This window comes from Martes martes (assembly GCF_963455335.1).
Source record: "Martes martes genome assembly, chromosome: 7".
NCBI classification, from domain to species: Eukaryota; Metazoa; Chordata; class Mammalia; order Carnivora; family Mustelidae; genus Martes; species Martes martes.
The window spans coordinates 32470821-32614999 of record NC_137894.1 but is presented as its reverse complement, the minus strand read 5'-3'; the positions used below and the strand labels follow the sequence as shown (position 1 = coordinate 32614999).

Genomic DNA, 144179 nt, shown 5'->3' with positions numbered 1-144179 from the left:
AACAAAATTTTCTAAAAATACAAAAAGACACTACTATTTTCTTCCCATGCCCCAATGAATTGGCTTGAATACCCTTGGGAAATATTGTACTACAGAAAAGCTGGAATCAATGCTTTGAATCCCAGGTCCCTAAAGATAATGAAAAGGATATTCAGAAATGTATTGTAAGTCAAATTCTATTATAATTAAGCCAGTGTATCAGGGATATTTCATGACTTAAGATTTTATCTGTTACTAATCCACAGAGCTGACCCTGACTTTTCTTTTTCTCTAGGGTTCCTCTCTGGACTCAATTATATAAGTTCCCGAGTTACCCCTCCAGATCAAAATCTCCTTGTGATCCCTATTTCAAGAACAAGGATAGGAAGTGTAGCCACAGTACAGCTGGGACTAACTGAAACAAATGTAGGTGCTTCTACACAGATGAGTCAGGTACTAGAAAGACAGTCAGGTTCAGTGGTACAATCAAAGGTCCATAGAACGGGGACTCAAACAGAGGTAGGGACCCAGACAGAGCCAGTGACAGAGACAAAGACAATAGCCCAAAAAGTGCTAGGAACTCAGACCGAATCAGAGGTTCAGGCTGAGTCAAGGACCCAGACAGAGCCAGAGATAGGAAATGAATCAGTAATAAGAGATGCGCTGACAGAGTTCACTACTGAGATAGAATCAATTGACGCAGTAGAGCCAAGGCCTGAGGTGGAGATAATTGGGAGTGTGACTGGTGATATGCTAAGCAGTAGCCTTGAGGGTAATGAAAACAGAATGACCCAAGTCAAGGATTGTGAGGACAGAGAGTCAGCTGAGAAAAATGAGGATAAGACAAAAAATTAATCTTAGATATAAGGTGGTGAGAGCAGAGATATTAAAAACAAAAAGGTTTCCCTTTAGGCTTAATGATATATTTGTTGGATCTGTAAGAAGTGTGGTAGGAGTATCAGAAGTAATTCTGAGGTAACAATAGAACCCTCTGTTAAACGCCCCCTGGATTACACCTCCTTCACTGAGCAAGTTGATAGTAGGGGTGAACCATACAAATCATTTGGATGGTTTAGGGAAAAGCCGCCAATAATTTAATGATCATAAGGACAGCAATGCAAAGCTTATTAAAGGAAGTTTTCATGTTAGTGTTGTGTGCTGTGACTGGGAGAGGCTGGCAAGAGATGATATGCCCAGGCCAACAAGCCTTTCCCGATTTCCATGACCCCACGATGGAACCTCTCAGCAGGTTTGAAAGAGCTTCCAACTTGGAAATTCAAACTCTTTTTTGGTCCTTAGTTCCCTAACTCATTAGGCTGACTTTTGGCAAACATTTAACTTTCTTGGGCCCAACATTCTTCATTAACCAGGTAGGCTCTGAGATTTCCTCTAGTGCTATCTATGGCCATGAATGATAAACAGTGGAGAAGTTACTCCTGTGAGCTCAGACAACCCTGGATTATTTTAGCAGGTAACTCTGTGTAGTCAGAGGAACTAAATTCAGTTATCTACCTCCGAGGCTACTTTTGGTAACTCACTTCTTATTTTTTTATTTAGACATCTCATTTAAAAGTACAGGTGAATCTCACTGTTTTCAATTGTTTAGAAGAAGTAGAAAGGAAGAGAAAAAATAAAGGCAAAAGAGCCTTGACTCTCTGACAGGGAGTGTACCATATAGACTGAAGGAATTTCTTGAGGCCTTAAACAGTTTCGCAGAAGGGACTGTGGCCTTTGAAACCGGAAGCTAGTTTTTTGATTCGAAATATTAATAGTTCACCATGAGAACCCACTCTTAACTCCCTAAACAGTTCACTATTTTACTATTGCTGGCTGCCTGTGCCTCTAGCTTGTTAATCAAATTTTCTGACCCTTAATTTTGTCACCTTTAAAAGTGACTTCAATAAATGATATCATCTCCATTCCACATATTTGACTTTCTGGAACGTCAGATAAGGAACCAGAAGAGAGAAGACGATGGTCAGGGCAGGAAGCATCAAAAGATATTCCTCCCAGCAAATATGAATTAACAGATGTCTGCCTTAAAGTACAAATTCTCTAATGGGGTAGTTAAGATTTTGGTCATACTTCAATTTGTATTACCTGCATCAGTCAGATAATTACATAACCAAATACAACTAAGCGGATGCTTTGATAAGTGAGGGAAGAAAAAGAAGAAACTTTGCAAAGTGAAGGTCTAACAGGGAGGGAGAATTTTGAGATCTTTCAGTGAGGACAAAGGGGCTGACTACCTGGGAGGGCAGGCGTACTGAAAAAGTAAGAAGAAATGTGAGAGATTGATAAAGACAAACGTCACCTCCATTACAATTTTGTCTCAAACAATAAAAGTATCCGAAGTTTGGCTGCTCTGGAAAACCGTATCCTCCATTTTCTTGTATGTATACTCATCTTCCCATGCATCATCCATCCATCAAAAAATTGTGGAAGATTTATTGAATATTAACAGGGAGTTCACTGCAAAGAAGGGATAGAGATAATAAGAGTAAAAGGTAAAAAAGAGGTTTCAGGAATTCTAGTAGTACACGAAAGAGACAGCCCAATTCAGTCTAGGGGCTTAATGGAAAGCTACTTGAATTGGTAAAACATGAATGAGCTCAGTCTTGAAAAAGAAAAATGATAATATAGGATTTCATCTAGGAGAAGAATCACTGAACCAAGGCTTTAGCGTGAGGCTGACTTTCTCAAAGATTCTGGAAACAGAATAACATTACAGCAACACAACAACTTTAAATTATATTTCAGTAAACTTGTTCTTTCAAATTTATGTAAAAAGCAAAAACAAAATTTACTCAGCCATTTTTGCTCCTTGGACTATAGCTTTTTGCCATAAACCCTTGGCTTTCCTTCCTTTCTTTCCTTTGTCCCCTTTCACTTTTTGCTGCCCTACTCTTTTTTGGAGCAATATCCATTTCTTTTTTCCCCCCATTTCCCCCCATTTTCTTACACAGAAATTTCACCACTCTTCAAACCTTATACCCAATATCACCTCTGGGTTTCATGATGGAGACCCAAGGGCTCAGCGAATTATTTGAAAGCACTGTGTTTAAAACTCTAGGTTTTAGAGAAGGTCCGTCCCTTGTCCCCTCATATTAGAGGAAGCGTTTATTTCATTCCCTCAGTTATAATTGCTCTTTGCAGAGTTTTGAAAAGCTGTCCTGTAAATGCCCCTTCTAAAAGTAGATGAAAACATGCAATATATTAAATTGTGATGCTTTTCCTTCTTGTCCTTCTATGGTGGGCAATTGCTAGAACTCTTCTGCTCTCAGAGGAGGTATCTGTTCCACCGCTCTTCTTGTCAAGACCCCCAGGCCTTCGTGGGAGGCTAAGCTAGCTCCAACGGCCTGCCTTTGCCATAGGGTCTTACGTAGAGGCCCTACTCATGCGTTGTTCCAGAGTGTCAGAGGTTCCATCCCCCTCCTCTACCTCGCCATGCTAACTTACTATCAGAATGAATAAGAGTCTAGCTTTATGGATGAATAAAAAAGCAGTATAATCAACACTCAAAAATTAACAGCTTATTTTAAAATTAGCACTATATCCAGTAGAAAAGGCAACAAAGTTTGTAACATTAGAGAAGAAAAGACATAAGAATAAACGCAAACGTGGAAGATCTCTGTACAGAAATCTAGAACTTTCCTGTAAGAACAGAAAACCTATTTAAATAGTAATATACCGCCTAATTAGTCACATTGCAGCCTCCTTTATAGCTAGCAATGATCATGTTACATATTAGTGGCCGACAAGACACCAGAGCAAGTAAGCTGCGGAGTTACAGGGATTATGTATTGCTCTACAGACACTCGGGGTGCTGCTCCCAGTTTTTTCATTTCGCCTTAAATGCTGTTGTAATGGCTAGAGCTGCAGCAGTCATCTTAGAAACACAAAGCAACAAGCATGAAGTCAAGAGTCAACATCTGAAGAAGGCATAGCAAAAATGCAGAAAAAAGCTCAAGTCCTTAATGACATTGTTGAGCAGGTGAAACAATGCCAAGAATGACCTCCTTCTGGAATTCTTGTTCTGTGAGAAAAATAAAGCTTTACTTTTAAAGACAGTGTTAATTGAGTTTGGGCAGCTATATACTTTTCTAGCAAGTACAAAGTGTGACTACTACGAAATGTAAATATAAAATCAGATGGTGGAAGAGAAGGAAAATACTACTACTGATTTAATCATTCTCCTAATAGATGTTTAGACCCATCTACAGGAAATGAGAATGAAAGGTTATTTTTTTAAAAGATTTTTTATTTATTTGACAGACAGAGATCACAAGCAGGCAGAGAGGCAGGCGGGGTAGGGGGGAAGCAGGCTCCCCACTGAGCAGAGAGCCGGATGTGGGGCTCAATCCCAGGACCCTGAGATCATGACCTGAGCCAAGGCAGAGGCTTTAACCCACTGAGCCACCCAGGCACCCCAGAATTAAAGGTTTATATAAAGTTATCACTATAATTGTATTCAATAGAAAAAATGCAAACTTTTCAACTTATCAGAAGAAATATAAACACAAAGTGAAGGAAAGACCACATTTTGAAGAAAATTAAAAGTCTATAGCATCTGAAAATGATATACTAAAAAACCTAATATAACTCATTAATGAATGTGAACACTTAATATTTAACTAATAAAAGAACTACGTGTTTCAGATTGGACCACAAAATAATCTGACTGTTAAATACAAAGTGCATCCCCGTAACAAAGGGATTCAGAGGATTTTAAAATAGGAGGATTGAACAATGAACATCTTGAAACCAAAATTCAGAAAATAATACTATTTATAGTTGCTCAAAGAAAAATGAAGTACTTAGGCACAAACCTAACAAAACAGATCTGTATGCTGAAAATTACAAGACACTGATAAAAAGAAATTAGTCAGAATCTAAATAAATGGGGAGACATACTACATTCATAGATTAGGAGACAACATAGTAACAATGTTCATTCTCCCCAGATTATTTGTAGATTTAAGGTAATTCCTATCAGAACCCAGGAGGGATTTTTGGTGACATAGATAAGCTTATTCTAAAATTTATACGGAAAGTCACAGGGTTTAGAAAACCTAGAACCAGTAAAAAGAAAAAGTAGGAGGAATCACTGTATTAAGGCTTGTTTATAGACTGTGTAATAAAAACAAAGTAGTATTGGTGGAGGAATAGATACAGAGATCAATGAAACAGAATAGAGATCACATAAATATACCCAACTGAAGCACAAAAACAATTCAGTAGGCAAAAGATAGCCTTTTCAAGAAATGGTGCTGGAGTAATTAGACATTCCATAGCTAAAAATATGAATGTCAACCTAAACCACAGACGTTATCCAAAAATGAACTCAAAATAGATCATGGACTTGAATGCAAACTGTAGAGTTCTTAGATATGATACCAAAAGCATCAATAAAAGGGAAAGTTGATAAATTGGATCCCAAGAAAATTGAAAACTTTGGCTCTGTGAAAAACCCCATTAAGAAGAAAAACATGCAAGAAAAAAGAAAAAAGAAAAACATGCTACAGAGGACTGGGAGAACATAGTTGCAAGCCACGTATCTGACAAAGGACCAGTATCTAGAATATAGAACTCTCAAAACTTGGGGTGCCTGGGTGGCTCAGTGGGTAGGCCTCTGCCTTCAACTCGGGTCATGATCTCAGGGTCTTGGGATAGAGCCCTGCGTTGTCTCTCTGCTCAGCAGGGAGCCTGCTTCCAGCCCCCGCCCTCTGCCTTCCTCTCTGCCTACTTGTGATTTCTCTCTGTCAAATAAACAAATAAAATCTTTAAAAAAAAAAAAAAAACCTTTAAAACTCAACAACTAAAAAAGAAACCACACAAATGAAACAAAGCAATTAACAAATGGACAAGATATATGAACAGGCATTTTACCATACAGGATACGCAGGCAGCAAATAAACACACGAAAAGATATTCAGCATTTGGGCATCTGGGTGGCTCAGACAGTTAAGCGTCTGCCTTCAGCTCAAGTCGTGATCACAGGGTCCTAGGATCCAGCCCCACATCGGACTCTCTGTTCAGTGGGGAGCCTGCTTCTCCCTCTCCCACTCCCCCTCCTTGTGTTCCCTCTCTGACTGTGTCTCTCTCTGTCAAATAAATAAGATCTTTAAAAAAGAAAGATATTCAGCATCATTAGACATTAGAAAAAAGTTAAAAACCACAGTAATATATCAGTGCACACCTGTGTAACATGGCTAAAATAAAACAGTAATATTCCCAAATGCTACTGAGAATGAAAGAAACCAGATCCCATATATATTGCTGGTGGGTAGATAAAGTGGTACCACCATTCTGGAAAATAGTTTGGTAGTTTCTTATAAAAATAAACATACAATTACCATATGATCTAGCGATTGCGATCTAGGACTCTTATCCTAAAGAAATGAAATCTTATATTCACACAAAAAACATGCACATGAATGGTTGTAGCAGCTTTTGTTCATAATAGCCCCAAACTGGAAGAAATGCAAATGTAAACAGTTAAGCTGTGGTCTATAAATACCATGGACTATTACTCAGCAGTAAAAAGGAAAAAAAAAAAAAACCTATTGATTTGAATGGCTCTCAAGGGAATTATGAAAAAAAAAACCCTCAGAGGTAACATACTGCATGATTCCACTTACATAAAATTCTTGAAATGACAATATTTTAGAGGTGGGGAAAAAATTGGTGGTTGCCACAGGTTAGGGATGAGTGGGGGGAGCAGGGTGAAAAAGTGTTGTGGTTGTTAAAAGACACAGAGGGGATAGTTATGTTGATGGCACTGTTTTGTAAATTGACTATGGTAATGAATACATGAACCTAACCCCATGATAAAATTGAATAGAACTAAATACAATAAAGTTTCTAGAAGAAAATAAAATAACATCCCCATGACATCAGAATAGGCAAAGATTTCTTAAACAGGAAACACACAAAAATAACACTAATCGTAAAAGAAAAGTGGATACACTGGATTTCATTAAAATTAAGAACTCTGATTCATCAAAAAATATCCCTAAGAAGGTAAAAAACCAAGGCAATTCAGGAATCATTTGGATTTCATTTTCTGTGAGCCATCTGTAATTATATAGATTGTCTTTTCACTTTCTTGATGGTACTGTTTGCAGCACAAAAGTTGTTAATCTTGATTAATCCAACTTATTTTTCTCTTTTTAAAGATTATTTCTCTGAGAGAAAGAGAGTGCACACGTGAGTGGGGGGAGGGGTACAGGGAGAGAGAGAATCCCAAGCAGACCCCACACCAAGTGTGGAGCCCAGTGGGGGACTCAATCCCATAACTCATGAGATCATGACCTGAGCCCAAACCAAGAGTCTCATGCCCAATTGACTGAGCCACCAGGCACCCCCTAATTTATTTTCCCTCATATCACTTGTGGCTTTGGTGTCATATTAGAGAAACCATTACCTAACTCAAGATCTCAAAGAGTTACTCCTATGTTTTCTTCTCAGCGGTTTATATGTTTACGTCTTACATTTAGGTCTATGATCCATTTTGAGTTAATTTTTTTGTACGGTATAAAGGTACAAGTTTATTTCTGAAGAAACCCTGATAGATTTTTTTTAAAGATTTTATTTATTTGACAGACAGAGATCACAAGTAGGCAGAGAGGCAGACAGAGAGAGGGGGGAAGCAGGCTCCCCACTGAGCAGAGAGCCTGATGCAGGGCGCGGTCCCAGGACCCTGGGATCATGACCTGAGCCGAAGGCAGAGGCTTTAACCCACTGAGCCACCCAGGTGCCCCAAAACCCTGATAGATTGACAGATATGTCTATCCTTCTGCCAATGTCACACTGTCTTGATTACTATAGCTTTGGAATAAGATTTGAAATTAGAAACTGTGGGGCCTCCAATTTTGTTCTTCTTTTTCAAGGTGGTGTTGGCTGTTCTAGATACCCTATTTCTATATGAGTTTTAGAATCAATTTGTACATTTCTGCAAAAAAAAAGAAAACTGGTTTTTTCTCGTTGTTGTTAAAGATTGCATTGAATCTGTAGATCAATTTGGCATAATTGCCATCTAAACCCATGAGCCTGGGATGTCCTTCCATTTACTTAGATTTTCTTAATTTCTTTCTTTTTATAATTTTCAGCTTACAAGCATTGCACTTCTTTTGTTAAATTTAGACCTAAGTATTTTATTCTTTTTGATGCTATTGTAAATGGAATTGTGTCCATTAATTTCATTTTGGAGCCCACGATATATTGCTAAGAAGAACTAATAATTTGTTGCAGCCAATCTAGCACAAGTTTCTGGATGCATATTTAGTTATCTCTGGATCAGATTTTGTTTTTATCGAGCAGTTTAAAAATACAAGTTAATATTCCATTACAGTGAAAAGGGCATTGCCCTAGAAGTTAGGCAATTGCAATTCTAGTGCCAACTCTACAGTTGGTTAGAGAACAAGCAAGTCAGTTTACTCCGTGGAGCTAGCAGTTTCTCCTTTTATAAAATGAGGGACTGAGGGGTGTCTGGGTGGTTCAGTCATTAGGCGTCTGCCTTCAGCTCAGTCATGATCCTAGGGTCCTAGGATCGAGCCCCACATCAGGCTCTCTGCCCAGTGGGGAGCCTGCTTCTCCCTCTCTCACCCTCCCCCGCCTGTGTTCCCTCTCTTGCTGTGTCTCTTTCTGTCAAAGAAATAAACAAAATCTTAAAAATAAATAAATAAATAAATAAATAAAATGAGGGACTGGGGTGCCTGGATGGCACTTGTTGGTTAAGTGTCTGCCTGCAGCTCAGGTCATGGACCCAGGCTCCCTACTCAGCAAGGAGTCTTTTTATCCCTCTCTCTCTGCCCCTCCCCCGTTCGTGCTCACCTTGCTCTCCTCTGTCGCAGATAAATAAAATCTTTCTAAAAATTTTTAAAATAACTAAAATGAGGGACTTCTTAAGTCCCTGCCAGCTCTAAACCTAGTCAGTTCTACTTGTTTGACCATTCAGGGGAGCCATGCACATATTACAAAGTTTCTAATTCCCAATTCTACCTGCTATTTAAGAGAGATTATGCATGTGACGCCTGTCATCTCAGAAGAAAAGTTCTAGAGAGGGTCCATAAAACTGGTGGGAGTGGTATCACTGTAATGGTAACTTTGAACAAATTTCTCTGGAAAAAGTGGTGATAAAAGCCATAAACATATGGACAAAATCCCCTTTGTTTACCAAAGGTAAATGGGTGTGCCAACAGCTACCCCTAAAACTGTCTTGGCTCTGACTCTACGTTTGGTAGGATATTGCAAACCACATCACACTTAGGCTGGCTTTTTTTTTTTTTTAAGATTTTATCTATTTATTTGACAGACAGAGATCACAAGTAGGCAGAGAGGCAGGCGGGGGGCGGAGGGGGGCGGTAAGCAGGCCCCCTGCTGAGCAGAGAGTTAGGCCAGCTTTTTAAGAGTATTAGGAATTACCTTTTTATAACTAACGGTTATGAACAATTCATCTTAGAGTGTTTCTTAGTTCTGTGGATTTACTGTCCAATATCTTGACCTCATTCCTTCCATGCAACGGTCAATCTCTCCTGTGCCTCAGTTTCCCAAAAGAAGCCTAATACATCTTCCTAAACCCTTGCTATTTCTACTGACTTCCACTCAGCTCCTTCCTTCAGTTATTCTGGGCAGACAAACATCTAACACTGGCTTTTTCTCTCACTTGGCTCGAGCAACATGGTCTTGGAAGCTTACTCCTACCAACACCCGAAGGCTCACAATTCCACCACAGTCCAGATTTTCACAGAGATTTTGGTCCATTATTGGTTTAAAATTCCTGTACAATCCAGTTTTCTTCTGGTTATCTTTTTCTAATTAAGTCAATCCTAGTGTATTTCCTAATCTGTAGTTTCTCTCTCCACCCTATACCTTTTTCTCTCTCCCCCGTCTCCACACATGCATAACAACTTCTTTGACCTCCTGTTCTACAATGTTTTAGTCGCATTTCTGCCTATCATGTTACCATTTAAAAACTTTATTTACACTGAATAATAAATAGCTACTGTTTATCAAGTGCTTACTGTATGCCATTTTATAATAATAGATATTATTAAGCATTTTGCATATAATGTCTCAATTTTTTTTAAAGATTTTATTTATTCATTTGGCAGACTGAGATCACAAGTAGGCAGAGATGCAGGCAGAGAAAGAGAGAGGGGGAAGCAGGCTCCCTGCTGAGCAGAGAGCCTGATGCGGGGCTCGATCCCAGGACCCTGGAATCATGACCTGAGCCAAAGGCAGAGGCTTTAACCCACTGAGCCACCCAGGCGCCCCAATATCTTGATCTTAACACACCCTTGTGAAGTAAGTTCTATTAGTTCCTCCACTTTCTTTTTTTATTTATATTCAATTAGCCGACATAGTATGGCATTAGTTTTCTATGTAGTGTTCAACAATTCATTTGTTGCGTGTAACTGCCAGTGCTCATTACATCACGTGCTCTCCTCAATTCCCATCGACCAGTTACCCCATCCCCCCACCCACCACCCTTTCCACAACCCTCAGTTTGTTTCTGGAGTCCAGAGTCTCTCATGGTTTGTCTCCCTCTCTGATTTCTTCTCATTCAGTTTTCCCTCCCTTCGCCTATGATCCTCTGCTCTATTTCTTATATTGCCCATATGAGTGAAACCATATGATAATTGTTTTTCTCTGCTTGGCTTATTTCACTCAGTATAATCCCTTCCAGTTCCAGCAGTGTTGATGCAAATGCTGGGTATTCATCCTTTCTGATGGGTGGGTAATACTCCATTGTATATATGAACCACATCTTCTTTATCCATTCGTCTGTTAAAGGGCATTTAGGCTTCTTCCACAGTTTGGCTATTGTGGACATCGCTGCCATGAGGTGATAGTCAAAAAGATTAACCGATTTACCAAAGATTACATAGCTGGTTAGGTGGTGACCCAGGATTTGAAACCACTTTTTAAAGAAATTGTAATTCCGTATAATTAACATACAGTGTCATATTAGTTTCAGGTGTACAATATATTGATTTAACACTCCATACAGTACCCGGTGCTCATCATGACAAGTGCCCTCCTTAATCCGCATCACCTATGTCAACCATCCCTCCACCCACCTCCCCTCTGGTAACCATCAGTTTGTTCTCCAAACTGATTTTGTTTGGTTTTGTTTCTTTTTTCCTTTGTGAAACCAAACAACTGATTCCAGAGCCTTTACTATATTGCTTCCCATAAAAACAAAGCTTAAAATAAGAAGCAGTAGATTGAGAAGAGAGAGATGAGAGTTTTAAGTTTTTTTGATACTAAGCTAATAATAACACTGCTGACAGATCATGATCCTTCTGATTTTCTCATTCGTAAAATAAAGAGATTGGAGTAGAGAGAACCAGTATCTCATTTCATAATATTCTGGGATCCTGTTTTGTGAAAAAGGCTTTTTGGATTTTATTTTTTCCTGATGTTGCATAGAAAGGTTTTGGAATTTCACCCCGCTTTTTCGTATTTTCATATTTATTCCGGAAGTAATTTACATACTAACAGTGAAACACAGGTACGTGTTCTATTTCTGTAAAACAAAATGTCTTTGGGTAGGATAAAACTTCAGAAAATTTCAAATCTCATCCCTATTTATTTGGCATTTTAAGATCTGATATCTCCATGGTGGCATTAGATGTTTAAAGGTGGAAAATTATTGTGGCTTCACCCACAAAATGTTTCTTTGGTATATATCATATAGTTTCCACAGCTATAAGAATTGGTTATTACATGTTGATTCTTGAAACATCAACTATTCTGTTATCATTTTTTTCTGATTCCATGTTCTTCCATGTTCCTATATATTTCTTGAATTCATTTTCCCTTATATTTATCAAGTCTAAGTCCAATTACTTTTAAGAATTAAGATTGAATTAGGAGCTCCTTGGTGGCTCAGTCAGTAAAGCGTGTGACTCTTGATATCCAGGTCGTGAGTTCAAGCCCCATGTAGGGGGTAGAGCTTACTTTAAAAAAAAAAAGAAAAATCAGAAGAATTAAGATTGGATTAGAAATTTTAATGGTTCCAGACCAAAACTCCTTATTCCTTTAAGCTGAAATATGCTGAGAGGATCAGCAAGCTCAAGGAGAGAGGGTAGGTGGGGATAAAAGAGTAAATCCCTGGGAACCTGGGTGGCTCAGTGGGTTAAAGCCTCTGCTTTCGGCTCAGATCATGATCTCAGGGTCCTGGGATTGAGCCCTGCATCGGGCTCTCTGCTCAACAGGGAGCCTGCTTCCTCCTCTCTCTCTGCCTGCCTCTCTGCCTACTTGTGATCTCTGTCGGTCAAATAAATAAATAAAATCTAAAAAAAAAAAAAAAAAAAAGAGTAAAGCCCTTTTGCAAATAGGCACACTTACACAAACTGAAAGCAGGTCTTTCAATCTCCATGTGTCTTCAGTCCTTCTATAAGAATTAAAGTGTGTTTGCTCGCTTCCTTTTTCATTCTTTTGAAAACATTTTAACTACTATTATAATTATTTTGACATTTCGTATTTTGCCTCCTCTTTTTCAGGAGAAGTCAGTAGTAAAGGAGGAATTTAACTTTTAAAATGACCAGCTATATACACTAGTTGCAGAAGTATTTTTAAAAAAAGGTAAATAAGAAAAATTCCTCTAACTGAAATGTGATGATTGCAAAATTCTGTAAACCTATTAAAAATAATTGAGTCAGGGCACCTGGGTGGCTCAGTGGGTTAAAGCCTCTGCCTTCCACTCAGGTCATGATCCCACGGTCCTGGGATCCAGCCCTGCATCTGGCTCTCTGCTCAGCGGGGAGCCTGCTTCCTCCTCTCTCTCTGCCTGCCTCTCTGCCTATTTGTGATCTCTATCTGTAAAATAAGTAAATAAAATCTTAAAAAAAATTCAGTCATACACTTAAAATGGGTAAATTTTATGATATGTAAATGAAATTTTATAATATGTAAATTTAAAACCCTCTTAACTTGCTTTCTTTCTGCCCACCCAAGCACCATGCAACCATTCTCTAATACTGTTTTTTTAAGATTTATAAGTGGTTTATATTTATAATATAAATATATATACTGGTTTGTATTTATAATATAAATATAATATTTGACAGAGAGACACAGCGAGAGGGAACACCAGCAAGGGGAGTGGGAGAGGGAGAAGCAGGCTTCCCGCTGAGCAGGGAGCCAGAGGCTAAAGGCAGACGCTTAACAACTGAGCCACCCAGGCAACCCCTTTAATACTGGTTTTAGCTTCTTTTTTTTTTTCCCTTCATTTATCCAGATATCACCATCTTTACAGCTCAGATATTTTTCTACAGTATCATTTTAAATGGTAGCACTTTTTTTATTATATATTATAATTTGTTTAACCAATTCATTCTCTGAACATTTTTGCAGCTAGATTTTTGGACAAATTGCCTTAGGTTAAGTTACCAGAAGAAAATGTTACTGGATCAAAAGATATGATCATTTTAAGGTTTTTCTTGTTAATAAACTGCCCTTTGGAAAAACTGTACCAATTTGTATTCTAACAGGTCATCATTCTGTTCCTGTTTCTCTCCCATCAAAGCTCAGTATTAGAATTTTATAAAACTTTTACCATTTTGACAGATGAAAATTATGTATTGTCATTTCTATTTCATTTGCTAATAAAGTTGACCTTTTTTGGTTATTTATTAGACATTTTTATTTTAGTTTATGTCTCTGTCCATCCCCCCAAATGCACTAAGTATGTATGTGTATGTATGTGTGTGTGTATATATATATATATCTTATTAATTCATGAGATTTTCATACATTAAAGGTAAATAACTCTCTGTCATACATGTTGTGAAGACTTTCCTCATTTTGTCTGTCTTTTATTTATGATTTTGTTTTTACAGAAGCAAGCATCAAATTATGTAGTAGTATGTATTAGCCTTTCGGTTTGTAGATTTGCCATTGGTACTATTGTTGATGAGTGATTTTCCTACTCTCAGATGATTAAATACTCACCAATGTTTCTTGTGATTTTATATTTCCTTTTCTTGTACTTTCATATTTATCTGGATTTTATTTTGATATGTGGCATAGGATTAGGATCTAATTTGGTAGAAGGAACAAAACGGGAAAACAAGTTAGAGCGTTACCTTCTTTTTTTTTTTTTAAAGATTTTGTTTTATTTATTTGACAGACAGAGATCACAAGTAGGCAGAGAGGCAGGCAGAGAGAGAGGAAGAAGCAGGCTCCCCGCTGAGCAGAGAGACAGATTTGGGGCTCGATCCCAGGACCCTGAGATCATGACCTGAGCCGAAGGCAGAGGCTTTAACCCACTGAGCCACCCAGGCGCCCCAGATAATTACCTTCTTTATTATATGTCTTCTAAGTACAGAAAACTGTGTTGTGTATGTAGTCTCTAGTCATCAACATGGCAGGAATAGTCTCTGCCCTTATGTAACTAACCAACTTGGAGAAGACAGACATTATACAAGTTCAGTGAGTGCTATGAAGAGGCTAAATTCTATGGTTGTGTATAGTAGGTGGAATCTAATCAGTTATTCTCACACCTATTGAACAATTAAAAGGAGATCTTTTGGGGTCAAAGGAGAATTCAATGAAAAAACACAGTCACAACAAATACTTATTATCTCAGAGTATCTGTAGGTCAGAATCTGGGTGTGGTTTAGCTGTCCTCTGTCTCAGGATCTCTCACGAGGATGAACCAAGGTATTGGCCAGGCCTCCAGCTTCTCTGGAATGCTTGACTGCAGGAAGAATCATGTCCAAGCGCACTTACGTGGTTGTTGGCAGAATTTAGCTCCTTGCAGTACTTGTGAACCAAGGCTTTCAGTTCTTTGCTGAGGATTCAGGTCCTCACAGGCTGTTGGCTGGAGACCTCCCTCAGTTCCTTGACTTTCAAGGCCAGGAGAATTCAGTTTTGTCTTGGGGTGGGCACTTGAGCTTTGATGAACTGCTTTGTAAGGAGGTATCTACGTAGGGTAAAAATTATTGGCATAGCATTTGTATTCCTAGTTCGGGACTGAGAACTGAAATCACGGTGTGCACACTGGGAATTTTCTAGTTGGTGTGCATTTGTGGTCTGTATATAAATTAATACGTGAGTGGATGAAGCATTCCTCAAGAATGAATTATGTATTGAGAGGACAAACACAGAATTCTGTACAGGATAGGAATGTCAGGAAAAGTTTAAGATGATTAGAGCAGGCAGAAGTTGAAATGATTTGTGAACTTGAGTTCCTCTTTCAACCACATCAAGCTTATAGCTTCAAATTATTTTTCATTCTCTCCCTCCATTCCCATCACACAGATCGTATGGTGAATCTACTCCCCTAGAGTTGCAGGGTGGCAGCCCTGAACTCAGCGACACAGGCATGAATATATCCAATTATTTTTTGATCTAATGCTGTGGGTTTTTTTTAAAGATTTTATTTGTTTATTTGAGAGAGAAAAAGAGAGAACATGGAGGGAGAGGAAGAGAGAGAAGCAGACACCCCCCTGAGCGTGAAGCCCGACGTGGAGCTCGATCCCAGGACCCCAAGATCATGACCTGAGCTGAAGACAGATGCTTAACAGACTGAGCCACCCAGGCGCCTCCGTGGGTTTTATTTTTAACTCAGGAAATTTAATTTTTTAATTATATTTAATCTTAGTAGATACTTAAAGAAATTCTGAAACTGGAATTTGCCAACCTTAGAGTTTGAAAGTGTTAGTGTTAGCCGAGTGCATACGTCCTCAACACGGCCAATATTGACCCTAAGGGGGCAAAAATTGGTTCTGGGTGTGTTTGTGAAAAAAAGTAATCTTTTTACATATAAAGCACTGATATACATACAGTACATAGATATACAGTCTATTTGTGGTAGTAAAATTTCATTGGGGGTAAGTGACTAAGATGGAAGGGCTTAAAAAAGTTTCCATAGGGGCTGATAATGGAAAAAAAAAAAAAGAAAGTTGAGAAATACTGCTCTTGTGCTAAGTTTAAAAGACAGCTGTTAGATGAGCTGTTTTGCAATAGATTATTTCCTGTATCACTTCCTGTATTAGATTGTTTAAGTTTCTTAAGGATAGGAAGTGTAACCTGTTTTGTACTTTCAATAACACCTACAACAATGGTTTATGTTCAATTGCATTCAGTAAATGTATATTTAATTGAATTAATATGGAACCTATCTTACCCTCCTTGTAACCAATCTACTGCCCTGTAGAACATAAAAACATAAATGCAGTGATCACAATTAGTTTAGTAAAAGCTAGCAACCTGACATAGTCTCCCTCACAAAAATCCTAGGAAAATAATGACAAACTTTATTAGAAGAGTGAAAAATCTCAGCATAGCAGGAGCAGCACAGACTATGGAAACAGAAACACAGATCAGGGCTTGATTTCTAGCTTTGCCATGAAAGCTGTGAAATCTTTAGCCAAGATACCCGAGGAGGAGGAGAAAGGGGAAAGGAGGAAAAAGAAAGAGGATCAAAAAGCATGGGAGAAGGGAAAGAAATAGAGAAAGAATACAGAGAAGAGACAAGGATATTGCTAAAAGTCTTCTACACACCCTAAATTTCAGGTATGTTGACCTACTAGCAATTCCCCAAACAGGTAATGACTCCAATATGCCATATTCTTTCACACTGATACATATTCCCCATTTCCAGAACATTATTTTTCCACCAATATTCAGATCAAGCCACACCCTCCCTGGAAGGCCCTCCATGACACCTTTTATCTGCCTCCCACACTGAGATGCCTATCTTCTTGCTCCCCTAATATTCAGATCATACTTTATTATAGTGCTTATCATATTGTAATCTAATTAATGGTTTACACATCTGTTTCCCTCACTCGTCTGTGAGCATCTTGGTAACTGAAATGGCTTTATCTTCTTATTCTCAACCTCTAGTGGAGCTTAACATACTTGATGGCTGAACAATGCGCTTGTTGAATCAACTAGTAAAAATACAGACATGCAAGAGGAGCACAGCCACATTTTTCAACAATTTGATAAATAAGGGCTTGTACTCTTCAAAGAACCATCACTTTAAAATTGACTGAATAAATTCTACTTCTGAAACCAATATTGTATCCTTTGTTCACTAACTAAAATTTAAATAAAAAAATAAAATTGGCTGAATAGTCATCTTTGTATACATCCTCAGGTCTAAAACAAAACACTGGGGGCCCCTGGGTGGCTCAGTGGGTTAAGCCTCTACCTTCAGCTCAGGTCATGATCTCAGCATCCTGGGATCGAGCCCTGCATCAGGCTCTCTGCTCAGCGGGGAGCCTGCTTCCCCCTCTCTCTCTGCCTGCCTCTCTGCTTACTTGTGATCTCTCTCTGTGTCAAATAAATAAACAAAATCTTATAAAAAACCCCAAACATTGTACATTTTCTCTGTCCAATAATGATAAGCATAATGAGTCTTTCACATTGTCAGTTGTTACAATCCAGTGAAGAAAATCAATTGTTCTTCCTATTTTTTTAGATGGGAAGACAGGCTCTTAAGTGGTTATGTAACTTGGCTAAGGTCATCTACTTAATCAGTGAGGCTTCTTGTTCTGGACCCTATGGTGTGGTCACCCTATTGCACCTCCCAAAGTTAGCTAGGTGAGACTATTAACTTGAGTACAACATTCCTCTGTCTGACCCTCTCCACCTGCAGCCTCCTACACACACTCACCTAGAGGAAAACAAAGGTTCAAGATCATACATCATTGTTGTTCAGCAAAAAAATGTGTCTGCATATATCCCAGCTTTGCTTTATGTAAAAAAAATACCAATCAGTAACTATGAAATAACCCTTTGGGACTATTCCATTTTAATAACATTTAGGTAGAATGTAATCATTTTCATTATTTTATTGACCTTCCAAATTCTTTAAAATGGGAATTCCGTTCAGTGCTTCAACATTCAAGTGTGTTAAACCACACATGCAACATGTGAAATTACCTTTTCATGAAAGCAAAATGTGAAGCAGCTTATAAAGACTTCTGGCTGAGCAGTCATGTGCCACAGGCCCTCCATTACTACCTTACTGATGCTGTCTGTGAGGGTATAGTTGGAAAGACAGAATTGAAAAACCGGTTCCTGCCACATTGCAAAATAACCATAAGGAGTGGCGTCTGGTTCCTGGAGCTAGAAGAAGTGACTATGCCTTTTAAATCACCGTCATTGTCTCAAACAAAACAGATGGAAAAAAAAAAAAAACCCAAACCAAGAGAGAAACCTCCCAAAAAGGAAATTTCTTAAAGCTTTGGGGCCAGGTGGGACTCTCAGGTGCCGTTGTTCTGGTGTCCCCTTGTTCACTCCAATCTTCAGGTCCTTGAGGGATTTCCCTTTGGCTCCCTGCTGTAGTCCTTTACCCATTCAGAACCCGGCTGCCTTGTATCAGTTACGTCCAGTCAAGCCTCTCTTGCCGTGAAGTGTGAGAAGCTGAGGTACCTCCAGGGATGGTATTTGCCCTACAAAAAACCTAGATCGGGAGAGCTGTGCAGGACATGCCCATCCGGCCCTCTCCTCCTCCTCCACACAATCTTCATGTTTTCATGGAGACCTAGGATTAACAGGTAAGAATACCAACGATGATATAATGTCGATAAGATTCAGCACATTTGAGGTAAGAAGGCAATAAATGTCTATTAGCCTATAGCTTTTGGTTTATATTAATTTATTCCAACATTATAAAAAACTTGGAAGTTTGTTAGGAATGGGAGATACATAAACTACTCGTGTTCTAGGCCTCAAGGTTCAGGTTTGGAATGGCTTGGAAAAACAGCAGTCTCTACGCCTGTGGGTTAGGTGCTCCTGGGAAGGAGGTCAGGAAGAGGGAACAGCAGATGCAAAGGCATAAAGGTATGAGAAAGTCTGGCATCCAGTGCTTTCTTAGAACACCCCAGTCTAGTGACTTCTGCCTTCTTTAAACTCCTTTAGCATTCACCACCTGTAACATTCTTCTTGGTTTGCGATCTCTCTCTAATGCACAGTTACCATTTTTATAGCTAACCTGTTCATTTAAGTCTCTCCCCCTTAAGTAATTTGATTTCTTAGGTGGCAGCCTTCTTTTTTTTAATCTTTCCAGAATGCCATTGAAAGGTACTTTGTACTTGGTAAATACTAATAAGTAACTATTGATTCATTGACCAAAAAAATCATGACTTACATATTTTAAGTTTTCATTAAAAATGTTAAGATTGTATCTATAAGAATAAAGCAGGATTATGTAAATAGAGGATAACACATCTACTTATCCACTATTCTATTTTTATGACCTATTTCCAAGTAGGAACAAACATTGCATACAGTCAATGTTTACACTGCCAATCTGGACAACTGTAGGCTTGATAGCAATTACTCCATTATAACAAACACAAAAGCACGTTTTAGAACAGGAATAAGATCTTACTGAAATTACTGAGAATTGCATGATAAAGACAGTGGACATGAACTCTGAAAACGTGGATGTGAATCAAAGCCCTTTAACCGTTATGAACTTTATTTTTATTTTTTTTCCATCTTTGAGTCTTTTTCCTTATCTATTAAATAAAGTTAAGAATTTCAACTTCACAAGATTGTAAGGACCAAATTAAAAACATACACACACCTGCTGTGGCATAGAGACTAGATAATGTATTTGTTCACTTCATGCCCATTATTTGTCCATTCATTCAAATATATCCATAAGGCGACACAACAAACTAGAAATACTGTATACCACAGAGAAACATTTCTTTTGAAAACTTTTGTTATAAACCCACTTTTGGGGGGGCATCTGGGTGGCTCAGTTGTTTCAGCAACTGCCTTTGGCTCAGGTCATGATTCCAGGATCCCGGGATTAAGTCTCGTAGGGCTCCATACTCCATAGGGCGTCTGCTTCTCCCTTTTGCCCCTCCTCCCACTCTTTCTCTCAATCTCCCTCTCTCTCTCAAATAATAAATAAATAAAATCTTTAAAATAAAAACCCACTTTTTCCTTCAAGTGGTTAAGTCATTAGGACAAACATGTTTCCTTTTGGGGGGATGATCATTTGCTATTTTTTGCTGGAGTATAAGCACATATTAAGGCCAAATTAATGTGTCTTGCAATTACAGGGAACACAGACACTATGGTACATTTTGTACATTTGCCTAATTGCACGAGGGCATGTACTCTCCTTCTAGTTCCAGCATTATCTTACCACCTGTTGTAGATGACTACTTTCATAAAATCTTAAATTCAACAATAGAGTCCTTAGACCCTATATTCCGGAAGAAAGATAGATTAGAGAAAGGACTATGGTCAGGAATCTCAGGTTCTATTTCAGTTATTAGTAACTCTACCAGACTTCTAATGAAGCATATAACCTCAGTTCCTCTAAGCCTTATTTTTACCACATAGAACTGGTATGATAAAGGGTGCCCGGGTGGCTCAGCCGGTTGAGTGTTTGTCTGCCTTTGGCTGGAGTCATGACCCCGGGTGCTGTGATTGAGCCCTGTGTCAGGCTCTCTGCTAAGCAGGGAGTCTGCTTCTCCCTCTTCCTCTGCCCCTCTCCCTGCTTGTGCTCTTTCTTATGTAGGTAAATCTTAAAAAAAAAAAAAAAAAAAGAACTGGTATGATAAAATCTACCTCGCAACAATGATGTAACTCTTAATTGTGGTTTGTAAGTACACAGATAGATTTTTTTTAAAAAAGATTTTATTTATTTGTTTGACAGAGATCACAAGTAGGCAGAGACGCATGCAGAGAGAGGAGGAAGCAGGCTCCCTGCTGAGCAGAGAGCCCAATGCGATGCGGGGCTCCATCCTAGGACTCTGGGATCATGACCTGAGCCAAAGGCAGAGGCTTTAACCCACTGAGCCACCCAGGCGCCCCCAGATAGATGTTTTTAAAGAAATTTAAAGTACTCAATTAGTTTATTAGTATCTCTCTGCACTTTTGCTAAAATTTAATCTTAAATTTATATTAAAATTAAAATTTAATATTTTTACCTCCTGCCCAGTAAAGCACAAGAACTAAAACATTTTTTAAGAAGGCAAAAAATGCTGCATTAAAACAAACTTTATAAACAACATGATAAAAAGTAATTTCTTGGGGCACCTGGGTGGCTCAGTGGGTTAAAGCCTTGTCCTGTTGTTTACAGATTACTGTACTTCTAGCTGGTAAACACCACAGCTAGAAAGCAGTATACCGACAATACCTTTAAGATCAAGTCACTTAAAAAAACATTGTATGTGGGTCATCTCTTGGACAATTTGGGGCCAGAGAGAAGTTGTTATACTGGTTTCCTTAAATAGCACTATAACCTAACCTGATTCCAAGATAATTTCCAAAATATCAATGGAATGAGTGTTGCTGAAATTCTGGTTATGAATGTTTATCCTTGAATAAGAGGCCCCAAGATTCGGAAGCCCTATGATGTTGCCCATGATACTGACCAAAAAAGAAGTTATGAAACTATGGAAAAGATTTCTGAGAAAAAAGCAGATCAATATTCTTCCTCAGAAAATGAGGATGATTGAGGCCATGTGCATACTTGCATAATTCAAAAAAATATCAATTAAGAGATTATAAATCCAACTGTCTATAGTTTTTCCCAAAGGTGCAAGGTGACTTATGACACTTTTTTTAAGTTCTAATTTTGTGAGCACTTCTGTGTCAGGCACTATGTCAACCCTCTTACACTGTTGGTGGGAATGCAAGTTGGTGCAGCCACTTTGGAGAACAGTGTGGAGATTCCTCAAAAAATTAAAAATAGAGCTTCCCTATGACCCTGCAATTGCACTACTGGGTATTTACCCCAAAGATACAGATGTAGTGAAAAGAAGGGCCATCTGTACCTCAATGTTTATAGCAGCAATGGCCACGGTCGCCAAACCATGGAAAGAACCAAAATGCCCTTCAACAAACGAATGGATAAGGAAGATGTAGTCCATATACACTATGGAGTATGATGCCTCCATCAGAAAGGATGAATACCCAAATTTTGTAGCAACATGGACGGGACTGGAAGAGATTATGCTGAGTGAAATAAGTCAAGCAGAGAGTCAATTATCATATGGTTTCACTTATTTGTGGAGCATAACAAATAACAAGGAGGACATGGGGAGATGGAGAGGAGAAGGGAGTTGAGGGAAATTGGAAGGGGAGGTGAACCATGAGAGACTATGGACTCTGAAAAACAACCTGAGGGTTTTGAAGGGGCGGGGGGTTGGAGGTTGGAGCAGCAAGGTGGTGGGTATTAAGGAGGGCACGTATTGCATGGAGCACTGGGTGTGGTGCAAAAACAATGAATACTGTTACGCCAAAAAGAAATTAAAAAAAATAAATGAAAAAAAGTTTTAAATATATTATTCATTTGATGCTCACAAATAATCTTATGAGAAGAGGAATTATAATCCTCCAAAGTCAAGCTCAGAGAGGTTCAGTAATTTGGTCAAGGCAAATTCAGTTCTGTTTCCTCCAAAGCCTAAGCTCTTAACCTTTATCCTACGCTTCTCATCAACATTTTTTTTTAGGATTTTATTTATTTATTTGACAGAGAGAGATCACAAGTAGACAGAGAGGCAGGCAGAGAGAGAGGAGGAAGCAGGCTCCCCGCTGGGCAGAGAACCTGATGTGGGGCTTGATCCCAGGACTGGGATCATGACCTGAGCAGAAGGCAGAGGCTTTAACCCACTCAGCCACCCAGGTGCCCCTCATCAACATTTTTGACATAAACTCAGAAACTTCTATCTTCAGCCCTACCTCCCCTGACCTTCTGCCTTGTACACTAGTAGATATAACTGCCTATTCAATATCCCTACCTGGATGTCTAACAAGCACTTCAAATTTAACGTGTTTCAGTAAATGGTACCTCCGTTCACCCAGTTCCTCAAGCTCCAAATCTAATACCCATCCTTGATTCTTCTAACAATCCCACAGTTAAGGCATTGGGAAAGCTATTGGCTTTACTTTCAAATTATACCTGAACGACTTCTCATCATCTCTACTATCACAACTCTGGCCCAAGCCATTATCATTATTCACCCAGACTGCTGAGAGAGTCTCATAATTGGTCTCTGCTTTCATAGCCCATTCTTCACAAAGCAGCCATAGTTCTTATTTTTTTTTAGCCATAGTTTTTTAAAATGCATATTATATTATTTCATTCTTCTGCTTAAAACCTGTTAATGACTCCCTTTGCAATAATGTAAACTTCTTAAGATAGCCTATAAAGCTCTGCTGCCCCCTTGCCTTGATAGGCCTTTTCTGACTTTATCCCTTAACACTCTCTTCTTTGCTCAGCAAGCTTGTCACATTGGTCATTATGACTTCAAATTTCTCTGTGATGTGAAGTTACCTGCTCTGAGAGGATTTGGGAAGACGGCAGTGGGGGTTTGAGAAAACTGGTGAAGGTTTGTCTAGAGAGGGAGGACAATTCAGAAAATTTTAACAGGATTGCTGGATGGTGTTGATGGTTCAGTTGTGCTTGATGACTGGAATTTAACGATAAAATGCATGTGATTATGGAAATTTCTCCAAATTGCTCTAGTACCAAAGGGGACAATAAGGATGGTAGGATTTATTCAAGGTAGGGGTAGGATGAAAAAAATGGGGCAAAGGAGTTATGGGTACTCCCAAGTGTAACTGAATTCCCCCCCACCCCCAAACGTATGTAACGATGGGGTAGAGAGAAAGGTTGCTAGTCTCCTCAGCTTACCCCAGCTGTGGCAACAACCTAGAATTGCTAAGTAGAAATAGAATCAAAGGACCAAGACCTACCAGCATTTCTGTTAAAAGCTTTAAATTACAAATCCAGATTATTTTGGGAAATGCTGATTATTTAAACATTTACAGAATTGACAAATGGGTAGAAGCTTGTTTACATTTTAAAGGCATTTTTCAATTTAAAAAATCCATTTCCAAAGGGAATCTGTCATTTTAACAGTAAGATTTATCAGTAAATTAGGGATTCAGATTTTTTAAAATGTCTAACCCGGTCAATCCTTCAGGGTATCCCAAGAGGGTGCTTTCTTAGACCTCTTCCTCCTTCAGGACACTTCTCTCGTTCTCCTGTCTTACTTAGAAAGATTTAAGACCATTCTTAGAATGGCATAAAATACTCTTACTGTCCTGACCCTTAACTTGCCCAGTATTTTCCCATTTACCCTCTTTGCGCTATAAGCTGCTGAGACGTAAACTACTTTGCACCTACTGTGCTTTTGTTTCTGTTATTCTCAGGCTAGATCATCTTCCCTACCTTCTCTGTTATACTCCCAGCCATCAATCAACACGTAGCTCACACAGTACATTTCTAGGTAAGAGACAAGCACTGTCTTTCTGCTGTATTTGGTCCTTGTAGATATTCCTATAACTGCTTGTCTTGGGTTATATTACAATGCATTTTATATACTCTGTAGTACCTAATCCGTATTATGCATTATAAAGCATTTTTATGATTGATGTTTTAGGTGACCCAGCTGCTGAAACAGGGAGTGTTCTGTGTTCTTGGTCAAGTCCCTTTCCCTTCGAGCCTCAGATACACAATGGGTACTGTGGTTCCGTGAAGACCAGAGAACGCACGTAGAGCCCTTGCACGGTGCTCCATTAAGGAAAGCCGCGACTGTTTACATTGTTTAGGGCCCTGAATAGGTAGGTTCCTGCTGAGCTATGTTCAGGAAACGCTTCTCTATATGACGTCACTATCAGCGACTTAAAAACCATTGCACGTCTGTCCCGGAGTACAGAAGCGGAACTACTTAAAACGAGATTCACCTGTCCCTCAGTTCACAGGTTCCGCCTGAAAAGATTTCCACTTAGTAGCCCGGGCAGTAGGAATGTGAGCTCAACAGCCAAGGACTTCCCCGAATTACTCCAGGGTGGGCGGGAAGTGTCTCCACCGCCCGGTGGGAAGGCCACCTTCGCTGGATTCGGGGGGGGGGGGGTGCATCCCTACGGCCTGCGGCAAAAACCAGCGGGGGGTCCAGGAACGCTTCTCTCGGTAACGAGGAGGCTGCACCCTCCTCACGAGCAGGATTCACTGGTGTCGGTCCACAGACGAACTGCAGCCGGAACCCAGAAGGCGATTCCCGCGGTGCCGCGCTCCCGGGGCCAGGCCGGGCCGTGGGGTCTCCCCGCTCTCCACGCAGGGGCGGCGGGGCGGGGCGCAGTGACGCCAAGAGGAGTGACGCGACGACGCAGCGCGACGCGGTGACGCACGCCCCTTTGTTGGCTCAGTAGCGGTAGCAGCGGCCGTGGAGGTGGCGCTGGGGACTGTTTTCTCTCGGAGGCCGGAGCGGAGCCGCGACTGACTGAGGCGGGCGGCAAGCGGCCCCCTCGCTCCCTCCCTCCCTCCTCCGCGCCCTCCCCGCCGCCGCCGCCAGCCGCCAACCGCCAACCGCCGCGCCCGGGGAGGAGCCGCGGCCCGCGGGGCCGGAGCCAGGCCTGCGTCCGGACATCAGCCGGAGCCGGAGCGAGAGCCGGGGCCTCGGCGTCCCCGCCCTCTCCCCGCCTCAGGGCCAGCGTCCGCCGGGCCCTCGCGTGTCGCGCCATGGACTCGGACGAGGGCTACAACTACGAGTTCGACGAGGACGAAGAGTGCAGCGAGGAGGACAGCGGCGCCGAGGAGGAGGAAGACGAGGACGACGATGAGCCGGACGATGATAACCTGGATCTGGGCGAGGTGGAGCTGGTGGAGCCCGGGCTGGGCGTCGGCGGGGAGCGGGACGGACTGCTGTGCGGGGAGACGGGCGGCGGCGGCGGCAGCGCTCTGGGGCCCGGCGGTGGCGGTGGCGGTGGCGGCGGCGGCGGCGGGCCAGGGCACGAGCAGGAGGAGGATTACCGCTACGAGGTGCTCACGGCCGAGCAGATTCTGCAACACATGGTGGAATGTATCCGGGAGGTCAACGAGGTCATCCAGGTGAGGGTGGCCGCCGCGCTGGCTTGACCTGGCCGGACTGGGGAGCAGATTCGGCGGCCCGAGGGGCAGGCCTGGGCCTGGTGCGCAACCCAGCCCGGTGCCTCCCGGCCCTGTCTCCTCCGCTGCCTCTGCTGGGGATAGAGGGTGTCGAAAGCAGACATTCGCCGGTTAGCCGGGTGTGGGGAGGTGCGCTGGGGGCGGTGCTTTCCAGGTCCTGCTATGGCGGAGGCCTCCGGCCGCCGAACACTTCACTTGCGGGCAATTCCTGCCCGTCCCTGGGCCCGGTGTCCTTCCTCTGGCCGGAGGAGCGCCTACAGGGGCGGGGCGGGGCGGAGGGGGGGTGGAGAAGAGCAGGACGAACGCGGCCCCTGAGAGGGTTACCCCGGCCTTCATTCTCGCTTGAGCACTTTTGGAAGGGGTTGGAGTAGGCCTAAGAGCAGCTTGGTGTACGGTTGCCCCAAGTGGGCACCGGTTAATAAAGAAATGGATCTGCTTGGCAGTCTTAAGTGCCTTACTTAAAGGTGGGGGAAGGGAACTGTTTCTCGGAAGAGGTGCTGATGGGCCTTCTTTTCCGATGGTGAAGCTTCTGCTCTCATCTTTTTATGTCGTTGCTGGCTGTTTGGGACCTAATGCTACTTTTCATTGGTAGCCAATGACTGACTTGAAGCTGTTGGAATGGCTACTGCATATTGCATACCCAGCCTTGCAGCTAACAGCAAAACGCAGTGTTACTGTCTAATATTAGACAAGACTCTATTGTCAGTTAGAAAGTAGGGGCTTTCTGCTTCTGGACCCTTCTCTCTGGTAATTTTTATTTCTTGGTGAGTTAGGCTTGGTTTAAGTTGATAACACAACTCATTTGATCTCGTGGGTCAGATTTTGCATTTTTGAGCTTTAGGAAATCCAAAGTTTACATTTGTTTGGAAAAAAAATTATGATGAGGGGTCAGGGATACGATTGAAGAATAAAAATGAAGTTTTGATTCAGTGCAACTTTTAGAAAACACTAGTTACATATGAGGAAACTATATACAGGAGCACATTACTATTGCCTTCTTCTCCGTCAGTCATTACTCCCCCCTACCAAAATTAATTGGTTAACATTCACTGGGAAATTGGTAGTAGTATGTCACTGCTACTTGTTCAGTTTGCGTGAATAGCAGATTTTTACAATATTGTTTAGTAAGGAATACTTTCAATTGAACTGTCTATTTTGGCTCATTTGGAGACCCTGTTTTGAATAATAGTAAGTAAAAAAAAATCTGATATATAGTGGGACTACTAAACAGTGGACATCTCAAACTTTCATAGGGATAGGGCAGTCTGAGGAGGAAATTGAAGGTATATAGAAGGAAGATAAGTTTTATTGCTCTTTTTCTGCTTCTAAAAATATGACAGTTCTCAGGCTACTAAGTTGAGACTTTTTTCTTTTTTTGAGGAAACTTTATTAAAAGAAGTTAGAGTAAAACCTTGAATTCAATTTTCATTTATTTACCACTACAGTACACAAAATCCAATGTTTTCAAACTTACGTGTTTTATTGACATATTAGGCCTTTAAAAACTCATGGATAATGGATATTTATTATTTAACTTCTTTGTTTTCATGTAGTAAATCTCAGCCATCTTTTCTCAGCTCTTAGGTGTGTCTTTAGCACTGAGGCCAAACCTTAGAAGTTCTTCATGTCACTTCTGGAACAGGGATGTAGCTAATGCATATGACATCATTCTTTCTTTGTTAGTTTAGGAGAGAGAGAATAAACACAGATGAACTGAGCTAATAAGGACCACAAAATACTAGGGGTTTTTTTTGTTTGTTTTTAAGAGGTGTCCATGCCTGATTTTTGAAAACTATTTTTTTCCTAGTTGACCTCATGTTAAGGTTGCTCTTAAATGGCATTCCTGAATATTTAAATATCAATTCCTTGTTAAGTTTATATTTCGAACTACCAGTAAAGGAAAGAATAGGGTTTATCCCAGGTCATCTTTTCTCCAAATGGTGTGCTTCCTTGATCTAAACTAGGCTTTGGTTGTGGTAATTGTTTTTTTATGTTAGATTTAAACTTAAAAAGTTACACTGGTCATACATGCACACTCCAAGAAAAACTGACTAGGCAAGGAAGAAAAAAGACGAGATCTACACTAAGAGAGATACATGAAATTTGAAGTTAGTTATCTTTTCAGACCGCTGGGTGAGCTATACCTGTATTTTAATAACGTCAGAGTCATACTATATATTCTCATTTTCAGTAGAAAAAAGCAGGTTATGGAAACAGAAGGAATCTCAACAGTTTTCTTAATAACTGTTTCCATTTTCAGTGTTTATATAATTATAAATCTAGACTAGTTTATTTAATCAGTCCATTATTATTGGCCTTCCTTTTTATTTTCTAGTTTCTGGCTCTTATTAACTTCATTGGGAATATTGTCATAGATAATTCTTTGAATGTTTTATTTTCTAGGATAGATTGAATTGCTGAGTCAAATGATGTGATTATTTTCAAGGCATTCGATACATACTACCTACCACATTGCTTTAAGAAAGGTTATGTTAGTTTCCCCCCACCAGTCAGTGCTTGATTAGGATAAAATAGTCATCATTTTAAAAATTTGCTTTAAAAAAAAAAAGAAGGTGAAGAGAACTTTTAACATGTATCTTAGGACATTGGTATTTCTTTTGTAAATTACCCTTTGCTTTTGCTCATTTTGAGCCCTTTTTGGGATTTTTATCTTTTATTGCTTTATAAAACCTCTTTATATTCATTGAGGTTTTTAAAGTTCATTTGTCTAGGTTTTTCAGTTGAAAAAATTGTCTAATGTGGCAATAAGTTTTAAGTTTATAAAATTAAAACCCCTTGTTCTACTTCACATTAGAGAGCTTACTGTTAATTCTAAAAAATTTTAAATCCCCTGCTCCCCAGTGCTACTTTTCTGTATGAAATCAGGTATGTTATTAGTGAATTTGAAAATAAATTTGCAGGAGATAAAGATTGAAATGTGAAAAGATTGCCAGATTAATTTTTCCTTGGGAATTTTATTACTACTTTGGGGAGAATAGTTCTGGGCAACAGTAGATAATACTGTAATTTGTAGATATCTGCGGGTTAGTTTTAGCTTTCATATGAGTTAACACTTTTTGTTTTAGAAGACCCTTGGTTTTCTAGCTTTCGCAACTCTCTTGTTATAATTTGTTTAGTTTGGCTTTGTTATATTTAAATCTTTGTGGCTACCTGGATTACCTTGTGAACTTTCAAGAATAGATCAGGGGTTTTGTTTAACCTATACCAATATTAAAGAAGTACTAAAAGCCCTTAACTTACCCAACTGTATTTACTTAACTAGTATTATTGAACAGTGGATTTCTAATGTAATTGCTTTAGCAGCTCAGTAATTTATTAAACACCACACAGTTCTGCGATGGAGAGGCCTTTAAACTTGCTATTTTGTGTTTCCACAACATTATTCAGCAAATGTTGGTTGTGCTTGTGTGTGTATGCCAGTCACCGTGTTAACTAGATTAGAGGGCATGGTTCTTGCCTAAGGAGCATATAAAGGTGGGGAACATAGAGGTCCTTGGGCTTCATTCCCAGAGATTGTTGTTCATCAGTTAAGTCTGAGTTGGAACCTAAGCATTTATATATTTTTAGCCACTCCAATGATAGTTCTTAACCACTGGGATAGTCATAGTTCATCTACTGTCATGGATTTTGACTCAGGGAGAATGAGTAGAGTGAGAAGGTGGTAACCCTTAGGCATACCCCTTTTTAAAATTAATTAATTAATTAATTGATTTGTAAAAGATTTATTTATTTGAAAGAGAAGTGAGCACAGCAGGGAGAGCTGCAGAGGAAGAGGGAGAAGCAGGGTTCTCGCTGAGTAGGAAGCCCCATGCGTAGGAAGCCCCATGCGGGGCTCAATCCCAGGACCCAGAGATCATGACCCGAGCTTGAAGGCAGATGCTTAACTTACTGAGCCCCGGGAATACTACTTTTAAAGGATGTGCTGCAGAGGAGGAGCATGGGCTGATGGATATGAGTGGTCACAGAGGAGGTGTAAAGAAGTGGGTGGGTGTCTCGCTATTATAAGATTTATTATGCTAAATATAGCCTGTTTTAAAGACAACAGATATCTTTCCAGGGGAAATTTTTTGGTGGCTGTTGAAGTTTTTAATTTTATTTCAGCTATTTATTTAATTTAAAGACTTAAAGAACTTCTAAGGTGAGGTTTCAAGCATAAATTGAGAGGCAGTGTATACCAGCATTATTGACTCAGTCAGTTCTAGCCCTGGCTTTTTCCTCCAAATGGCAAGTTTTGTTTACATCTCAGAACCTTCAGTTTTTGTTTTTGTTTTTGTTTTAATATGGGAAGTAGTTAAGAGAGTTGAACTACTAGATTGGCCTTTTTTTTTTCTTTTTACATTGATGTTTTGTTTATCTAACATCCTTTTATAACCTTAAGTTAATTGGAGATGCTCATTGTTTCAAAGAAGTGAATTCAAGTGTGCAAGTCAGGAAGAACTTAAATTGGCTAACTTATTTGGGTAGGGAGTGGAAGAGGGAGAGGAAGGGGAGAGAGTGTGTATCTTGGAGTTGTTAATTAAAAGTGTTTGGTATAGTTTATTCCTCTTGAATTTCTGTCTTTTCCCACCTGATCTTGAACTTATTTGAGCCATAAGTTTTAAATTCTATTAATTCTTATTAAATCGCTTATGGCAGTAGTCCTGTGAATCAAACTCTGGGGGTGGGGTCCAGCCATCTGTTTAAATGAGCGTTCCAGGCTCAAGTTTGAGAACCACTGATGCAGTTGAAATTTAACAGCGTTTCTCAGTGTGTTATCAGTATAGTGATAAATTACAACAGAGGTGGGTTAATGGTGGAAGGCAAGTTGTTTAAGAAACTAATAAAAGGAAAATTTCAAAAGCTTGGACAGCGCTTGCTGGGCTAATAGAGTTGGAGGGGATTTGTCATTATTACTGGTATCCTTCAGATAAAGTGGTCTTTAATTCAGTTATTTCAAACATGCAAACCGAACTAGTGGCACCTTACATTCTAGGTTGGAGCACTTGGTTTTCTTTCCACTTTTTTTTTTTTTTTTTACACAAAAATATTTGAGTTTCTTTATTTAATATGTTGGAAAAAAAAAGGTTTTGGATACTGTAACTGCTCCTGCTCAGTACTGTAGTAAATAGTGAAGAGAATATGAGAAAACATTCTCAAGGAGTTGATGATCTCTTTGAATTTAGACACTCAAAGCTATTGGCCAAAAAGTCTTTTCATCAGGTGCTAAGTGGATAGTAATAGGTATTCATGGAAGAGAAATCTGTTGGTGTTATCTGGCTAGGATTGGATGGCTAGGATTTGGATAGATAGGAAAAAGGGATAGAAAACCATTTTAAGGGGCACCTGGGTGGCTCAGTGGGTTGGGCGTCTGCCTTTGGCTCGGGTCGTGATCTCGGGGTCCTGGGATCGAGCCCCGCATCGGGCTCTCTGCTCGGCGGGGAGCCTGCTTCCTTCTCTTTCTCTCTGCCTGCCTCTCTGCTTGTGATCTCTGTCTGTCAAATGAATAAATAAAATCTTTAAAAAAAAAAAAAGAAAACCATTTTAAGAAATTGAATGAAGTGAAAACAAGGAAAGTGTCTGAATAATGGTGAGGTTCTCTAAAGTAGAACAGAGTTTGTAAATTGTGGGTGATAAGGTTGCAGAAACTGCAAGAAGAAAGGCAGAAGCCATCAGATTAGATTCCTTTATTTTGGGTTTGACATATGGTAGCTGTATGTATTAGTTATCTTCAACCCTACATTTCCTCAAAACTCAGTGGCTTAAAAACACTGTCTTACAGTTTCTATGGGTCATGATTCTGGGTGCAGCTGAGTTAGGTTAGATGCCTCTGGCTCAGGGTCTCATGTTAACTCCGTTAAGGTTGCAAGCAAGGTATCAGTTAAATTGCAGTTCTCAAGGCTTGAGGAGGGGAGATTCCCCTTCCATTGTCAGGCCTCAGATTTTCACTGGCTGGTTGTTGGCCAGAGACACAAGTACTTTGCCATGTGGGCTTCTCCAGAAAGTGGCTTTTAACACAGCTTCTTTCCCTCAGAATGAAGAGTCTGAGAGCCCCCAAGATAGAAGACAGTTTTTTAATAATTTCATTTGACATCCCATCACTTTGTCCTGTTCTACTTGTTATAAGTGATTAACTGTATCCACACACTCGGGGAGGAGGTTACACAAGTGTGAAGATGAGAGGTGAGGGATCCATGGGGCCATCTCAGAGGCTCTTCCATCATCTACATACCGTTTGGCTTCGTCAGGAGGTGAAGGACAACCATTGTATAATGCTTATGTATCCATTTAATTTATATACAAATAAGAGGCATAGTAGTTTGGATTTTTTAATTTAGGATTAACTATAAATTATTTGTATTTGGCTTTAAATGATAAGCATTCTTAATTACTTTCCAATGGCTAAGATTAAAAGAATAGCTTGCAGTCTCTTAGAATTGGAAGAAATTTGGGATTCTTCAGTCCACTAATTTTTTTCTTTTTTAACTTTAGCTATGTAGTGGAATCACCTGGGGATTTTTTTTTTCACACTTTTAATTGCAGTTGTAAGAAACAACGATAGCATAGCGATCCCACATACCCTTTGCTGATTTTTCTACTATAGCATAATGTCACAACCAGTGAGTGTATTGACATTAATGTGGCTTTACTCAGATTTCTTTCCCTGAGATTTTTCTTTTAAAGGCAGGCACTCAGACCCCACAACAGACTAAGCAGTGGTTCTCTGGGAGTTTGGACCACGCATTGTCATTAAACAGAAATTTTCCCTGGATTATTTTAACGCACACCCAGGGCTGAGAGTCCTTGTTCTTGTTTGTTGTCTCTAAGAATCCTCTCAGTAACATTCCAATCTCTGCTTAACTACAGATAAATGACAGTGAACTATTTTGTGATGTAGCTCATTTCAAATTTAACTCTTGATTTTTTTAAATGTAATTAAAATCTGCTATTGTAACTTTCACCTATTGTTCCTAGGGTCACCCTTTTGATAAAGTTGTTTTTTAACATAATTGTTGTGTTGGAAGCTTTTCTTCCTGAAGTTAATGAGACCCTCTTCTTTCTTCATACGACAATGAACCTGTATTTTTGATAAAATGAATATTGACTGCTTTTCTATTTTCTACTAGATACTTTCTCTTAATAGGCATAATATCACAGGCCATAACTTGGCTAAGACTTCAACAATATACAGGTCATCTTTTGTATGTTATCATACGATTACTATGTAGCTTTTTAAAATAGCTTAATTATTCCTATTAAATGATGGGATAAATATAAGAATGAGGATTTATTTGGCTGACATTTGATGATCACTTGTGAAAGAATGAACTATAATCAGAGGCTTCTAACCTGGGATGGTTGTATCCTTTGGGGCCTATGGAGATAGTAGTGGCAGTTTTTACCCTTTTTTCCCCCAACGTTAAAAAAAACTATTTAAAACAGAGCAAAACAGGGGCGCCTGGGTGGCTCAGTGGGTTAAAGCCTCTGCCTTTGGCTCGGGTCATGATCTCAGGGTCCTGGCATCCAGCCCCGCGTTGGGTTCTCTGCTTGGCGGGGAGCCTGCTTCCCCCTCTCTCTTTGCCTGCCTCTCTGCCTACTTGTGATCTCTCTCTCTCTCAAATAAATAAATAAAATCTTTAAAAAAGAATAAAAATACAAAATAAAACAGCAAAACAAAACTGCCCAAGTGAGTTAAAATGTGGGCCATTGTTGGGTCTTTAGTTCTAAAAGAATAGCACGTTTTATAGAGTCATTAGATTTCCATAATCATGTAAGAATCCAGAATTTTTGCTTTTTTCCTAAATTTTCATTTTAACAGTGATTGGAGGTCATCTGGGATTATCTTGAATAATGTCTCATTTCTCAATGTATCTTGGTGAATAGTTGATGTGCAGTTGGTATTTGAGTTAAACTGATGGGTAGTTAGTATCTCGGAAGGCATAAGAAGTTCTTACTGAAATAGCAGCGTTCTGGCAGATTAACTTTCCAGAGCTCTACTTTTTTTCATTTTTAAAAATGAGAATGCTAGTATTAGGGTCAAAAGGGTGTGAGGATTTGAGTGAGAAATGCCAAATACTGTCCTGGAAGTTTTTCCATGTAATTTTTTTCTTAATGTAAACATCATTCAATAGCATTTTTCATTTTTGCTATGTTCCATTTAAAGGAAGTGTCAGAAGTGACCTGACACTTAATACATTTTGGCAAAAAGTACAGCAGATAATGAAGTATTAGGTAACATTTCCTTATTACTAAGACATTTGTTTAGACAAAGCTAAGAATAGCAATAATCCCAGATACTTCTCCCCAGGCTTACTTTGCAGTCTCCTTTGAAACTGTCATACTTCTAATTCAAATATTAACAGACTCCAGTTGCTTGGTAATATATCCTTTCTCTTAATCACAATTGTACATTTTTAAGGGATTAAGTAGAAGCTAGAGACTAAGAAGTATTTTCTGATTCTTAGCAAGTATTTATAGGTAAAAACCTGTAAAGTGTGACATTTTGGACAGGTATTTCTCTGAAACCCACTTGAAACCCAGATTTACTGCATTGTCTCCTCAAGGCTCTTCTTTCTTTAAATTACCAGTTAACTCTTCGTGGAATTTGAGAGTCACCCTTAATTTTTTCCCCCTGCATTTCCCATATCCAATTAGCCCTGATCAAGTTACCTCTGAAATTTGTTATTCCTGTTCTTTTTACAAACTAATCCTAATCTAAGGCCTCTTTTTATTTTGCCTCATTGTCTCCAGGCTTCCAGTCTATGTCATACTACCAAATACAAATGTAGTAGTCATTTTCCTGCTAAAAAAAACTTCATTGTCTGCCCCTTCCCCCGCCCCTTACAATTATAAGTCTTGTCCAGATTCCTTTATATGGCATTCATGGCTTCCTCATCTTAGTGTCAGCGCATTTTTTTCAGTGTCAGCTGCTGCTGTTCCTGATTCTTCCATCTCCCCCAACTGCACCACTTAAAATTTCTTTCCTTCTTTTTATTGCTCTATGTTGGGGTTATAATTTTCTAATACATAAAACACATTTGTGTTTTCTTAAATTTGCTCAAGCTCCTCCCTCTTGTGTTACTCTTTCTCCTCTCAACTGCCTGATGTACTTCTATTCAGACCCTGCTCAGATACTACCGTATCTCTTGCCAGGTCCCTCTTCTTTACCTTTCTAGTGCTTCCTTATCTTTGTTTGCATGGTGCTTCATGTAGATATTGGTATAGCCTGCATGAGGTTGAAATACAGCCATCCCAATACCTAAGTCTCCACAGCCAGATGTGAGGGACTTGAGTATGAGAGCTTCATCTTCCGCATCTATAGCATATGGCGCACTAACAGTCTTTGCCGTAATAGAAACTCAGTAAATACTTGAAATGTGTCCTTGCCTAGTAAATGCTTACTTCCTCAGTTTCCTTATCATATACCAAGGGGAGCTAGGTAAGATTTTCTTCTAGTGCTAATAAGTTATTTTATGATTTGTAGGTAATGCCACAGTCATAGTGTAAGAAGCAAGAAAAAAAGTGTTTAAATTCCAAGAGGACGGCTTTTTTTTTTTTAATATTTTATTTATTTATTTCACAAACAGATTACAAGTAGGCAAAGAGGCAGGCTGAGAGAGGAGGAAGCAGGCTCCCCGCCGAGCAGGCAGCCCGATGTGGGGCTTGATCCCAGGACCCTGGGATCATGACTGAGCAGAAGGCAGAGGCCCTAACCCACTGAGCTACCCATGCGCCCCAAGGACAAGCTTTTTAAGTGTTCAGAATATATAGTGACACTTTTAAAGCTTATCGTTTGCATGTAGTTCCCTGACACTTACATGAACTGACAGTGATATAAAAACAATTGAGTCACTAATGCTGTAGTTCTCAAAGTATGGTCTATGAAAGCACAGCTATGGTATGGTAATACTAAGACTTTTGCCTTTTTTAATGTGCTGACCTTTGTTCTAATGGTGCAGAATGCAGTGGGTAGGTAAAACATTTGGGAATCCTAGCACGAATCACATCAGTGGCACCCAGCTATACAAGTAGTCATTGTATTCTTCACCTCTACAGACAGTAAAAAAATAACATTTTTCACTTGGTCTGGATGAAGTAGTAAAAGTTACTAGTTTTATTATATCTTATCCCTTAAGTACACATCTTTTTCATAGCATGGGTGGTAAAGTAGGCTTAGGTGGAGCTGTGTGTGAAGCACTTGGGCATACTAAAGTTACAGAGGTTGTCTTGAAGACAAACATCTGTGCAATTTGATTTGTGAGCAGAACAAGCCGCTTGTTTGGTGGAACACCCATTTTTTCTTGAATGACTGACTGGCTGTTTTTTTTTTTTAGACAAATGGCAAACATATGGTGAATGTTTCTCCAAATGAATGAAATACACCTGTTATTTCAAGGAAAAGTGCTAACAGTATGTTGCTAATGATAACATTTTTTAAGTTTTTAAGTGAAAATTAGAATTTTGGAAAACTTATGTTTGCTATTGTGAGACTGCTTCCCAATATTTAAAAACTTCTGATGAAATATTGTGTAATAAAATATATCAATATTTGGAAGATCAGTTTAACTTAATGAACCAATATTTTCCAAATGACCAATTTTCCATTGACCAATTTTGATACTTCACAGTCATGCATTGGTAAATGAACCATTCAGAGTACAAGATAGACCACCAAGAATATGAAAAGTTCTTTGACATGGTTTCAGATTCTACCTTGCAAACAGCCTTTAAGAAACAACCACTTTTTGCATTTTGGTGTAATTTCAAGAAGAATATCCATAATTAAGTGAAAAGCCTATGAAAGTGTTCCTCTTTGGGGGGCACCTGGGTGGCTCAGTGGGTTAAAGCCTCTGCCTTCGGCCCAGGTCATGATCTCAGGGTCCTGGGATCGAGCCCCGCATCGGGCTCTCTGCTCAGCAGGGACCCTGCTTCCTCCTCTCTCTCTGCCTACTTGTGATTTCTCTCTCTGTGTGTCAAATAAATAAATTTAAAAAAAAAAAAGTGTTCCTCTTTGGAATGCATGGGTGGCTCAGTTGGTTAAGCATCTGCCTTTGGCACAGGTCATGCTCCCAGGGTCCTGGGATCGAGTCCCACATACGGCTCCTTGTCAGCAGGGTGCCTGCTTCTCCCTCTGCCTGCTCTGTCTCTTCTGCCTGCAGCTCTCCATGCTTCTGCTCTCTCTGACAAATAAATAAATAAAATTTTTTTAAAAAGTGCTCATCTTCAAAAAACATATATATTATTTATATATATAATTTATACTAAATTAAGTTTATTGAATTTATATTTAATTAAAATATATATATATTAAAATATATAAATATATATATAATATATATTATATATAAAATATATATATTTATATTTATATGTATTATATATAATATATATTATATTTATATATTTTATATATATAAAATATATATATAATATATATATATAAAATATATATAATTAAAATATATATAAGTGTATGTGTGTGTGTATTTTTTTTTTTAATGTAATCTCTATACCCAGTGTGGGGCTTGAACTTAAAACCCTGAAATCAGGAGTTGCAGGTTCTATCCACTAAACCAGCCAGGAGCCCCAAGTGCTCCTCTTTTTTTCAAACTACTTATTTTTATGAAGCCACATTTCCTATATTCTTCAGATAAAACAGCATATCCAAGAGGGGTGCCTGGGTGGTGCAGTGAGTTGACTCTTGGTTTCAGCTCAGGTCATGAATTCCGGGTCTGCCTTGGTCTCAGCCCTTAGGACAGAGTCGGCTTGGGATTCTCCCTCCCTCCCTCTCCTCCTCCTGGTCATGCTCTCCAAAATAAAAAAAAAAAATTAAAAAAAAAACCCACAACACATCCAAGAGACTGAATCCAGAAGCAGATAAGAGAATCCAGCTATTTTCTATTTAGCCAGGTATTAAAGAGACTTTGAAACCTGAAATAGTGCACTCTTCTTACCAGCTTTTTTGTTAGGACATAGTTTTTTTCATTAAAGTGTTTTTTTGTATTAATCTATAATGGGATCTATTACTGTTATCTTAATGAGTTAATATTTTAAAAATTCTATTTTAGCAGCTTACATGATAAATATTGATAGTTATAACTCATGTAAACAAAACTCTTTGGTGTTCTTAATTTTTTAAGGTGGAAAGGAGGTCTGAGACCAAAAAGGTTGAGAATTGCTGCTTTGATATTCTGAAATATTTCTGAATCATTAAGAAAATGTCATGTAGTCTTGCAAGAAGAAGATAGGACTAAGCACACTATTTGGATTTATTATAAATTAGCAATAGTTTATAAATTACAAATTAAGTATTACTGATTAATCAGAAACTTCTTATTTATAAGCTATGTTAGATGCTCTGGGGGTTATTAACAGAAATACTAGCCCCTTTTGTTAAATAAAATCTAGGAAATGTGAATAATAAGGTATGACTAGTAGGGGAAAGATGTTGGAAATGGGATGGGAGGCTTAATTTTTTTCAAGGAGGAGCTAGTAGAGATACCACTCAACATACTCTATTTGTTAATTTGTCTATATTTTGATTTCTTACATTAGAATGAAACCTGTGTGAGAGCAGGACTTTATTTTATTCATTGCTGTAGTCCCAGTTCCCAGAACAGTACCTGGCACATACTGGGTATTTAGTAAATATTTCTTTCTTTCTTTTTTTTTAAAGGTTTTATTTATTTATTTGACAGAGAGAGAGAGACAGAGAGAGAGGGAACGCAAGCAGGGGGAGTGGGAGAGGGAGAAGCAGGCTTCCCGCTGAGCAGGGAGCCTGATGTGGGCCTCGATCCCAGCACCCTCTGATCATGACCTGAGCCGAAGGCAGATGATTAACGAGTGAGCCACCCAGGAGTTCTTAGTAAATTTTTTTTTTTAAAGATTTTATTTATTTATTTGAGAAAGAGACAGTGAGAGAGAGCATGAGAGGGGAGAAAGTCAGAGGGAGAAGCAGATTCTCCAAGGAGCGGGGAGCCTGATGTGGGACTCGATCCCAGGACTCGGGGATCATGACCCGAGCCGAAGGCAGTCGCTTAACCAACTGAGCCACCCAGGTGCCCCCTTAGTAAATATTTCTTATGTACTTTTATTTCAGTTCCATTTTTGAAGAATATTTTGCTATGTTTATAATTTTAGGTTGTAGTTACTTTCTTTCAGTACCTTAAAGATTTTGCTGTTTTCTGGCTTCTGTTTGTGGTGAGAGGAAGCTTAATGAAGTCTTTAATCTGGATGTTTGTGAGATTTTTTTTTTGTGTGTCTAGTGAGGTTTTTGTTTGTTTGTTTGTTTTTAATCTTTCAGTTTTCGGATCCTTTTGAGTCTGTGAGGGTGATGTCTTTTTATCAATTCTGGAAATTCTCAGGTCTGCCTTCATCCTCTTTCCTTCTGAGACTCCAGTTACATATATATTAGAGCTTTTTGTTATGTGCCAGACGTGTTCAGTGCTCTGTGTGTCTTACATTCTCTTCTGCTTCAAATGGGATGATTTCTGTTGATTTATCTTCTGGGTCTCTAAATCTGTCTTTTTCCTTTGATCTGCTATTAAACATCTAATTAGTTCTTAATTTCCAATATTGTATTTTTTAATTCTAGAGTTTCCATTTGATGCTTTTTTGTAGGTACTAGTTTTCTGGTGACTTCTTTTTCATCTGTTTTCTCCAGTGTAATAATCATTTATTCTTACGAGGTTTGTCACCTAATTCCAGTAATAACTGTTAGTCTCTTCATATGTTTTTTTCCCTTCCAGTTTTCAGTCATGTGTTCCTGTCATTTGACATACTTTTGATTGCATGCCGTATGTTGGTTATAAAGTATTTTAGAGATTCTGGATGATGATATATTTCTGTAGAGAGGATTTTCATTCTCCTTCTGTTTGGTGGTTAGAGTGGTGAATGATGATCTTAATCCAGTCAGGCTGAGTTCTAGCTCTGTTTAAAGATTTTATTTATTTTACAGACAGATCACAAGTAGGCAGAGAGGCAGGCAGAGAGAGAGAGGGAGGAAGCAGTCTCCCCACTGAGCAGAGAGCCTGATGCGGGGCTCGACCCCGGACCCTGGGATCATGACCTGAGCTGAAGGCAGAGGCTTTAACCCATTGAGCCACCCAGGCACCCCTCTGGCTCTCTTTAGTTTCAGTCTCTGATCTGCCTCTGGACCTTTAGAATCTTCAACTAAGGGGGCACCTGGGTGGCTCAGTAGGTTAAGCCTCTGCCTTCAGCTCAGGTCATGATCTCAGGGTCCTGGGATCGAGCCCCACATCGGGCTCTCTGCTCAACAGGGAGCCTGCTTCCCTTTCTCTCTCTGCCTACTTGTGATCTCCCTCTGTCAAATAAATAAAATCTTTAAAAAAAAAAAAAAGGATCTTCAACTAAGAACCTGCTGTATTCTTAGCAGTTCCTTCCCTAGGGATCTCAAACTTTAATCATTGACTCCCAAGACTGCTGGAAGCACCACTTCTTATTTCAGAGACTTTTACCTTTAGATTTTTAGTTTTGGCCCTGTTTTTAGCCCAGGGATTAAGCAGATATCCTGAGGGAAAGACCAACCATTCCCCCATTCTTGAGACACCCCTCAAATCTCCGTGTTAGTTTCCCTTTTGGGCTATAATAACTTCCCACAAACTTAGTGACTTAAGACATAAATTCATTATTTTATAGTTCTGGAAGTCAGAAATCCAAATTGATGGATCCAAATGAATCTTAGTGGGCTCTCACCCACTTTTTCACTTCTGGAGAGACTACCTGCATTCCTTAGCTTATGACTCCTTATGGCATCTTCACAGCCAGCAGCATAGCATCTTTAAATCTCTCTCTGACTCTTCTAATTTTGTCCCCTTTTTCTACTTTAAAAAATCTCACATGTGCTTCTTTCACTTTATCTTTTTATTTTATTTTTAAATTTTTATTTATTTTTCAGTAAGCTCTACTCCCAACATGGGGCTTGAACTCATGACCCTAAGATCAAGAGTTGCATGCTCTACCAACTGAGCCAGTCAGGCACCCTGTACTTCTTTCACTTTGAATGTGATTCTCTGATTTTACTGGGTTGACCTGGATAACCTAGGATAATCTCTTTAAGGTCAGATGATCACCAGTTTTAGTTCCCATCTGCAACATTAGTTAATTTCCCCTCACCATGCAATTTTAACATTCATAGGTTGCAGGTATTAGGATGTGAACATCTTAGGGGGAAACACTACTCTCCTTGTTTCGAGAATTTATAAGCACTCTCAGGTAAAATCCCACCACATTTGTAAAATTACTAGTTTTTTTTAGCTGTCTACTGCCTTCAGACAAATAGTCTCTCAACATTGTCTGGCTTTCCAGTCCTGGATAGGAATGCTGGTTTACCTCTTAGCTACTCTGTCCTACCTGGAAAGGAAAAATAAATATTCAAAAACTCAATGAATATATTCTTAGTCAATGAGATTTGTCTTGGGGATTTTTGAAGCCTGCATTCCATGGGAGCTAGCAGCTACTTTGTGGATTGTAGAATGCACTTTTGAACTTGGATTCCAGCCAGAAAGTATGACATTTTAAAGATTAGAGTAAGGACTCTGCCTAAAATGTGGGAAAACAACGGTATGGAGGGGAAAAAAGAACTGACTCATTAATTTTTATGTAAGGGGAGACTCACATGACCAAAGTGTTAATAGCTGACATTTGTGAATGTGTTAGGTATTTTCACATGTATTAATTTGTTATAAATTCCAGGGAAATAGCATTATTTCCATTATAACAGATGAGTAATTTGAAGTTAGAGAAGCTGAGAAATGCATTTCTCTGTCAGAGACTGGTGGAGGTCCTTGAAACTGGGTCTTCTTGACTTTTAACTTCTTTCTTTCTTAAAAACTTTTTAAAAGATTTTATTTATTTATTTGAGAGAGAGAGGGCAAGCAGGTGTAAGTGGGAGGGGCAGAGGGAGAGAGTGAGAGAATCCCAAGCTGACTCTGTGCCGAGCACAGAGCCCAGTGAAGAGCTCAACATGGAGCTCTGAGATCATGACGTGAGAGGAAACCAAGAGTCAGTCACTCCCCCGATGGCACCATGCAGGCGCCCCACCTTTTAAGCTTTTTCTGCTATAGTAAACTTTTCAGATTTTAGTTGGACTATTTGAGCCAAATTCTTGTACTGTTTTCTTTGTATTTTGTGTACAGGAACTTTTCAATACTAAAACGATTTTTCATTGTAGCTAATTGACTCTGATTTTAGATGAGTCACTTACATTAGTTACCTCTTGCTACACAACAAATTGCCCCAACGCTTAGTGGCTTAAAACAACAAACATTTATTATCTCGTGGTTTTGAGGGGCTTAGCTTGGTGATTGTGGCTCAGGGTCTCTAATGAGGTTGTAATTATCTTGTTAGCTGAGGTTGCAGACTTAGTTTGTGCTGAAGAAGTGCTTTCAAGATGGCTCACTCACTGTCTATTGGTACATGGGCCTCTCTGTAGGGCTATTTTAATGTCCTCCCTCCTCCAGAACAAGTAATCAGAGAAAGCAAGACAGATGCTGTAATGTCTTCTGTGACCTAGCATTGGAACCCACTGTGGGAGGAGGGGTCTAAAACAAATACCAGGAGGGAAGGATCATACGGGGCATCTTGCAGTCTAGTTACACAGATACCATGTGGAAAGGAAGGGTAAAATACAGGGATATGGCTGTAAGGCTAGATTTTAGTTCTGGGATTATGAGATTTAAAAAGTAGATGCTACTCTTCTTTTTTTAATGCTACATTTAATGAGTAACAAAAAGGGAACTTGAAAGCCCTCCAGACCTGGGTATAGAGCAGCCGGCCTCCTTTTGTATGATAGATATTTTCCAAAATCAGTATCTAAAAACTTCTTCCACATGTGAGACAACAAGTATTTCTAAAACTCTTAAGTACATAATAATCATTTTTAAAATTTATTTATTACAATTTTTTAAAGATTTTATTTACTTATTTGAGAGAGAGAGAGAGAGAGCATGAGAGGGGAGAAGGTCAGAGGGAGAAGCAGACTCTCCCCATGGAGTCGGGATCCCGATGCGGGACTCGATCCCAGGACTCCAGGATCATGACCCGAGCCAAAGGCAGTCGTTCAACCAGCTGAGCCACCCAAGGTGCCCCATTTTATCTATTTAATTCACCTTTTGTAAAACTCTTGGACCTTATAGTCTAGAACTAGAGTTTAGTCCTTCTATCTATATTACTGTGTGACCTTAGACTAAATCAGGCTTTGGTCTGAATCTGCTCTTACGAAAGAAAAGATTTGGATTTGATGATTTCTGAAGTTCTTACCCAGTTATGAAATTCAAAAAGATAATTAGTGTGGTTGCTTTCAAGGTAGGAAGCTTAAAAAAAACCCAAACCTCCTTTCTATCTGCTCTAATGCCACTATCTTGAACTTGTTCCTCTTAGATTTTACTATTCCTGAGAGTACTATACATTTCCTAGTCAACATGTTCTGCCAAATCAGTACTTAACTTTTACATCTATATGCCTCTCCGCAGTACATATGCTTGGCCGTAGGTGTATAAAGATGAGCAGAGAACATTCCTTTCCAGGGCTCCTGATCTAGGAAGGGCAGACACGTAAATAAGTACTTGGTTATAGAGGCAATAACTCAGGACCCTTCATTCTCATTTTTATCCATCTGTATTCTGATCTCAGTTATTTTCTGTTTCTGGACTTGCACTCACCTGGTTTTCAAAGTTGAGGTTCTTCGTGTATTGCCATTACCCAGAAATCCCACAACTTACCAGTTTGTCTTTTGAAGTATTATTTTTATACCTATGAACCCTGCTGTGTTTCACTGTGTTGTGAGTTGACCCACCTTTGCTGCTTGATTAAGGAAAGCCCTGCCTTCCAAAGAGATATGTTGGTTTTTGGGAAAGAAGCAAAGTATTGACTTTTGTGTGGACAAGTAGAGTCTTGTTATAACTGTTAGAGGTTATTAGAAGCCTCTCTCAATGGCAAAATTAGAAAAAGCCAAAGAACATGAAAAGGGTGGTTTTTTTTCCTTTTCACTAAATGTGATGCTTTTATTACTATTTTTTATTATTTTAAATTAACATATGTATTATTTGTTTCAGGGGTACAAGTCTGTGATTCATCAGTCTTAAACAATTCATAGCATTCACCATAGCACATACTCTCCCCAATGTCCATAACCCAATCACCCCTCCCTCCTAACCCCCTCCCATCCAACAACCCTCGGTTTGTTTTCTGAGATTAAGAGTCTCTTACGGTTTGTCTCGCTCTCTGGTTTCATCTTTTTCATTTTTCCCTCCCTTCCCCTATGATCCTCTGTTGAAAAGGGGGATACTGATAGAAAGTGGGGCCTTGCGACAGTATTATGGTCACCACAGATTTCTCAGGAAATGCTGCATGTCCCCCCCCCCTTTTTTTTTACAGGTTGGTCATCCTTTTCAGTTTATGACAGTGTCAAAAAATTCATACTTGGCCTTATTTATAATCTGAGAAAATATACCAAATCTTTTCCGTTTATGATAAGCAGTGGGGTGGAAATGGGATAGGAAATCATGCTTATGAGAAACCTTCTTAAGCTGAGGGGTTGCAATGACTAGGTTACAAGAGGACGCATAATACAGTGAGAGATTCCTTACCATGACAGATCAGACTTTTCGTAGTTGGACCCCTGTGTGCCTTATCTGACATTTCTTCATGCTTATGCTGGCATAACAAAGTAATGATGTGAAGCTTTTCCTTTTCGCCTTTGTAAGTCTTTTCCTTTGCTTTTGATGCTTTCCCTTGATAAATAAACTCTTTCATACTTTTAAGACTCACCTTAAACATCATTTCTTCTTTGAATCCTTACCTGAGAGTGAGTCTCAAAATTTTATACATACTTTTATTTAAAAATCTCTTATTTCTATTATTTATTCTTCTACATAATAGATTCTGCAGTCCTTAAGGGTAGGATCAGTGGATTAATTTTGGCATTCCCATTGACCGGCACAATTCCTGGAATGTAGCTGTTAAACAAACATTGATTGAGTAGTCAGAATTAAATATGAATGAATTTTCTTATTGATTGTATTACTGATAAAAATTAAAAAATGAGTCTTGATACTACTCCCCTTTTTTTTTTTTTTTTGGTCAGTTCACTTTCCTTTTGACTTCAAATTAACTCTTCACTCATTCTCTGATATGCTTTCCATTCTTTGTTCTTAACTGGTTATTTAAGAGAATGTTAGTCATCACAACTGTTCTCTGAAGTAGATGGTATTTTTACTATTTTATGGGTAAGGAAATTGAGACTTTAGAGGAATTGAGTAACTTGCCAAGGTTTTCATAGTTGGGGTTGGAACTTAGTATTTTATATGATTAAATATAAAACATATGTAAATGTAAAGCATGTGAATGTTATTGTCTTGTGTGCTAAGTATTTTCTGTTTGTCTCTCTAGATCCACTATGCTTTTCTCCATCCAGCTTTATGCCCCAGGAGACTGACTTGCATAGACTGAGTCCAATAGGCTCTGACTTGTGACATCATTGCTATGGCCTGTGAATCCAAATAAATAATAAACAAGAATGGAATAGAGTCAGAAGTCTACCACATGCCCTATTTAACTTTACAACCTGCATGGGTACCTCAGAATTTCAAGCCAGAATTGCTGTTACAACACTTACTATTTTATAGTTCAGTGTAAGCATTTAAAAACACAGTTTTAACATTAAATAATTCAGTAACTTGACCTGTGTTACTGTATGCATTTATACTATGCAAAATGTATCCATGATTTCATATGAAATTACAGACTAAGACCAGTGGTCTGCAAAGCCCAATAATATTCTTCTTGTGATAGAAGCACCAACAGATTTTGAAAGAATAACACTGTGAAATTGTTATAGATGCACAAGGTAACAAGTGCTTGATATGTTTAAAGGGAGATTAGCTGACTTGACTCATTTTGCTCACTAATAAGAGTTCTTTTTTGAAGTTCTCGAAGGCGCTTATTACTGATACTGTTTAAACTCATGTAGGGAAATGTCTGTCTTTCAACCTGCTGTTCATCACTTCAGTTCTTACCTAGTGAAAACTTGAGTGGGCATCAGATTGTTACTTAATGTAGAAAGGAAGGTATGTTTATAATTCTGTTCACCAGTTTAACTGACTTTTTTAAAAAGTTTATTTATTTTAGTAATCTCTACACCCATTGTGGGGCTCAATCCCACCACCCTGAGATCGAGTTGTACGCTTCTCCAGCTGAGCCAGCAGGTGCCCCTTATCTGATTTTTAAAAATGTAATAATTTAATTTCACTAGACCTAAATGTTTTACCTGTTTTTTGTTGTAGTCATCTCAAAGTATATTACATTACTGTAGTTAATAGCTGGGTCCTTGGAATATATGGCAGTATCTGAAGATTGATTTATAATGTTACATTCCACCCTACTATAAAGCCTTAAGGGTGAAAGTAGGACTTTAAAATTCATGGAGATTTTCTAGTCATCCTTAGGAATGAAAGTATAACAAATAAACAATAGCTAAAGAATTAAGGGGGTCTCTGGGTGGCTCAGATGGTTAAGCATCCCAACTCTTTTTTTTTTTTTTTTTTAATTTTTTTAAGACCCTATTTATGTATTTGACACAGAGAGGCATAGTGAGAGAGGGAACACAGGCAGGGAGAGCGGGAGAGGGAGAAGCAGGCTCCATTCCAGGACCCTGGGACCATGACCTGAGCCGAAGGCAGATGCTTAACAACTGAGCCACTCAGGCGCCCCAAGCATCCCAACTCTTGTTCTCAGCTCAGGTCTTGATCTCAGGGTCGTGAGTTCAAGCCCTGCATTGGGGTCCACGTGTGGAGCTTATTTGAAACAAACAAGAATTAAGGATGGCACTAAACTTACCTCATCTTTGTCTTACAGAGTCAGCCCTGTTTTTGATTCACACAGAGTCAGATTAACAAGGATGAAAAGGGATCTTAAAGGTTGTTCTGGGGGTGCCTGGGTGGCTCAGTGGGTTAAAGTCTCTGCCTTCGGCTCAGGTCATGATCCCAGGGTCCTGGGATCGAGCCCCGCATCGGGCTCTCTGCTCCGTGGAGAGCCTGCTTCCTCCTCTCTCTCCCTGCCTGCCTCTCTTGCCTACTTGTAATCTGTCTGTCAAATAAATAAATAAAATCTTAAAAAAAAAAAAAAAAGGTTGTTCTGGCCAACCACTTACTAAGCACTAGCTTCCTGTTAAGTGGTCCCTCAGTCTGTTCTTAGAGTGACTTAAACCCTCACAGCCACTTCTAGAAGTGAGTGCATTTCATATTTGAACACCTGTGATTTCAGTTTTCTCCATATGTTAATAGTCTCTCTGTAGCTTTTTTTTTTTTAACTTGAACCTACCTGTTTATAACCCTCCTCCTGATAGCTTTTCTATTATTTTAAAGATTTATTTGACGTATTGGAGACTACCAGTGCATTAAACTATATCCAGACTAACATTTTCTTTTTAAAGATTTTATTTATTTATTTGACAGAGAGGAAGACCACAAGTAGGCAGAGAAGTAGGCAGAGGGGGAGGGGGAAGCAGGCTCCCCGCTGAGCCAGAGAGCCCAACATGGGGCTTGATCCCAGGACCCTGGGATCATGACCTGAGCTGAAGGCAGAGGCTTAACCCACTGAGTCACCCAGGCACCCCTAACATTTTTTTATGTGTAGGATCTGTAATAAAGCTTCTGCTTTACTTCTTATGGATTTTGATTAGGAAGATTATTATGCACTGGTATTTTGGATTCAGAGTTGCACGTGTCTGCTCAGGAAAGTTACATAAGGTGGAATACTTCAGCAGCACAGAGAAGGCAAAGGCAGATCTGTTTATTCATACCTTCATTGTAGACATTGCAAGGTTTTGTAGTAACAAGTGGATATACCTATTCGTTTTAATGTTGGTGTATTATTAATCTTGTTCTATACATTTATTCTGATTCTGCATTTATAAAAATAAAGGCAGTTGGAAGACAGTGTTAGCTAGTTAGCTCTGAATAAAAGGTTTACCACTCCTCTTTTTAAGCTTCTGGGTCTGTTTAAGTGAAGAATATCCTGAAATTGCAATGCAAACTTAACTTTGTAATTATAATCAGGATTTTCTTCATTCTGTGTTACCAATACAAAATACAGAAGTAAGTTGCAAGCTGAGGTCAATAGGACTGAACTCTGCTCCATAACCTTTGATTTAAAAAAAAAAATTATAAACAGCCTCAGTATTCTAAGACTGTTGATAAGACTTTCTTTAGGATTTTAAAAAATTGTTTGACTATGCATGTATTTTCTTGGCTCGAAATTCAAAAAGTACAAAAGATAAAGAATCTCCTACCTTAATATCTACACCACCTGGTTTATTCCCACAGAGGCAGTCACTATTATTAATATCTTCATTTTTAATACTTTTCTTTTAAAAGTAGAACATCCACCCTTCTAACTTGATTTTAGCCTCCTTTTGAGACTCTAAATATCATATAGATTATTTTATGAATTTCTGAGGCTGATGAAGGTTTTTTTTTCTGTCTACAAAGTTCTTTTAATTTTAGGAATAGAAAAGCACTGTGTATTTTATGACATCTCTTATAATCACTCTGGAATATTTAGATCTGTAAAAACCTGTGAAAACTGAAACAATGGTCAGGGTAAATCTCATCTCCTACCCATCTTTTCTGGTAGTAGAAAGAACTAGGAGGATATATGCTTTCCCCTTGATTATTCACTTTATTCACTTAGTTAGTCATTTAGTGAATGGATTTGATCAATTTAATTTTTGTTAAAATGAAACCAATGTTTATTAAAATGAAGTCAAAGATGAGACATCTTTTCCCCTAGCTCACTTGTTTGTGTGTCAAAGCTTGATAGTTCCAACATATGCTAAAAAATCTTTGAAGTAGGTCTGACTGACTCCTAGGGAGGCTACCAGTGCTCTCGGTACCCCATGCTTCCTGATTGGGAGAGGGCTGCCTAAAATTGTTTAAAGAAGGGATTATTGGGGCGCCTGGGTGGCTCAGTGGGTTAAAGCCTCTGCCTTCGGCTCAGGTCATGGTCCCAGGGTCCTGGGATCAAGCCCCACATCGGGCTCTCTGCTCAGTGGGGAGCCTGCTTCCCCCTCTCTCTGCCTGCTGCTCTGCCTACTTGTGATCTCTCTCTGTCAAATGAATAAATAAAATCTTAAAAAAAAAAAAAAAAAGGAAGGGATTATTACGGGGGCACCTGGGTGGCTCAGTTGGTTAAGTGTCGTACTCTTGATTTTGGCTCAGGTCATGATCTCAGGGCTGTGAGATGGAGCCCAGCGCTGAGTATGGAGCCTGCTTAGGATTCTGTCTCTTCTCCTCCCTCTGCCCTTGCCCTCTCCATCTCTTTAAAAAAAAAAAAAAAAGAGGATTAGCACCTCCAGAACTACTTAATTCTATAGTGTGACGTAAGCCATATAGATGAAATTGTTTTTCCAAATTACTGTATTATGATAAAAATTGGAGAACCACAGAGTTATGATAAGGATGTGCATGCAGCCATAGCTAAGGAAAAAGTTCATCCAGTCTGGGACTGGATCTTCAAGTTCTTGGTACTGTGTCTTTTAAGGTCATTTGCTCAGTTAAAATGCCTTCAGAATCCTAGGATATTTGGGAGTGGGAGCAGTTTTTCTAAATTATGGGATTATAGTGGGTGGGAGGAATACTGGGTGCTGAGAACGGATTTTTCAGGAATGCCTAGATGTTTCTCAATTCCTAAAGGCCTCAACGTGTACATTTTTTAAAAAGATTTTTCTTCATTTATTTGGTGGGTGGGGAGGACACAGAGGGAGAGAGAGAGGGAGAAGCAGACTCCCCGCTGAGCAGAGAGCCTGATGTGGGACTCAGTCCCAGGACTCTGGGATCATGACCTGAGCTGAAGGCAGATGCTTAAACTACTGAACCACCTAGGTGCTCTCCTCACATGTACTTTATAAAAATTTTTTTTGGTTAAGTTTCTTTTAATTTCAGTAGTTAACATACAGTATTATATTACTTTTAGGTATACAGTATAGTGATTCAACAGTTCTATACAGTACTCAGTGCTCATCATGATAAGTGTACTCTTTAACCCCCTCACCTATTTTTTTTTAAGATTTTATTTATTTATTTGACAAAGGGACAGAGATCACAAGTAGACAGACAGGCAGGCAGAGAGAGAGGGGGAAGCAGGCTCCCTGCTTAGCAGAGACCCGATGCAGGGCTTGATCCCAGGACCCTGGGATCATGACCTGAGCTGAAGGCAGAGGCTTAACGCACTGAGACACCCAGGTGCCCCAGCCCCCTCACCTATTTTACTCAGTCCTCTACCCACCTGTTTTCTGGAACCATCAGTTTGCTCTCTGTAGTTAAGAGTCTCTTTCTTTCCTTTTTTTCCTTTGCTTTTCCTTTTTTGTTCTGTTTCTTAAATTCCACACACGAGTGAAATCATATGGTATTTGTCTTTCTCTGACTGGCTATTTCGCTTAACCTAATACTCCTTAGCTCCATCCATGTTGCAGATGGCAAGAGTTCGTTCTTTGTTATGGCTGAATAATGTTCGCGTGCGCACGTACGTGTGTGTGTGTGTGTGTGTGTGTGTGTGACATCTTCTTTATCCTTTCAGTGGACACTTGGCCTGTTTCCATAACTTGGCTATTGTAAATAATGCTGCAATAAACATAGGGGTGCATGTATCCCTTTGAGTGAGTGTTTTTGGTATTTTGGGGGTATATATCCAGCAGTGTGACTACTGGATCGCAAGGTAGTTCTATTTTTAACTTTTTTTTTTTTTAATTTTTTTAACTTTCCGTAGCGTTTTCCAGAGTGGCTGCACTAGTTTGCACGCCGCCAGTAATGCCGGAGGGTTTCTACTTCTCCACATCCTCTCCAGCACCTGTTGTTTCTTGTGTTTTTTATTTTAGCCACTCTGGTAGGTGTGAGGTGATACGTTATTGTATTTTGATTTGTATTTCCCTGATGAAGAGTGTTGTTGAGCATCTTTTGTGTGTCTGGTGGCCATCTGTATTTCTTCCTTGGAGAAATGTCTGTTCATGTCTTCTGCCCATTTTTAATAGGATTATTTGGTTTTGGGGTGTTAACTTATACAAGTTCTATATATATTTTGGCTATTAATCCTTCATAGGATATGTCGTTTGCTGATATCTTCTCCCATTCTGTAGGATATCTTTTAGTTTTGTTGTTTCCTTTGCTGTACAGCAGCTTTCTGTTTTGATGTAGTCCCAGTAGTTCAATTTTACTTTTGTTTCTCTTGCCTCAGGAGACATATCTAGAAAAAACTTGCTGTGTGCAGTTTCAGAGAAATTACTGCCTGTGTTTCTTTTCTAGGATTTTTATGGTTTCAGGTCTCACATTTAAGTCTTTAATCCATTTTAAATTTGTCTTTGTTGTGTACGGTGTAAGCCAGTGGTCATTATTTTGCATGTAGCTATCCAGTCTCCTAACCCCATTTGTTGAAGAGGCTGTCTTTTCTCATTGCATATTCTCTGAGGCTAATGGGATCTTAAACATAATACTTCACTTTAATTGGAAACATTAAATAAGTTGAATACTTAATTTTTTGCCAACTAATATTTCTTTAGCTGCTATGCTATGCTGGGGGAATAAAAATACTGGACAACTGTTTAAAAAGGCATGTATAAATAAGTTACAGTACAGTGATATGTACAACATATTGCTGACATACAAGGTCAGAGAAGGAATGTTTAATGGTTTTCTGGGAAGGACTGACAGTTCCTGTGGAAATGGATCTCAAGCTAGGTTTTGAAAAATGAATAATCATAGCTCACTAGGCAGGTGGGATAGTAGAAGCCATCCAGCCAGAATAAGAGAAGGAATAGAATGTACAAAGGCAGAAGCTGTTAATGGTCTGGTATGGGAAGTAGTGTGATAGGAGCTGAGGCTAGACAGATAGGCAGTTTATGAATGTTTTTAACGTGGTACTAAATGAGATGCATTTATCCCCTAGGACCTAGTGAAACAAATTAATGTGGAATTAGTGTTCAGAAAGACCACTTTGATGGCTATATGGGGAATAAATGAGAATAGGATGAAATTAGGAAGCAAAGAGAGTACCAAGAAGTCTCTTACAATAATTTGAGCAAGAAATATTTGATATGGTTAACAAGGCTGGAATAGAAGGGAGAGGCATTCCAGCAATTAGGAGGTAAAATCAGTGAGAATTGGTGAATTTTATTGAGACAAAATAGCTTAGTGGTTGAGTCTTTGGCATCATATATAGAACTAAATTCAGGTACAGCTTTGCTTTTTGTCAATTTTATGACTTTGTGTCAGTTATTTAATTCTCTTATTAATAAATTCTCTCCTCATCTGTAAAATGAGTAGTTGAAAAATAGTTTAGTTGAAACTTTAAGCAGCCTTCATTTAACTGACTTCCAGATTAATTGTTCCTCTCCATTCCCTCAGTAAAACAGATTTATTTGATGTCTATGGCAAGCCCTCAGCTTGTTGACCTTCCTAGATCAGCAGACGTAGACAACAAAAGTAACCAGTCTCAGTAGGCCTCATACTTTATGATGCCCTCCCCTTTTTTTCTAAAAGAGAGAGAGCGCTTGTGTAAGTAGGGGGAGAGGCAGAGAGAGAGACAGGATCGCCAGCAGACTGCCCTGAGGGCAGGGCCCAACATGAGGCTCAACTACACGATCCTGAGATACTGACCTGAGCCCAAATCAAGAGTTGGTTGCTTAACTGACTGAGCCACCCAGCATCCCTGGGTTACTTTTATGAAATGTCCCAAATAGGTAAATCCACAGAGACAAAAAGAGTTGGTCAGAAACTGACTGGGGAAAGGGAGAATGGGGAGTGGCTGCTAATGGGTATAAGGTTCCTTTTGGGGCTGATGAAATGTTCTAAAATTAATGGTTGACAGAACTGTGTGTCACAACTCTTAATATAATCAAAACTACTGAATTACCTACTTTGAAAGTGAATTTTATGGTGTGTGAATTATATTTGACTAAGTTATCATAGAAAATACTAATATATACATTCTACACTCACATTTTTGCAGTTGTCCGATTATGTCATTTTCTTCTTCCAGTTTAGGATTCCATCCAGGATCATGCATTCATTACATTTGATTATCATGTCTAATTACCTGCTCATATTTTTGAGAAGTTACAATAAGAAATGAATAAATGGTTAGATCCTTTGGAGAAGAAAGGGGAAATGTTTGTCCTCAGTCTTGTCTTTTTTTTTTCTTTTTAAGATTTTTAAAATTTATTCATTTGACAGAGAGACAGCGAGAGAGGGAACACAAGCAGGAGGAGTGGGAGAGGGAGAAGCAGGCCTCCCACTGAGTGGGAGCCCTATGCAGGGCTCCATCCTAGGACCCGGGATCGTAGCCTGAGCCGAAAACAGACGCTTAACTGAGCCACCCAGGCACCCCTTTCCTCAGTCTTTAGTAAACGTGGAGAAGGAATCTACATTATCTTAGATGCATGCAAAATAAAATGTTTGATTAAATTAAGATGACTTTTACACAGACCTAAGCTTTTTTTTTTTTTTAAGATTTTATTTATTTACTTGACAGACGGAGATCACAAGTAGGCAGAGAGAGAGCAGGAAGCAGGCTCCCTGCTGAGCAGAGAGCCCGATGCGGGGCTCGATCCCAGGACCCTGAGATCATGACCTGAGCCAAAGGCAGAGGCTTTAACCCACTGAGCCACCCAGGCGCCCCCAGACCTAAGCTTTTAATGAAGCTTAAGCAAGCTAGCATTTTGAGATCTTAAGGTGTGTTGTTTTTTTTTTTTTTTTAAGATTTTTTATTTATTTATTTGACAGGGAGAGAGATCACAAGTAGGCAGAGAGGTAGACAGAGAGAGAGCGGGAAGCAGGCTACCCGCTGAGTAGAGAGCCTGATGTGGGGTTCGATCCCAGGACCCTGAGACCATGACCTGAGCTGAGGCTTAACCCACTGAGCCACCCAGGCACCCTGATATTAAGGTGTTTTAAAAATAATTCAGAAATTTCTTGAAATGTGAATACTTGTTTGAGTGGATTTGAAGTAACAGGAGGGACTCTGAGTAGATTTTGAAGATACTGTTGGTAATTTTGTATATGTTTTACTGTATCTTGGTAATTGGCCTAAATGACATTAATACATTCTGTTAAGCCCCCAAAGTTATCTAGATGTGGTGCTAGCAACCATTTTTACATAGACAGGGAAATGTAGAAAGGTAAAATGCTGAAATACTACTTTTACTTTGTGATTCCGAATATATTTGAATCACATAGACGCTAGTATTATAGAAGTTTTCTGCATGTAATAATTGCGTTATTAATTTTGTCATAGAAAGTCTTTGGATGTAAAAAGTAATTTTGTATTAAAGAGTAACTACCTCTGAAGAAACTGTGTGGCATGGTTACAGAAATGTCTGTTCTGTAACTGTTGATGGTATTAAAAATACTGTTTAGTTTGCCTATTGCAGTGGTACTATTTCTACTTGAAAGAAGGGAATGATACGGAAATCAAAAAGAGTTTACTTGGGTATGTGTATGGGAGGATTGTAGGCCTGAAGTTCAGATATTTTGCTTTATAGAATATAGGTAGATATGTTCTCTTCTGGTTTCCCCTTCCCTTTATATACCTTGATTTTAATTTTTATCAAGTCTGTCTATCTGGCCTTTGCCGCTGTGGCCCATTGATCTGTCCATCTGTCTGTTACAGTGCATATTGGGTACTTCCAGAAGTATGAATTCAGTGATGCAAAGGACAGGCGGGCTGCAGCAGCAAAGGTAGGACAGAATCATTCCAAAGACAAGTCATTAAAGGACCATTAAGCACACATATGTGAAAGCACATTTTGGCAGCAAGTACCTCATTATTTAAGGGCATACCGTTTATCCTGTAAATCTTGATGACAAGCCCGTTTTTACATGACAAACTTGATATATCTCCTTATAAAGGGCACAGATTTATTATTTTTTAAACCAGAAGCTTTGGCACTTAGGCAACAAAGTAAATTGGTGTTTGCCACTATCTTTAAAAAAAAAAAAAAGTGGTACATAATAGAAGAAATGGTTAAATGGAGGGTGTTAATGTTATTTGCTTGATTCATGGACCTGGTTGGTTTGCAGAAACTATGATGACAGAGGACCCGTTTGTAAAACTGTGGGAGAAAAGGGAGGAAAACTAGATTGATATGGCCATGTATGTATATTTTCTATGTCTGAATCCAGAATATTTTGATGAAAATAGCCTAAATTTTCCAGGTTGTTTAACTTCTGTGAGAAGTTTAAGGATTTCCACTTAAATATTTGTACCATTTGCTTAGATAGTTGCTTAGATTTTGTAATTGCAAAATGATAGCAATTATAATACCAATACCTGGCTTCTTTCCTTTTTAAAATGCTGTGTTAGAATGAGAGAGCAACAGCATTTTTTATACTGAATTCTAAGACTAAATCAGAGGCAAGCTTTAAGAGCTCAGGCAATACAATGCAAATGTTTGAAGAAAAAGAAATGGAAAGCTTACATGTAAGGTGAAGTATGAGGTTGCCTTTTTTTTTTTAAAGATTTTATTTATTTATTTGACAAGACCACAAGTAGGCAGAGAGGCAGGCAGAGAGAGGGGAAAGCAGGCTCCCCGCTGAGCAGAGAGCCCAATGCGGGGCTTGATCCCAGGACCCTGGGGTCATGACCTGAGCTGAAGGCAGAGGCTTTAACCCACTGGGCCACCCAGGTGCTCCAAGGTTGCTTATTTATATTATTCTAGTATTGGCTGACAAAGTGAGATTCTAGGGATAGCTGAATGATACAGATATTTGCGTCATTTGTTGATGTGCTTCTGAAAGGAAGGGGCTATGTTTTTCTAAATAGGTTAATACGGTGCTTTTCAAGGCTTTCCAAATGAAAAGGCAGATATGGGTTTGTATTTGGTTTTCAGTGAAGATTTCTAGATTTTCAAGTAGCCACTGCTTAAATTCTGGCCCAGAAGGCTGAGGTTAGTAGTTAATACTGTAATAAACTGTATACAATAGTGAGGAGAACTAGTGTGTGTTCTTTTAATGTGGAAATGTATTTTGGAGTTTCATTGTATACCATAATAGAGGTTTTTTGAATCAATTGTGTTGAAACAAGTTGCTTTGATGTTTGAGAGAGCCCTTTTTGGGGGGTCTCGGAAACCTTTTTGGTTAACTTTTTTACTTCCCTATTTTCATATTTAGCCCCTTCTTCCAAATGTATTTTATGTATTTCGTGGTCTAAATAGATTGTAAATCATTGTTTACCTTGTATAGTATGGCAATATTAAAATGAGTATTTGTCATAAGTCTATAATTTCTATAAAATTGTCCAATCTAGATCAACATAAAGCAAACAAATTCTGAATTTTAGAGAACTAAGTTCCCCTAATCCTGACTCTGCCACTATTGATGTTTCAGAAACAACTGCTTTTCAGTTTTTTTCCCTTTTAAAGTGGATGTTGGTATCTTTACAAAATTTGGTTGATGTCTTTTTTTTTCCTTTTTTTTTTTTTAAGATTTTATTTATTTATTTGACAGAAATCACAAGTAGGCAGAGAGGCAGGCAAAGAGAGGGGAAGGGAAGCAGGCTCCCTGCCAAGCAGAGAGCGGGATGCAGGGCTTGATTCCAGGACCCTGAGATCATGACTTGAGCCGAAGGCAGAGGCTTTAACCCACTGAGCCACCCAGGCGCCCCTGTACAGTATTTTCTGATATGAACATATCAGTTTGGCATTTTTTCCTCTGTATTGTGTGTCTCCTTCCTATTGTTCCCTTCCTTTTCCTTTCTTGACCTAACCTAACCTTGGAAGTGGACTTGGCTGGACTTTGGGTATAGACATTTACAGGTTCTTTTTTTTTTTTTTAAGATTTTATTTATTTGACAGAGATCTCAAGTAGGCAGACAGGCAGGCAGAGAGAGGGGCGGGGGAAGCAGGCTCCTTGCTGAGCAGAGAACCCAATGCGGGGCTCCATCCCAAGACCCTGGGATCATGACCTGAGCCAAAGGCAGGGGCTTTAACCCACAGAGCCACCCAGATGCCCCAACATATACAGTTTTTGTAAATAAGATGGAATGTTTTCAAGGGTTATTGAGTTTATGAACTGTCATTTTCTTTGCACCTTTGCTGACACTATTAAGACTCTTATAATTTTCATTAGCCTGATAAAATATTGCTTGGTTTAATGGAACTTTTCTCTAAACTGTCTTTTCGTATCCTTACACCTTTTCTTAATGAGTTCTTAATGTATGATTATTACTGTACTTCTTTTCTCCAATTTGTTAATTTGTTTTAAACATGTATGTGGTAACAAATGAAAAAGTTATTATCATCTCCAAATGATTACATTTATAACTTTAATATACCTCTTTCTTTTCCATTGCCTTTTGACATTTTCCTCTTCCTTTCTTCTCTTACCTTTACAGGTGGCACAGAGTGGGTTATCATTTTTATGTTATCAAAGTTCTTTTGGTTTGTGATCATAGCCAAGTATTAATTTGCTCATAGCTTGATTTTTTTTTTGAAGTGATGCTGTTGAACAATGTTTGTTGTTATATGATGGTTCAAGTAGTATATTAGGATTATTACTTTTTTTTTTTTTAACAGGCTTAATGCCAAATGCTCTGGACCTTCCTGAGAACAATGATTCTGGTATCAAGGTCATTTGGATTGTATTTACACTGTCCTGGAGCCCTCTATCCTGCTCTTCTAATCAGGATGCCCTTCCCACTAAGCCTCTTACTGTACTCTTGAGTTGGAGCCTCTGTTTCTTAGATCTGTTTTTTCTTCTTGATTTAATCTCATTTGGTGGGCTGCATCCTTAATTTAACTCCTGTGTAACTTTTCTTATGATATTCGTTGTGGCCCTGATGGTGTCTTTAATTTGCCTTCAAATTTGGTTGCTGGATGGGCTATCTGGGAAAGTCTAGATTGGAATGTTTATGAAAACTGATAAATCTAGTCCCAGTCTGGGTCTCATTTCTTGATGACTTTTTAAAGTTTCAGCCTTTTCTCTTTATCCTTTTATTGTCTGAAGAGATGTGTTAAATGTGAATCTTCTCATTGTGACACTTTAAGCTGGAAGACTTGTGCCCTTCTAAAGCTTTGGGAAATGTATTTATAATACAGCTTTGGTAGTTTTCTTCTCTCTCCTGTCTGGAATTCCTGTTATGATTGTTAAAAACAATGGATAGTGGCTTAAATAATACCAGAAGAAACTGGAAAAAGAATATAAAATGCTTGCCTCAGAGGATTGGAAATCATTAGTGACTGAGATGTGGCAGAGAGGATTGTTAAACCTTGAGGTTATAATTAACTTCTAAAACTGTGCACATACACTAAATTAAAAAATATTTAGACAGGGTGCCTGGGTGGCTCATTGGTTAAGTGTCTGCCTTCGTCTTAGATCGTGATCTTAGGATCCTGAGATCGAGTCCCAGTGTCTGGCTTCCTGCTCATTGCGGGGTCTGCTTATTCCTTCCCCTCTGACCCTCCTTCTGCTCATGCACACATGCACACTTTCTCAAATAAATAAAGTCTTTTTAAAAATATTTAAATGTTTAAACTGTCATCTTTCATCAGTCAGGAAAATTCTACCTTAGTTGATATTCTCTGAACTCTGACACAGAAATATGGAACACTTCTGAATTCGCATGTCATCCTTGCACAGTGCTCGGTGTTGTTTCAGTTTTGTACCTGTGCTGCTGAAGTGAGCACAGAGGATTTTTTAAAAATCCTCTCAGCAAATATATGTAGAAGTGTTCTCAGTCCAGGTATCCATTATAAACCTCACGAAGGGAGGAAGGTTCTAGTTGTATCTGCCACGTGTTTCTTTTTTATGATTCTTAAGTCACTGAGCCTGTGTATTTTGAGAATAATTGGCAGGAGAATGTATTGGAGACATACAGCTAGGTGATAAAACTTTATTTAAATGATACAGCAGTATATATGTGTCTATTTCAAGATCATTTGGCTTTATGGCTACTTCCCGAGCTTGAAAGAGATTTACAGTGGCTTTTTAATAGGGTCTTTCTGAGATACAAATTAAAACTTCTGTACTCCTTTACATAAGCACTATGATTTTCAGAGTCTCACTTATGTTTCTGTTTTACATATTTTAATATATAGAGGGTAAATAAGAAATAGTGAATTGCTAATCAGAATCCTACCACTGATCAATACATATTTTGATTTGCTGTGATGAGAAAGGAGGAAGTACTAGTTCAAATACTGTACTGTTAAAATTTGTTATTAAGAAATAGTTGGGAATTTGTATGTATCTATTTTTTTAAAGTGCTTCCAGAAGAAGAGATAATTATTATACAACACTTAATATTCATTTCACTTTGCAGAAATAATACAATTTGGTATGCCATCTTTAGGTAGTTTGGAGATGGCTAATGGTTGTGTTAAGTGAAGTGCAGTACCTTAAGGTCATTCAAGTGTTTTGGTTGTGTTTGTGGAACATTTTCAGTGTGTGGCACAATAGCTATGTGTAGAATACTAATACTTTGGGCTTGACAATTGGAACCCAGAGGTGAGATTATAAATAGATAGCTAAGAAGATTCTTTTTTTTTTTTTTTTAGATTTTATTTATTTTGAGAGAGAGAGAGACAGAGTGTGACAGGGGAGAGGTCAGAGGGAGAAGCACTCCCCGCCAAGCAGGGATCCCGATGTGGGACTCGATCCTGGGACTCCATGATCCTGGATCATGATCCAGGATCATGACCTGGGCCGAAGGCAGTTGCCCAACCAACTGAGCCACCCAGGCGCCCCGATAACTAAGAAGATTCTTAAATAATTCTCTAACAGTTCTGAATTACTGCAAAAATAGTTAAGTAATATAAGGTGGTCTATATAGAACCTTCATTTATATTTAAATTAGCCCCATTACATCAAAGTAGTTTGGAATTGGTAGTTACTTGGTTCTTGGCCTTTCCTTTTCGTTCTTGAGCTTTTATCTGAAGGATTTTTTTTTTCCCCCTCGAAAGAGTATGCAGGGCTTTTTCCTCCTCAGGAGACAGAAACCTAAGAAAACATTGCCTTGAATGGGGGCCTCATGTAATGGTAAATGTTTAAAACTAGGATTATTTTTGTTGGAGGTGACTTGGCTCTTGATCAGTTAGATGCCGAACCATACATTGCTATGTAAAGATGTCAATTTGTTTTCTGATGTAAGATAGAAGTTTTACCTATCCTTCATAAAAGTGGATCCCTTCTATCCTCCATATAAATGGATCCCTTTCATCACATGCCTTTGTTTGGTTTGCAGCTGAATTTTTACAGAATAAATCAAATAATTACACATAGTGATAGTATCCTTTCTTCTTTTTACAGAAACATTTTAATTATTTTATTAAATTCTGATTAAACTCTTGACATTCTTCTAGAGGTGAAATTTTGACTCTCCAAATTTGAGATGACATGGAAGGAATTGCCTTCATAAAATGCATGTACAAGGGCAAGTCAACAAAGCCAAATTTGAGATGTTATTGATGGTGGTTCTCTAAATGGATTCAGTAACAAGTTTTGGTATGTCAGGATTACATTTGTAGTTCAAATGCATACCTTAGCACAATTTCAAGTATCGTGGATCTACAGAATTCTCTTTGGTCAAAGCTTATCAAGTGTTAAATTTTCATTTTAATTAACCTCCAAGGGGAGTGAGTTAAACTGTGAAATTTTTGCTGAAGTAATCTTCCAAGAAGCATCTCCAGTGGGAAAGGCAAGTGGGAAAGCCGCTTAAGTGACTGAGCCACACAGGCGCCCCTATATTTCAGTTTTTAGTGACTCTTAGTATAAAGTTCTCAACATACTTACATACCTTCTAAGAGAAGAAAAATTCTGTCTGAATTAGACATGATAATTTCTTAAAGAAACCATGTATTTAATTAAATCTAAGGAGAATTTGGAAATGAAACATTTTATGGTTAGTAAAGCTACTTTCTGTAGCTTGTGTCTGCTTGTCAATTTCACGGTGCATATACATCACCTCAGGAACTTTTGAGAGTCTGGTTGAAATGATTCAGTAGATGTGGACCAGGACTTAGGATTCAGAATTTCTAACAGCCTCAGGTGATTGTGATTCCTGTGAACTACAGTTTTAAGAAGCAAGCAACCTTGAACTGTTTACAGTTGATTGTTACAGAAGTAGTACTCTAAATTTCTATTCATATCATCATAAAGTAGGAAAAAACCCACATTTTTTCACCCCATTCCAGACCAGTCCCCAGGAATGGTAACTCCAGAAGAGCTTTAATATAAATACTTCTAAACATTTTATTACATGTTGAGTATATCATAGAACTTTACACAGGTACCAGGGTGTCTCAGTATCTTAAGCATCTATCTGCCTTCTATTCAGGTCATGATTTGAGGGTCCTGGGATGGGGTCTGCTTCTCTCTCCCTCTCTGCTCCTCCCTTCCACTCATATTTCCTTCTCAAATAACTAAAATCTTTTTTTTTCTTTAAAGATTTTTAAAATTTATTTGACAGAAAGCGACACAGCGAGAGAGGAAACACAAGCAGGGGATGTGAGAGAGGGAGAAGCAGGCTTCCCCTGAGCAAGGAGCCCAACACAGAACTCAGTCCCAAGACCCTGGGACCACAACCTGAGCCGAAGGCAGACACCCAATAACTGAGCCACCCAAGTGCCCCTCAAATAAATAAAATCTTCAACAACAACAACAAAATGAACTTTACTTTCTTTTTGTAACTAGAGAATGGAATATTGTACGTTGCTCAGTAACTTTTTTTTTCACTCAGTGATGTCTCGTGAATATTCTTCCATGTCAGTGCAAACAGATTTTTTTCTTTATTGCATAATATTCTAAGTATGGATATGGCATAATTTATAGGCAATTTGCCTTTGGAAAAATGTAGGTTATCTTTGCTTTATTGCTTTTCCAAATAATTTGCGTGTGAAATTTCTTATTCTTCCCCTTCTATACTTAACCTGTCTTTAAAAAGTATTTTATTTATTTGACAGAAAGCACAAGCAGGGGGAGTGGCAGGGGGAGAGGCAGGGAGAGATGGAGCCTGATGCCAGGTAGGACCCTGTGATTGTGACCTGAGCCGAAGGTAGATGCCTAACTGACTGAGCCACCCAGGTGGCCCCCCTTCTACACATACATATTTCTGCAGAGTAGGTTTCTGGAAATGGAATCTTTAGATCCTGTCTTAGGTCATGTGCATTTTTAATTTTGATCTGTTCTGCCAAACTACTCTCAAAAGTTGCACTTCACTAACATGAAATATTTCCCTTCCTTTTTCCCTGGATATTGTAAACTTTTAAGATCTTAGTCATTGTGGCAGATTAAAAATACTTGTTGTAATTAAGGAGATTGAATATTTTTTTTTTTCAGCCAGTTGTATTCTTAGAATTCATAAACCATCCATTTGTGTTGGATTGTTTTTTTATAGACTTGTATGTTTGCTTATTTACTGTTTATTGTAGGTGTTGCAAATACTTCTTTCTATACAGAAGTTTTTATATTTTATGGCTTTTGGGTTTCTGATATTAAGGCATTACCAAGCAAGTGTCTATAAGATTTGGTGGATTATCAGCAGCTTTGGAGGAGCTTGTAGATTAAACTAGATGGAAAACCTACTATAAAAATGAGGCCATTCCTATCAAAAGAAATGAAATCTTGCCATTTGTGACGACGTGGATGGACCTGGAGGGTATTATGCTTAGTGAAATAAGTCAGTCAGAGAAAGACAACTATCATATGATCTCCCTGAAATGAGGAAGGGGAGATGCAACGTGGGGGTTTTGGGGGTAGGAAATGAATAAATGAAACAAGATGGGATCGGGAGGGAGACAAACCATAAGAGACTCTTAATCTCACAAAACAAACTGAGGGTTGCCCCGGGGAGGAGGGTAGGGAAAGGATGGTGGGGTTATGGACATTGGGGAGGGTATGTGCTATGGTAAGTGCTGTGAAGTGTGTAAACCTGGCGATTCACAGACCTGTACCCCTGGGGCTAATAATACATTATATGTTAATTAAAAAAATTAAAAAAAAAATTTTTAAATGAGGCCATTCTTTTTTTTTTTTAAGTTTTTATTTAATTTCCAGTAGAGTTCATGTACAGTGTTACATTAGTTTCAGGTGTACAGTGTACGGATTCGGTACTTACATACATCACCTGGTGCTCATCACAATGAGTGCCCTCCTTAATCCCTATCACCTATGTCACCCGTCCTCCTGCCTCCTCCCCACTGAAAACCATCAATTTGTTCTCCATAGTTAAGAGTCTTTTTTTTGGTTTGCCTCTCTCCCTATTTATTTCTTTTGCTTGTTTGTTTTGTTTCTTAAATTCCACATATGAGTGAAGTCATATACAGTATTTGTCTTTTTCTGACTTACTTTGCTTAGCATAGTACTGTCTAGCTTCATTCATGTCATTGCAAATGGCAAGATTTCATTCTTTTTTTATGAGCCCATTTTTTTTGTAGGAAATTTGTCAAATTGAGTGTTGAGATGGAATGTATAACCTGTTTAATTCCATTGCAGATCAAATTCTGAGATAAATGAAGAGCTAGGCTCTGAGGCCTTTCTGTGTATGTTCATTAGGTTAAAAAGTGGTTTTTTGCTGTTTCATCTTAGACTACTCTTTTATGAAACCTATTCATTTAATATTGAGCTTTCTCCTAAAATAAGAAAGTTGTGTATTGAGACCTTTCAAAAAATAGTTGGGTCCCCACAATACTAATCATAGGAGTGTCATTCAGTAACTTGGTTAATTCTACCAGGAGATCCTGTCACGTTCTTTTATTTTTATTTATTTATTTATTCATTTATTTATTTTTGTCACACTCTTTTAAATGTGGGCATCTGTATACATGTGTATACATATGTATACATGTGAATACATACATCTAGATATGTAGTTCTTCACTTTGGCTATGTAATGGAATTGCCAGGGAGCTTTCAAAAAACTGGTAATGCCCAGGTTCTTTCATCACTTTGTCCTCTGATGTATTTAGTGTAGGGTGTGGCCTCCACATTGGGTTTTTTAAAGTTCCTTATATGATTCTAATGTGCTACCAAAGTTGAGAACTGTTTGATCAAAGAATGGAGGATGACGGTGCATTGATATTAAGGCATCAGCTGGGAGAGTTGGCATATTCACACCCACTTTCTTTTTTTTTTTTTTTTAAGATTTTATATATTTATTTGACAGAGAGAGAGATCACAAGTAAGCAAAGAAGGAGGCAGAGAAAGAGTGAGGAAGCAGGTTCCCCACTGAGCAGAGAACCCGATGTGGGGCTTGATCCCAGGACTGGGAATCATGACCTGAGTTGAAGGCAGAGGCTTAACCCACTGAGCCACCCAGGCACCCCTTCATACCCACTTTTTACAACAGAACTTTGTAGATACTTTCAAACCATATACTGCTGCTATAACCTTAGAATATAGTTTTCTTCAGATTACTGCAGTATTACACTGCTAGGTCATAATGAGTCTGCTTAAGATTCTCTTTCTCCCTCTGCCTCTACCCTTCCCTCCCAACCCTGGCACGTGTGTACTCTTTCCAAAATAAATACATCTTTAAAAAAAAAACAGGGGCCCCTGTGTGGCTCAGTGGATTAAGTCTCTGCCTTCTGCTCAGGTCATGATCTCAGGGCCCTGGGATCAGGCCCCGCATTGGTCTCTCTGCTCAGCAAGGAGCCTGCTTCCCCCCACTTCTCTCTGCCTGCCTCTCTGCCTACTTGTGATCTCTCTCTCTCTCTCTCTCTCTCTGTGTCAAATAAATAAATAAATACATAATCTTAAAAAAAAAAAAGTTGGCTTTCTAAAAAAACAAACAAAAAAAAACCCCTTTCAATCAGAATTGCTATGGCGAAGTCCAAGCATTGGTATTTTTCAAGTTCCTCAGGAGATTTTAATATGTAACCCAAATGAGGGACTGTAGTTTTAGAGTTTACCACTGGAAAATATGTGAGATTTCAGATTGTTTTATTGCCCTAAAAGTTAAATGCTGCTGCTAGTACTAATTTTCTAATTATATTGATTTTGCTCGTTAACTTTTTATATCTTTTTGTATCTTTAAGAAATGAGAACCGCCAATAAAAGTAGGATGAAAAGTTATTTCAGCCAAGAGCTTGAATTGACTTTCTACTCAACTAATCAAGAATTTTAGTAGCATACATAGGTGATATCTCTCCCTTGATTGGGCCCCAGCCTAAAGTAGTTAAATCAGAATCTTTAAGGGTGGTGTTACAATATAAATTTTTAGAAAATTTTCCTACTATTCAGATTCTATTAACCTTATTTCATCATGGGTCAAATGACTTAATCTTTCTAACTTCATCTGTAAAATGTAAATAATGCCTACCTTGTATAAAGTGTTGCTGTGAAGATTAAATGAAATATGATGTGTTTAGAGTGCCTGGCACTGAATAATTTCGTGTCTGTGTTCCTTCTATTCAGCATCGTTCTTTTGACACTTACTGTACTTTAAATAGAACTCCATTATAGATGCTCCAGTGTAGGTTAAATTACTTTTACAACTTAATATTTTAAATTTATATATTAATTTCTATTAAATTTATACTTTTGGGTGTACAGTTTCATTAATTTTGACCAGGGCCTGGTGTTCTGTATTTGCTACCACAATCAACATACAGAACAGTTCCATAATGGCCGCCTTAAAAATTCCTTCCTGCTACTCCATTTGTTTAAACCCTCCCCTGGCAACCAGGAATTTATACACCATTCCTGTGGTTTTGTTTGGAATTGTACAATATGTAGCCTATTGAATCTGGCTTCTTTCACTTAGAATTTGCATTTGAGATTCATTCATATTTTATGTATCAATAGTTCTTTTGCTGAGTAGTATTCCATTGTGGATGTACCACAGTTTCTTTCTTTCTTTTTTTTTTTTCATTCCTTTTAAAAAATTTTTTTAAATTTTTTAATTAACTTATAATGTATTATTAGCCCCAGGCGTACAGGTCTGTTTTGGTTTTTGGTCCGAGAATATCTTTGTCTTCATTCCTGAACTATACTTTCACTGAATATAGAATTCTAGGCTGACAGCTTTTAGTATTATCCCACAGGGCCCTGAGACACTGGTGTGTTTTGTTTTGTTAAGATTTTATTTATTTATTTGACAGAGAGAGTGAGAGCACAAGCAGGGGGGAGCAGTAGAGGGAGAGGGAGAAGCAGGCTCTCCACTGAGCAAGGAGCCTGATGCGGGGCTCCATCCCAGGAACCTGGGATCATGACCTGAGCCAAAGGCAACCCGTTTAACCAACTAAGCCACACAGGCACCTCGAGAGACTGTTCTTTTTTTTTTTTTTTCCAAGATTTTATTTATCTGTCAGAGAGTGAGAGAGCACAGGCAGGCAGAGTGGCAGGCAGAGGCAGAGGGAGAAAGCAGGCTCCCTGCCAAGAAAGGAGCCCAGTGTGGAACTGGATCCCGGGACACTGGGATCATGACCTGAGCTGAAGGCAGCTGCTTAACCAACTGAGCCACCCAAGCGCTGCAAGAGACTGTTCTTTTAAAAACAAAACAGAAAAGATAGTTTTTCTGTTGTTAAGTTTGGGTATTTTTTATTGCTATATCTTCAACTTCGGTGTCTTCTTTGTCACCTCCTTTCTGCTACTGAGCCTGTCCAGTAACCTTTGTGTTTTTTAGTTCTAAAATTTCCATTTGGTTCTTTTTCCATTTTAAGGTGTCCATTCTCACCTAATGGATCATTTTTTTTTTTTAAGATTTTATTTATTTATTTGACAGAGATCACAAGTAGGCAGAGAGGCAGGCAGAGAGGGAGGAGAAAGCAGGCTCTCCATGGAGCAGAGAGCCCAATGCGGGGCTTGATCCCAGGACCCTGGGATCATGACCTGAGCCCGAAGGCAGAGGTTTTAACCCACTGAGCCACCCAGGTGCCCCTGGATCATGTTTTTAATAGTTGCTTTAAACTTTTGTACTTCTGATATCTAGGTCATCTTGGGGTTGGCATTCTATTAATTACCTTCTCCCTTGAGGATTGGTCGGATTTTTGTTGTTCTTGCAGTATATGTTAATTTTTGGATTCTGTCCTGGATATTGAATATTGTGAGATTCTGCCTCCTGTTAAATCCTTCAGAGGTGGGCGCCTGGGTGGCTCAGTGGGTTAAAGCCGCTGCCTTCGGCTCAGGTCATGATCCCGGCATCCTGGGATCGAGCCCCACATCGGGCTCTCTGCCTACTTGTGATCTGTCTGTCAAATAAATAAATAAAATCTTAAAAAAAAAAAATCCTTCAGAGGTGAGGATTTTTTGTTTCAGTAAACAGGTCAATCCAGTTAGGTTATAACTTCATATTCTTTCTCACTTTATTTAGGTAGTGGTTCCATTATCTGTTCGGTTTTCAAAGCCTTTGCTGTGTTGAGTTGCCCTTCCATTCCTTCCCACTTAGATTGATCTAGGACTTGGGCAGGGATTTATATTATAGTGGTAGTCTAAAAGCCTCTCCTGTACTTTAGCTGAGTTCCACATGTGCATAGCTTGCAGGTGAGCCCAGGTTCATAAGCAGAATTAGGGGTCTACTCCTCCATCTTTTTCTTCTCAGCAGTTTCCCCTGTACTTTCTGACTCCCAGAGACCCTTTTCTTCATTCCTCTAGCCAGAAGCATGGCTTAGTTTGTTACCTGTCATGCCTTGACAAGGTGAAGGGGCAAGAGAGAAAAGAATATGGATCCCCCCAAATCTTTTTCACAACAGGGGCCCTCTTCCTGATTCTTCTATTCAGAGCAATGGATTTTCTCTTGTCATTCTGCAGCAGTGTAGTTTTATGGCTATGGCGGGCCTCAGGCAGGACCTAGAGAAACAGGAGAGAAAGAAAAAAAAAATAAGTATTTTCCTTACATTGTTAGGAGCCTTTTGCCATAATTCTCTAGCAGAAAAGACTCTCTCCTTTCAGTGTTAGCTGCTCATGCCTGTGCAGCAGTTTCCCTATATGGCCCACTCCAAAGCCAGGAAATAAAAGATAAAAAACAGGATACCCACCATCACCTTATTTATTGTTTTTCACTTCTCTCCCCAATCTGCCTGCTGTTGAAGGGTATTTTGTCCAGTTTTTAGTTGTAATCAGTGAGAGAGCGAGCCACTGCAATGAGCTTATTACTCTGTCTTGGCCAGGACCAGAAGTCAGTTTATTTTATTTTTAGATAAATTAACATTATTGGTGTATGACTATATGACTGAATATACCCATTTTTAAGTGTGTAGTTTGTTTTGAGAAGTGTTTTCCCTCATCTAACCAACTGTCACATTCAAGAAATAGAACATTCCCAGAAAGCTCCCTTGTGTTTCTTAGCTTTCTGCCATCCCTTCATCCTGTCTTGATTCACCCTTTACTACTAGTCATTAAACATATGACTAGTAGTAAAATGAGATCTTTAATATTCCTTTACGTTCTACTACGTGGAATAAATGAAAGAATACTAGATTCAGATTGTCATAGGCTAAAATTCACAACTTTTCCACTTAACTAACTGGATAATATTGGGTAATTTTTATAACCTCCAAAGAGTCTCATCATGGTTTTCTCATATTTAAAATGACAGGTAAGTGCTCTCTTACAGAGAGCTTTGAGAATTAAGTGGGGGTATATAAAGTACCTCATATAGGGCTTGGCATATGGTAGATTCACAGTATGTGTTATTCTCCCATTACATTTCCTTATATGCAGTGCGCATTAAGCCAGCTACATTGAAATAGTGCCCCCAATATAATTATTTAGTTTGTATTGTGAAATATCTGCTGCCCCATAGCATTGACCCAGGCAGAATATAAGTATTTTGGCATTATCATGCCACTGTGGTTGAGATGAATTTTTTCAGTCTATCCTATTAGGGAAAACTTTGGAGCATCTACCTTTGATGTAATATGTACCTCAGGCACATATACCTACACAGCAATTTTTGAAGGATGAGATACAAAAATAGAAAATTTGTCCTGTTTCTTCATCTGGGAGACTGCTGGTCTGATTTTCTGATCCCTTGGATCACGATCACATTTGAGGATGCCCTACCCCAAACCTATTAAGTAGAACCATATGTGGGTGTGGATCCTAGTAGTCTGTGTTTTAACTGAACTTTCCATAATAATTTGATGCTGGAACTCAAGCACAGAAAAGAGACTACAGCAACATCACAGGGCATTAGAGAGCATTTGTCCTCTTCTCCTGTTTTTCTGTGTGCAAGCTGAGACTTAAGCAACTCCTGAAATATTTTCCCCAAGCACTCTACTCTGTCTAGTGGTAGAGAACACAGTGTATTTGGGTGCCACAGAGTTATAGGTCACACAGTTCTCATGGGCTCTACTAATTGATAGGATTATTGCCTTTATTTTACATACTAAACCTAAATGAATAATTATTTCAATTGCAGGCAGATCCTGTTGTGAAAACCTGTTTCCAAACAGGGTTGGGTTGGGGCAGTTGGGGTGTTAATAAATTGTTGAATCATATTTCTGAGAAAGAGCTGGGCAAAACACTGTGTATATTCTGCACAAATAAACATAAAATAGGATCAGTTAATAGGGTTTTTTTGTTTGGTTGGTTGGTTTTACATATTAACTCTTGTAAAGCGATGATGTCTGTCGAATGCTATGTTAAAGGAGAATTCCTAAGGGGGTCTGGGCCCAAGAAGCAAGGATAGCTAAATGGATTAGCAAAATGTGTCTAGAGTGGGTGAATGAAAGTTAACATTACCTACAGCTTTGGATTTTGGGGAGGGGTATTGAATGTAGGTGAATTTTTCTATGACAAATTGTATTGTTTCATGATATTTTTATGCAAGATAATTTTTTAATTAAATCAGTTGTTAACTGTGTTCTCACTATGGTGATACAGAAGTAGTTTTATGCAGAGATCTTTTTGAAATGTTATTTGATGTAGTAAAATTATGTGTGACCTACAAATAAGCAGATTCAAGTTTGAGTTCCACCTCTGACATCGTAACTAGCATTTTAGGTTAAAATTCTGTACCCAGATAGTAACCTGACTAGTTTGATGGGAAATGGAAATAAATATTAATAAAAATAAATGACAGCACTAAACAATAGGACAGTCAGTTTTGGGTTTATTTCATGCTGTTAGCCTTTCCTTCTAGAACTGAAACAGTAGCCTCTGATTATACTCTCTAAATTATTACCCAATACAAATATTTTGTCTTTTTCATTAAATATCTCTGAAGGACCTTATGACTTATAAATGGTTTAGACTCATTTGAACTATTGAATACATGAAGTATTAGAAATTTTATTGATTAGAAATTTTGTTAACAGAGTGACAGTATGCTAAATCTTAATTGTAAAAGAGTTCATTTAAATTAGTGCTTGATTTAATACAGCAGGTTTTCATTAGATTTCTTTTTGGCTTATTTAAAAATTTTTTTTTATTCAGTTGGCTGGCATATGGTACTATATCATTAGTTTTGATGTAGTGTTCAGTGATTCGTTAGTTGCGTATAACACCCAGTGCTCATCACCGCACGTGCCCACCCAGTTACCCCATCCTCCCACCCTCCCTTCCTTCTGTAACCCTCAGTTCGGTTCCCGGATTCCAGAGTCTCTCATGGTTTCTCTCCCTCTCTGATTTTTTCCCATTCAGTTTTCCCTCCCTTCCCTTGTGGTCCTCTGCGCTATTCCTTATGTTCCACATATGAGTGAAACCATATGATAATTGTCTTTCTCTGCTTGACTTATTTAGTTAGCATAATCCCCTCCAGTTCCATCCATGTCGATGCAAATGGTGGGTATTATACTTTCTGATGGCTGAGTAATATCCCATTGTATATATGAACCACATCTTCCTTATCCATTCTTTTTGGCTTATTTTGAATTCCGCTTTAGAATCCTATAGAAATCTGACAAATTAGTATGGCAAACTATTTTTAAATAGTCTTGATCTTAAAATTAAATTTTATATTTTTCTTTGTAGAATAAAGAAATATCTTAGGAAAGGAAATTTGGGTGGGATGAAATTAAATTCAACCTAAAATTCACTAAATGTTAATGAAGTACTATTACCTTAAAATAACTTTTTCTCCCCCCTTCTTTAGAATCCAGCAACTATCACAAGAATACTCCTTAGCCACTTCAATTGGGATAAAGAGAAGCTAATGGAAAGGTAAGGAACTATATTGTCAGCTTTGTACTTACAAATAACACAGAAAGCCTGTTGAACTGAATTTACAAGAAGCAAATAAGGAATTGATTTATAGACCGGTATGTGAAAAAAACCAGTGTGCAAGTAGTATGCGCTTTAATTTCTTGTATTCCTCATCTGTAAATTTTGCAATAAACTTAATGTTACGGGAACTCAGGCTTAGTGTTCCTTTTATTTTGGAGCTAAGGTGGGGGCTCTACTTCAAAATTACATCATCTTGAGTACCGAGAACTAAAAATGTGTCTTGAAAAACTGGTCGAGGGGCACCTGGCTGGCTCAGTTGATGGAAAATGTAGCTCTTGATCTCAGGGTCCTGAGTTCAAGCCCCACGTTGGGTGTCGAGCCTACTTCAAAGAAGAAGATAAAATACATTTTAAAAAGCAATTGATATAGTCTTCAAACATATGAATAATATCTTCCATTAATTACTGAAAATTTTCTTGCCCATAAAACTTTATTTTAAGCATATTAATGACATTTATTCAGTAAAAATAAGTTACTCAGGGTATCCTGACCATCAAAGTAGCTGTTTGGACTTGTTCTCTGATTTCAAGCAAGGTTATATCCCATTGAGTATTTTTAAATATTCCATTGAGTATTTTCTCTCTAAAAATGTTTCTAGTTCTAAAAGGGAAGAAATTACAGGACTAGTGAAGGACAATATTAATGCAGTTCTTAACTTTTTTCTTCCTTAGATTTTGGTAGGATGACAGCCTATATTTATTCTACCAGCCATATTCTTCAGTCTAAAATTAGCAATCCCAATTTTAATAAATAATTAACACTGGTTGTTGGGAATTGAGAACCCAAATATTATGAGAAATAAATGGAAAATACTTCCCATTTGATTTTAAAGTTGAAAGAAGTTTGGAAAACATATATTAAATAATACCAAGAACATTGCTCAATTTATTTTTTAAAGATTTTATGTATTCGTCAGAGAGAGAGAGATCACAAGCAAGGGGAGCAGCAGGCAGAGGGAGAAGCAGACTGTGGGATCGTGACCTGAGCCAAAGGCAGACAGTTAACTAGCTGAGCCACCCACGTGTCCCCAGTTTCTCAGTCCCGTGTGCTCAGTTTCTCGCACATTGCACCCCAACTACAATTTACTAGTAACAAATAGTAGTTATCAGTTGTGGAGTCCTTTGTTCCAGGCATTATTTCATTTTATCCTCCTTACAGCTTTATGGAGTTAGAAACTATTATCTCCACTTAATTGATATGGAAAGTAAAGTTCTTAGGGCTTAATATATTTATCTCAGTTTTGTAACACAAAGAGTTAGCATTCAAACTCAGGTCTGTTGGACCCCAAAGCTTATGTTCTTAAACATACCTAGTTTTCCCAGGGTTCATGAAGAATAAAATATTCCTGAGTGTGATTGCCCCTGCTGCCCCTTGTGGATCTGACCACTTTTTTTGAAGTCAGTAGTATTTCTTATTTTTGGTAACATTTATTTTGTGGCTTATTTTATGACACTTCAGTTAGGAAAAGGAGTTTTCGTTATTTATATCTGACTTTTTTTCTAGTGAACTTAACAGTTTTTCTTATTAATGTATTTCTCCAAAGAAAATTTTCTCCTATAACATTGTTGACACTGCTGAAAGCATTTTTCAGTTAAATACTATACTTAGTGGTAAGTATGAATTGAAAAGTAGGCAGCTCCTTGGAAACTTCTATGTGTGTGTGAACTTTTCAGTTTCTTTTTGTAATTTCAGTTTTTTATATATTCTGAGGGTATGTTATTGGGTACCTTTTAGTCTTTAATGTGTTTAAAACCAACATGCAATATCTTTTTGTCTAATTTAATGAGTTTCACATTGTACTCCATGTTTAATATTAACACTGCCACACTCAGTGATTACTAATATGTTTAGATTAAATTATTGCTATTTTAAGTTGTTCTTTATATTTATTATGTTTTCTATTTGTTTTTTTGTTGTTGTTGGCTTGGTATCAATTTTTCTTCCCCTCCTCCCTCCTAATTTCAGAGTTACGTGTTTTATTTCAGTTCTTCTGGTGGTCACCTTTATAAGCATTTTTACTAGCTTGTATTTAACTTTTTCTTTTTTTTTTTCTTTTGGCTAGTCTCTTGGCATCCCACTGTTTTCTCCTAATTTACCTTTTTCCCTCCAGAATATATCTTTAGTCATTTAAGTCATTTCATATGTATTACAATTTTTAAGGGCTCTAAGGGAAGTCCTTAATATTCTGAAATTTGGGGTAGTTTTGAAAGCACATCTAGTTGGGCCCTTTAAGTCTGAGAACTAATATTTTTGGTTTGGGGAAATTCTCCTTTTTCTTGATTCTCGTAATGCTTTCTGTAATCCGTGTTAGTCACATGTTGAAATTTCTGGATCTCTTTTGGAAGTTAATTTTAACTTTCTAAAAATTTTTTTTCTGTACTTTTCATCTTTGTCTTTCTACTCTGGTCTGTGAAGTTCCTCAAGTTTATATTTAGTTCACTAACTTGTATTTCTTTTTGCACCCATTCTGCTATTTAGCCATCTTGAATTGTTTAGTTCAACAGTATCCATTTTATTTATTTTAATAACTTAATTCTTGTTTTGTGGATGCCCTTTTTCCCTTATCTCCCTTGACACATAATTCTTCTTGTGCTAATGTGTTTTCTTCTAGACTGTTTTTCAGTAAACAGAGAGGATTTAAAATATGTATCAGTATTTGGTACCTTTCAGAGTGTGTTATTTTCAAATTGGTCAAATTTACATTATAATGAATTCCACTAAAAATCAATGTGCATTCTATTTTCACACTTTCAAGTAACTTATTATCCCAAAATGATTATAACTAAACAGGGACAATACAGATGTAGGATATGGCTGATGAGAACTGGGAATTTGCAGGCTTAGTATGTTTATAAGAAAAAGAAAAAGAGATAGAAAACAAAGCCTTTGAAACAGGAACTTAGAAAAACACAAAATAAACCCAAAGACAATAGGATAGGTATTTAAGATAAAAGCAAGGTAAATGAAATAGAGAACAAAAATACATAAAACAAAAACTTCTTTGAAAAGGATTTTTTAAAAGGGAAATATCAAAAGAATGAGAAACAAGCCACGCACTTGGAGAAAATATTTGCAAAAGGTATCTGATAAAGACTGTTATCCAAAATAGATAAAGAACTCCTAAAACTCACTAATAAAAAAAACCCAGTGGGCAAAAATCTGAATAGACACTGCATTAAAGAAGATACGCAGATGTTAAATAAGTGTATGAAGAGCTACTCAACAGCATATATATATTATCAAGGCATTGCTAATTAAAACAAGATACCACTGCATACTTATTAGAATGGCTGAAATCCAAAACACTTGACACTACCAAATACTGATGAGGATGCGGAGCAACAAGAACTCTCCTTGCTGGTGGGGATGCAAAATGGCGTAGCCGATTTGCTTCCAGTTTGGCAGTTTCTTACAAAACTAAACATACTCTTAACATAGGATCTAGCACTCATACTTTTTGGTATTTACCCAAATGAGTTGAAAGCTTGTGTCCACACAAAAACCTGCACATGAATATTCATAGCATTTTTATTCATAATTCTAAAATTTAGAAGCAATCAAGATATCCTCCAGTTGGTGGGTGGATGAATAAACTGTGATATGTCCAGACGCTTGAATATTATTTAGTGCTAAAAAGAAATGAGGTATGAAGTCATGAAAAGACATGGAGAAACTTTAAATGCATGTTACTAAGTGAAAGAAGCAATCTGCAAAAGCTATATACTGTATGATTCCAACGATATGACATTTTGGAAAAGAAAAAAACTACAGGGATGGTAAGATCAGTGGTTGCCAGGCATTAGGTGGAGGGAAGGATGAATACGTGGAGCAAAAAGGATTTTTAGGACCGTGAAACTGTTCTGTATGAAACTGTTATGTTGCATATGTATCACAGTACATTTGTCCAAACCTATAAAATGTATAACACAAAAGTGAACCTTAATATAATCTGTGGACTTTGGATGATAATGATGTGTTGATGATTCTATCAGGTGTGCTGCTTTGGTATGAATTGTTGATAGTGGGTCAGATTGGGGGTGGGGGCAAGGGGTAAATAGGAGTGTTCTCTACTTTCTGCTCAGTTTTGCTGTAAAAGCTTGTCAAAATGGGTGAGGAAATAAACCATTGGCAGATATGGGTGTAGGGGAGAAAGGCACAAATAAACAACATTGGGAATAATGCATAATTATAGATAGGAAAAATATTTCAGAATTATAAATGAATACTGAGTAATACTTTTACCAATATATTTGAAAGCTTAGAATTGAAAATTCTAAGTAGAAAAATAACCATGGAAAAATGTAGTAATATACTAAAAGATTCCTCTCCTCCAAAAACCACTTAACTAGATGATTTTATGGTCAAGTTCTATCTAATAAACCATCAAGGAACTGCAAGTTTCTATTGAAAATTATTTCAGAATATGGAAAAAGAGAAGACATGATTAATTCCTGTTAGCCAAATCAGAATAACCCTTGTTATTCTCGTTACAAAATTGGAGAACGGCTGCATAAGATAAAAATCACCTTTATTGGGGCACCTGGGTGGCTCGGTGGGTTAAGCCGCTGCCTTCGGCTCAGGTCATGATCTCAGGGTCCTGGGATAGAGCCCCGCATCGGGCTCTCTGCTCAGCAGGGAGACTGCTTCCCCCTCTCTCTCTGCCTGCCTCTCTGCCTACTTGTGATCTTTCTCTGTCAAATAAATAAATAAAATCTTTAAAAAAAAAATCACCTTTATTGTAAATATAGCTGTTGAATTAATAAGTAATATTTAATTAAATTGGAAGAATTAATGGTCTAGTAAGACTTCTCCTAGCATTTCTCCTAGGAATGTAAGAATAGGTCACAATTAGGAAAAAAAATAATTTATCTATAGTATTTTACTACTTTTTAACAGGTTAGTGATACCCATGATTTAGGGGGGGAAAAACAATTTTTAGCAAACTAAGAAGGTAATTTCTCAGTTTCATGAAGGGTATTAACTAATAATGTATAGCAGAATTACCCTTAATTTTGAAACACTGGAAGGATGTCCAATAAAGTCAAACAGGGTACTGGCTGTCACCAGCATTTAAATGTTCTAGAAGTTCTGATAAGTAAAATAATACATGGAAAATTAAATAAGTGGTATAAAATTGTTTGGCAGTGGGAGGTTATGGATTATATTTAGATTTTTCTTCATACTTTTATGTGTTCTGTGGACTTTCTTCAGTAATCCTAGAAAAGTGTTACAATAATACATTAACTATGTAATTCCGAAAACAAGCACTCACTTGTAATGAAAGCTTTTATTTAAAAAAGGAAGAGAAATTTTGTAGACCATATAATCATCTACCTAGGAAACTTCAAAGAATCAACTGATAAACTATTAAGAACTTTAAAAAACAGCAATGCTTAGGCCTCTTTCCACTCATTCTCCTTCCATCTCCCTTAATACCCTTGGAAAACAGAATGTAAGGAGGCTTCGCTCAGTGACACTGTGCATCTTCCTTCCTTGAGTATAAAAATGAAGGTGACTTGTATGACAATCTTGTAACAATTTAGAACCCCAGGAGTCATAAGAAAAGTTAGCATGGCCAATAATTTTGCTACATAGCTTTATGTATTTATTTATTTATTTATTTATTTACTTATTTATAGATTTATTTATTTGAGAGAGAGAGCACAAGCAGGGGGTGGAGGCAGAGGGAGAAGCAGGTTTCCTACTGAGCAAAGAGCCAGTTGAGGGACTCATTCCCAAGATCCCAGGACCAGGACCCGAGCTGAAGGGCAGATATTTTAATCCACCGAGCCACCCCGGTGCCCCTACATAGCATTTTTCAAAGAAATTGTACTTCCCAGTTGGTAACACAGTATATTCAAGTATGATTTCTATTCATTTTGACATAATTAAAGAGAAATCTTACTCTAGGAAAAATTGTGAAGTACTTCACATTCTGTCCTTTCTTTCTACTGTCTTTCCTCATTTCCATATACCAGGCATATTAATTTCTTATTTGTTTATTCATTAGGGAGCCTCCCTGCCATGGAGGAGGATCTTAGAGTCTAGTGAGAGCCATCGAGGTTTAAGTAGATTTCTTGCTAACAGTTCTTATTTGTCCCCAGACTTCTAGTCCATAGTTTAAACAAATTTATCCTGACCCCCAAAACAAGTAATTTATTGTTTCAAAGATACGTTTTGGTGAAGGTGGTGAGGGGCTCATGGAGAAGGGACCATTTAAATTTTTTGGTGTCATCTTTTCTCTCTGATAGCAACTTTCCAAACCTTTGCCATTTTCTTTCTTACCCAGCCTTTTGCATTTTTACTCTGTAGATTAACTTCTTTTCTGTTGTATAAATTAAATAGAATTTTCTCTCTCCACTGGATTTCTTCCCATGCTCCTCCACATGAAGCAAAACAGAACAAATCAGAGAATTACAAGTGTGCCAATAACTTTATCTGCCCTTCTACTTCTAAACTTTAAAGGCTAACCTTTCCACCTGGGCTTTGATCTTATCATTTTTTTGTGGGGTGTTGCTTCCATTATTTCATCTGTCTTATCTTGAGCCCTATCCCTTTCCTGATATATCAGTCAGGGTTTTTAGTTGTAAATATACTTGCAGGGAACAGGTGAAAAACGACATTAAAGATGGAGAATCCGGCGCCTGAGAGGTTCAATGGGTTAAGCCTCTGGTCATGATCTCAGGGTACTGGGATTGAGCCCCACATTGGGCTCTCTGCTCAGTGGGGAGCATACTTCCCCCGCTCTCTCTGCCTGCCTCTCTGACTACTTGTGATCTCTCTCTCTCTGTCTTAAAAAAAAAAAAAGATGGAGATTCAGTGACTAAATAAAGGCTATGCATCCAGCAGAAGTGCCCAAATCATAGTGTCAAACTGTTTCAGTAAATGCTGTTGCTGTTGCCATTGGGCACAGGCATCACAGCTCATCATCAGTATTGGGCATGTGTCATCACAACTGGTATTTCTTTCTTTCTTTTATTTATTTATTTATTTATTTATTTATTTATTTATTTGTTAGAGAGAGCGAGCGAGCGCAGCAGACAGAGTGGTAGGCAGAGGCAGAGGGAGAAGCAGGCTCCCCTCTGAGCAAGGAGCCTGATGTGGGACTCGATCCCAGGACACTGGGATCATGACCTGAGCCAAAGGCAGCCGCCCAACCAACTGAGCCACCCAGGCGTCCCACAACTGGTATTTCTAATGTTGGCCTCTGAAAACTGGATGTATCCTACCCCTATGGCAGAATGAATTCCTCACAAATCTTCAAGTACCATGCTTTTCACAAACTATAGGTCACACTTACTCCTGCTAGGTCTGAATCCTTTCAGCAGGAGAGATTGGGAAAGTGAGTTGTCCCTTTTTTTCCCTTTCTTTTTATGACAAAACTTTTTTATTTTAGAATTTTTTATTATTACTGTTGAAATTTAGTTGACATATAATGTTTGGTTTCAGGTGTACAACATAATGATTCAGTTGTTTGCATTACTCAGTGGTTAATGATAAATGTGGTTATCCTCTGTCACCATATAATGTTATTACAATATTACTGTCTATATTCCCTGTGCTGTACTTTATTTCTATGATTTAACTAGTTTTATAACTGGAAGTTTGTACCTATTTTGCCCGTTCTTTCCACCCACCTCCCTTGACAAGACATTTACAAATCCAGCTTCTGGAGCGCCGGGGTGGCTCAATTGGTTAAGCTTCCGACTCTTAATTTCAGCTCAGGTCATGATCTCAGGGTCATGTGATTGAGCCCCACTTTGGGCTCCTCGATCAGTGGGGAATCTCCTTCTCTCTTTGTCCCTTTCCCTCTGCCCCTCCCCCGGTCATGTACACTGTCTTCCTCTCGGTTTCTAAAATAAATCTCCAAAAATTAAGCTTCTGTCTGCCATTCTATTATCTTTATTTCTGTTCTTATATTATACTTTAGTAGTACACAACTTTTAAAATGTCACCAAATTCATTTTTGTGTTGACTCAACTTTGCAACTGTTTCCTTTGTCTGACATGGGGCTTCTGTGGTTATCTGTGTAGGCTGTTAGCTACAAAGCCCAAGGGAGCACTTTTGGACCGGTGCTGTCATTGGCCCATGCCTGGCATACCTTCCATATTGTGCCTTTTCCTAATTTCTTTTGTTTTTTTAAGATTTTATTTATTTATTTGAAAGAGATCACAAGTAGGCAGAGAGGCAGGCAGAGAGAGAGGGGGGAAGCAGGCTCCCTGCTGAGCAGACAGCCCGATGTGGGGCTCAATCCCAGGACCCCAGGATCATGACCTGAGCTGAAGGTAGAGGCTTTAACCCACCGAGCCACCCAGGCGCCCCTCCGAATTGTTCTTTAAAACCCAACTTAAGGGGTTCCCAGGTGGCTCAGTCATTAAGTGTCTGCCTTCAGCTCAGGTCCTGATGCCTGTGTCCTGGGATCTAGCCCCACATCGGACTCCCTGCTCGGTGGGGAGCCTGCTTCTCCCTCTCCCACTCCCCCTCCTTGTGTTCCCTCTCTTGCTGTATCGCTCTCTGTCAAATAAAATCTTTTAAAAAATTGTAGGAAAAAAGAAAATAAAACCCAGGTTAAGCTTTACTTCTAAGATGGCTATGCCTATTTCTCAAGACAGCTAATCACTTCTTCATTGGTTCTTTTATATGTGTTTAATATATCAGCACTTCTGTTAGAGTTGTTTGTGCGTAAGAACTATCTTATTCATCTTTCATTGCTAGTACATAACACAATTCCTAATATATAGTGTTTAGTAAATATTTTAGTTCAACCATTTCTAGGTTTTATTTTTTGTAACATACACGTAATTTCTGTAAATTATGACAAGCATGTAAATCAGATTTCAATATGTCAGGAACTAAAGACAGAACCCCCCAAATCAAGCTTCTTTAGAATTGATAACAAGTAAAAAACAACAAAAAAACAAAAAAAGAGTCTGTACCTTCTCTATAAGGTGGGCATTATTGAGTTAACTGGTATGTGTGTGTGTATACAGGCGCGCGCACACACACACACACACACACACACACCCACACCCCCCCCCCCAGGGGAAATATATAGGTGGTTGATGACTTACTGCTTCTCATGGATAGATGTAATCAAAGAATCTTGATTGATTGAAGATTGATTTCAATGCAGACTGTGTTGCAAATAGCTTTCCACTTTTCATTCTGAAGCTATAACACCATTTAGTGAATAGTTACTAGAACCAGTACTTGTATGTTATTATGATGGTGTGGAAATTTTCTTAGCCACACCACTAATAATACATTGTTTCACAGTTAACTTCTAGGATGTGAGAGTAAATTTGGTTTGTCATGAACCAGGCTTTTATGATGGCATTCATCACTGTTCTATAGTGTAGTGGGTTTTTACTGTTTAAACAGTTGAGGTGTTATCAGGGAGCATGTATGGAAAGCGGCAAATGTACCGTCTTATACTGTAGTGGTTAAGAACATAGGATCTCTGCTCTACCACCTCCTAGTGTATGAACTCGGAGCAATTTTCTCCTTTAGTTACTTCACCTGAAGTTACTCTGTTGTTTCTAGTCTCCCTGCTATCTTGCTAGTTCATAAATTCCAAGAATGTTTTATAATATCAGCTATGTAAAAGACATTGACCAGAGGTTTGATGATGAAGAGGTACACAAAACCATGTATCATACACCATTTGACCCTTAAGGTACTTATAGATAAAGCTTTAAGGGAATACATAAATGGTTATTTCTGGCTCAGGTGGGAGAGAATTTGTTGATGAGATGGCATTTGATTGGGCTTGGGAGAGCAGGCAGAGTGGGAACCTGGGCACTTAAGGAACGAAGTTGGGGGAAGGGGGTAGCTTAAGGAACATTTGTCGAATGGTAATGAGATTTAGAGCAACTGGAGTACATGAAAGATAGAAGGAAAATGATGGGGCATGTTTAATAGGAAGCATACTGTGGAGGACCTTGAATTCTAAGCAACTGAATTTGGCTTTTTTTCTGATTAAGTGGGAAGGTTTTAAGGTTGTTTTGTGGAGAAATGTGATATAAGGGCATTATTGCAGGAAAAAAATTTAGTGACAATATGAGCTGATTCTCCATCGGCAGGATGACCCATTGGAAAACTATTTTAATAACCCAGGTAAAAGAAAAATGTTGGTTTGACTTAGGATAGTGATGGCTAATTGAAAGCAGAGTGTGGGTGGAAGAGATGTTAAGCTGGAGTTTGAACTGTGACAGAAAATATGAGACTCGGGAATTTCTGGTAATTTGGGCCATTCTATCCACTAAATAGAGTAGAGAAATCTTTTTTATATTGGAAGATCTTTTTTCTTTTTTTCCCTGAAGATTTTCTTTATTTACTTGAGAGGGGGATGGGGAGAGCACAGGCGGGGGAGCAGAAGAGGAAGAGGGAAAAGCAGGCTCTCCCCACAGAGAGCCTGATGCGGGGCTCAATCCCAGGACCCTGGGATCATGACCTGAGCTGAAGGCAGATGCTTCACCCACTGAGCCACCCACGCACTCCAATATTGAAACATTCTTTAAAAATAAAGAATATCTGGGGTGTCTGGGTGGCTTAGTTGGTGGAGAGTCTGCCTTTGGCTCAGGTCATGATTTCGGGGTCCTGGGATTGAACCCTGCTTCAGGCTCCCTGCTCATTGGGGAGCCTCCTTCTCCTCTCCCTCTGCCCCTCCCCCCCACTTGTGCTCTCTCTTTCTCACTCTATCTCAAATAAATAAAATCTTTTTAAAAATGCAAGAATATCAAAGTATTAGTAAAATAGGAATTAGAGGGTTAAGGCCTAAGAGAATATGGAAAACTAGGGAAATGAGCCAAGCATTCCAGTCTGCTTTGCACTGAAGTATATTCTGAACTAGGAGAGTTAGCTAAGAGTAGCTAAGGTGGCTATGATTTTTTGTTTTAATTTTTTTATTAACATATAATGTATTATTAGTCCCAGGGGTACAGGTCTGTGAATTGCCAGGTTTACACACAGGTGGCTGTGATTTTTATTGGCCGTTTGGTTGGGGGTGGGGTTGGAGTCTTAGACCCACCAAGAATGAGGGTCAGGTAAACCAGCTCTTCTAAAGATTAAAGATAGTATTCATGTCGGGCTCCTGGGTGGCTCAGTGGGTTGGGCCTCTGCCTTCGGCTCGGGTCGTGATCTCAGGGTCCTGGGATCAAGTCTCACGTCGGGCTCTCTGCTCAGCAGGGAGCCTGTTCCTCCCCTCTCTCTCTGCCTGCCTCTCTGCCTACTTGTGATCTCTCTCTATCAAATAAATAAGTAAAATCTTAAAAAAAAAAAAAAGATAGTATTCATGTCATGTATGCCCCAGAAAATCTTAAGCCTTGAATGTGGATTAAGATGGTCCCAGACTGTTAATGTACCCAGGCACTTGACACAAACAAATAAAAATATCTTCCAGGAAAAGAACATTAAGGCCTCAAACTACTTCCCCAAATTATTTTTTTAAATTAAAACATAACAACTTGAGACTCCAGATAGTAGAATTGTCAGAACTGGATCAATAGGGTATACCATCAGCAAGAAACTAGAAAGCATGAAATACTGACTTAAGTGAAAATTTTCCCATTTCACTTTCTGGTAAGATCATGAAATTTCAGTACCAAAGCATTTTAGATTTCATGAAATATATGGTAAAAAGAAATCCACTTTTTTTTTGAAATCCACATTTCAATCCACATTTTAAAACGTAGTAAAACTACAGAAACAACAAGAAAAATAGTCATAAAGGCAAGATGCAAGGAAGATTACTTTCAAAGAGTAAAAATTTGTGTATATATTTTATGTAAATAGACAAAAAATACATAGAAAGTATATATATTCTTTTTAGAGAACAGCTGACTTAACAGCTGTAGTGGAAGTAATAGATGATACCTCAGTAGGTTGAAAAACAAATGCCAATTTAGAATACGGTGTTCAGCAGCGCTTGGGTGCCTCAGTGGGTTAAGCCTCTGCCTTCAGCTCATGTCGTGGTCTCGGGGTCCTGGGATCAAGCCCCGCATTGGGCTCTCTTCTCAGCAGGGACCCTGCTTTCCCCTCTCTCTCTGCCTGCTTGTGCTCTCTCTGTCTCTCTGTCCCAATAAATAAGATCTTTAAAAAAAAACAAACAAAAAACCGTGTTCATGGAAAATGTTTTCATAAACAGTACCATCTCTTAATTACCATAAATGCCTTTATGTTGTAACTAACCTTTGTATTCTTTTAAGTCAACATTTTAAGTTATATCAGTGTTTCAAAGTTTCAAATATTCATAATGTTATTTAAGCAGTGATTTTAATATTAAGGGAGAAATTGTGGAATGTAGTCTAAGTTGTGCTTAGGAAGTAGAGTTTATAACCTTAAATGCATATTTTTTTTAAGGATTTTATTTATCTATTTGAGAGAGAGAGAATGAGAGAGAGTGAACATGAGAGGGAGAAGCAGAGCCCCTGCTGAGCAGGGAGCCCAGCGCCGGAGACTCGATTCGGGAACTCCAGGGTGTTTAAGGAAAGTAATGAACTAAGATTTCATCTTAAGTCTCAAATAATGAGCTAGATGCGTCACAATAGGAAACGAGCAACAGAATAAATTCAGAGAAATTACAAGAGGAAATAACAGCAGAATTTAATAAAACAGCAAAGAAATGTATAATGAAGTGGCTCAAAGAGCCGGATTTTTTTTTTAAGACTGATTAACATTGATACCCAGGTGAGATTAATCAAGAAAAAGGCACAAATAACTAATATCAGGAACGAAAAGGAATGTCACTTTGAATCCTGCCCATACTTTAAAAAAACATAAGGTATTGTGGATAACGGTGTCAAAATTCGAAATTTTACACGAAATGGATAAATTCTTAGAAATTTGTGATTTACCGAAATTGACTTGAGAAATAAATAGAAAAAGCTATATGAGCTATCATCATAAAGTGAAATTTTCTGTAAAGAAAAGTCTAAGTCCGGATGGGTATACTGGAGAGTTCTACCAACACTTAATGAGATACTAATCCAACCTATATTCTCTAACCTTAGATTCTTTTAGAAAACAAAACGAGGACCCCCCCCATCTTTATAAGGCTGTCACAACTTTGATTCCAAAACCCAACTGAAACATTACTTGTCAATTTCTCTCATTTACATAGGTGCAAAAAATAAAACCCACAGTACTTGCAAATGAGTTCAATAATACATAAAAAGGAAAATAACCCGGACAACTCTTGATTTATCCCAGGAATCCTAGGTTGGTTTAACATGAAACAATTCACTATGGTCACTTGAACAGATTTTTTTTTTATTATTATTTATTTATTTGACAGAGATCTCAAGTAGGCAGAGAGGCAGGCAGAGAGAGAGGAGGAAGCAGGCCCCCTGCCAAGCAGAGAGCCCGACGCAGGGCTCGATCCCAGGACCCTGGGACCATGAGCCAAAGGCAGAGGCTTTAACCCACTGAGCCACCCAGGCGCCCCACTTGAACAGATTTTAATGAGAAAAACATTTTAGTAGATTTAAGGGAGCAGTTCCTAAAAATCAGTCATCATTCATGATTTTAAAAAGGAGCCATTAGGAAAATAGGCATAAAAGGGAAGTTTATTAATCAGGTAAATCTATAAAAATACCTTTGGGAGATATTATAGTTCATGCTGAAATATTGAAAAAATTTCCCTGTTAGATAGAGTTCAAAACATGGATATCTGTTTTCACTTCTGTTCAACATAATACTGAGGATGATCCTAGCCAGTAGTAAAAAGTATCATAGTTGTAAAGCAAATGATAAAGAGTATTCACTGATGATATGTATTGTGTACATAGGAAATCCAAAGGAGTCTACAGATTTAGTTAATTTAGGAAGACCTGCAAAAATGTTTTATTTTTGTTTTTCTGCCAGTATTTAGACACATATCTTTGACCCAGTAATTTCACTCCCAGGTATATACCTAGTAGAAAGAAATATGCACATCTAAATTGGAAGTCCTAAGTGTGCTCATAGCAGCATTATTCATAATAGCTCCAACCTACAAACAACCCAAAGGTCTATAAATAGGTGGATAATTATGGTGTATTTCTGTAATAACTTCAGCAAAAAAAAAAAAAAACAAGTTAGAGCTGCAATTGACTACATAGATGAATCTTAAAAAGCATCATATTGACTGAAAGGAAGACCTCTAAATACGTATGTCCTGTATGATTTTGTTTATTTTCAATTCAAGAACAGGCAAGACTAAGCCATATTGTTTAGCATGCATATTTAGTGGTAAAACTATAAAGAAATAGGATAGTGATTATGTCTCTGGGAAGAGGAGTTTGTTACTGAGAAGGGATGTTTGGAGTGTTTCTGAAGCACTAGCTGTATTCTACTTCTTGTTCTGGGTTGGTTATACACAGGTGTTTGCTTAATAACAATTTGTAAGCTGCCCATTGATATTTATGCGCTTTTGTAGAATTGCCATTGTATCACAACAAAAATAACTTTAAAACACACGTGTACACATAAGAAAAGGAACGACCTTAAAAGGGAAGGGCTGGTTTGTTTTCTGGATTTGTTTTCTGGATTGTTTTAGGATTCATAGTACCTTTGGTTACCTACAAGTAAAGCAACATTTTGCCAAGACAGTTTCCTCACTGGGTATCATATCATATCCGTCCTAAACTTTGCCCATGTCAGCTCATTTTATCAGTCTGCGATATACCTTTCTGGTTCCTACCATGTCAAAGCTATACCGTCTGGCTTTTGAAAACCTTCCTACCATGTCAAAGCTAAACCGTCTGGCTTTTGAAAACCTTCCATAGTTTCACTCTATTCTGTATGTCTGTACTTACTCCTCTATACTCTGTCAGGATGCCCTTGACTAATTCAGGCCCCAGTCTTCTCAGGAGCTATATTTTATACAAATTCAGAGCACATATTTCATTCTGGGGTTATACTCACAGATGTAAACATCAGGTACAGTTCCATATCATATGCAACTCACCTGATGCCCCTAGGATCTCCTTAATCTCCGAATTCTTAACACATTTACTGTTAAGTCATTTTAACTTCTTGCAGTTACTTGCTATTTTCTATACTTAACTAGCATTCTTCTCCCACCTCTTGTACCCTTAGCATGTCATATTGAAGTAGCTGTCCATCTCTTTCCTTCATGGCCATTAACACAGTGACTGACCAACACAGTTCCCACATATAGTTACTTAATATGTGAGGGAACTATGTTAAAATGGGTATTAAATATATAGTTATTTTGTATTTTGATTCCTTATTCTTAGTTTTAGCATTGCTAGATTTCCATTAAATATATTGAGACATCATTATCAAATAATAAAATGATATCATTTTAAAATATTTTGTATGCATTTTTCATATTTCTCTCCCTTTGGAATCAGATCCACTATTGCATGAAGCAAGTAGTTTGTTTCCTTTTATTAATTAAGTTGTGCTGTTCCTGTGTAGCAAGTGGAAAAGACCATTGAGCAGAGCAGAGGGTGTAGACATTTCCCTTGCATGCACATATTTGGACAGAGGGCACATAAGCCACTGTCTTTGTTTTCTTTGAAGTAAAAAAATCATTTTAGAAAATAATACTGGTTCTTGTCATTTTGGGGACCAGTGTCTCTTTTGAGAGAATAATAAAAGCTTTGAAGCTTTTCCTCAGGTGCGGGGAGGTGTGTGTGGAGAATGCACATGTATACATAAGTTACGAAGTTCTGGATACTGTAATGTTCTTGAATATTCAGAGGCTTTAGGTTAGAAGAATTTGGTAAATTAAAATAATCCTGATCAAGCCAGGGAACGTGGATAACTGCCTGTGAGGGGAATAGTCATTAGTTTCTTCTTAAAACGTCTGGCATAGTTTCAGATCTACCTTAAAAGTTCGTATGGGAATAAAATTGTATTTCTCAGAAAAGCCTTTTGATTAGCAAAATGTTGATAATGGTTAAAGCTGGATGAAGGGTATGTGGGAGTTCAATTTACTGTTCTTTTGACTTTAGTATATTGAAATTTTTTATAATGGGGTGGGAACCTTTTGGGAAGATGACATAGATTATTGTGTTTCTGTTACAATTGTGCTAATTCAGGCCTAGAAGGAGTTATCTTCCATCTGTATTGCTGAGATTCTTTTCTTAATATACTTGCTTTCATCATGGCTCAGAACCAAAAAGTATAAAGTATGACGGAACAAATGGCAGAAAGTTTCCCAAAAATAATACAATATGATAAAAAAGAATGAAACCTTGCCATTTGCAACAACATGGATAGAGCTAGAGAGTATAAGTCAGTCACAGAAAGATAACTACATAGGATTTCACTCGTCTGTAACTTAAGAAACAAAAGGAGCAAAGGAAAAAAGAGAAGCAAACCAAGAAACAGACTTTTAACTATAGAGAACAAACTGGTGGTTATCAGAGGGGAGGTGGGGGGATGGGTAACATAGGCAATGGGGATTAAGGAGTGTCTGTTATGATGAGCACCTGGTTTGTATGGAAGTGTTAAATCACTATATTGTACACCTTAAACTATATCACACTGTATGTTAACTGGAACTTAAATAAAAACTTTTTTTAAAATTACATAATAATGGGGAGCCTGGCGGGCTCAGTCAGTTAGAACATGTGACTCTGGATCTTGGGGTTGTGAGTTCAAGCTCCATGTTGGGTGTAGACACTGTGTAAAAATGGAATCTTTTTTTTTTTTTTTTTAAATATGCAGGGCGCCTGGGTAGCTCAGTCGTTGGGCATCTGCCTTCGGCTCAGGTCATGATCCTGGGGTCCTGGGGTCCTGGGATCGAGCCCCACATCAGGCTCCCTGCTCAGTGAGAGCCCTGCTTCTCCCTCTCCCAATCCCCCTGCTTGTGTTCCCTCTCTCACTGTCTCTCTCTCTCTGTCAAATAAATAAATAAAATCTTTAAAAAATAAAAATAAAAACAATTTTAAAAATGCAATAAAATTTTTGTACTGCAACTTGTTTAGTAGCTTCTTTGTCAAGTGGTCTTTGCTTAGCAGTAAGTAAGCTCAGGATCGTGTGGGGTTTTTTTTTGTTTTGTTTTGTTTTGTTTGTTTTAATTAAATTGGTTGATTTTCTCATAGGAGAAAAGTCTTAAAATCTCAAAAAGCATTTTTAAGAAATACGTGACCAATAATATTTATTTAGCTATAAACCACATATAATATACTAATATTAAAATGAGGACTAAACTTATTTTTTAGATTAGCACAGAAAAACAAAACTTTTAAAACAAGTTCTTTTTTTTTTTTTTTTTTTAACATATAATGTATTATTAGTCCCAGAGGTACAGGTCTGTGTTAAAACAAATTCTTATAGACATGTGTAAGTCCTCATTAGGTCTTTTTTCTTATGAGGGCCAAAAGTCTTCTTAGAAAAAAGATTTTCTAACCCTAAGTTCTTACTTTTCTATCCATAAGTTTTAGTTCTCTGGAATTCTGAACTTTACCTGGTAGAGGTTCGTATGTGTACCAGTCATTTTACATTCTAACTTTAGTCCTTCTTTTGAAAGAATACCATTAAAAACCACATTCTACTTGAAGAGCTCCTTTTAGATTTAAATTTTTACCAAAGTAGCACAGTTTTTTAAAAGTCTAGTAGTTTAAAGGGTTTTAAATGAAAACTGTTGCTCCAGAGTTTTAGTCGCATTCCCTGGAAGAGAAAGAACGGTTGGCTTTACTATTTAATAGCATGCTTATACTGCTATACTATACTGCATCTGCTGGCTTCTTTCTATGAAATATGAGGATTAAGCTTTGAAACTAATATTTACATGTGGGAAAGCCTTCTCTCCTAGTGTATTTTTTACTCTGTGGTTCAGTTGTACTGAACCTTTTCAGTAAGACTCCTTTTCATACCCTATTATTTTTGTTTTTCATCAATATAATTGCAGTTTTTATTCATCCATATGATTTAAACAAACTTAAACTGTTTCTTTGCTCCTTTGACATTTTTGCCCAAGTATACCTTTTCTAAAAGTAGAAAAATTACACCATTAGAAGCAGGTTAATAGGACCCAAAGAATAGTTGAAATCACAATTCCTGGTAGAGATGTTGGTGTCACAGACCTTTTTTAGTGCTTTATCAGAACTATAGTTAAGGTATACACAGTTAAGGACAATTGTGACTGTTCTGGTGCCTTTTGAAATTGAAGCCTGGTATCCATAAAATGCCACACAAGAATATTGAAACAAAAATGATTTGGCTATTTAGAAATAGAAATGTGTGTACATGCATGTTATACATGGACAGACATAATGTATTTGTATACATTTTCATATATTTGTGTTTTTGTTCCCTCTCAGACTATATAGCATTAGATAATTGACTTGTTATAAATATGTAATGGGAACATTAAAAATCTGTAAGGAGGGGCGCCTCGGTGGCTCAATGGGTTAAAGCCTCTGCCTTCAGCTCAGGTCGTGATCCCAGGGTGCTGGGATCGAGCCCCACTTGGGGCTCTCTGCTCAGCGGGGAGCCTGCTTCCTCCTCTCTCTGCCTGCCTCTTTGCCTACTTGTGATCTCTGTCAAATAAAATCTTAAAAAAAAAATCTGTAAGGAGGCTTGAACTCTGAACAGCCTCGGAATATACAGTAGAAAAGCACACTATATAACTTTAAGTTAGCTTAATCTTTTTGCTTTTCTGATTCTGTTGTGAAAATAAGTTCTTATTCAGCAGTGGTGTTTTTATGAAGTGTGAAGACGTAAAGGCTTTTAAGATAAACTCCACATGACAAAATTAAGTATTGAAGTGGCAAACAGTGATGCCACCGTCATTCAGAATTCAAAAAGAAACAATAGCCATGTATGTACCCTACCGGCCATGTCTCCTTTCCCCACAATCACACACTGTTCTAAGGCCATAACTGTTAGTGCCTTAAAATTTCATTAAAATTATTTGGTATATTTCTGTCTAGAAGTCAAGTAAAATGAAAAATTAAGATCTAGGTCTTCTGGAAAGTTGGCTAATTAAGTGCCAACTTGCTTAACTATGTTTTGGCAAACATGTTGAATGAACAGAAAACCCTAGAGAGAGAAGAGGATTTTAAAATCTCTACTTAGAAACCTCTCCAGTTGCCCCCCTAACAGTCATAATCTAGAGAAGTCTAGGCCATGTGATAGATGAGGTGGGGTTACTTTAATTCTACCCTTCCCTGACTGAGGAAAGACTGCACTGAAGGAAAAACCACACTGCTATTCTTATTTTTCTTTTCACTTCATTTTCATTTTCATCAAAGGAATAGTTTTCTCAAAAGAGTGGGTGGCAAGAGTTGCAGGAAAGGAGGGAAGCAGTGTCATACGATAAGCTTTTGCAGCTGTTTGGTTAAGTTACTGAAGCAGAGAGAAATAGGTCTTAACTGGCTAAACTAGATACCTGGACAGCAGTGCTTCACACTGACTTAGTCTCTTCATTTTGGCCTGTTTCACATGAGGGAGGATGAGTGAGCAGGTAAAGTATGGAAGTTAAGAATCCACACATAATTCTTGAGCATAGTAGTCCTTAATAAAATTATCATAATTAGAAAGAAAAAACTTCTTTGTTCTCTTAAGGAAATTAAAATAAATGTAGACTGTGAGATGAGGCATCGAAGATGAATTGATAAAACAACAGAACAAGATAAAAAGGAAGCTGATGAAACTAAGAAAAAAGGGACAAGTGATAATCTCACACAATTTAAAACCACATTGGCAACAGCAAGAAACACAGCAGATACTATGGAAAAAAGAGACACGTAAGACAGGAAAAGGACAAAGAATTAGCAGATGGTAGACACAGAGGACAAATTAACAAAGACTGAGTACAATTCCAGCAGGGCACAGTCTGAATGGCATTTCAAAAGAGAAAGTTGAATGCTAAGATAAAGCCTACAGAACCTCTAAATTTCAAGAATGAAGAAAGAAAACAATTATATATATATATATATATATATGCCAATTGAAAAAGGATTTTAATTATAAAATGAGAAAAATTATTTTGAGGGGCACCTGGGTGGCTCAGTGGGTCTCTGCCTTCTGCTCAGGTCTTGATCTCAGGGTCCTGGGATCGTGCCCCGAATAAGGCTCTCTGCTCGGCGGGGAGCCTGCTCCCCCCCTTCTCTGCCTACTTGTGATCTCTCTCTCTCTCTGTGTCAAATAAATAAATAAAAATCTTTAAAAAAAATTATTTTGACCATAGACTTCAATAACAACAGGTACCAGAAGGAAATGGATGCTGTCAATATAAAGAATATTGGGGGTGGGGGGGGGGAGTGCCAGTGGCACATTTTGGCAAAAGTAAGCATTTGAGCTGTGTCTGAGTAATTAGGTAATCAGGTTAAGAAACAAACAAACAAAAAAACCAGTTTTTACCATTCTTGAAAGGAAGGCTATATAATGTAAAAACAATATATGTAATTAGTGAAACAATTACATAAAATGATAATCAACTAGGAAAAGCTGCAGGGATTTCCCACCAAAACTGGAGGGTTAAGTGTAGGGTTATGTAACATAAGGACACTCAATATATAAGTTGACAATTTAAAAAATAGACTCAAGTACTGACTTTATGTTTAGTGAAAATAAATTAGGTTTCAGTATTTCCAAATAACTATTACAGAGTCATGGTAGACCACGTAGGTAATAAAAAACAAAATTTTAAAATATTAAATTTCTTGTAAAATGGAACTTAAAAGGAAAAGATTTCTATCTAGGCCCACTGTTCCCGACAGTATGAGTGGATTCTTAAATTCCCTGTTCTCTTTACCTCTGCAGTATTTGAAAGTTCTCCGAAGGCTTCTAGAGTGGCTCAAGGAGCTGATAACCCCATTATAGTCTGAAATATGCCTAAAGCAAATCTGTTTGCTTACAGATTTGTTACTGTGGATTATTTTAAGAAGGTACTCTAAGTCGGTTACTCTTTAAAAAAAAAAAATTGAATGATTATAATAAGATTCTTCTAGACACTGGGGCTACAGCAATTATTAGGTCATCCTTTTGGAGTTTACACCCCAACAGAGAAAACATAGATGATTACGGAGTTGGTTATGTGATTAAGTGTTGTGCAGGAGTACAAAGTACCATTAGAAGGTTATACAGGAAACCTTACCTAATTTTGGGGCTGCAGTGGGGAGGAACTGAGGGTTAAGCTGAGACCTAAAGGTAGGTGGAAGTGTTTGGGGTAATTGAAACACCCTTCAGCAAGTGGTTAGCCATTTAAATTAAAATGAAATGGAATTCCAGGACTCCTGCGTGGAGTGGCTGCCCTTGGCTTGGGTCTGTTTTCCGGGGTCCTAGGATTGGGTCCCTCATCAGGTTCCTTTTCTTGATCAGTGGGGAATCTGCTTCTCCTTCTGCCTGCCGCTTGCTCTGCTTGTGCTCTCTCTCTCTCTAATAAATAAATAAAGTCTTAAAAAAAAAATGAAAGGAATCCCAGCTTTATTCCTTATTTACACAAAAATAATTTCTTCGTGAATTCAACAGTTTTAATGGAAACCTTTTAAGCCTAAATAAATCATGGATGAATTTTTATAATCTTTAGATATTGAGATCTTGTAAAGCTTAATATGAAATCCAGAACTCACAACAGGGTTACATGATCAGTATGCCTACATGAAAATTAAAAGTGGCAGATAAACATCATTAAACAAGGTTGAGGGCAAATTAGAAACTGGGGGGGGGGGGGGTTGGGAAAGTAGTCCATGAGACAAAGAGTTACCTTTTCTGTTGACATACTGAACTCATAAATTAATAGTAAGAGCTTCACAGAAAAATGTGTTCAGCCTCACTAACAAAGAAATGCAAGTTAAGTCTAGATACTTTCCCCCAGTCAGATGGGCCCGGATTTTCATCTAGAATTATTTGTGTGTGGCACATCTAAATGTCCCTTAGTGTAAGGCTGGTTAGGTAAATTATAGTACATACCTACAGTGGAATATTACGTAAAGATGAAAACTAATGTTCACTGACAAGAATATCTTAACATATTGTTTACTGGAGGTTATAAATCTGGAGTAAATACTATTTAGATGAAATTACAGACACATGTCTCTTTGGCTCTGTATGCATAGAATGGTATCTAGAATGATCACCAAAGTATTAGGAGTTACTAATTTCATGTAGTCAAATTTGGATGGCAGAAGTTTGTCTCTTTTGAGTAAGAATATCTTTTCTAAAAACAAGGTGTTTAATTGCTTTGCCTGTTTATATTTAATGTTAGCTTAAAATGCTTTCTACTTCTCAAATAAAACTTGACATCTTAGCTTTTCTGAGAGATAATTAGGAGGAAAGCATTTGATTTTCTCTATATTTTGATGAGCTGGGTCATCAGTGACAACTTTATTTGCGTTCCCCTTTTATAATGTACTGACATTTTGATTAATGATTTGATCATTTCATTGAAACATTTTGTCGTTATTTATAAAGAGATATTTATTAGTTTAGGGAGAGTGATGTGATTTTTTCTCATCTGAGTGATTTTCCTGGAGATACAGTAAGTGCTTTGACACAAAACCTGAATAAGACCTGCATTAAAAATAATTGGAAATCTCCTTTGAGTATCACTTATTTTTTAACTTGAGAACCTCTTGTTTGTATGCAAAGAACATTGCAGTTATTGAAACCTAGGCTTTCTAGGCTAAAAAGTAATTGACCAGATTTTTCATGAATATTTTTGTTAGTTTACTGATTTACAGATTCAAAGTTTTTCTCTGTTGCTTTTCCCTTTATTCTAAATATTCTCTACATTCCCTCTATTTTTAATATTCTATTACGATATTTTGGGAAGCCAGCAACCATGTCTCATCTGGATTAATGGGAAATACTGTGCTTAGTATTTGCCACTGTCTGTCAAGAAATTTGAAGTTCATTTGAAACTCTACAGATAGTACGTGGCATATCATGCTCTTAGTGAACTACTTCTGTACGTTTAGAAATATTTTATGAAAAGCTAAGTATATAGATTATTTGATATAAGAACATTTTAAGATACACTTTGTTTCCTCTTTCCTCCTCTTTGCTAGTAAATTAAAAATTATTTTTAAAAATGTTTAGAAATGAAATTCGTTTTGTAAAATGAGACACATGTAAGTGATTTGTAGGGTAAGCAATGCTTGTAGGTAGTTTACTTGCTAATATATTTAAGCTGGTATAACTAAAATTATTAATAAAATCATTTGTATAAAATCTTAGCCTAGCCTTTTAAAATACCTTTACTCTTCCTTAAGATACCTGTAGAGATAGTACAACTTTCATTCTTAAGTTTTAGTTGTAGCACTGTTCAAATACTAATAGCTTAGCTTCTCAGGATAAAAACAAAGTAAAAAATACCAAAATAGCAACAAAAAACTTAATCTGCTTTCACACACACACACACACACACACACACACACCCTCTGTTTTGCTACAGTTTGTAGCCATACACCTCCTTTCCTCTGAGCCAAAAAGGTTATGATCTGGGTTTAATTCAGTTCATTGCTGTTCCCTATAGAAATCAGGTTTTTGGAGAGCTCTAACAGTGTGCTATTGCTGGGCTCTCATCCTTTCTGTTTAAATAATGCAGGTACTTTGATGGAAACCTGGAGAAGCTCTTTGCTGAGTGTCATGTAATTAATCCAAGTAAAAAGTCTCGAACACGCCAGATGAATACAAGGTCATCAGCACAGGATATGCCTTGTCAGATCTGCTACTTGAACTACCCTAACTCGGTGAGTATCTGGTAGTTTAAGGCTAGCACTGACTCTCTGTTTCAGAGGGTAAATCAATTTAAATTATTTAAACAAAGGAAGATCTGGGAGTCTGGGATTGTATTGTAGTAAAACAGTAGCCTATCAGAATATTAAGGATAAAGGAAAGGAGGAGAAAGAATAGAGTTTATTCTTTCCCCCTCCTCCCCTGATTGCTTTTTAAAGCAGCAGCTTGTCATCACACACCTAAATCTATTCTGAGTTTATTTTATTATCATGGGAGAATTGTTTAATAGGTAGGCAGTGAATAGAATTCTTTTCCATCCAGAATAAGATAGATTTAAACTAACATTTTAAAATAAATATCCAAAACACTAATAAAATGTCCTTAACAGTATTTTGCTAGGGAGCTTTCAACATTTTTCATAACAAAAGAGTTTCACTTATAAAGATCCATTCTAATGGAGATTCTTAAACATAGCAAGTGGTGACAGCATTGCAGGAGATGTGGGGACCAGTTAATTGAGTGAAAGTATCCCCCTTAAGCCCTATTGAATTTAGGCAATCTAGTAAAGAATTTTAGACATAATCTTCCTATGAAGGCCTTACTTTATTAGTAACCATAAGAAAATACTATTTGTGACATAATGTATTTAAGTCACTTGGAATTCACCTCTTTAAGATGTTTTAAAATATCTAAGAAATAGCTTAATTCTATAATAGTAACTATCTTATTTATTCTCTGCTTTAATAGTTAAGCACCTCTTTCTGATAATTACTATATACAAAGTCTCTGTCACCAGTATTGTATATTTTAACACATTGAAGGTTTTTCATTGTTTTTCTTAGAAGTTTATATATATAGTATCTCTGTAGAAGCCCATTTGAAGAGAACTAATTTGTTCACGTCCAAGTACTTAGAAAAGAGGTTTTAAAAGAAAGTTAATTAAGTACTCCTAGAGAAATAAAACAATGAGTTAAAATAACTTTGTAGGTAAAGTGTTGAGTTGAATTTCCAAACTCTCAAGTTTTGCTTATAGCCCTGATGCTATTTGTTTTTGTGTAATTATTAAATGTCACTGGGTCTGAATTATTTGTATCTTTCAAATGAGTAAGATATTCTTTCATATGCTGCCTATTCTGAGAATTGTATAATTTCCCTCCTTTAAATCAGTCTTAGGTTGAGTATTTTTTTAAAAAAAATCAACATTTCTATTAAAAATAATTAAATTCATGTTTTGACCATTTTATTGTCTGTCTTTAACAAATTCTCTTTGCCAGGTGACATTTCTGTAGTTCATTAAAGTTTCTGTGAGGTAATACTGAGACCCGAATAATTTTGTCCCAGATTATACCGGGTTTCCTTATTCCCTGGCATTTCTCTTCCCGCTCTATTAAAACCAACTCCTCCCTCGTTTAAATCTTAAATGCAATTTGAGTACTGAAGCTAGCTGCTTACAAATATCCCCTATAACTTTCTCAGTGCCCTTGGTTTTGTCTAACAGTTTTAACAAATTAAAATGAAAAATCATGACTGGAGATTTGAATTGTAAATTTTGCTTGCAAAATTTTTAACTAATGATAGAGTACCTACTATTCATTCATTTATTCAATGCACCAGGCACTATTTTAAGTGTTAGAAACACAATGGAGAATAAAGACATAATGCCTGCTTCCGATAATTTACAGGTTAGTTGGGTAGATAAGAGATAAATAAAATGACATGTTCAGAAAGAAAGGTAAACACTTTGACAGGTCATGATACTGTGGGAACATGTTGGAGAGAGAGACATCTAACCCAGTTTTCAGTTGGGGAGAATCTCCCACAGAAACTGACTTGTGAAATAACCTCTGAAAGTGTGGTAGTTAGGTGAACCAGGAAAATAGAGCAGTGTAGAAACCAGAGGAAGAGAATGTACCTCCAAGAATGATAAAAACGTTGCAAAAAAACTTCAAAGACTTGAAAAGTGAATTTGGAATTAACAACATGAAGATTACTGATGATATTGGAAAGTTAATTTAAGTAGTATGGTAAGATGAGAAACCACACTGCATGGGCTGAAGAATCATTGACTTGAAGATGGGAAAGGAAATAGAGGCACTCAAGATGAACAAATTGCTCTTTAAAGGAAGTTTGGCTATGTGAATGACAGGACAAGAAAACAAACAGCAACATGGGTTGGAAAGTAAGTTAAAAGTTACGGAAACTGTGCCAAGCATTATGAAAAATACAGTGTGATAAAATTAGGACTTCTTTTCTCATGGTGTTTAGACTAATAGAGAAAGATAATTTTAACCTCTTCAGTTCTACAAGTAAATGTCATCTGAGACTCCACTAAAGCTTTAATTGGATGAGTGATTTTTTTTTAAACCTCTGTTGTACGGTTCCCATGTTTCAATTTCCACCATTCTCTTCAAACACTGATACTTGCCTTTTATTAATGTATATCTCCGATACCTTTATCCTCCCAGAAAGGAACTTTGGCTTTATACAGTGCCATATGCAAAGAAGTTTTTTTAAATAAATGCTTTGATAGCTAGTTTGTAGCACTTCAAAATTAACTATTGTGGGTGATCTCTTCTTTAAAAAACAATTTCCTGAGACTTCGGGGCACTTTTAAAGTTCATAAAACCCCCCCCACACCCCCCCATACCCCCGTGTTGAGGCCAATTCAAGGGTTTCTTAGCCCTGGCAACAGTCATGCCTTTATAATAATGTTGTTTTGAATTAAAGCATAAGATCTAGCTCTGCTAACACCCCCACTTCACTAGGGAATATAGTTCGGGCTGTGGTATCTCCCTTTTTATGAAGTAAATAATTTGTATATTCTAATAATCAGACATGTTACATAAAGGCAACTTTGAAGATTGTGAGGATAGTCCACCCTCCCACACCTCACCCCTTAGGCACCTCTGAATCTTTGTGCTGGGAATCTAAGTCCAACCCTTCTTAACTCATTCCATTTTATGGATGAGGGAACTAATGCCCTAATTATTCAGTTTTTATAAACAAAATGGCTTTAACTTTAGGTATTATATGAGCAACTTCTGATGGAGGAGATTTCTTAATGTTCTTACTGCTGTTTGATATTAGTTGCTGGGTGTGTAAAATGACAGGGATAAATGAACCCTGTAAGAGTATTTATGCTTTCATTTCTTTTTTTAAAGGACCATTAATTTCTGTTTTAAGTAATATTTCATGTATTTTTAGTATATTCTGTGTCAGATTTATTTATAAATAAGTTTGTTGATAATAATCCTATCCCTTGAGTTAGGGACCCAAGTAGGTAAGCACAGACTAGTAAAGGAATAGGTATGTGAAAAGAGGAGGATGGAAAGGGAAATGGAACCGGATAGTGATACCTAGATAAGTCCATGATGATAATGCCACTCTTGAGCACAATGAATGTGTTTGTACCAGAGCTTAGTTTTTGATTTATCTTTAGACATGCATGTGTGATTTATTTTTCTAATTTATCTTGTTTGGTAGTGTTACCTAATTAGAATTATTGGAAAAGAGACCTTTAAAAAGCTTTGTTTTTTTCTTATAATGATCGCTGATCTAGAAGTTCCAAAGGTAGAGATGTTTCTTGCAATGATCACTTGGTAACCATTGTGACCTCTAATCTCTCAATATCAAGTATTCATATTTGGAAAAAAACAAGCACATGAGGATGTATATGTGTTTTTAAGTTATGAATAAAACATTTTAGAATTGTTGATCTTTTACGCTGCTATAATTGTCCTATACAGAATGCTCCTTCCCATTATATCCTTGAAAATCAGATGCTCTCCACTGGTGATCTGACAACAAGTTTGTGCCAGATCTCCTTTGCCAACTGGGGGTAATGAGAATAGATTCTTTTGTTTCCTAGTTTCGTTTTGTTTTTGTTTTTGTTTTTAATGGAATATTGATTTCCAAAATACTTACCTTCACTTGTTCTGTGAGTGAGTTAGAATCCTTGTCTATGTGACTAGCACCACGTTTTAAACTGGGTAAATGTTTTCCATGTCATTTTGTCCATAAGACTAGTCTTAGGACTTGGAAACATTTTTTCCCATGTCTGCTTCTGGGCATTCTTTATATAGTTGATGTGCTATAGTGTAGAATTTTGTATCCTTACTATTTGTATCTGAATGTCATAAGCAAAATCAAATTTCATGAGCATTTTTCAAATAACAGCTAGAAAATGGAATGAAATAAAAAGTACCACTTAATATGAGCCACAAAAACAATAAAAGAACTAGAAATAAACTTGGCAAGAAGTGTGAAAGATCTATTATGAAGAAAACTTTAAATACTAAAGGAAATAAAAAGACGGCTTGAGTATTTGAAGAGGTAGAATAATAGTAAAATATTGAAAAAGAAGACTAGACTGATGAGAGTAAGGAGGAACTAGTCCTACCAAATACAAGAATAATCAGTGCAGTAGAATTAGATGGAATCAGATACATGTGAGGGGAATTTGGTGTATTGTAGAAAAGGGCATTTCAAATAAAGTGAATTCAGTAAATGGTATTGGAACAACTTGGTTGCCATCTCGACTAGAATCTTAAATTCCTTCCTAACTCTTTATATTAAAGTTAGTTAATTTAGATGCTGGAAATTTTAAAACTAATAGACTTTGCTACATAGAAGTAGAGAGCTTCTTCATGGATGAAGCTTCTTCATGGACAAAATGTGAGCATTCAGATTTGAAACAGAAAATATTTTCTGTGCTTATAAATGGCCAGTTTTCTAAATAGGTAAAAATCCCTGCCGTTAAATCACTAAGGAAAAAAATAAACCCAGTGGAAAAATGGGCAAAATAGGTGAGAAGAGTGCTCAGAAAAAGAAATACATAGTCTTTAATCTTCTTTCAGATGTTTAAACTTTACCCATAAAATAAATTAAGATCAAAACTAATGGATTTAACTTCATTTTACCTGTTAGAATGGCAAAGATCAAGACGTTTGATAATATACTATGTTGACAGGGTTGTTGGGAAGCCAGGTTCTCTTGAACAGTATAAATTGCTACAACCTCTTTGAATGAAGCTTGGTAATAATCAAAGTGTAAATGTATACCTGTTATAGTATCACCTGTACCAGTTTGTCCCAAGATGCATTTGCATGATCACAATGATGTATATATAGCCAGTACAGTAGCATAGTAATGGTGGACTGTTTAGATAAATTATGGTACCTTCACACAGACTGTAAAAAGAGGTGGACCCATGTGTACTAATGTAGAACAATGTGAGAAATCTATTGTATAATAATTAACCAAGGTGAGAATGTGTACTGCTCTTACTGTGTGTGTAGCTGTGTATGTTAGAACATCTCTGGCAGAATATGTAAGACATTGAAATAGGGATTACTTCCCTGAAGTAGAGGACAACAATGGGGATAAAGGAGACTTATTTTTCAGGGGTGCCTTGGTGGCTTGGTCAGTTAAGAGTCTACCTTTGGCTCAGGTCATGATCCCAGAGTCCTGGCATCAAGCTCCATGTCAGGCTCTGTGCTCAGCAGGGAACCTGCTTCTCCCTCTCCCTCTGCTGCTTCCACTGCTTGTGCACTCTCTCACTCTCTGTCAAATAAATAAAATCTTTTAAAAAAATTTTTTTTTGATGGGGCATCTGAGTGGCTCAGTTGGTAAGTGTTTGCCTTGGGCTCAGGTCGTGATCCCTGGGTCCTGGGATCAAGCTCCACCTATGGCTTAGCAGGAAGCCTGCTTCTCCCTCTCCCACTCCCTTGCTTCTGTGCCCTCTCTTGCTGTGTGTGTCTCTGTCAAATAAATAAATTTAAAAAAAAATTTTTCTTTTGAAAGGGAGACTTTTTTCAGCATAAACTCATGCTATTTTTTTTTTATATTTTATTTATTTATTTGACAGGCAGAGATCACAAGTAGGCAGAGAGGCAGGCAGAGAGAAAAGGGAACCAGGCTCCCTGCCGAGCAGAAAGCCCAACAGAGGGCTTGATCCCAGGACCCTGGGATCATGACCCGAGCCGAAGGCAGAGGCTTTAACCCACTGAGCCACCTAGGCGCCCTAAACTCATGCTATTAAATAGTTGTTTTTAACCATGAGTCTGTATTACCTATTCATTTAAAAATAATTTAGAGTAAATATTGTAAAATATACTTAGTTGAAACTAGTGACTATTATTTGTATATTATAGAATATAATAGACTCCATTTAACTATCCATCAAATTAGTAGTATTTCATATCATGTAGGTAATACAAGATTAGACCAAATGTTACTATTATTCTTAGCTATCTGAATAAATCTTTTGGTTTCCATAAGATTTTATTGATTATCTAGGTAAGCTACATTTCATGCAACTCAGAAGTCTATGTTTGTGTATCATTTTTAAATAAAGCTTTGAGATATAATTCACATATGATACAATTCACTTATTTAAAGTGTTTTTAGTATAGTCACAGAATTGTGCAATCATTACCATAGTAAATTTTAGAACATTTTCATAATCCCAAAAAGAAATCTCGTCTCCCTAGAGTCACTACCCCTTACCCACCCCCACCCCCCAAGCCACTCAACCCTAGGCAACCACTAATTAATTTCTCTATGAATTTGCCTGTTGGACCTTTCATGTAAGTGGAAATCAAACAATGTGTGATCTTTTGTGGCTGGCTTCTTTCATTTAGCATAATGTTTTCAAGGCTCATCTGCATTATAGTATGTATCAATGCTTCAGTCATTTTTATGCCTGAATAATATTCTTTCATATGGTTATTCCACATTTTGTTTATCCATTCGTCAGTCCATGGACATTTAGGTTGTGCCTAGTTTGGGGCTACTATGGATAATACTGCTATGAGTATTTGTATACAAGTTTTTGTTTGGAGCTGTGTTTTCGTTTCTTTTGGGCATATACCTGGGAGTGGAATTGCTGGATCATGAGTAACTCTATATTTAATTATTTAAGAAACTGCCACACTGTTTTCCAAAGCACCTGTACTATTTTACATTCCCACCAGCAGTGTATGAGGGTTCTAATTTCTCCACATCCTTACCAACACTTGTTATTATCTTTTTGAATATAGCAGTCCTAGCGAGCGAAGTCCTGTCTCATTGTGGTTTTGATTTATATTTCTCTGATAGCTAACGATTTTGAGCAGCTTTTCATATGCTTATTGGTACATGACATATTCTTATATTTAATACGAACTTGTCTGTCTTTCCTAAAAATTATAAATATCTACTGTAGATGTATTGCTCATTAATTAGGTTATTAGGTCATTAATTATTATTATTAATTATTATTAATTAGGTTATTAATTAGGTTATTTTGTGTTAATTGTATTTGCATGTCTAAGTTTCACCACCAAGAAGTTTATTTTAGGAGCCCAGCTAGTCTTGTCAAAATGAGAAATGTGACCTAATAGAGACTGAGTCACTATGTATAGTCATTTTTCTGATATTGTCTTTTAAAAGTCCATGTATTATTTTTGTTGCAGTATTTCACTGGCCTTGAATGTGGACATAAGTTTTGTATGCAGTGCTGGAGCGAATATTTAACTACCAAAATAATGGAGGAAGGCATGGGACAGGTAAAGATGCCAATTTGATTTTTAGTTTTTATTGAATTTCCTGCAGTGTTTAGACCCTTGCAGAAATATAAACAGGTGAAGCATCCTTGATTATGAATTGCATGGGAAACTTTTTTCTGTATTAAGACTAAAAGATAACTAAGGCTTTTTTTTTTTTTTTTCTTTTTCTTTCTTTTTTTTTTTTCTATTTACAATGTGGCAGTCCACTTAAAGATACAGTTCAGGTAATGTTTTCTCAGCAGCATTAAGATGTGTATGTATCAGGCTAAACTTGTTGAGCAGTTCTGTCAGGTGTCTTGCTTCTGCCTTTCAAGTTTTATATTGAGAAACCAATTTTTCAGGTCAGCAGTTCTAGTTACCTTGTGATAAACACACATATCCATTTCCTTTAATAGAAAGGAGACGATTAAGATCTATGAATGTTAAGGTATTCTCAGCCTACTGAAGTGCCTGGCAATGGTAAGCATTCAGTAAATATTTGTTGAATGAAGACATAGTTTAAATTTCAATCTTTTTCAGACTATTTCGTGTCCTGCTCATGGTTGTGATATCTTAGTGGATGACAACACAGTTATGTAAGTATTTTTGATAGATTATGCATGTTGAATATTGGTTAGTTGGTTAGACCAAATTAATTTTTGTCAAACCTCAGAGGAGGTAGAATTTTTAGTCTGAAGAAACTTTGTAATCTACACTCCTTTGTAGTATAAAAGTTCGTTTCTAACTTACTAATTAAATGCCCAGACACTATTCTTGTAAACATATGGCAAAATACTGGGCAGTATATGGTAGCCAGATTTTAGTAGACCTTGAAAGTGGAGAGTAGGGTATGTTGGTATGTCATTTGAGGTCCTTTGAGAAGCAGATGCCAAGATAGAGGTAAAAGGGAAGAAGATTTGTTGTGGGATATCATCTGTGCAGCTTAACGAGAAAGGAGTAGACAGACTCTGGAAGAAGCTCTGTGGGGAATTCCAGGCAACACAGGGAATTGACTGTAGATGAATGCCTCAGTAAGAAGAAATGGCTGGACCCTAATCCTGGAGCTACCCAGGGGAAATGTGGCCTCATCTGGAACACTATTTCCAAAGGCACTACATCTGGAAGTTGTTGGCTAACTGCTCTTGTGAAAGGTTCTCTTAGGAAGGGAAAAAGAAACTTGAAGAAATAAGCATAGATTTTAGTGCTGAACCTGTGGTGATATCCTGGGTTGTTTAATACTTGAATCAGTGCCGTTTCATAGCCTCAGGCTACCTAATTGACTTCACTCTAGGAAGATAAACAGATTGAGGGCCTGAACTATCTGCAAACAAATTACATAGTTAGTACTGGATAATTGCCTATACAGAAAGGTTTGTCTGTGTTTAAGCACTGGGATTTGAAGGTAATAAAAGTAAAAACAGCCATGGACTTCAATGAGCATATTTCCTACACTACCTAATAAAATCTTAAATTGACTTAATCAGTACAGTTTATAAAGCTCACAGATTTCCATTTATTAATCTCAACCTACTTTGGTTTACTAAAACATACTTACTATTGCTTGTTGTTAGCTCTGTGTTAATACTGTTTCTTTCAGTGAACGTTTCTTCCGTTACTGTTTTAAGCTAGCAAAAATAAGTTATGTATCATCTTAATACATCCTTCCAGTTGTCTGTATCTTATCATCTGATACTTTGATTCCTGTGTCCTTCCATCAATACGTGAGTTTCATCAATACATTTAATCAGTATAGGTCACTGTATCTTTTTATCCATCACACAAACATTTACTTGGGAGCATTAAGATGTTTCCTTCTGCCAAGAGGTACATAATACTAAAATGCAGAGTTTAAGTTTTATATATAGAGGCATGTATAAAGTAAGTAGAAAGAAACACGTTACTCCGCCTAAAGAGGTTTTTTGTTTGTTTGTTTGTTTTTTATTAGTTGAGAGAGAGAGAACAGGGGGAGGGTGAGAGGCAGGAAGCCCAGTGCATCAGGTTCTGTCCTGGGATTCCAGGATCATGACCTGAGCCAAAGGCAGATGATTAACCAACTGAGCCACCCAGGCACCCTCCACCTGAAGAGTTTGAGTATTATAAATGAGGTAAAAATTTGGATTGAGGGAGTAGAAGGTAACACTGCTTAAAGAAAGAATACCAATTTTTTTTAACATCTCATGAGCTTTTCTCTGTTAAGTATTCTGTGGTGGCTACTATAGAGAGTGGCAGTGTATTAGAGATGAGGCTAAAAGGACCTTGACAGTTTATCAGTTTCATCATAGAAGTTGTTTAGATACAGTGTATTTGATAGGGGTTGCGGGCACCAGGCTGGCTCAGTGAGAAGAGCATGTGGCTCTTGATGGGGTCAAGCCCCATGTTGGGTATAGAGATTACTAAAAATAAATAAACTTTAAAAAAAAAATGCAACTTTGGTATAGTGGAGGATAGTTTAGAGTGAGGAGGCATTTGGATAGGAAGATGTGGCTATGAGTTTATGAAAATTTATGACATTTTTTGAGGGGAAATGGAGTAAATATTTTCAATACATAAAATGAATGTGGCTAATATCGTAAGGTCTCTTACAAATCAAGAAGAAGATAATCCTATGGAAAGCAATTCACGGTGAAAGAAATTTGAGGGGTACCAGAGTGGCTCAGTTGGTTACGTGTCTGCCTTTGGCTCAAGTTGTGATCCCAGGTTCTGGGATTGAGTCCCCCATCGGGCCCCTTGCTCTGCGGGGAGTCTGCTTCTCCCTCTCCCTATGCTGCTGCTCCTGCTTGTGCAAATGCCGGCTTGCTCTCTCTTTCTCTCTCTCTCTGTGCCAAATAAGTACAATCTTTAAAATATATTAAAAAAAAAAAACAATTTGAATGCTAAGAAACATTATGTAAACATTTCCATATGTAAATCAGAATTTGATACTCCAGTTTTAGAAAGTTGTGTTTTTTGTTTTTGCATTTTGGATTGGTAAGAATTAAAACAGTTTGGTAATATGTAATGTGAGAATATAGTACAGTAGAGAATACAACTTGTTGCAAACTTTTCATAATGCGGTCTGACAATTTCTACAAATTTATATGTTCTTTGGACTTTCATGCACTAGTATCACTTTGAATATGTCATTCTACTGCATTCATTTTTTCTGATAAGTTAGCTGTTAATCTTAATTGTTCCCTCTTTGCTACTTTTTAAGATTTGTTGTGTCTTTAGTTTAAGTTCAACTGTGATATATCTAGATGTGGTTTTCTTTGTATGTTTCCTCTGGGATTTCTTGTGCTCTTTAGATACGCAGGCTGGCACATGCACAGAAAACCTGGAGAATACTTATAAGAGCATTTTAATAGTGATAACAATCAATCAGCTAGGGCGTGGGGATTAGGAAGAGGGATTTTTATTTTTCACCTTATATAGTTGTATACTGTTGGTTTATATCTTCTATTTTCTTCCTTATAAATAAATAATTTTAGAATTAAGAGTTTAGCTAGTTAAATGAGAATTTTTTTTTAAGTGTTTAGTCTTAATAACTGAAATAGCCTAACAGGTTTTTTCTTAGTATGAAAAAAATAGACTCCTTCACAGTCGTGGTATTGTCATTTTTAAATTTTAAATTTGATAAGTTAAAAAATAGTTTCTTGTTTTAGTTTTAATTCAGTTCACTTGGAACTTGAATTGAACACTTCACTCACTGTCTTTCTCCCAGGGTTTGCTGTCAGCCAGTGTGGTTTCAGTGTCCGTATGTATAGTCTGTTATTCTGTACCATAGCCCTGTGGTACTTAGAGTGTAATCCCCCTATCAGCAGCATCAGCATTACCTAGGAACTTGTTAAAAATGCACATTCTAGGCCCAGATCCAGACTTACTGAATCAGAAGCTCTGGGGATGGTGTCCAGCAATCTGAACAAGCTCTCCTGGTGTCATTCTGATGTATGCTTACGTTTGAGAACCATTGTCATAGCCTTTTATTTTCCTGATGTATTCATTTCCAGTAAAATTCTCTTTACTCAGATCCCAACTCCCAAGGCCACCTCCCTAGGCCTATTCCAGATCTACTGCAGTTGACTTTGCCAAATCATCTTTTTCTGCATCTTCCTAAAATATTGCTCCTTGGGATTCTAGGTTTCTTCTCACTTTAGACACTCTACTTAAAATCATACAGTGGACCCAGATTTGTGTGTCCAGGTCAACTCTCTCTTCTGAGCTTGGAACCCTTATATCCCACTGCCTATCAGGCCTCTTCATACATACATTCCTCAGGCTTTGCCTTATCCATTTCTCCTACCACCACCACCAAATTCATTCTTCTGGCTGCTCAATATTAAAAAATGGTACCGTTAGGTGTTAAAGACTGTCTAATTTAGAAACCTGATGCTCTCCCTGATTGATTTTTCTCCTACATTTTCCAGAGTGATCCATACACCACATTCTGTCATTTCTGCATCTAATTCATTCTAAATCCATCCATTTCCCTCTGTTCCTACTTCATTAACTTGATCCAGCCTTCATCTTCTCTTAGCTGTCAGTCTGTGACTGGTTCTTAAGTGATTCCCTTAAATTGTTTCATGACCTTTCAGTTCTTCATTTCCATTCTGTATTGCTTACCTGTGCAACTTCATCTCAACTTTCCTCACATTCTCTTTTCTAACAGTGTAAAACTTGGCTTCTTGAAAATACTATGCATTTTATTTGCATTTGATTTGGTTTGACTTTAGTTTTTTTCTAAGGTCTCTTGACTTCACATGCAATACTCTCTTCCTGTTTTGCTGTTCAGTTTTGTTATCCTACTCATCCTCTTAGTCATTCTTCAGGCCTTAGAGTAGATTTGCATTTTGGGGGCACCTGGATGGCCCAGTTGGTTAAGTGACTGCCTTCGGCTCGAGTCATGATCCTGAAATCCCAGGATTGAGCCCACATAGGGCTCCCAGCTCCATGGGGAGTCTGCTTCTCCCTTTGACCTTTTCCTCTCTCATGCTGTCTCACTTTCTCTCACTCTCTCTCAAATAAATAAATAAAATCTTAAAAAAAAAAAAAGATTTGCATTTTGGTTTGGGCAGAAATCCTATGCGCTCCTTAACTCCCCCGTATTTCCCTTACTATACATTTTGGTAATTGCCTTTATTTGTGTCCATTTTCATTCTTAGACCATAAGCTGTATGACCCCAGGTCTCCTGGGGTCACTAAATGTTCACTAAATGCCTATTTCCATTCAGGATGTGTGATCTTAAAATGCATAACATTAGTTATTTCGTAGATTCATTTTTTTATTCCTTAGCATTGAGTATGTAATATGTATGTATCCTTGAATAAGTAAATGGAAATATATTATTCTCTTCTGCTTTTATAAGCATATGTCATCATTGTATAACTTTAGTGATGGATATGTGCTATACCATCAAGGATGTTTGGCTGAGTGGGTCTCCCCTACATAGTGGTCTCATATATAGTTAAACTTCCACAGTTAGGAGGTTGAGAATTTTTCTTTGTTCTAAGATTTGTCTTGTTGTTTTCATGAGACTAATGAAAATAATTTCTCTATATTTATCACTTGAGACCAAATAAATATTCATCTATTTTTATTCATCTTACCACTTGGTTATTTTTTAAATATAGTTGTTTTAGGGTATAGATTTCTTCTATATATAATTTTTCTATTAATAAGGGGTGATAAAGTTAAACTTGTATCTATTAAGTCTTTAAATACCTTCAAGTAATACTATTTAGTCTCTCTTTGACTAATCACACACATCTGGAATTATAGTGTTCTCATTGCAGCATCCTCTGAGATACTGCTAAAAAATTTTATGATTTATTTTCATATATGGAGTTTTTAGAAATAAGCAGAGTTGATGACAGGAACTAATTGTTACTTCTAGCAAAATTACACCAGATGCTTTTACTTTGAGCTTTAATGATACATAAAATTTTTAAAAAATGAATCTTAGGGTCATGGTATAGGTAATACGTAGCTCTATTGGCTAATTTCCCACCTGTCTGAAACAAGCAGAAATTTTTCTTTTGAAAAATAAATTGTTTTACTTTTATTTATTTAATTTTTAAGTTTTTTCATAAACACTCTTTGATCCATCTTTATTACATAGGACTTGAGATACTTCTCTACATTCAGTACAAAGTAGATGTCACATCCATTCTCTGAAATGACTCTTCTCAAACCATTGTTACTACATTTAGTTTTAAATTCTCTTCTAAATGGCTTACAGAATGGATATTACATACATGCAAAAGTTGTTTTAAATTAGATAATATAACTTAAATTGCTGTTTAATAGTTATTTCCTGTTCCATCAACTATAAGCAGTATATCTTAACTCCCTACTGTGAAAGGTGAAGAAATTGATGCCTCTTTGTTGTCATCTTTATCTCTTTCACCTCCTAATTTCTGTTAGATATATAATTACTTTATGTTGCCAACTTAATAGTTACTTTTTTTCTATTCTGGAGCAGATTCTTTCATGTTTTGTCAATAAGTTTATTCACTAAATTGTAAATCAGTAATTTTGTAATATTATAACTACGTAAATATTACATCAAGTAGTTGAATGGATCCAGAAATAAGTAAATGTAGTCTTCTAAATCAGTGCTGCTTCAAGAAGAATATTCCTAACGTATTAATCATATGGTTATTTTTTCCTCTAACAGTATCTTAAAGGTCACACATATAGTTATAAAGCTGCCTGGGCCCTTAAGTGAAGTCATAACAGTTTGTACCATTTGAGGCAAGAGACAGACTGAATTTGATATGTGTTAATCTCAGTACTGTAAGCATCTCCTCTTTTACAGAGGAAAATCCTCATTCTTAAGTAAAACAGGCTCAGTTTGCTGTATGTTGATTTTTATTTTACTTTTTTATTAAGTTCTAAAATATATTGACTAGAGTATGTAAAGTACATTAAGTTTAAAAGTATGTTTGTTTTACTAACCACCCATATCAAGGTGTAGAACTTTTTTAGTACGAGAATGTTCATCCTTATGCCTCTTACCAGACAGTATCCATTTCACCCTTGTTCCCTGTCATGATTTCTGTCACCATCAGTTTTGCCTTTTCTTGAGCCTTGTTCAAGTGCGATCATGTAGCATATATTCTTCTTGTGAGTGTGCGTCTGCTTCAGTTAACATAATATCTTTGAGATATGTTCATGTATTAAATATATCTGTATGTTTTTAGGTTTGTTTGGTTTTTTTGTTGTTACGACTAATGTATTTCATTCTCCTGATAGTAGACATTTTGAGTTTTTTTGTTTGTTTGCTTGGTTTCGAGTACTATGAAAAAGCTACAGAGTATTCTTATATATGTCTTTGTAAACATGCACTGACTTCTTTTGAGTATATACTCAGGAGTGAGGTTTTAGCTTCAATAGATACTGCCATGTCATTTTCCAAAGTAGTTATGTGTGACTGCTTTACTCCTTGCTCTTATTTATAATCACTAGTCTTTTAAATGTTACCCATTTTGGTGGGTATGTAAGGATATCTCCTATGGTTTTAACTTGCACTTCCTTGGTGGGTAATGATGTCAAACACCTTTCCATTAGCCTCTTGAATATCTTATTTTATTCCTTAAAAAAAAAAGATTTTATTTATTTATTTGTTTGGGAGAGAGAGAGAACACAAGCAGGGGAGAAGGGTAGAGGGAGAAGCAGACTTCTTGCTGAGCAGGGAGCCTGATACGGGACTTGATCCCAGGATCTTGGGATCATGACCTGAGCTGAAGGCAGACACCTAACTGACTGAGCCACCAAGGTACCCCTATTTTATTCTACTTCATCTATATTTTCCTAAATTTTCTTCGATAAACCTAATTTCTGATAATGAAAATAAAGGTCTTTTTAAAACCTTGTGTAATAATTTAATTGCCCCTCAATAAATGCCCCCAGTTTCCTGTGCTCTGAATAGTTTGTATTATACCGTCAGGACTTCCTCATTATTTGTCCCAGCGTCTGTTCATTACACACCCTCTCCTCGCCTCTATTCTGTACCCTCCGATATATTCAGTCTTTAGAAATCCAGAGAGGGGCGCTTGAGTGGCTCAGTGGATTGAGCCTCTGCCTTAGGCTCAGGTCATGATCCCGGGGCCCTGGGATTGAGCCCCGCATTGGGCTCTCTGCTCAGCAGAGAGCCTGCTTCCTCCTCTCTCTCTGCCTGCCTCTCTGCCTACTTGTGATCTGTCTGTCAAATTATAAATAAATAAAATCTTTAAAAAAATTTTTTTTCCAGGGTGTCTGGGTAGTGCAGTCAGTTGGTTAAGCATCTGACTTGGTTTCAGCTCAGGTCATGATCTCAGGGTCGTGAGATTGACCTCTGCATCAGGCTCTCCACTCTCAGCATAGAGTCTGCTTAGGACTTTCTCTCCCTTTCCTCTTGCCTGCCGCCCCACATAACTCTCTCTCTTTCTCTCTCTCAAATAAATGGAAATATATATTTTTTTAAAAAATTAAATTATATAGCCTGCATTTACCCCCCCAAAAGAGGAAAAGGTCTAGGTGATAAAAATGTTAAATCCTTAGTTGAAGCATAATACTGATTTACTCAGGGTGCTATATCAGCATAAGGTGTGGTTTACTGCTTGCATACTAAATGAAATTCTTGTGTTTAAAGTCACCTGGTTTCAGTTCATAACTCTCCAGTTATCTTATTTGCAAAAAACAGAATTTCCCAAAACTCAAGGGTACTTAAATGCATCTGGCACTGTGCTTATAATGTGTAATAAGCGATCAGTAGAAGTCATTATGTTTACCTTCATAAAGAGCTGCCTTCTACCATGAGAATTGGTGTAATAACTAGATGTAAGTGATGGCAACAGGTCTTTGTCGAGAGATATAGTTCATAAATACACAGGATGACACTTGTCTTCTTTAAAGTATTTATTCTCAAGGGTAAGAGATTGCTTTCTAATTCTTCGCTCTCACAAGATAAACTATGATCTAATAACTGAGACCTCATAACCTTGGTCTAGTAACTATGGCTAACCTTTGTTTTCACCAAGTGGTCTAGATCAGTTATAAGAAATCATTGGCTTTTGTCACATCAGAGAAGCAATAGGGTAATAGAGTAATAGAAGTAAAAAGTGGGAAATCAGGGCATCTGACTTTGGGTCTTTTTTTTTTTTTTTTTTAAGATTTTATTTGTTTATTTGACAGACGGAGATCACAAGTAAGCAGAGAGGCAGGCAGAGAGAGAGAGGGAAGCAGGCTCCCTGCTGAGCAGAAAGCCCAATTCGGGACTCAATCCCAGGACCCTGAGATCACGAACTGAGCTGAAGGCAGCAACTTAACCCACTGAGCCACCCAGGCGCCCCTTATTTATTTATTTATTTATTTATTTATATGTAAGCTTCACGTAACATAACATTTACCATTTTAACTATTTAAAACCATACAGTTTAGTGGTTTTTCATCATGTTGTACAACCATCACCACTGTCTAATTCCAGAACATTGTCATCACCCCTAAAAGAATTCCCATATTCATTAAACAGTCACTTCCCGTTCCCTTCTTCCCATAGACCCTGACAATCTCGTATCCATTTTCTGTCTGTACAGATTTTCTTATTCTGAGCATTTCATTGAAATGTCATATAGCATGTGATCTTTTGTGTTTGGCTTCTTGCACTTAACGTAATGTTTTCAAGGTTCATCCATGTTGTAGCTTGTGTCGGTACTTGATTCCTTTCTAGGGATGAATAATATTCCATATTTTGTTTCTTCATCAGTTCTTGGACATTTAGGTTGTTTCCACTTTTTTGTGGAAACAGTTGTGTTTTTATTTGAACATTTATGTGCAAGTTTTTAATGTCTTGGATATACATCCCTAGGAGTAGAATTGCTGGGTCACATGGTAATTCTGTGTTTAACCTTTTTTCTTTTTTAAGGTTTATTTTAGAAAGAGAGAGTGTACTCCAGTGAGCGCACAGGGGTAGGCAGTGGTGCAGAGGGCAAGAAAAAGCCTTCAGCTGACTTCCTGATGAGTATAGAGCTTAATACCACAACCCTCGGATCACGACCCAAGCCAGAATCAGGTCAAACGTACCAACAGACTGAGCCACCAAGGCACCCCCGTGTTTAACCTTTTAAGGAATCACCAAGTACACTAATTATTTTTAGGCCCCAGTTCCAACATTCCTGAAATGTGGAGGTTTATTCATTTAAAAAATATTTACTGAGCACTTTCTACAGGCCAAGCAGTGTGTTAGATACAAGGGATCCTTTCGTGGAGCTTATTGTTTGGTTGGGGATGAGGGAACATGAAGGCAGATATTAAACAAATGATTACACAGATAATTTAAAAAATTTTTTTTAATTTAGGGGTGCCTAGGTTGCTCAGTCCATTGGGCAGCTGGGATCAAGCCCCACATTGGGCTCCCTGCTCAGTCAGGGACTCTGCTTTTCTCTCGCCCTATACCCCCCCGCACCTTGTTCTCTCTCTCTCAAATGAATAAATAATAAACCTTAAAAAATTTTTTTTGTTTAAATTCAATTTAGGTAACTTCTTATATTAGATTTAAAAACCATATTGTTAATACTATACTGTATTATTAGTTTCAGAGGTAGAGTTTAGTGATTCTCATCAGTTGCATAGAGCATCTAGTGCTCATCACATCAGAAGCCCTCCTTAATGCCCATCACCCAGTTACGCCAGCTCCCCTGCAACAACTCTGTTTGTTTCCTATAGTTAAGAGTCTCTTATGGTTTGCCGTCCTCTCTGATTTCATCCTATTTTATTTTTCCTTCCCTTCCTCTATATTCACCTGTTCTGTTTCTTAAATTCCACATATAAGTGAAATATGGTATTTGTCTTTCTCTGATTAATTTCACTCAACATAATACCCTGTAGTTCCATACATGTCATTGCAAATGGCAAGATTTCTTTCTTTTTTTTTGATGGCTGGGTAATATTCCATTGTATTCCATACACACACACACACACACACACACACACACCATGTCTTGTTTATTTGTTAGTGGACATCAGGGCTCTTTCCATAGTTTGGCTATTGTGGACATTGCTGCTATAAATATTGAGGTGCAGGTGCCTCTTTGGATCACAACTGTTTGTGTCCTTTGGGTGAATACCTAGTAGTGCAATTGCTAGATAGATGGTAGGGTAGTTCTGTTTTTAACTTAAAAAAAAAAAGATTTTATGTATTTATTTGACAGAAAGCAGAGTGAGTGGGAGAGGGAGAAGCAGACCCCCACTGAACAAGGCACCTGATGAGAGGCTTTTTTTTTAAGGTTTTATTCACTTATTTGACAGAGAGAGGGAGGGGGGGAGGGAAGGAGAAGCAGGCTCCCTTCTGAGCAGGGAGCCTCATGTGGGGCTCTATCCCAGAATCCTGGGATCATGACCTGGGCTGAAGGCAGACGCTTAACTGACTGAGCCACCCAGGTGCCCCTATTTTTAAATTTTTGAGAAAGTTCCATACTGTTTTCCAGAGTGGCTGTACCAGTCTGCAATCCCACCGACAGTGTAAGAGGGTTCTCCCTTCCCTCATCTCACCACCATCTGTTGTTTTCTGACTGGTTAATTTTGGCCATTCTTACTGGTGTGAGCATGTATCTCATTGTGGTTTTGATTTGTATTTCCCTGGTGCTGAGTGATGTTGAGCATTTTTTCATGTGTCTGTTAGCCATTTGTATGTCTTCTTTAGAGAAATGTATGTTCGTGTCTTCTGTCCATTTCTTGACTGGATTTTTTGGGGTTATTTTGATTGTTGAGTTTGGTAAGTTCTTCATAGTTTTAGATACCAGCCCTTTATCTGATTAGGTCATTTGCAAATATTTTCTCGCATTCTGTCAGTTGCCTTTTAGTTTTATCTACTATTTACTTTGTTGTACAAAAGCTTTTTATCCTGATGAAGTGCCAGTAATTCATTTTTGCTTTTGTTTCCCTTGCCTTTGGAGACTTATCTAGCAAGAAGGTGCTGTGGCCAGAGTCAAAGAGGTTGCTGCTTGTGTTCTCTAGGATTTTGATGGTTTCCTGTCTCACATTTAGGTCTTTCATCCATTTTGAGTTTATTTTTGTGTATAGTGTAAGAAAGTGGTCCAGTTTCATTCTTCTAGCTGTGCCTGTCCAGTTTTCCTAACACCATTTTCTGAAGAGACTGTCTTTTTTCTGTTAGATATTCTTTGCTGCTTTGTTAAAGATTAGTTGACCATAGAGTTGAGGGTCCATTTCTGGGTTCTCTATTCTGTTCCACTGATCTGTGTCTCTGTTTTTGTGCCACTACCATACTGTCTTGATCACTACAGCTTTGCAATACAGCCTGAAGCCTGAAATTGTGATGCTTCCAGCTTTGGTTTTCTTTTTCAACATTTCTTTGGCTATTCAGGGTCTTTTCTGGTTCTGTACAGATTTTAGGCTTGTTCCAGCTCTACACAGATAAAATTATGACAGATTTTATGACAGGAAGATGTATAAGATGCCATGAGAATTGAGCAGGACTGATATGGGTTATTGTCAGAAAAGGCTTCCTTTAGTTAGTAACTATGTATTAGCTGAGTTAAAAAATAATATAGCAACATCTAATATTTATTGAGTGTTTACTGTTTGCCAGGCACTGTTCTAGTTCACAGCTCTTATTTCTGCTATCCATTTTACAAATGACTAAACTGAAAAATGGAGAGGTCAAAGAACTTACCCTTAGTTCATAGCTAGTAAGTGTGAATCCAGTATTCAGTAGGCTGTCCCATCTGAGCCCACCATGATATACTTCTCTTTTCTTTTCAAGAGAGGTAGCCCTATGCAAAAGCCTCTGAGGGAGGATGATACCCACGATTCTGAAAAGAATACAGATGTGACAGGAGTACACCGAAAGTAGCACAGGACAGGATGGGATCTTGTGGAAGGCAAACAGTGCCATAAGAAGCTCAAGAATTCAATGGGGCCAGATAATACAAAAATTTCATGTCACATTAGATAGTTTTTACTGGTTTTGTCAGTGGTTAACTTTTTCTGCTGTAACACCATTTTCTTTAAACAGTCACAGGAGTGTTTACCATTAAAACTAGTAAAACTTAAGCTTCAGGATGCTTTACTTTTATGGGTTCCTGTGAGTTCTAGAAATTGTAATGAATATATAGAGTGTTCTAGGTGGACAAGGGAAGCCAAGTTGCAGTCAGTAGACATTTCTAGTAAATTACCAACAGATCTCAGAAGAAGGCCCTCAAATTTATATATAGCAAACCTCGATCCATTTCTTGATATTCCTGTCAACATCTCTTATTTCACACACTGATTTTTGGGAGAGCGTCTTAGGGAAGTTGACTGCACATTGCTCTCTCAGGGCAGAGTAAGAAGACACTTTTGAAAGGGGCCTAAACGCCATAATAGTAAGTCATTAGATTATAATAACAAACTGGGTAAAAATGGAATATTTTATGTATAAAAAACTTGGGGGGGGGGACTTGGGGATGGGGATTCTACCAAAATAAAACTATAGAAACTTTTTAGTTGTTATCTTGATTTCTATAGTTATATTTGTTGATAGTCCATATGCATTTTAGCATTTTCAATTTAGGGCAGTTTTTAGAGCCACTACATTGAAATTTTATTTTACAAATGTGGAAAGATACTCTTGGCTGAGAACTTCCTAATAAACTACTTTTGTTCTTGCTCTCAGGCGCCTGATCACAGATTCGAAAGTTAAATTAAAGTATCAGCATTTAATAACAAATAGCTTTGTAGAGGTAAGTGATTTCTCTTAAGTTTTCCTTTTTTAAATAAAAGGAATTGTTTATTAATAGATATAATTAGTTTTTCTTACATGAAACACTCTTGATAGTAAGACATAAAGGGCTTGGATTATGATCATGGACTTTATTAATGAGGCATACGAAACACCTTTATTCTCAAAGGAATGTGACAAACCAATGAATAGGTGTCTCTTCAAAGATTTAGAACTTTGGTGATAAAATTATTTTTACAGTATTCTTCCTTTATTGCTAGCAAAAAGTTGTAGCTGATTATTAATGACGTAATGTTTAATCATGCTTGGCAATTCAACCTTGCTGTATCTCTGCTTGTTTTAGCTTCCATTACCAGTAAACTTTGTTAATAAAGAGAGCTATGGTTATTTCTTTTTTTAAAGATTTATTTATTTATTTATTTGAGAGAGTGATAGCACAAGCCAGGGAAGAGATTAAAACAGGCTCCTCACACCCCCCAAGCTGGGTGCCTGATGCAGAGTTTGATCCCAGCACCCTGGGATCATGACCTGAGCCGAAGGCAGATGTTTAACTGACTAAGCCACCCCGGTGCCCCTATAGTTACTTGTTTTTAGCAAATGTCTTTTTTTTTTTTTTTTTTTAATCAAATACAGAGGTCAACAGAGGTCATGAAACTCTGACCTGCCTGTTTTTGTAAATATTTATTGGAACGTGCCCATTTGTTGTACGATTTATTTTGTGCTACAGTGGCAGAGTTGAGTAATTGCTACAGAGGCCATTGTGCCCATCAAAAACAAAAATCTTTACTGTCTGGCTCTTTATGGAAGATGTTTGTCAGCCTCTATATAAGATCATCAATGTAAATTGATATTTTAATTCTACAAAGCCAATTTTTATTTCTATTAAGAGATTAAACTGAAGGTCAGATCTTCTAGAAAACGTGTATTTTAGGGATCATGTATTCTTAAAATGGTCACTAAACTTGAATTCTGGTGCAGAGTGTTACTTGAGCCATGTTTTGTTGCATAATAAAAAATACTTCAAAGTTTTATTTATTTATTCATTCATTCATTCATTCATTTATTTTTAAGAACTAAAATGTGATTGTTTCCATGGTTTAGGAACTGACTTTTGTTCTTAGACACATTTTTATGGTCAACGAGAGAAATTACCTGTATATTCTATAGGATGTAAGCACTTTGCCTAAGTCGGAGTGTGTATTGTTTTTTACATCTTTGAAAATTGCCCTGAGGTAGAACCATGCACAAATCAGTGCTTAATGATCACCAATGGGTAATTATTTTAAAGGTTGTCAGTAGGATTTTGAAGGTAAAACCAAGAGACAGTTTACATGTTTATAAAACCAGGGGTCAAGGGATCTGTAATCTTAGAAAAACAGTGCATTGGAAAGCAATACTTTAGAACTAGAGTACTAATATTGGGGGCAAGTGTTATATGCTTGTGTAATTGTCTCTGTCTTTGGCCCTTGCACTGGGAAATGTAAATTAATTGCCTGTTGTACTAGGAAATCTTACATCATGATTTTAATTTACTGTCATTTTTAATTTTCTAACTTGGGTTTCAGTGCAATCGACTGTTAAAGTGGTGTCCTGCTCCAGATTGCCACCACGTTGTTAAAGTCCAATATCCTGATGCTAAACCTGTTCGCTGCAAATGTGGGCGCCAGTTTTGGTAAGCAAGTGATTTCCCAAATTGAAACAGCACACATAGCTTTTCTATTTATTCTTAGTAGTAAAATAGTAGAAAAAAATTTTTTTTTTACCTCTAGTAGAAAGGTTGGTGATGTTGATTTAAAATAGTGTGTATTTCGTTTAAATAAGAATTAGTATAAGATCACATCTTAAATAATTTTTTCTCTTTCCTTGTTGCTATTTTTTTCTTATGGGAAGAAAATGTAGCTATAATCACATTTTCTTGTGTGCTCCACTGGAGCTAATATGGGAGCAAACTTAGAAATCTGGGACAGGAATTTAGTTCTCATTTCTGATGGACTGCTTATTTTGTCAGAGTATGTTTGGTTCCTTTATGGTTCTTGCTCTGTTTTCAGGTTATCTCTTAGGAAATAAAATACACAGGATTATTTTTCCTTTGCTTTGACAAGTTTAATATTACTCCTAGAAAGAAAATTTGCAGATAAATTTGGAAAGATAAAACATGGTTTATTAGATATGCCTTTTTTCTTTTCTTTTTTTTTTTTTAAGATATGCTTTTTAACCAGCACTTTCCCTGTGGCACCTCTGGCCACAGCTTTCCTGGTTACCTCCGTTCTTGGAGTTTTATAACATGCTCTAGCATTTGACTTAATAGAGAATTTTCAATACTGCATATTCTTATTGGAGAGTTAAGATGGTTTTCCATTTTCCTTGTGGATCTTTTAGGAATAAGAAAACATTCAAAACAAGTAGCTCCAAGAGCTAGCAAATAGACATTATATTGGTATTCTGTACCATTCTCTTTTTTTCTCCACAAACAGCTGTAGAATTAGACTTACATATCATTAATACTAAATATTTCCAAAAGGAGCAGGTAAACTCACAAAGATTAAATATGTATGAAATACATGCTGTTTTGGTAAAGATTAAATATGCATTACTGTTTTAGAGTTTACCCTGGAGACAGGAGGTGCAGTCTGATTATACACCTACCTTAAAACATAGTTTTAGTTGATAACAAAATATAGAGAATAATAGCAGTGAATACTTTGGTAGCTCTTAACCCAGCTTACACAGTATTTTGTTTTTGTTAAGAAATAAAATATGACAGATTCATTTGAAGCTTCTGTTGTTCCCTTCTCCATCCAACTCCCCATCTTCTTTTCCAGAAGTAACCATTATCTTTGACTTCATTTAAATTGATAGCACTTTGTTCCTCTCGTTTGCAAAGGATTTTTGGCATTCCTGAATTACTTGACTAGCTAATCAACCTTCGTATTTATTCTTTTTTTTTTTTTATTTATTCTTAATTCATGCTTTCTTAAATGAATATACCATGTGTCTCGAGTATAGCAAGGAATTAACAATTAGTATATTCTTAGAAAATATTTAGTCATACAACTTTTGTTTTATGCCTTGGTTGGTACAGTTTATCTCTACAGGGTTGAAGTTCATTTGTTTGGATCATGCAAAGATGTGACTTGTTTGCCTCCCAATTATTGCTCACTGCATTTGCATTAAATTATATAATTACTCTACAAAGTCAGACTTTGTTATTCTTCATTTGGGGTGTTAAGAGATTTAATATATGCTAATAAAGCACTGGTCAAAATTTAAGTTCAAATTAGTGAAAATTAGTTTGAATTAAAGAATGTTTATGGCACAGAACTATACATATATAAAATGATCAGAAAAATACAGATGGGATTACACTGAATTTCTTGTCTTAAAAGATTGGTGGTTATTTAGAGTCCTTTCTTATATAATCGTCATCCGAGCATGTCTTCATGCCTATAATCATTTCTTCATTTCACATACACACCACAATACATGCTCTTCTAACACTAAATTCTGAATAATCTATAGAAAATACAAACTTGGCTCATGTCCTTGTATTTGCCAGTCACTAAAAACTGATGAAACCACTGAGAAACTATAAAACGTGAAATTGTTTGTTTACTTACTTACAGTAGGTAGAACTTAATTCTTTTAACTCTTTTTTTTTTAATTCTTTTAACTCTTGTGTTACTTAACAGCTTTAACTGTGGAGAAAATTGGCACGATCCTGTTAAATGTAAGGTGAGTTTGTCTGGCATTTTCATTTTTAAATAATTTAATAGAACACTTCTGAGACTCGATGACTGAAAACCAGGGCCCACAATTTTGGATTGGATTGAATTTGTAGGTAGAAGATTGTGTTTTTCCTTTCTATTTCAGATGATCATCGCAAGTATTCATGAAGCATTCCTTAGGAATAAGTCCGCTCCTGATGATTATCAGGATAACAGTGGTTAAGGCACCTCCCTGGGCAGGCCTCATAATTAGCTAAGGAGAATGACACATCTTGGAGCTGGGCTTCTCATCAGGCTCTAGGTTCCCCACTTGGCTTCAGCCAGAGAAAGTCTTCTTTGGTTGATATATGTACTGGATATGAGAACTAGAGGATTGCCTTGATATAAAAGGAAGTAAAAACACTGATAATCTTGTCCTTTGCCTTTTACATTTATGCTTGACTACATTTTAATGTTGAAGTAATTTGCTATCCTTTTTTTAAGTCTTTTGTTGTACCCTAACAGTTGTTGTTTCCAAACAGTGGTTAAAGAAGTGGATTAAAAAGTGTGATGATGATAGTGAAACTTCTAATTGGATTGCAGCCAACACAAAGGTTGGTATTTTTCTTCAGTAAACTCTTGGTAGTGAAACGGTTACAAGATTAGGTGCATTAGCAAAATAAGTAGGTTTACCTAGTTAAGGACTTTGTTTTACCTTTTCTTCAGTTAAGATTTGGGGGTTTTGTGGTTGTTTTGGGGGCTTGAGGTTTTGGTTGGGTTTGTTTTTTGTTTTGTTTTTCCCCTGGAATGCCGATTTTTAAGTGTTCAAGTTTATTTTATTGAGCACTACTGCAAAATGTACAGTACTGTTCTTTAGAAGTTTTTGTTAGGAAAACGTTGGTTTCCTATAGAAGAAAAAGCTGACAATTTTACTACCCAGGGGTTTGATAATGCTTTTTCATATTGTTTTACCTGCCTTTTAGTATACAGGTACAGAGTTTATTCCACCTAGCTTGGTTTTATTAGGCAAATTTACATTTCTGCCTTTAAAAAATCTTCAGGCTTTGGGGCACCTGGCTGGCTCAGTGGGAGAGCATGCGACTTTTGATTTTAGGGTTGTGAGTTTGAGCCCCACATTAGTGTAACTGTTTCCTTCTTTCTTTTTTCTTTCCTTGTCTTCACTTTGCTTTCCTTTTCCTATTTTCTTTTCCTTCCTTTTCTTTTCTTTAATCTCTACACCCAGGGTATGGAGCCTGAACTCACAACCCTGAGATCAAGAGCTATACACTCTACCCATTGAGCCAGCTAGGGGCCCCTCCTTAAGGAGTCAGTCTTTAGAGCAGTATTGAGAGTAATTGATTAACTTTTTATTATGTAACTGCACTGGGGTTAACATGTTTGACTTCTTTAACATATTAAATTTCTAAAATACGATTTAAGAGACTTGATTCCTAAGAACTAGGAGTTTTGGAGATAACACAGATATCCCTTGTTCTTTTATTTTTATTTTTGAAGTATGTTATTGCTTGTGATACTAGTTTTAAGATTCAGTTGGAACATTTATTTAACCCTGGACAGATGTTTTGTTCTGCAAATGGATGTAGTCTTGAGCGCCCTTCTTTTTTGTTACCAAGTTACATGTTTGAATCCCAACTGTGTACCCAGCAATTTCGTAGTAGAAAATTGTTTAATTAACCAATCTTTATTTAATTCAACCTTATATACTGTCTATATTGGAAGTGACTAAGGTGGTAAATAGTAGTGTTATTCATAAACTATTCATTTTTGGTATTGCCTTTCACATGTGAGGATGATGTTTAAAGAATAGTGAGTTGTCTGACTAGCATTAGAGCTTTCCATCACCCAGTCACAGGACAGTGATAATAAGGAGTGTTTAAATGATGGTGGCCAAAACACACAATTTTATACCATTAGTACCCTGTTGTACCCAAAATGATTAAAACCTGAATATATTTGTATCTCCCAGAAAGCCTTGCTAATGAAATAGTCTTGTCACATAAAACAAATGCCTGTGCCTTTGAGGAATGTATGGTTGAAATTAGTTTTTGTGCTCTCTAAAATTATGGTGAAGATAACTCATGTCATTTTAAAACTTTTCTGCATTGTTAGGAAGTGCTTGCTATTGTTGTTGAAAAAATTTCCTAGTCAGGCATACTTTCTTGAAATTTGATTTCCCATCAGACATGTTCATTGAAGTCCTAGAATCTTCTAATATGCTCTGTAAAACTAGTATTTAGAATAGGGCAGTGGTGTTTTCACTAAGTAGCTTGATGAAACTATAGCCCTCTTTCTGCATCTAGAGAAATCCCCCCAACACTCTAAACCACCAAGATGTTTAAAACTGGGAGTACAGGGTGCCCGGGTGGCTTAGTTCATTAAGCATCAGAATAATTGGACTCTCATTTTCGGCTCAGGCCATGATCCTCAGGGTCCTGGGTCAGAGCCCTGCCTTGCCTTGGGCTCCCAGCTAAGTGGGCAGTCTGCTGCTTCTCCCCCGCCCCCAACTACTCCTGCATACACTCTCTAAAATAAATAAATAAATCTTTAAAATAAGCAAATAAAATAGGGAGTACAGGCTTCCATATGTTTGACTTTGTTTAGAAAGTAGATCATTAAGGAAGAATGACAATTAGTAACAAGGTCATCTGCTTGGTAGTTTTAAGAAAAACTGAAGAGTGTATCTCTTGAGAGGTTTCAGAAGCTTTTATTATTGTTACTTGCCCCTTAAACAGATTTGCAGATTATCAGTGGTATCCTAACATATTGAGAGCTTAATACTATGTGGTTAATTATAACCCAGAAATACAGAATGACACAGATCATTTTAGACCTGGAACTTGCTTCTTTGGGAAAATGTAAAATATGTTAATTGATTTCAAAGATTTGATTAGAAATGTCCAAATTTACCTATTTTAAATGACTATAGTTGGGGTGCCTGGGTGGCTCAGTGAGTTAAGCCTCTGCCTTCAGCTCAGGCCACGATCTCAGGGTCCTAGGATCAAGCCCCGCATTGGGCTCTCTGCTCAGCGGTGAGCCTGCTTCCCCCTCCTCTCTCTGCTAGCCTCTCTGCCTACTTCTGATCTCTGTCAAATAAATAAATAAAATCTTTAAAAAAAAAAAAATAAAATGACTGTAGTTTATGGGCCAGGGTAGTCTGTCTCACAAAGGCAGAATTGTATAAGTAATATAATGGGTAGTACTCCATCCTTGTGGGAGTTACAGGCATCAGACAAATGCAGCAAAAATATTAGCTTTACATGTTATTTATAGTTTTATTAAAACAAGTAAGTTTGATTTTCTAGATTTTTCCAAAAGAAAAAGACAGTAGACCTACTGTAGGGTAATAACTTTGACTCATTAGTAACCAAGAATATGACACAGACTTGGAAAAAGCCGTGATCTCTGTAGCACAGTTGTAAATGGACCATAGTGAGAAAGATTTAAAACAAGGGTATTTGAGGTTGCCTGACTGGTCCAGTTCGTAGAGCATGTGACTCTTGATCGAGGAGTTGTGAGTTCAAGCCCTATGGTGAGGGTAGAGTTTACTTAAAAATTAGAACAATCAACAACAAAAATAAATAAAACAAGCATATTTCACAGACGAAAATTGGGAGATTCAGTAGCCACAAAAAGACTTTACCAGTCTTACAGTCTTACTTACCTGATTCTTAAGGCCAAGTTGCATGGCTGTACATTTGCTACCATTTGCTATACCTGTGTGATCTCAGACTGGTGTTATTATTACTTGTCTCTCCCCTGGTTTATTCATCTGACAAATGAAAATAGGATCACTATAAGGATTATGAGTTAAGGTTATATAAAACGCCGAGAATAGTGTGTGGTATACAGGAAGTGCTCAATAATTATTTCTAGATGACACTGGATAATTAATAATATTTACATGAACAACATATTTTATCTCCTGTGAAACTATCATTACTGCATGTATGGGTAAAAGTACTTTATGTTTTTGTCCCCAACCCCGCTAAAACAAATCTTTTAATTATTGTAAATCTTAATGGCCAGTAATAATGATAATAGCTCATTTCTAGTAGTACTAACTGTATTCCACACTGCTTTACGTGTATTAATAACAATAAATGTGGCATTTAAAAATTAAAATAAATGTTATTTAAAAAATTAATAACAATGTGGTATTAAAATTTTTTAAGTTAAAAATTTAAAAAAAAACAATAAATGCGGTATTAACAAATTTGGTATTAAAACCAAATTTAGAACTGGCTTCTCTTCTGTGGTAGTAATACAACCTAGTGTAGCATTGACACCAACTTTATAGTTTCTCTTCATAGGAATGTCCCAAATGCCACGTCACAATTGAGAAGGATGGCGGTTGTAATCACATGGTCTGTCGTAACCAGAACTGTAAAGCAGAGTTTTGCTGGGTGTGTCTTGGCCCTTGGGAACCACATGGATCTGCCTGGTAGGTTGGGGAAATGAAAGGGAGAAAGTGTTCACATAAGTATGTAATATATGTTGTGTATTAAAAGGTTTCTACCTCATGGAAGTCACCATCTAACTTGGGAGCTAGATAAATGAATATAGTGTGTGATCATTGTTAAAAGTAAATGCACAATGTCCAGAGATAGGGATAAATTAGGCAGTTTTCACAGAGCAGGTAACATTTAAGAAGAATTTTAAGAGGGATTAAGAGTTTGTTAGTTGAAGGTGGCAGGAAAAATGTTTAGGGCAAAAAGGAGCCTCATGAACAAAGGTAGAATGATGTGAAAGTGCATGGCTTATTTAGAGAAGAGTTGCATTGTCTAATATGTCTGTCTAGGCAGTAGTTGAAATCTAAGAGATTATTGGCAAGACCCAACCTGCAGTTGTGTTTTATTTACCCTTGTGTGCCATTAGACAAAAATGTGTCCCAAACTTGAAAAATTGGAAAATTGCCCAGTGCAATCCAGACTTTTAGCCTTTCTTTGAAACGTAGGAAAAAACCTGCATTCCTGCTTGGCAACATTCGCCTGAAATTGATTAGTATCCCCTTACATGATTTATTTCTAGTTTGATTTATTTCCCAAGACTGAATCTTAAAGGCACTTGCATGTATCATGATGGCACTATATTTAGAAGATGGCATCATTTTTAGTTGAGATAATGTATCTCCGTTCTGTACATATTTCCTAGCAGTTTGGGAAAATGCAAGTTAGGTTCGTGATGCCTTGAGTTTTGAGAAAAAGGGAGCCAGCACATCTCCTGGTAAAAACGAAAGTATTTCTGAGTGTTATAATACACAAATGACCATCTCACTAATTTGTGTTACCTGCCTTTTGGCACTTCGGTTTGTGGCCCCTCCTAAGTTGTGGGGCATAGGAAAAGAGTTAGAACGTAGACTGGCACGTAAAGTAGTTTGGACATTATCAGAAGGATTTTAAGTGGGGAGTGACCTGATTAGATCTGTAATTTAGCTGAGACAGCTCTATATTATGTGCTTTACATACATTACCTCAGAATCGTGGCTGCTTTGTAGAGAGTGAAATGCGAGGGGGAAATTGCAGAGGCAGGACAGAAGGAGGCTCTCACCTTAAGACAATGGCAAGTCTTTTCTTTTAGTTTTGTTGGAACTTTTATTAGTTTCATTAGAGGAATAGTGAGAGGGATTACTTGCCTGAAATTAATTCTGAATTAGGTAAAACTTATTGGTTGTGTGGAGTAAAGAAAGTGATTTTGGTTGTTAGCCTGGCAGACAGATACTGTAGATTTTAAGAAGCAAACTGGGAGATTAGACTATTCCCAGAAACTAAATTCACTCTAGTATATTTAAACCAATAAGCGTAATGAATGGAGAAGAAGAGTTACTAAAAGATACAAATTCTTGTTAAAGATACATTTTTTAATTTATTTGTCACAGAGAGAGCACAAGCAGGGGAAGAGGCACGCAGAGGCAGAAGCAAGCTCCTCACTGAGCAAGGAACCCAGTGGTGGTGTGGTACTCGATCCCAGGACACTGAGATCATGACTTGAGCCAAAGGTAGATGGTCGACCATCTGAGCCACCCACGCGTCCCAAAGATATATTTGTTTATATGTAAGGAAATCTCTGAACATAACTCAAATTTTAAAGAAGCTGTATTGAAAACTGAGCAAAGGGACACCTGGGTGGCTCAGTCAGTTAAGTATCTGCCTTCAGCTCAGGTCATGATCCCAGGGTCCTGGAATTGAGCCCCACGTTGGACTCGCTGCTCAGTGGGAAGCCTGCTTCACCCTTACCTGCTCCCTCTGCTTGTGCTCTCTCTGTTGAATGAATAAATAAAATCTTTAAAAAGAAAAGGAGGGGCGCCTGGGTGGCTCAGTGGGTTAAAGCCTCTGCCTTCGGCTCAGGTCATGATCCCGGGGTCCTGGGATCGAGCCCTGCATTGGGCTCTCTGCTCAGCAGGGAGCCTGCTTCCTCCTCTCTCTCTGCCTGCCTCTCTGCCTGCTTGTGATCTCTGTCTGTCAAATAAATAAATAAAATCTTAAAAAATAAAATAAAATAAAATAAATTAAAAAATAAAAAGAAAAGGAAAGAAAACTGAACAAAAACAAAACAAATGATGGATATAGGAGAATGAAGAACAACCCAGACCCGGGTTGTCAGTAATGTTTCCTGTGTCTTGCCTTTACCCATAGCTAACACTGGAAAATGAATCATGCTATGGTTCCTTATTTAAATCTGAAAATGCCTCAGAATCCTCAAAATAGCATTCTGAGTAGCACTATCCATCATCTGAATTAGAAGTATAGATGAATTCTCCTTGCTTTCCTGGCCTTCAGTTCCTTAATAATTTTGGCTGAGTAAAGTCCAGAATGAGTTGAAGCTTATAAATATCTTAAAAATACCAAAGGAGAGTTTTTAAGGATATATTAGGTAGGAAGAACAGGTATTAATAGTTGACCAGTAGAAGGCAAGGAGAGCCAATCTTTGGGCTGAATTGAGTAAAGTAATTTTTGGTAAGAGAAGATTATAACCCAAGCTGAGGGAAAATTAATAAATCTCCCGACTCCAGTGAATTGTGGTCTGGGTTACTTTAAAAACTGAAAGATGAGGGGCACCTGGGTGGCTCAGTGGGTTAAAGCCTCTGCCTTCAGCTCAGGTCACGATCCCAGTGACCTGGGATCGAGCCCCGCATCGGGCTCTCTGCTCATCAGGGAGCCTGCTTCCTCCTCTCTCTGCCTGCCTTTCTGCCTACTTGTGATCTCTGTCTGTCAAATAAATAAATAAAATCTTAAAAAACAAAACAAAACTGAAAGATGAGATCAGTAAGCCGTTGTTGGTTATTTTACTGAGTGGTTAAGTAAAGCAGAAAGCTACCAAAAAACTGAAAGCAGACAAAATGGAATCCCAAATTTCCACAATTTGTGATTGGTTCCCCAAACTACATATGAACCACATAACTTTACTCTTACGTCAAATCCCTGAATCAAATGGTACTATTAGGATGATGGATTAGGGAGTGTTTTGTAGACCTCAGCAGGTGTTTCGGTGTGAGCTGAGAAGTTTGTGGCCTAGGCTATGAATTCGTATACACAGGGATGTTTGGGATTAATTGAATGTCTATTTCTTGGAGTTACAGGTAGTGGATTTGAGTCTTCCTAATGAAATACTTACAAGGTTTGCTGAAAGGTTTTGTCCTTATCTTTTTTATTCATGTAAACTGTGTACTGCTTTTCTGATCAGTTTTACTGATGACTTTCTTGCACTAATTAGAGAATCTTCCATACATTTTGGGGTAACATCATAGAAGGATATTAAATATAATATAGACCGTTAAAATCTTGGAAAACTTGACAAGCTGAAACAGTGAGTCCTATTTAACAAGATTTAAATTAAATTCAAAATTCTTCTTTCTTCTTTTAGATCTAAAACAATTACTGGTAAAAAGATTCTGAAGACATGAGTACAGCATGTGAACAATATATATAGTCCATAATAAGGGGTGGCCCTCAGTTGGGAGACAGGCATGTTTAATACTTAGCTCTGAATCTCTAGTTATATGACCTTAAGTATGTTACTTATTTTCTCAAAACTTAATTCTTTGTCTGCTCAATGAGGATAAGGAGGATAATAATGCACATTTCATAAGGTGGTTCAGGGAATTGAATGTGATAGTACATTTAAAGGCTTTAGTAGTAAATGGGTGATACGTAGTAAGCACTCAAGTATCAGCTGCTCCCATAATGTAGACTCCCAGAAAAGCAGAGGTAGAGTTAATTAGAACAAGGGAATTGCCAGTCTTGTTCATCTCCACTCTGAGCTGACTTCTGGGCACGTTTCCCCTGCTTCTCATTTTGTGTGTCATTCAGTTCTCAGTGACTCTTGTAAACTGTAATAGCATGTAAAACATATAGCATAGGAACTGTTACAGAGTAGTCCATCAACTGTAGGTTCTCTTTGGTTTATAAAGATAAGAAGGTAACTGGAAAAATTGGAAATATTTGACATAAATAACAGAAAGCGTAGGAAATAGGACCTCTTCAAAAACTGAGTTAGAAGTTCAAACTGCAGGGGCACCTGAGTGGCTCTGTCATTTAAGCATCTGCCTTCAGCTCAGGTCATGATCTCATGGTCTTGGGATTGAGCCCTGTGGCAGGCTTCCTGCTCAGCAGGGAATCTGCTTCTCTCTCTCTCCCTCTACTGCTCCCCACCACTCATTCTCTCTCTTTTTCTCCCTCAAATTAATAAATAAAATCTTAAAAAAAAAAAAGGCTCAAACTGCAGTCGGGAATGGAAGTCCTAGAATGACAGTGTTTTCTAATGATAACAAGTGAGCTGATTTGGAATGAACTACTTCAGGAGGTGGGGAATCCAACACTTTGAATTCCTTTTAGTCTTGTAATTCTGTTATAATGGTAGAACCCTGGGCATTTTAAATACCTCAGTTTACCTGTATAAAGAAGAATATTGCTTCTAGATATTTCTGAATCCAGGCTAAAATTCTGTGGTTTGTTCCTTTTTCATTGATTTTTGGCCTTACAGAATCCTCTTAATTTACTTTAAGGTACAACTGTAACCGCTATAATGAGGATGACGCAAAGGCAGCAAGAGATGCACAGGAGGTAAGTACCTTTATTTTCAGGCGATAGTTGAACAAGAATGCGCTTCAGTGTTTATTAGGGGTCTGTTCAGCAGAAGTTTTCAGTTCTGAAAGAGTTGTGGAAAGGCACTCCAGTAAATACTGGGTATCTGTGTATGTTTAGAAAAGGAATCTTACCCAAGATGTCTATCAGTAGCACTCCTGTTTATAGGTTTGCTTGCTTTCTTTTAATTAATCTAGTCATGTAGCACAGTTCTGGATTTTAGTAGTTTTGATGACAAGATTTTCTCACCCCAGTAAGGAGTCTAGAGAACAGTATTTCTTAAATAGTTTTGCTGCTGTTTATATGCATTCTTACTTCTTTTTTTGTTTTGTTTTGTTTAAACCTCATTATTCATCAACAAGTGGTAAGGATTATAGATGAGCTGATTTAGAATGGACTACCTCAGGAAGGGAGAGTTCCCTATTACTGGTTAGGGATATAACTCACTGTTGTAGAAGGATTCAAACACTAGGTGTGAATTACCCTCCTCAGCACTTTGAGTTTCTTTCAGCCTGGTAATTCTGTCCTAATTGTAGAATCTTGGAATTTAGTTATTCCTTACATTCATCTATTCCATACTGAAATTCCCTAATTGTCCCAAAAATATTCTTTTCAAATGGTTTCCCTTACTAGGATGTCATTCAAAACATCTGTTGCTTATTTTTTTACTTTTTAAATGTTCCTTGGGGCGCCCGGGTGGGTCACTTGTTAAGCATCTGCCTTTGGCTCAGCTTATGATCCCAGAGTCCTGGGATCAAATCCCACATCGAGCTCCCTGCTCAGAAGGAAGCCTGCTTCTCCCTCTCCCAGTACACCTGCTTTTGTTCCCTCTCTTGCTGTCTCTCTCTCTCAAATAAATAAATAAAATCTTTAAAAAAAATTAAATATTCCTTTAAAATTTATTTCCAATTAAAAATACCATAAGTACAAAAGAATATATATAGTCTCATCTATCATATTGTTAGAAGTGAGAGTTCTGTGTCTCACTTTTTTAAAAAGCTAGACAAAATGATGAGTGGTGTTTCACAGATTTTTAAAAATATCTGTGATCCTTTTTTTTTTTTTAAGATTTTATTTATTTATTTGACAGAGATCACAAGTAGGCAGAGAGGCAGGCAGAGAGAGAGAGGAGGAAGCAGGCTCCCCGAGGAGCAGAAAGCCCGAAGCGGGGCTCGATCCCAGGACGCTGGGATCATGACCTGAGCTGAAGGCAGAGGCTTTAACCCACTGAGCCACCCAGGTGCCCCATCTGTGATCCTTTTAAAGGAAAAAAAATGCCCACAAATTCCAATGTTAATTTAAGTTATATTCATTATGATATTACTTTAATGTTTCAACATAAAACCAGCTGTAAACTCTTATGCTCTTATACAACTATACAACCAAACCAAGAAACCTGCAAAACCTGTGAGACTCAAGTTAAAATTAATTTGACAGGTAAATTGTAGAAATTAAGTTACTATTGATAAAGTGTTGGATGACCCAAGTTTTTTGTTTTATTTTTCTTTTAAGATTTTACTTATTTTATTTGTCTCAGAGAGAGAGAGAGAGCACAAACAGGGGGAGCAGCAGGTAGAAGGAGAAGCAGGCTCCCCGCCGAGCAGGGAGTCTCATGTGGGATTCAATCCCAGGACCCTGGGATCATGACCTGAGTGGAAAGCAGATGCTTAACGGACTGAGCCACCCAGGCATCCCAGCCCAAGTTTTTTAAAATTAAATGTTACTATGCTACTAAGTGCCATGTGGCAACTTGTTTACCTACCAACTTTCTAGATCTCAGTTACTGCAAATCTTTATTCCTATAGTGCATCTGACTTGGTTTGATCAGAATTTATCATTGATGTATTCTCTGTCACTTGTTTTCCTTATTAGCTTAGTGCAGTTAAAGTTAATATTGCTGGGGCACCTGGGTGGCTCAGTGGGTTAAGCCTCTGCCTTCAGATTGGGTCATGATCTCAGGGTCCTGGGATCGAGCCCCACATTAGGCTCTCTGCTCAGCGGGGAGCCTGCTTCCTCAGGCCCCCCACCCCACCTGCTACTCTGCCTACTTGTGATCTCTCTCTCTCTCTCTCTGTTAAATAAATAAATCTTTAAAAAAAAAAAAAAGTTAATGTTGCTTAATGCCAGTTTTAGCCATTTCACAAATGTAAGACCTGAAATAAAACTTTGGTTCTTAATTATAAATTTATTGAAATGATCCCAGAGTGTTTGTGTTTTCTTTAGGTTGTCATCAGATTTTAAAATACTTCTAAATCCTATGGTTTGTTTAGACCAGATCATTTGTCTTCCCTACTCCACTCCCATTGAGTATGCTTAAACTCCCAATTTGAGATGCGTCATGCTATGTAGTTTTAATATAAAAGTTCTATACTGAGAGTCATTCTTTTCCAACCTCCCATTTGGACTTGATTCTACTTTTGAATTTTTTTATTTAGCTCAGTTTGTCATTGCATTTCTTTCTGTTTGTTTGTTTTAATCTTAGCCTTTCTCCCTTATGGCTTGCTCCTGTTTTAAGCAGTCATGATTGTGTTAAATCCTGTTGAAGAAACCGTAAATTTCTCTAAAGTTTATTCTAATTCTGATAATAGTTATCCTTTAGAGAATAGTCTACAGAAAAATGTTCTTTTTTTCTTAGGCTGCATTATATTTTTCTTAATTACTGTGGTATAGGCTTTTAGTTTTTCCGTCTGAATGAAGTATAATCTTGCTAGATCTAGCCAGATACGGTATTCACCAGTAGAGAAAGTATATGAGTTATCCTTGGTCTTATTTGGGTGCTGGTAGACTCTCTTTCTGAGATCTACAGGGAGGGTGGATTATATTGTGCATAGCTTCTAAACCAGTTTCTAACATGTAGATTCTAGAAGCTACAACACATTATTTTTCTATTTTGCATCTTTTGGACTAAACTAGAATCTTCTGATCCTGTGGGTGTACAGAGAAAGATTTTATGAGTGGCTTTATTTACTTATTTAGTGGGAGCTGTTCCTCCCAGAATGGAGTACACCATTGCATGCTCATCAGGCCTCTTTCCTCACTTTCCCTACTCTCATAATCTGGAATAGTATTCACTGGGAGTTGTAGCCTTAAAAAGTACAAGAAGGTTGATACACAGTCCATAAAGAACGGAGATGGATAGTTGAGTACTTTGGAAAGGTGTATACCTGTTTTGTAGAAAGTTGTTGACTTAACATATGTGCCATGGTGCTGTTCATGGTGGACATTTGGATTTTATTTTCTAGAGCGGGAGAGTCAGTATATTTTTTCTGTAAAGGGCCAGTGGTAAATATTTTTAGCTTTACAGACAACAATTCAACTCTGCCTCTGATCTTGGAATGCTAAATCAGCCATAGACTCAGATGAGTAGGCATGACAGAGTTATGGACAGAAGTTGAACAAAGTTTCAAGTTAACTTTATTTACAAAACCAGGCAGCAGGTGGATTTTGGCTCACAGGCCAAAGTTTGCTCATCTCTGTTCTAAGCTCTAAGCAGTCAGGTTTGTTGTTTGGGGTTTTCTTCCAAAGTATTTTCAGGTCATCACTCAGTGCATTTCTCAGTCCACGTTCTGGCATTTGATTTAGTTGGTCTTATTTGCAGTGGTGGAATGGGTTCATGTTGAATTTTAGAGGTATTTTAGTGAGAAGCTTTTAGAATTACTGAATCATTAAATCAATAACTAAATCAAGTCCACTAACAACATATATTTTAATTTGGTAGTTTGGTTTTTTCCATTTAATCTTGGAAATTTGACAGGCTTGAGAATATTGATGCTTTGGGGGGAGATAAAATGCCAGGCAGATTATTTTCTACATATTAGATTTTAGACATAATTGGCATTAATTTTTTGATTAACACATATTTAATAACATTAATATTGCAATTTTCCAGTGTATAAGCATTGATTTGATACCTCTCTGATTCCTGAGTAGTAGTAATAGGTTTTTTTAGATGTTTCAGTGTTGCATGATACTGGATCATGTGATTGGCTAATTATGTGGTTCATAGTATTTCTAAATAGGAACCCAACCATAGGGCCTGGTAGCTCTGTGCTATTTGTAGTCTCTGAGACATAAGGAGAGGAAAAGGAAATGACGGTAAAAAGAAATACATAGGGGCACCTGGGTGGCTCAGTTGGTTAAGCGTCTGCCTTCTCAGGTCATGACCCCATAGTCCTAGGATCAAGTCCCACATCAGGCTTCTGGTTCAGCAGGAAGTCTACTTCTCCCTCTTTCCCTTACCCTGCTCATACTCTCTCTTTCCCTCTCTCTCAAATAAATAAAAACTTAAAAAAAAATACATATATGTGGTAAGAAACCCTTTCATAGTGGTTGCATTTAACAAACATTTATTAATTTCTGCATATAAGGCACTAGAGATAACAACATTACTTTGCTTGGCCTTTTTTTTTTTAATAATATTACTTTTTTTAAAAAGTCTGTCTCTAGAGACTTACAGTATACTGAGAGAGACCACGGTGAATTCTTTTTGCAGTCTGATAAATAATATGAAACAAATCTAGACCAGATATCATATTGTTTCTTTGGTAATACTTCATGTATCATTAAATATACTTTTAAAGTATATTTTCCATACTCTTTTACTATGACTTTTACTATAACTGCAATACCATTTTTATCTTTGTATATAATGTTCTTAAAGCAATACTTTGTTAATATCATTAACTATCCAATGTTCAAGTGTCTCCATTTATCTCATAAATTTTCTTTTATAGTTGGTTCAAATCAGAATCCACACAGGCCCACAAATTGGATTTGATTGATATCTTTTGAGTATTCTCTAATCTATAGGTCTGCTGTTCCTTTTTTTACCCCCTCCATGTTGCTATTAATTTGTTGAGGAGACTAAGTCATTCCTTTAAATTTTTCACATTCTGGATTTTGCTGATTATAACTCCCGGGTATCATTTAGTAGGTTCTTTTATCCCTGTATTTCCTGAAACCAGTGGCTAATTCTAGATATTCAAATTCAAACTCAGTTGGGGAGTGAGAGGGGCACCTATCTCCTGATACTGTAGACTTACTTTGGTATTATATGAGGAGTTAGATGATGTCTGGCTGCCTCTCTGTTGTTTTCTAGTTTAAAATGTTGATGCTTCTTAACTTGTTTGCTTATTGCATACTGCAGAACAGTGCTATCCTGTAGAACTTTCTATGATGGAAAAGTTCTTTATGGCCACTGACCACAAGTGGCTATTGAGCACTGGGAAACTGAATTTTTTATTTTAGTTTAAATAGCCACAGGTGGCCAGTGGCTGCCATATTGGGAAATAACAGGTGTAGGATATTCATAGAAGTATTAAATAACAAAAGGTGGCAAGAGATATCTGTTTATTCCCGATTTTACCCTAAATTCTTATATTGTTTCACCTGTAAATATATCAGCTTTTGTGTGTATTTGATACATTTGTTATAATTACATGTCCATAATTTTTCTTAATGGGACAGCGATCTAGGGCAGCCCTGCAGAGGTACCTGTTCTACTGTAATCGCTATATGAACCACATGCAGAGTCTACGCTTTGAGCACAAACTCTATGCTCAGGTGAAGCAGAAAATGGAGGAGATGCAACAGCACAACATGTCCTGGATTGAGGTGCAATTCCTGAAGAAAGCAGTTGATGTCCTCTGCCAGTGTCGTGCCACACTCATGTACACTTATGTCTTCGCTTTCTACCTCAAAAAGAATAACCAGTCCATTATCTTTGAGGTAGGAATAGTTACTGAGTGGGGGGAAAAACATCCCTGTGTCATAGGACTACTTGGTCTTTCATAGATAAGATATATACGAGTTTTAAAGATTCCTATTTGCTCAGAATTTAGATTTCTTGCCCTGAACTGCATTCAAATTGACGTGGTTTAACCAGCTAGTGATTAAGTGTGCAGGCTCTGGAGTCAGCCCTGAATTTAAAACTGGACTTCAGCACTTTCTCTCTCTGTTGACTTGGAGCAAATTACTTAATGTTATCTAAATCTTACTTTAAAATGGAAATAAATACTTCTCAAGAATGTTAACAAGGTTTAAGTGAGACAGTACATATATATTGCTTATATAGCACCTGGCAAATTAATAAGTTCTCAGTAAAAGTCTTTATTCAGGCAAAACTAATATCTGGTATTAGAAGTTAATATGGTGGTCACCTTTGGTGGAAAAGTAGTGACTAACGGGCTTTTAGGAGTAAAGGTTTTTCAACTAGAGACGCTCCTTTAAAAATTGATGCATAGGGGCACCTGGGTGGCTCAGTCGGTTAAGCATGTGACTTTGGCTCAGATCATGATCCCAGGGTTCTGGGATCGAACCCTGTATTGGGCTCGCTGCTCAGTGGGGAGCCTGATTCTCACTCCCTCTGTTGCTCCCCCTGCTGGCCTGCTCTCTCTCTCACATAGATAAATCTTTTTAAAAAAATAAATATTGGGGGCACCTGGGTGGCTCAGTGGGTTAAGCCTCTGCCTTCGGCTCAGGTCATGATCTCAGGGTCCTGGGATCAAGCCCCACATCGGGCTCTCTGCTCTGCAAGCAAGGAGCCTGCTTCTCCATCTCTCTCTGCCTGCCTCTCTGCCTACTGATCTCTCTCTATCAAATAAATAAATAAAATCTTAAAAAAAATAATATTGATGTATAGTAAAAAAGAATGAGATCTTGCCATTTGCAGCAACATGGGTGGACCTAGGGAGTATAATTCTAAGTAAATTGATTTCACTCATATGGAATTTAAGAAATAAAACAAATGATCAAACAAACAAAAAAACCCACTCTTAAATACAGAGAACAAACCTGTGGTTACCTGAGGAGAGGTGGTTGCATGGATGGGTGAAATAGGTGATGGTGATTAAGAGGTATAGACTCCACTCACAAAATAAATTAATCAAGAGATGAAAAAATATAGGATGGGAAATATAGTCAGTAAGATGGTATTGACATTTTTTGGTGACAGATGGTGACTATACTTCTCGTGATGAGCATTGAATAAAGAATTATTGAATCACTATATTGTACAACTGAAACTAACATAAACTGCATGTTAAAAATTGATGCATAGCGTGTTAAAAATTGATGCATAGGGGTGCCTGAGTGGCTCAGTGGGTTAAGCCTCTGCCTTCGGCTCAGGTCATGATCCCAGGGTCCTGGGATCGAGCCCCGCATCGGGCTCTCTGCTCAGCGGGGAGCCTGCTTCCCCCTCTCTCTCTCTGCCTGCCTCTCTGCCTACTTGTGATCTCTGTCTGTCAAATAAATAAATAAAATCTTTAAAAAAATAAAAATTGAGGCATAAAACATTTATACTCATAGGTGACTAGACAATAACCCTGATCAGCAGATGGGATTTAAATGGGTAAATGTATAGAACTAGCCATAGTAGTAAAGGGTAACAATTTTAATCTTCCATGCATTGTTCTAGGTGCAGCCAGCTGTAACCAGGAATAGGTTTATATATATATATTTTTAATAGGTTTATATTTTTCCCTCAAGTTTCCCCTCTTTTTTGATTTTCAGCAGATAGCAGTTTGCAAAGCTGGAATATTCCAAAAGACTTTTCCTAATCCTTTTCAGGACCTTTTCTTGATATCCTTCAAGTGGTAATGGGTAGATCTTTCTAAAAATATAAAAAATTGTCCTGGAAAAAAAGAGAACAGGTTGTTAGAGGTGAAAGTTACAAAGAGCTTACTGGTGCAGAAACCACCTGTGAAAAGTCAGTGTTGAGAATAGTCTGTAGGCAATGCAGCAGCCAGGATGGTATGTCTTTTAGCTTTCATCTAAGCCCTACTTTACTATGTATTTTTCCTCCTCTCTTGCAGAATAACCAAGCAGATCTAGAGAACGCCACAGAGGTGCTTTCGGGCTACCTCGAACGAGATATTTCCCAAGATTCTCTGCAGGATATAAAGCAGAAAGTACAAGATAAGTACAGGTGGGATTTCTTTACCAGTTGTTGAGCGGAAGTTCCTGGCCCTGTGCGTTAGTGACCAAGTTAGATGATAGTGGAACTTGGATTTAGCATATTCAGTAACTGTGTTGCTGCCATGTTTCCCACAGATTGCTTCTGTCTTTCAGGCAACAAATTACAGATAGTAGTGCTAGTCAAGCATTTATCCCACTGGCTGGTTCTGCTTCTTCCATTCAGCTTTCTCTACTTAGTTGCCACATTGTGAGGAAGAAAGAACCTAAGAAAGGGCAAATGGTTATTAGGAGGAAGGGTGAGATTAGGATGTTGGCTCTGTCTAGTCTGGGGATTCTGGGAATCATGGCTATCGACAGGTGAGCTAACCAAGCTCTTTTAGAGTTTTTCTTAGATTTGTTTTTCCTAAGGAGAGGATTACTTTGTCTTAGGGTTAGAAGATACTTCCAGATTTGCTGCCTCTTAAGCTAATAAAGTTGCAAAATGTTTGCTTTCTCAATATGGAGCTGTTTCTGCCAAAGTTGTTTCCTGACAGATACTAATATCTTTTTCATAGTAGTAGAAACCTTTGGGCATTTGGAAGAGTTGGAGATTCAGTCCGAAGTAATATTTTCACTTCTCTTAGTCAACTATAGCTATTACATTGTGTTTATAGTCACTTTCACAACAAAGATTTTATAGCAGTGAATCAGTAACCCTGTACTTCTTTCTGAAACTATTACTTATCCGTAGAATGACAGAATTGAATCAAATGCTTTCTAAGGGCCTTAGGAATTTCTAACATTTTATTACTCTTAAATTAATTCTCAAAACTGGGAATCACAACTTTTGAAGAATACCTTTTTAAAATTAGAAAACGGTTTGTTGTGTACATCTAGACCTGAAAATGTGCCTATTAAAACAAGTGCTTGTTCCAAGTCTGGTTAAACTGTAGGAGTGCCTTTAAAAAATAAGTAAATGCCTCTTTTTTTATTATTGGAGGCTGACAAGTGTTTTTTTTTTCTTCTTTGATTGCAGATACTGTGAGAGTCGACGAAGGGTTTTGTTACAGCATGTGCATGAAGGCTATGAAAAAGATCTGTGGGAGTACATTGAGGACTGAGAATGGCCCTGCATAAAATGAACTCTGAAAACTTTACCATCTAGAGTGCTCATGCAATTAAAACAAAACAAAACAAACACAAACAAGGAGGCACTAAGCCTGTTCTGACACCTCTGGTCTGTAGTACCAGAATTCTGTTTTGTTAACGGAAAGTTTAAGTAAATTATATTGTAATAAAAAAAAAAAAGGTAGATAAACCATTGTACAACAGTATTCTAGGCCGCCAAAAAAGTGTGACAGACACACTAAAAGCCCTCCAACTTTAACTTGTAACGTAGCTTCATTCTCAAAGCTGACTCCTTCTTTTCTTTTTTCTTTTTCCTGAGTATAGTACAGTTAAAATTTAAAACAGCTCCTTGACACTGCTTTTCATGTCCAAACCAGCCATTTTGTTGTACTTTGGTAAAGGCCCTCCTCCCCTTCCTCCCTACATATACAGATACACCTACACACACAGACTGACTCTCTTTCTCTCATACCCCAAGGTCATGAGTGAATTAGTGAATTAGTTCCTTGTAAAGAAAATTCTTGGGGCTGGGACAGGGGTAGGCAGCAAGCGGAATTAAAAAAACAAAAAAACTTTGTATATGACTTTTAAAACAAGAAGACAACACAGTATTTTTCAAATTGTATATAGCGCATATGCATGGACAAAGCAAGCGTGGCACGTGTTTGCATAATGTTTAATTACAAAAAAAATATTTATTCTTTAAAAATCTTCAAGATTATGTCTATTTGCTGTGCATTTTCTTTCAGTTTGCTTTATCTTTCCAGGGTTGAGGGTTGGGATAAAGGTGTGTTGGTTTAGCACCTCTGGAAGACCTAACTAGAGCTCTTTGATTTTCCTTTCCTGAGATTACTTTGCCCTTTCTCTTTCTCGTTCTGATATGTCCGTTGCTGGCCATGGGCCTCATGCCTTGAATTCCAGCTCTTGATCAGGGACAGGGAGGTCAAGCTCTGACTAAATGCCATGGCCTGAATAAAGGCTACAACAGGGAGCTTTTTGCTGTCGTTAAGAATGACCCAGTCCCCAACCTCCTCCCCGCTCCATGGCCTCATTCATCTACCTAATAAGCCTTTGTGTGCCTGTGTCTTGCACACAGCTGAAGGCTTCCTATGCTCCCTATCACATCCAGAGGAAACATTTCACTTTTTTCCTTTTTTTTTTTCTCTTCCTTAATTGCTGCTTTTGAGCCTTTTAAGATTTTAGTTATGGCTCTTCTCTCACCCCTTCTTTACATTAGGGTGTCAAATAGAATGTTTTTGCTTTAAATATAAATATAAATAAATAGCCATTCACTTAGTTTCAGATTGTGAATTTAAAATGGCAGATACTGAAATTGCTTGTGTGTGTTGCTGTGGGTTCAGTTTGAAGGCAAACACCCCTAGAACATAATATACCCATCTAGTGCATTTAAATAGAAATCACTGAGTTTGCTTCTTTTCTATTGTCAGCAGATAGGAGAATTAATAATGCATTTTAGCTGTGATGTCCATTTTTATGAAATTTCTACTAAGAGCTATGTTAAAAGTAAAGGATGGTGGTGGTTTTATTAACTGTATACCTGTTTAGGCCATTCTGGCTGTGGTATTTTTCAACAGGTCAGCGTCCCTAAATCTGTCAGTTTTATACAGGAGTGCAGAGTGAACTAGGCAACCAGATCAAGAGGTCTTAATATTAAATACCAGTTTTCATGACCTCTTTGTCTTCCTCTAAATGACTTACGCCTAGGGAGTGTTTACCATTTGTGAGGCAGCTTTGTCTGCTCTTGCACTGTACATCTTATTACTCCATTGGGAAGTAGGTTCACTTTCCTCTGGCCTTTTGCCTAAGTTAGGCTTTGCTGAATCAACCCTACTTTTCCTTTTAGAAAAAGGTTGTTACATGAGATGTACTTGCAACTGTTCTTTTCCCATCAAAAATCAGTGAATGTTTGCTGAGTATATTATGCTGCTTCCTTAAACCACTTGTCGCTTTAGGATCAACTTCACTCATACCTTTTATCCTTTCCTCCCTTGCCACCTCAGGTGCAAATCTGAACTCAGTGTCTGCTTCTTCCATAGTCTCTTCTCTCCTCTCCCCCATTATTCATTTGACTTTATTTTAAATGACTGCATCAATCTTAAAAGACATTTATCAAAAATAAGGAGATTTTTTTTTTTAACAGAAAGCTTGAACGAGTTCCTTTCCCTGGTAACTTTGAAAAGCAGCCAGAGTTGCTATCTAGATATATGTGGCTCCCTTAAAATGTTTTGTGTATGTGTGGTGTTTTTTAAAAATCTTATTAACTGCAGTATCTAGGTTTCAGTGTCATAAGTCCTCTCTACATGCTCGCTTTGCAACAAGTATCCAAAAACAGTGTGTGTACTTCATAATATCAGCCCCACCCATGGAGGAAGAGTGCTTTTTAGAGATGCTTTTTAGTTTCAGTGTTGGTATATTACCTAAGGGTATTGCAGTTGTGGGTGCATTACCTAATTTTTATGGATCAAGGTGAACTGGCCTTTTCTGAACTTTCAAGCTTTTAACAGCTATCTCCATATTTGACAGAATTCCCTGAGTTTATTGCTTTCATTGTTAGTAGCTTCAGTGACCCCAGCTGGGATAGGCAAGCCATATTGTATGACAGCTTCCCTATTTCACCTACCTAAGTCTTTTTGTCAGAGGGCTCTATTCACGGTAAGCACCAGGGTCTCCTTGTCTTCTTGAGGGCAGTTACCTTGTCTTGAAAGTGCATGCCACATTTGAACAATTCATTGAGCAGTAGATGGACTTTAAATGATTTTCAATAAAATTTTGATCCAAAGCTCAGGATACACACAGTGGTAAAATTGAGTAGCATATGATATCATCAAACTCTAAATTGTGTAATTTGCTGCGACCCAGATTGTATGTGTTTTATGTGTGTTTAAATAAATATATTAAATACACATGTGTAAACATACACACATATATAACAGATCCAAGACTGACTGACTTGATTTGAAATGGTTGAATCTGCAGTGTAAAATGTGGTTCAGCCATGATTAGGAACTGAAATTTAGTACAAGAGAGAAAAGGACTTGATGTAACAAAATCTTTTAGCTACAAATCCCGGTATAGAGCACTTGGGGGATGGGAGGGGGCGGGTTGGTGAGACAATCAGATCGGTAAATTGATTAAATGCTCCTAACCCTGTAATTTTGTGCATAGAGCACCCTGTGCTGTGGAAATAACTGTTCTTAGATTTTCATTGTAACTGGACTGTTCAGGTTGCCCAGAGGGAAAGAACATTCCTAATTCTAATAAAATAAACTTTTATTTTGTTATTCCATTAGTTACTTATGTTTATTTTTATAGTTAAAAAAAAAAAGATATATTGGTGGCCCAAGTCACCTGTATTATTACGTGCCTTATTCACTGTTCCTACTTAATATAAAATGACAAGATTTGTTTCCGTTTCTTTGCAGGGAACTGTGAATGAGACCATCCCCAACAATTAACTTGGTTAATGAAGCTTTCAGAGCATTTTCTGAAAGCTTTCCAATTTCTGTCTCGAACATTGAATTTAAATTGCTCTTTGTGTTGTAACAGTGATATTAGCTGCTCAGATTTTTTGTCAATTTTTTAAACATAGAATATTTTAAGTCATTTAAACTCCCTTACATTGCTTCCATTTAGCTCACTCTTAAAAGCTACTGGAGTGTCTCCTGTAGGGGTGGAGGGAGAGTTTTTTCTTAGAGAAGGTCCCCATAAGTTGGAGATCTCCATCATTGATATTCTAGCCAAATCCAGATTTTAAGACAATTTAATTTGGTTTTATTTGGATCTGTACTTACAAGAGTTCATGTATCACTTTTATCTTCAAAGCACTTTACCTTCTATTACTGTCTACAGAGGTGTAGAAATTGCTCTGTTTTACAAAAGAAGAAGATAAGGCTCAATGAGGTTAAGTAACTTGGCCAAGATTTCAGTTTCTTCTATCTGGGACTTAATCAACGTTGTACTACCTCTTTGTATATTAATTTGGTCTCAGAATGACCTAGCATTCAGTACCAGGAAAGGTAGCTCTTAACTACAGCATTGTGCTTTTAAACCACATAAAAGACTATATAAATGCCTGCCTGTCACTGCTACTGTTTGAGGAATGTTACGTACTGTCTCTGATCTTTGATTTGTTGATGCAGTTTCAACTAATGTGGCTCTGTGTTTTGCCCAATCAAATGAAACCAGCCATGAAAGAATAGCCATTGCCACCTTGCTGATTAGGACTGTCCTCATGGGAAGACCATTACTTGTGATAGTTGAGAGTTAAAGGGTTCAGCATTCTTTGATTTGATACAGTGGCCACGCAATTTGCAGTTAATTGGTCTAGTTATTTGTTCAAGTGAGTTTTTAATATAAAGAATTTTGGATAGCCTGCTGGAACTTGTTAATAGAATTTGTTTTATAAGTGATAACTGAAAATGTACGAAACAGCTGAAATTTGCTTGTTCTCAGCATTTCTTGGAACTGGATGGCATATGGGGCTTTAAGAAGAAAAGTAGTGAGTATTATGGGGAAATCTTGGCTCCTTCAGGAACAGGAAAAAGTGTGGGTCCCTCAGATTTTGTCAGGTTTCTTTGGGGATAAAGTTGATGTATTTCTGGTTCATTTTAAGGATGTTGCTTCTTAATCTCCCAAGATGAAATCGCTAATTTGGAAATGCTCAACTGGAAATAAATAGTGCCTATTGTAGGAGTAAACAGACAACTTCTGAGTTTTAATTTGTTGCTTATTGTGGAATTAAATCAGTTTTTAAGGCAACTGTTGGCCTTTCTAGGCAGTAGCAGGTTGGGAAAAATGATAATTTTTTTGAAAAGCAGTTTTCAGACTAAATCTGAAACTATAGATATGCTTGTTTAGGGCCATTTTCAGAGTAGGAGCCGATTAGTATATAGGCCAGTCACACACATTGATATGTAGCAGCTCTGGCAATACCAAAAGCACAACTTTATTACCGTAATCCCGGGGTGCCAAATAAGACAGGCATCTCAAAATCATAGTATCTCCAATCGCCAGGTAAATATTTTAATAGACTACTGTGGGCTAAGTGGGCTCTGAGAGGAGCATCTGAAATACACATTATGTGAATTCTCAATTTTGAGATGTTGGTAATTCACAATATTCTTAAATGTAGGTCAAAGAAAAAACTTAGGCCATACTGTTTTCCAATTTATGTTAATCTTGTGTTTGCTACTGAATGCCACTGTCCGTCTGACACACTGGAATCACTTAAAAGGCAGGACAAAAACTAATGCCTAGGTTGCACCCCATAGCAATTATCATTTAATCACTTTGGTTGTGTCCTGGCATCAGTAATTTTAAAAGTCCTATCCTTACCCCATTCCTGATGATTATGCAGCACAGTTTGACACATGCAGACAAGGTTGGGACAGTTGATCTAGATGTGTATAGTTTCAAGGAGGGAGTATAGGTGAGCACTCTAGGTCATAAAGGACAACGATCCTGTGGCAAATTCACAAGCTCAGGAAAGGGCTATACTGTAGGCTCTCACTGGGTTTTGTGGTTTGCTGTCTTCCAAGGGTCTAGTGCAAAGTGCCCAATTTGTTTTTTGTCAGTTTTCTGGTATGTAGTCCACCTTGGAAAACTTAATTCATTTCACAAAACCAAAAGAAGAATAGAACTGACAAGCAGAGTAGAAAGTTCACATAAGCTGGCAATATATTCTCTTCCCAAGGGAGAGAAATCTATCTGGGGAGTAAATTAGAGTCTGAGTAAAGGTAGTTGAATGGTTATAAGCAAAGCTGTCATTAAGCTATTTGTGCCAAGTCAATGTACAATTCCATTTAATCACTGAGAGTTAAATTCAGAGCACTTGAGTCTCAAGTTTCTCACTGTTGCTTTCATTCTTGTGTGTTAAAACAGTGGATTTTCCTGTTTTTATTCCCCGTGTGGTGTGGTGGAAAAAATATTAAATCTCTCAGCCATAGTTTTTTATGGGCTTTTCTTTTGTAAAATGGGGATACTAATAGGAGCTATAACCTGCTGAGTGCTTCTTGCCAGATGCCTTATTTTATATCTATATCTTATAAGCAGCCCTAAAACAAAGTAGACATTGCTATTCTATTTTATAAATGAGAAAACAGGTTCACAGATGATTAATTCACTCAAACATTAGTTTATGGCAGGGTCGTGCTTGTCTAATTCCATGTGTTCATTCCGTCATGCTCTATTGTCTGTTTTATGGGGTTATTTTGAGAATCAAAGAAAATTAGTTGGAAGCCTAGTTACAAATAATAAGCATGCTAGTACTAATTTAGGCCAAAAAAAAAAAAAAAAACCCCAAAAACAAAAACAAACAAAAAAATCCAGAGCTGTCTTGTAGACTCCCGAAGGCAGGATGGGATTGGATCCAGGAACTAAATTGGCATTGTGTATCATTGGTAGGTACATCCACATCATTCTAACAGCTTCTGCTTTTCCTGTCAG

At 37.6% G+C, this 144179-nt stretch overlaps 1 protein-coding gene across 1 annotated transcript; it reads left to right on the top strand.

Annotated features, from left to right (window-relative positions):
• The first annotated feature begins 25148 nt into the window (after nucleotides 1-25148).
• ARIH1 (ariadne RBR E3 ubiquitin protein ligase 1) lies at nucleotides 25149-141016 on the top strand. The gene is made up of 14 exons (XM_080808747.1): nucleotides 25149-25810; nucleotides 70898-70965; nucleotides 94538-94682; nucleotides 102123-102215; nucleotides 102735-102790; nucleotides 115823-115889; nucleotides 117454-117560; nucleotides 119578-119620; nucleotides 120135-120206; nucleotides 123924-124054; nucleotides 128615-128672; nucleotides 134160-134420; nucleotides 136505-136617; nucleotides 137623-141016. The coding sequence occupies exons 1-14, from the start codon at nucleotides 25442-25444 to the stop codon at nucleotides 137705-137707; spliced, it is 1668 nt and encodes a 555-aa protein (XP_080664873.1). The 5' UTR covers nucleotides 25149-25441; the 3' UTR covers nucleotides 137708-141016.
• Nucleotides 141017-144179: the final 3163 nt, after the last annotated feature.

What these genes read in the sequence shown, in the direction of transcription:
- ARIH1 (XM_080808747.1), top strand. Translation starts at nt 25,442, where the DNA reads ATGGACTCGGACGAGGGCTACAACTACGAGTTCGACGAGGACGAAGAG. An exon ending in GTGGATGACAACACAGTTAT is followed by an intron (nt 102,791 to 115,822) that starts GTAAGTATTTTT and finishes TCTTGCTCTCAG; the next exon opens with GCGCCTGATCACAGATTCGA. An exon ending in AAAGTACAAGATAAGTACAG is followed by an intron (nt 136,618 to 137,622) that starts GTGGGATTTCTT and finishes CTTTGATTGCAG; the next exon opens with ATACTGTGAGAGTCGACGAA.